General features: G+C 37.8%; 1 protein-coding gene across 2 annotated transcripts; it reads left to right on the top strand.

The window, feature by feature from the left end:
• The first annotated feature begins 68,357 nt into the window (after nt 1-68,357).
• CAND1 (cullin associated and neddylation dissociated 1) lies at nt 68,358-105,649 on the top strand. 2 transcript variants are annotated; one of them, XM_057741669.1, is made up of 15 exons: nt 68,358-68,767; nt 77,883-78,026; nt 87,297-87,451; nt 88,968-89,091; nt 90,376-90,632; nt 90,718-90,823; nt 92,042-92,187; nt 95,818-96,110; nt 97,637-97,778; nt 98,128-99,621; nt 100,274-100,369; nt 102,652-102,821; nt 102,900-103,064; nt 104,175-104,282; nt 105,026-105,649. In XM_057741669.1, the coding sequence occupies exons 1-15, from the start codon at nt 68,700-68,702 to the stop codon at nt 105,248-105,250; spliced, it is 3,693 nt and encodes a 1,230-aa protein (XP_057597652.1). In that variant the 5' UTR covers nt 68,358-68,699; the 3' UTR covers nt 105,251-105,649. The 2 variants fall into 2 exon arrangements, with proteins under 2 accessions (XP_057597652.1, XP_057597653.1); XM_057741670.1 differs by lacking the exons at nt 68,358-68,767; nt 87,297-87,451 and having other exon boundaries at nt 77,895-78,026.
• The last annotated feature ends 38,530 nt before the right edge of the window (nt 105,650-144,179 follow it).

Here is a 144,179-nt window from a genome sequence, read left to right as displayed (position 1 = left end):
GTATTCCCGATCGCCCTTGCAGCAAGGTATGGTTATGTGGCTATGTTTAGGCCATTGGGAAATGGGCAGCAAAGGTGATTGCAACTTCCAGATCACATTCTTTTTTTTTTTTTTTTTTAACTTAATTGCATTTATTTATTATTATTATTATTATTTTTTTGGGGGGTACACCAGGTTCAATCAACTGTTTTTATACACATATCCCCATATTCCCTCCCTTCCTTGATGCCCCCCCCTCGAGTCCCCCTCACCCTCCCTGCCCCAGTCCTCTAAGGCATCTTCCATCCTCGAGTTGGACTCCCTTTGTTATACAACAACTTCCCACTGACTATTTTACAGTTGGTAGTATATATATGTCTGTGCTACTCTCTCGCTTCTTCTCAGTTTCCCCTTCACCCCCCACCCCCTCCCATACCTCGAGTTCTCCAGTCCATTTCTGTATCTGCTTCCTTGTTCTTGTCACTGAGTTCATCAGTACCATTTTTAGATTCCGTATATGTGAGTTAGCATACAATATTTGTCCTTCTCTTTCTGACTTACTTCACTATGTATGACAGATTGTAGTTCTATCCACCTCATGACATATAGCTCCATCTCATCCCTTTTTATAGCTGAGTAATATTCCATTGTATATATATGCCACATCTTCTGTATCCATTCATTTGTTGATGGGCATTTAGGTTGCTTCCATGTCCTGGCTATTGTAAAGAGTGCTGCAATGAACATTATGGTACAAGTTTCTTTTGGGATTATGGTTTTCTTTGGGTATATGCCCAGGAGTGGGATTACTGGATCATATGGTAGTTCTATTTGTAGTTTTTTAAGGAACCTCCAAGTTGTTTTCCATAGTGGCTGTACCAACTTACAGTCCCACCAACAGTGCAGGAGAGTTCCCTTTTCTCCACACCCTCTCCAACATTTGTTGTTTCCAGACTTTGTGATGATGGCCATTCTGACGGGTGTGAGGTGATACCTCATTGTGGCTTTGACTTGCATTTCTCTGATGATGAGTGATGTTGAGTACCTTTTCATGTGTTTGTTGGCCATCTGTATGTCTTCTTTGGAGAAATATCTATTTAGGTCTTCTGCCCATTTGTGGATTGGGTTATTTGCTTTTTTGGTATGAAGCTGCATGAGCTGCTTGTATATTTTGGAGGTTAATCCTTTGTCCGTTGTTTCATAGGCAATTATTTTTTCCCATTCTGAGCGTTGCCTTTTAGTCTTGTTTATAGTTTCTTTTGCTGTGCAAAAGCTTTTAAGTTTCATGAGGTCCCATTCGTTTATTCTTGATTTTATTTCCATGATTCTAGGAGGTGGGTCCAAAAGGGTCTTGCTTTGACGTATGTCATAGAGTGTTCTGCCCATGTTTTCCTCTAAGAGTTTTATAGTGTCTGGCCTTACATGTAGGTCTTTAATCCATTTGGAGTTTATTTTTGTGTATGGTGTTAGGAAGTGTTCTAATTTCATTCTTTTACATGTTGCTGTCCAATTTTCCCAGCACCACTTATTGAAGAGGCTGTCTTTTTTCCATTGTATACTCGTGCCTCCTTTGTCAAAGATAAGGTGCCCATATGTGTTTGGGCTTACTTCTGAGTTCTCTATTCTATTCCATTGATCTTCCTTTCTATTTTTGTGCCAGTACCATACTGTCTTGATCACTATGGCCTTGTAGTATAGTTTGAAGTCAGGAAGCCTGATTCCACCAACTCCATCTTTCCTTCTCAAGATTGCTTTGGCTATTCGGGGTCTTTTGCGTTTCCATACAAATCGTAAGATTTCTTGCTCTAGTTCTGTGAAAAATGCCATTGGTAATTTGATCGGGATTGCATTGAATCTGTAAATTGCTTTGGGGAGTACAGTCATTTTCACGATGTTGATTCTTCCAATCCAGGAACATGGTATGTCCCTCCATTTGTTTGTGTCGTCTTTGATTTCTTTCATCAATGTCTTAAAGTTTTCTGCATACAGATCTTTTGCCTCCGTAGGCAGGTTTATTCCTAGGTATTTTATTCTTTTGGTTGCAATGGTGAATGGGAGAGTTTCCTTAATTTCTCTTTCTGCTCTTCCGTTGTTAGTGTATAGGAATGCAAGAGATTTCTGTGCATTAATTTTGTATCCTGCTACTTTACTAAACTCATCAATCAGTGCTAGCAGTTTTCTGGTAGAGTCTTTAGGGTTTTCTATATATAATATCATGTCATCTGCAAAGAGTGACAATTTTACTTCTTCTTTTCCAATTTGGATTCCTTTGATTTCTTTTTCTTCTCTGATTGCTGTGGCTAACACTTCCAAAACTATGTTGAATAACAGTGGTGAGAGTGGACACCCTTGTCTTGTTCCTGTTCTTAGAGGGAATTCTTCCAGTTTTTCTCCATTGAGAACAATGTTGGCTTTTGGTTTGTCATATATGGCTTTTATGATGTTGAGGTAATTTCCTTCTATGCCCATTTTCTGGAGAGCTTTTATCATAAATGGATGTTGAACTTTGTCAGAAGCTTTTTCTGCATCTATTGAAATGATCATATGGTTTTTATCCTTCAAGTTGTTGATATGATGTATCACGTTGATTGATTTGCGTATATTGAAGAATCCTTGCATCCCAGGGATAAACCCCACTTGATCGTGGTGTATGATTTTTTTAATGTGCTGTTGCAGTCTGTTAGCTAGTATTTTGTTGAGGATTTTTGCATCTATATTCATCAGTGATATTGGTCTGTAGTTTTCTTTTTTTGTGACATCTTTGCCTGGTTTTGGTATCAGGGTGATGGTAGCCTCGTAGAATGAGTTTGGGAGTGCTCCGCCTTCTGCAATATTTTGGAAGAGTTTGAGAAGGATAGGTGTTAACTCTTCTCGAAATGTTTGATAGAATTCGCCTGTGAATCCATCTGGTCCTGGGCTTTTGTGTGTTGGGAGATTTTTAATCACTGCCTCAATTTCTGTACTTGTGATTGGTCTGTTCATGGTTTCTATTTCTTCCTGGTTCAGTCTTGGAAGATTGTATTTTTCTAAGAATGTATCCATTTCTTCCAGGTTATCCAATTGATTGGCATATAGTTGCTTGTAGTAGTCTCTCATGATGTTTTGTATTTCTGAGGTGTCCGTTGTTACTTCTCCTTTTTCATTTCTAATTCTGTTGATTTGCATCTTCTCCCTTTTTTTCTTGATGAGTCTGGCTAATGGTTTATCAATTTTGTTAATCTTCTCAAAGAACCAGCTTTTAGTTTCATTTATTTTTCTTATGGTTTCTTTCCTTTCTTTTTCATTTATTTCTGCTCTGATCTTTATGATTTCTTTCCTTCTGCTCACTTTGGGGTTTCTTTGTTCTTCTTTCTCTAGTTGTTTGAGGTGTAAGTTTAGGTTGTTTATTCGATCATTTTCTTGTTTCTTAAGGTAGGACTGTATTGCTATAAACTTCCCTCTTAGAACTGCTTTTGCTGCATCCCATAGGTTTTGGGTTGTTGTGTTTTCATTGTCGTTTGTTTCTAGATATTTTTTGATTTCCTCTTTGATTTCTTTAGTGATTCCTTGGTTGTTTAAGAGTGAATTGTTTAGCCTCCATGTGTTTGTATTTTTTGCAGCTTTTTTCCTGTAATTGATATCTAGTCTCATGGCGTTGTGGTCTGAGAAGATGCTTGATATGATTTCAATTTTCTTGAATTTGCTGAGGTTTGATTTGTGACCCAAGATGTGATCTATCCTGGAAAATGTTCCATGTGCACTTGAGAAGAAAGTGTAGTCTGTCGTTTTTGGATGGAATGTCCTATAAATATCAATTAAGTCGAGATGGTCTAATGTGTCATTTAAAGCTTGTGTGTCTTTATTTATTTTCTGTTTGGATGATCTGTCCATTGATGTAAGTGGGGTGTTCAAGTCTCCCACTATTATTGTGTTCCTGTTGATGTCCCCTTTTATAGCTGTTAGCATTTGCCTTATGTATTGAGGTGCTCCTATATTGGGGGCATAGATATTTACCATTGTGATATGTTCTTCTTGGATGGATCCCTTGATCATTATGTAGTGTCCTTCCTTGTCTCTTTTAATAGTCTTTACTTTCAAGTCTAATTTGTCTGATATGAGTATTGCTACTCCAGCTTTCTTTTGACTTCCATTTGCATGGAATATCTTTTTCCATCCCTTCACTTTCAGTCTATATGTATCCCTTGGTCTGAAGTGGGTTTCTTATAGGCAGCATATAGAAGGGTCTTGTGTTTGTATCCATTCAGCCAGTCTGTGTCTTTTGGTTGGAGCATTTAATCCATTTACATTTAAAGTGATTATTGACATGTGTGTTCCAATGACCATTTTCTGAATTGTTTTGGGTTTGTATTTGTAGGTGTTTTCCTTTTCTTGTGTTTCCTACTTAGAGAAGTTCCTTTAGCACTTGTTGTAAGGCTGGTTTGGTGGTGCTGAATTCTCTTAACTTTTGCTTGTCTGGAAAGCTTTTGATTTCTCCCTCAAATCTGAATGAGATTCTTGCTGGGTAGAGTATTCTTGGCTGTAGGTTTCTCTCTTTCAGGACTTTCAGTATATCCTGCCATTCCCTTCTGGCCTGCAGAGTTTCTGTAGAAAGGTCAGCTGTTATCCTGATGGGTTTTCCCTTATATGTTATTTGTTGCTTTTCTCTTGCTGCTTTTAATATTTTTTCTTTGTGTTTAATTGTCGTTAGTTTGATTAATATGTGTCTTGGTGTATTTCTCCTTGGGTTTATTCTGTATGGGACTCTCTGTGCTTCTTGGACTTGGTGAATTATTTCCTTTCCCATGTTGGGGAAGTTTTCCACTAGAACCTCTTCAAAGATTTTCTCAGACCCTTTCTTGTTTTCTTCTTCTTCTGGGATGCCTATAATTCAAATGTTGGTGCGTTTAAGGTTATCACTGAGGTCTCTGAGGCTGTCTTCTAGTCTTTTTATTTTTTTTTCTTTTTCCTGCTCTGTGGCGTTTATTTCTCCCATTCTATCTTCCAACTCACTTATTCGTTCTTCTGCCTCAGTCATTCTGCTGGTTATAGCATCTAGAGTATTTTTAATTTCAGTTAGTTTGTTATCCATTGCTGTTTGTTTTTCTGAGTTCTTATGAACTGTTTCTTGTACTTTCTCTAATTTGTTATCGAGATTTTGTATCATTTTTACTATCATTACTCGAAATTCTTTTTCAGGCATTTTTCCTATTTCCTCCTCATTTATTTGGTCTTGTGGGTTTTTTTCCTGCTCCTTTGCCTGCATGGTGTTTCTTTGTTTCCTCATGGTTGTCCAAACTTTTGGGGTTGCTTGTCCTGGTGATAGAGGTGTTTATAGAAGACTGTCCAAGCCTCAGACTAATGTCCAAGTATTGGATTAGACGAATATTCAGTCTAGGAAACACATACATGTATAAGACATACAATTATTGAATCCGTTAGGACATAAGGCTCTAGAAAGACCTGACAGAACCCCAGTGTGCTATCAGATATTCAGAGAGAAACCCAGCAGAAATTGACAACTGAAACAGAACAAATCAGAGACAAAAGCAAAAGCAAACAAACAACAAATAACACCCTACACATACAAACATCAATCCAGGGAGATTTTGTAAGCTAGGATCAAATATAGAAATGAGCTGGAGTACCACCAGAGAGAATGGAGATTCTCAGAATGTAATTAGACAACTGTACTAAGAACTAAGATAAAGACAAAAGCCTAATGTTAATACCAAGGCAGTGCATCATCTGGAGAATAGAGCAAGGAGTCTGAGCAGACCGATAGTGTTGCTTATAAGTATGTTAAGATAAAATACACTTAAAAAGGCTGGAAGAAAGGGGAACAGAAGAGCGTAATGTGGTTGGAAATATGCAACGAAAAAGAAAGGAATAGAAGTGTATAAAAGAAGGGGATGAAAGGAAAGTATGAGAGATATTTTGTCCATACTACCAAAAACTTAGCTAGATATAGAAGTATATAAAAAGGCAAAAAAAAAAAAAAAAGAATAAAAAATATCCTTAAAAAATTATGTTGTAAAACTTGTAGATCCCTTAGGGCTAAGATCGTATTTAATAAATCAAAAAAAAAAAAAAAAAAAAAAAAAGAGAGAGAGAAAGAAAAAAAGAAAAAAAATCCAGAACTGATCCCAGAATGGACCAGTTCAATAGGTATTGATACTACTATTTCTGTTTCCTTAGCGTCTCAGCTGTAAGTGTCCTTCTCCTTGCCTTGGGTTTTTTTTTTTTTGCGTTATTCTGTGACCAGCAGAGGTTCCTTTATTGTTCGTCTGTAAGCCTCGTTGTGTGGGGAGGGAGAGGGTACAATAGTGGCTCCTTCTCCTGGGAGTGAGTGAGCAGTGGCGCATTGTTGTTTCAGTCAGGCTTGGAGGTGCCTGTTGCAGAGGGCGCTGGTGGCTCAGGCGTACACAGAAAGTCTTAGAGTTGGGCCTCTCTCGGGGTTTTTTCTTTTTGATGCTGGTTTTTTTTTTTCTCTCGGCAGCCTCCCTGCTGCTGGCGTTGCAAGGAGTTTTAATCTAGCCCCGCCCGAGCGCCTGAGGGTGCTTGTTATCCCTGAGCGCCTTAGGTGGCCCAGGGCGTCTCTCCACTGCCTGTTGCAGAGGCAGGGAAAGAGAGGGCGAGGCTATGCGCGCGGCTCCTCCCCCCCCCCGCCCGTGAGCCTGCAGCCTCCAGCCGCCATCATGGCCGGGCAGCTCTCAGGGACCGGCACTCCTCTCCGCGGACCTCCTCCCTCCTGTCCTCTCGGTCTGCCACCCTTCCGGCAACAATGTTTCTCACCCTGAACCAGCTCTCCGGTTCCCACGCTCCCGCTCCTGGACCCTCCGTTCAGCCGCGGATCGATGTCTCGGTCCGGGAACGCTGAGCTGCGCTGCGGACCCTCCGTATGTTTTCTCACTCCCTCCCGTCTGCCACAGCTCCGCTGCGTCACCCTCTTTGAGCCCTGGTAGATGCCTCCCTACCGGCTATGTTGGGCTCCCCGCAGCCCTTTCTGGTGTCCAAGGCCGTCTGCTGGTGTTCAGCTGGTTCTCTGTGGGAATTATTGCGTCCTTCCATGCATTCCCAATGCATCTGTGGAGAGGGATGCACTCCACGTCTCTCTACTTCGCCGCCATCTTTTTCTCCCACATTCCTTTTTGAGTCCAGATCACATTCTTGTTAGGAATTCCCACGTCTCTCTTTCCCGCTCCTATAGCCTTAAATGTAGATATGGTGCTGATAAGATAGCTTTGTCCATAAAGACAAGGGGAAATGGTGGAATAATCAAACAAAAGCTGAAAAACCCTCCAACACCCCCCTGGATCATAGCCATTTAATACGTTGGATGGTTTCTTGTCTGTTATATGAGAGAGAAATGTTTCTACCTTGTTTGAGTCACTCGTGGCTTTCTTAGATATAGCAACTCAGCTTAGGTCCTATTATTGCAATTTTTTTTTTTCTAGAATGCTTTTTTTTTTTAATATTCTTTTTTTAAATTGAAGTATAATTAACTTACAGTATTAAATTAGTTTTGGGAGTACAACATAGTAATTTGATATTTTAATAGATTATAATCCATACAAAGTTATTATGGAATATTGACTGTATTTCCTGTAACTTATATTGTTTTGAACACTTACTGTGTACAATCTCTATACCAGGTGCTCCTGGGCTTATTATGAAACATAAGATACAATCATGAATGACCTCAAGGAGTGAACAATCTAGCTGGGGAAGTGAAATGCACACAGATTAAATGACAACTCACAGTGCCCAGCAGTATGTAAGTGCAGGTCAAATGAGAGAAGATGAGTGCTCTAAGTGTTGAGAGGAAAGAAGAATCTCTTTTGGCTGAGGACGTCAGGGAAAGCTTCATGAGACAAGAGGAAATTGATTTGATCCCTATGGGAATTAGGACCTTTGAAAGGAGTTGAGAGGTTTCACAGCAATAGGAGACCACTGGACATATTCAAGACATGGGAGTGGATGGGTCTGCCTAATATAGTTAGTTAGTATGGGAAAGGAGGGAGAATAGTAGCTAGAGAACTAGTCTGGTGTCAGATCAGAGAGTCTTAAATGGTAGATAAGGAATGTGTATTAGATATACCTTTGGGTTTTATCTAAATTACATATAGGATTTAGAGCAGTTCTTAACGAAAGTCATGATTTAAAAGGAGTAACTCCGGGAATGTAAATTGGTGCAGCCACTGTGGAAAACAGTATGGAGTTTCCTTTAAAAACTAAAAATAGAATTATCATATGATCCAGCAATCCCACTCCTGGGTATGTATCTGGAAAAGATGACAACTCTAATTAGAAAAGATACATGTACCCCAATGTTCCTAGCAACACTATTTACAATAGCCAAGACATGGAAGCAACCCAAGTGCCCATTGACAGATAATTAAAGAAGATGTGGTGTATACATATATATATATATATACAATGTAATATTACTCAGCCATAAAAAAAGAGTGAACTGTTGCCATTTGCAGCAACATGGATGAACTCAGAGAATATCATACTGAGTGAAGTAAGTCAGACAGAGAATGACAAATATTATATGATATCACTCATATACAGAATCCAAAAAATAATACAAATGAATCTATATAAAAAACAGAAACAGACTCACAGACATAGAAAACACACTTATGGTTACCAAAGGGGAAAGGGAGGGAGGGACAAATTAAGAGTATGGGATTATCAGATACGAACTACTATACATAAAATAGACAAGCAATAAGGATTTACTATATAGCACATGAAACTATATTCAATATCCTGTAATAACCTATAATGGAAAATAATCTGAAAAAAATATGTATAAAACGGAATCACTTTTCTGTACACCTGAAACTAACACAATACTGTAAATCAACTATATTTCACTTAAAGAATTAAAAAATAAAAGGAGTAACTCCAAATCTATGTGAACTGTATTCTGTGTGACCCGTTTCTCCCACACTGGTGTTTTTCTCATCTGTACTGAGCTGGTGCAGGCCCCGTGGCCTCTTCTTCTTTTCCTGTGGGCTGCTTTTCATCTGCAGTGGCACCTTCATCAGCGCTTTTACCAAGATGAGAGAAAATGGAACTGACGCCAATCCATTTTATGAGTTGAGTTTTACCAGTTTTACTAAAAGGTTTAGAGAAAAAAAAAAAAAAAACTGAAAAAGATCTCTAGAATATGGCCTTTGATTATGGAATGATCATGTCCAGGAAGACAAAGGAGTGAGGACTCTAGGAGCAATGTAGTGAAGGATGTCCACACATCGGAACCAGGGGAGATGCGGTGGCTCTTCTCTTCTGTGCTCTTCAGAACCCCACCCGACTTCCTCTCATTGATACTTGCAAATGAATTTTGCAAAATGATAGTGGTAGTCCTGGTTGTGACTAGATGTAGGAAGAGAGTTGCATGAGGAAATTAGCAGTAGTTTCTCTTTCCAGTAGGCAAATTCCTTCATGCAATCTAATAACTATCTTATTTGGAGTTATTGAGGATATTTTTGGGTTGCAAGTAACAGACAACCTAACCCAAATAAGCTTAAGCGAAAAAGGAACTTATTAATTCACAGGGGTTACAACGGAAGGTTTGTGTCCCTCCCAAAATTCATATGTTGAAATCCTAACCCCCAACGTGATGGTGTTAGGAGGTGAGGCCTTTGGGAGGGAGGTAATTAGGTCATGCGGATGGAGTCCCCATGAAGGGATTAGCCCCTCATAAAAGAGACCCCAGAGAGCTCTTTCACCCTCTTTTTGCCATGTGAGGATACAGTGAGAAGTCTGTTATACAGAGAGGATCCTTGTCAGAACCTCACCATGCTGGCACTTGATCTCAGACTTCCAGCCTTTGGTCCTGTAAGAAACAAATTCCTGTTGTTTATAAGCTCCTCAGTCTATGGTACTTTGTTCTAGCAGCCTAAACTAAGACAGGGGTCATACACGGCTTCAGTGTGGCTGGGTCCGTGGACTGAGGTGAGGCCATCATGGCACTGGGTCTCTGCATCTCTCAGCTCTGTCCTCAACTGCATTGTGTTATTTTTGACACTCCCATGCTTGCAAGATGATCAGCAGCAGCTTCAGGTTTCAAGGTTCAAGTCCAATGGAAAACAGCACAGGCTTCCTCTCAATGCGTGTGGCAAAATTTTCCAGATCATATCTCTTCAGATCTGATGAGACATTTGATTTTCCAAACCTGAGGCTTACCCTTCTCCATGGATTTAGGAGTTCAGTCAACTGCATTCAAAGCACATGGATTGAGGGACTTCCCTGGTGGTCCAGCGACTGACTCCACGTTCCCAATGCAGGCGGCCCAGGTTCAATCCCTGGTCAGGGAACTGGATCCTGCATGCCGCAACTAAAGATCCCACACGCGGCAACAGAGATCCCACGTGCTGCAACGAAGACCCGGTGCAGCCAAAATAAATAAATATTTAAAAGGAGGGATGAAAAGCACATAGGTTGAGAATGGAAAAGAGAGTGGTTTCCATGGCACTGTCACCAGAAGAAGGGGAAACGAATAGTCGGGGTGGGGTGGGGTGGGGTGGGTGAGGAGTAACAAAGGTCTACAACTGTTACTTTCCAAAATATCTTCCAGTAGCACACTACACAATTCCCCCCATACTTCTCAACTTTCCAGTACCATTGTCATATGACATTGGAAAGGAGAGAATATATATAGCCCCACAATATCCTGGTCCAGAGCCTAGACTATACTTTTATTCCAGACTACTTTTTTTTGAGAGTAGGGGAGCTAACCTTTTTGGAGCAAATGTCCCACGTCAAGGGATTCACTTTCACTCTGTTTATCTTCCCAACAGCCCTTTGAAGCACGCGTATTCTTATACTTTAGATGAGGACGCTTCCGTTCAAAAAGGTTAAACACCTCACCCTGTGTCACAGAGCTGAAGGAGAGCGGGCATTGGTACTAGAAGTCAGGTCTCTCTGGCTCAAAGCCATTGCTGCTTCCACTGTGCTCCGCTCTCCCAAAGTCTGATTCCTTTCCAAGGACCCATTCTCATTACCGTGGTCATGAAATGATGCTGTGTGTGATCATTTTTTTCTCCCATTAAATTCCAAACCGCTGCTTGTTTGGAAAGATAAAGATCCAAGATGTGAGAGATGAATAGGACCTTAGAAATAATCTAGCTCAAAACTAAAAATCCTGCTTCAAAGGAGGCGGAGGCGCAGAGAGGTGCGGATCATTTAAGATCATAGAAATAGACCGTGGTCTGGTCAAGGCACCTGATTTCCAGTTTCACACCCTGGCTCTTCCACTTTCTTTCCCTGCTTGAATACGACCTTGGGAAATTTCCCTTAATCCCGCTGGCTTTATTTTGTTCTTTTGTGAAATGAAGACCAGAGTATTGAATTTCATTGACTTCCAAGTTCACGTTATTTCACATTTTAAAATCTAAATGTGGCTTAAATTGAAAGCAGATCATGGTTTGTTTTCACTCTCTTAACAGTATGCATATAAAACAGTGGCATGTCTCACAGTCAATGATGTCTTAGATTCTGTGAATGTGGAAATACAACCTTCATGGTGTTGTTGCAGAGAGGTAATAAAATAACAAAGATGTGTCATTTAGAATAGTGCCTGATACATAGTACATAAGTGCCGAATGAATGTTAGTTGGTGTGGTGGTGGTAGTGATGGTTACACTGCGTATAAATAAGAATGTGTCTATAGCTTGGCCCATGTGCTCTTATTGGGAGATAAAATTGTCCCTGGCCCTTGTTGCCAGTTATAGCTTTGTCTCTTTGATTTGTGGGCCACATACTGGTTTTCCTTTCTTATTCTTTATTCTGATCTCGGGTCGCCTCAGCCTGCAGCAGGGTTTCAGTTCCCGGCCAGTGACTGAGGTCAGGTCGTGGCAGCGAGAGTGCTGAATCCCAGCCACTAGTCCAGTGGTCAGTGACAAGGCCGTGGCCCTATGACTTTGCAGAAAAAGAATTCCCGCAAAGACGGAATGTAGTGAAACAAGTAAAGTATTTATTAGGAGAAAGAAGAAGTACAGTACTTGTGGATAGACACACGTGGGCTCAGAGAGAGAGCTGTGCCCTCATGGCAGTTTAAATCACTTTTATGGACTGGAGAACTCGAGGTATGGGAGGGGGCGGGGGGTGAAGGGGAAACTGAGACGAAGCGAGAGAGTAGCACAGACATATATATACTACCAACTGTAAAATAGTCAGTGGGAAGGTGTTGTATAACAAAGGGAGTCCAACTCGAGGATGGAAGATGCCTTAGAGGACTGGGGCAGGGAGGGTGGGGGGGACTCGAGGGGGGGGCGTCAAGGAAGGGAGGGAATATGGGGATATGTGTATAAAAACAGATGATTGAACTTGGTGTACCCCCCAAAAAATTAAAAAAAAAAAAATCACTTTTATGGGGCATTACTTCTGGGTTTCCTTTGACCAGTCATTTAGATTTGCCGGGTTCAAAGTCCGTATTTGGTATAGCTCAGAATGTTCCCGTGTGCGCGCGCATCTCTTAGCCAAGATGGATTCCACCGAAGAGGCCTGTGGGTAGTGAGCATTAGCTGGGAGCATCACGTCCCTTTTGACCTCCAAGGAGCCTTTCTGCGCATGTGTAGTCAGGGAGGTCTGCTGATTTTGAGAATGAGGAATACGTGGTCTTTTATCTTCCATCTGGGCAGGGCCCAGCCTCCTCTCCCAATTGTCCTGTTACTCCCATCTCGGAGTATCAGTCCACAAGGAACGAACTCAAACTGTTTGCCCTGGGGGTGCACCTGTCTCCTACCTCAATTCCTGAGTGTTGTACCCAGGTCCATTTGGATTGAATTATCCAGATTAATTTTTTCCTTTGTTCCAATTACGTAGCAAGGTGACAAATTGTCACTCATGTTTGTGTTGTATAGATACAGGGTACAGCTTCTGCTATCGTTCCTTGTTTTTTACAGTCAATTGATTACAGTGGTTTTTACAAGTAGCTTCACTCAACACTCTCAGCCTTATCTTTTTATGACACAAAAGTGCATCACAGCAGGTAAATTGGCATGAGATTTTTTTGAGGTAGAGATTTATCTTTGCTTAGACTAGTAACCATGGCTTTCTCTACTAAGAAGGAAAGTCTGATAGATTTCAGATGTAAGTTTAAACTGGCACAATATCAAACTAAGTCAAGTTTTATTGATTTCCTAGACAAGTTTCTGTGTGTTTTGTTCATTGTATTTTAAGGCATAACTTTGAAAGGCAGGGTATTCTTTAAAAGATAGGGCCTATAGATTTGAGATCAAAAGAGGTGATATCTTTACTGATCTTGTTATTTAAAATTCACAGCTCTTCATCTTATTCTTCTATTCATCACTTTCCCCGTTGTCGTTCAGAATGTCTGTAAAATGATGCGTTATTATTTCTGCTACTTCAGTTAGTGTTTATGCCAGCAGGGGAAACATTATTTTATTATATTTAGAGAATAAGAGCTATTTCTTGAACCAGGAAATTGAGTTTGCTATTTTAGAGAAATAAAGCAAAGACATCTTTGTCATCAGTCTCTACTTGATTTTCTCTCAGGAGCCTTCCCCATTCCCTAAAACTACACCCACATGAGTGAGAAACCTTTCCCATCATATAAAGTGCAAACCTCTATTTAGTGACATGTTACATTTTAATATCTACTTCTGTTTCTGTCTTCTCTCTAGACAGGGCACTTCTCAAGGACAAGGACTGTGGCCATTTCCTTGCTGTATGCACATATTTAATTTACTAGAAGAGAAAATTAAAAAGTATGTTAGGAATTCCCTGGTGGTTGAGACTCCCTGCTTCCAATGCAGGGGGCACGGGTTCCATCCCTGGTTGGGGAACTAGGATCCCACATGCTACGTGTGGCCAAAAACAAAGAAGTATGTTAAATGAAGAAATGTCTTACTTGGAATCACTCTTAGAGCTCTGAGGGTAACTGTATATTCAATTTCAATACTAATGTTTATCCACTGGGTAGTAAGACTCATCACCAAAGTAGATTTTAGTTTCTCAGAACTGCACCTGCAAAGTTGCGTGCACCACTTTAGGTAATAATCTGCTAGAGGCACTTATAGGCACATATTTACTTAATATTAGGCTGGGCGAGAAAAGAAACCAATTTGAAATTGCTTCCTCAGCTGAAAGCTCTGTGCTAACAATGAAGTTTAATTTCAGCAGCTGTAGTCCTCAAATCAATAGACTGCAAAGAGGGTGGCAGAATTTCAGTTTTTGGTTTTGAATACTAAGCAGGTCAGAAGTTGCATTATTTAAGAATAAATTTACTGGATTTTAAAAACAGTTTTTGGAAAATTAGCCATGTGGATTTATATTATTTTCAATAATGATCTAAATCTCCAGAATAAAAGAAAATGGTGTCCAACCATAAACTATCATATTAATTACATGAATATGAACGGTTTTAAACATTTATGGCTTTAGGAGAAAGACCATAGATAAATTTGATATTCAATGACATTAGACAATTGGATATTCTTACCTGACAAAGTTTCAGGAGATTTTCTTTGTCGTCTCCTGTCCTCTCTTTAGACAGAAAATACTGCAGTGATACCTCCTGGTAACTAGACTGTGTTATGCTAATATCTGACTGTTTTTCCCTCTTAGCAGTATTTGCTCTAGCGTGGGAACATACGTGTGATGACAGTCACCATGCCTATGTTGGCCTCTTAATCTTGACCTTGTTCCATGAGTGTGTTGTCTTACTTTATCTCTTAATAACTAATTGTGCTGGTAGCCACTGCGGCACAAGAATATCAAATCATGGATATTTTCATAACCAAGAAGTCCAACTGGGAAATAAATGTCAATAAATTGCTTTGTCCTTAGAAACAAATACTCTTAAATCTCTCCAGGATCATCAAAGCATGCACTTAATCCAGAGAGTTCCAGGCTCCCTATCCTAGATATCCACAGATTGAGGGGATGAGAAAGCCACATCTATTAAGATTTTCTACAGTCAGGTTGTACAGGAAGGTATTGAAATGTTCTGGAGTAGGCAAGAGCTGTCAGCATTTCTGAAGGAATGTTGAAGGTCAAGATGATTAGTGTTTAAAACACAGAGACAGGGAAGGAGACAAAGGGCCACAGATGGTGCTGAATGGGGTCAGGACCCTGGACAGCTCTACTAATCTTGATTTACTGCTGGACTTTTCATCTCCTCAGCTTTTGGAAACGTGCAGCCATCTCATTCATAGGCTTTGACTTGGACTGAGCTGTGGAATTTTAATGTCATGGTCTTAATATTTTAGGCTCTTCCCTTATTCGAGATGGGGGAATAGAAAATGAGGCTTCAGCAACATGGAGTCATATTGTGTTAACTATGGGATGTAGTGGTGATGGGATTGTAGGCTATCCTTACACACTGTTGTATTTTCCCACCATGCATTTTCTCTCCTCGAAGTAGAGAGTGATATGAGCAGAGCCCAAGACTATAAAAGAAAAGATGTTCCCAATTCAATTTGTGAAAGAGCCTGAGGGTATCCAGTTAAGCACTGATTTTGCCTTCTCATTGACAGAAAGAGAAGTACAAGTTTTCTCTTTTTAATAATTTTGTATAATTAAACTTCATTCTTTTAGATGTGGTGCATACTAATAAATTCTCCATGGAATCTTTTAGAAGTAAAACACAGCTGTTCAATTCATGAATTTTTTTTGTAGTGTCTTAATAGAATGTTTTCTTCAAAGAGAATTTTATTCTTTAGATGGCCCAAATGACCTTCTGTATTTTATCTTCTCTCTCATCTCTCTTAGTTTTGGCCTTATTTTTGATTGAAAATACTTGTTAGCCTTATTACATTATGCTTCTGGTGCCAGGTCAGTTCATATTCCTGTGAGCTGCATGTCCTGTTCAAGAGTCACCATTTCATTTCACCCTCCTCTGTGCCAAAGATTGTACCTGCTGCAGGAGACTTTAAATTCAGTGAGGTTAATTGAGATTTTATTAAAGTATGATCTCTGATTTCTTTCTTAACTATGATGTTTTATAGGATAAGTTATAACCTGGGTTCATGGAGTATTCAACCCAGTGATTTCTGATTTAAAAATATGGCTGAAAACAGGGAAAGAAAAAAATCAAGTATTATGTTTAATTTGAATCCACAAGGAGAAATTTTCACATCCTCATTCAATATTTGACTGACTTAAACTAGATCATGTTGACAATAAATTGGCCACTGAAAACTTGTTAGAGACTCCCTCCTCCTCTAGAATGTACCAAGCAACATTGGATTGATTTGAAATCCTTGACGGTTTGAAGACTTTCTCTCATATCTCACTTACACAGCCTTAAACTGCCCAGTCATCTCATTCTCCATAAAGTGTTCCCTGACCACTGTCTTTTTTTTTTTAAATTTACTTATTTATTTATTGGCTGCATTGGGTCTTTGTTGCTATGTGTGGGCTTTCTCTCGTTGTGGCAAGTGGGGTGCGCGGGCTTCTCATTGTGGTGGCTTCTCTCATTGCGGAGCACGGGCTCTAGGTGCGTGGGCTTCAGTAGTTGTGGCACGTGGGCTCAACAGTTGTGCCTCACAGGCTCTAGAGTGCAGGCTCTATAGTTGTGGCACACAGGCTTAGTAGCTCCGTGGCATGCGGGATCTTCCCAGACCAGGGCTCGAACCCGTGTCCCCTGAATTGGCAGGTGGATTCTTAACCACTGCGCCACCAAGGAAGCACCCTGACCACTTTCAGTAGTGCTCTCCTGTACTAACTTGAGGGAGGACATAGGAAAGGAAAATGGGACGAGTGAAAGGATGCTGAGGAAGGGAAATGGAAAAGGGAGACTGCCAGTATGCTTTGAAACAGGGCCCCCATGTGGTCTTCATTATATTCTATGTATTCTATGTGAAATTCCTTTGGCAGTCCTATTTGGGATTCTCATCAAAAAAATGCGCTTGGGCAGATTTAAAGCATAAAAAACAAAAACAAAACTAAAAAAACCGTAACAATCTTGCTTTATTGCTCTTTCTTTTTTTTCTTTTCAGATCTTTACTGGAATATAATTGCTTTACACTGTTGTGCCAGTTTTTGAGGTACACCAAAGTGAATCAACTGTATTTATACATATATTCCCATATGCCCTCCCTCCCGCGACTCCCCTCCCCCATCCTAGCCCTCTAAGTCATCACTCATCATTGAGTTTATCTCCCTGTGTTATGCAGCAACTTCCCACTAGATGTCTATTTTACAGTTGGTAGTGTATGTATGTCAGTGCTACTCTCTCACTTCATCCCAGCTTCCCCTTCGCCCCCTCCCCCCATCCATGTCCTCAAGTCCGTTCTTGACATCTACATTTTATTCTTGCCCTGTCACTGTTGAGTTATTTGCAGTGAGGTGGATGGACCTAGAGACTGTCATACAGAGCAAAGTAAGCCAGAAAGAGAAAAACAAATACCGTATGCTAACTCATAAGTATGGAATCTAAAAAAATGGTACTTATTGTTCTTTCAAATATCTCTCTCCTTTCCTATGGCTGATCAACACTGGTAAGTGAGTTCATCTGACCAAGACACATGGAGGTAGCTCCAATACTTTGTTCGAAACCTAAGAATGTTCTATCAAAGTGTTTCTAGGCTTTAAAAAATACAAAAACACTTTTTTTTTTCTTCTGTACATTTGTGTGTCAAAACCACTTTTTGATAAGTTCTGATCAAAAATTATTCCTTGCAATGTTCAGGTGACTTTCAGGGGCATTTCAAATGAAACTTTTTGAATTAATTGCTAAGAAGGGGAATGTCCAAAGGATAAATAAAAGTGTTTGTTATTCAGAAGGCAATATGCAAACGTGTGAACATCAAGAAATTAAAAAATATTTAAATAGACAAAGTCTCCACATTTGTCAATTCAAGAGATTAAATTTTTTTCAAGAGATCAAATTAAAAAAAAAAGTTTTATATCATCTACTTGGAAGCAATTTGGGTGACAACAGCACTTGTCTCAACTATCTGGGCTCTTCCTTGACCTCTTCACTCTTGTTTCTCTTTTCCTTAGGTTTAGATGGTGCCCTTTTTTGCAGGAGCCTAAAATGGTAGCAATACATTCCCACCTTTGAAGCATCTATGGGAGGTAATCAAAGGACAAATACTTCTAATTTTCACATACCAAACCAAGTGATATTTGCTATTTGTTTAGCAGACATGTACCAATAGTATTCTGCTATGGTAAGCGAGGTAGTTAGATCCTGGCCTCAATTTATAATTTAAAACCATCAATAAGGATAAACATGCCGAAGCACATGTCAACAAGCAAGGAACTGCATAATAAATCTAGAGGTAGAAAGCAGAGACAAGCTTCTAAAGAAAGCAGTATCTATAGTTCAGAATTTAAAAGAAACATTTTGCTATTATTTGTTATAAAATGTGGGGAGAAGGAATTAAAGGCAGGTTAGCCTTCTGGGGATGCTTTTAAACAAAAACACTATGCTGCACATTTGGTCATCTCAGCTGGTCATTCCTCCCTCCCCTCTTCGTGGCACCCTCTGACTTCTGACACTTTGGTCATAAAGTGACTTCCTTCTCTACCTATTCTCTACCATTGAGATCTAATTAGAAGAGTAATTTACATCTTGGAGTCCACTCTATTCATCCAGTTTCCCTCTTTCAAAAGTTATGTGTCCTTAAGTCTCATTTCTCTAGTGCAATGAAAGGCTTTATTACCTATTAATAGAATTTTAAACATTGAAGTTAATAGAAATTTAAACATCAGCAAATCTACATGTAGGTGACGGGTGATATTTGAGAAATAAACATGCCTTCTTGGACCACAGAGATTACAGCACAATAACTACAAGCACCTTAAATCCTTTCTGATTTTTAAGCCACCTCGTAAGTTCTTTTTTAATGTTGTATTGCTGTCTGAGTAAACTGCCAGTGAGATACTAACTGTGGTGATGGTGGAGGTAACAATTATAATTATCCTAATTGCTCAGTTGTCATCAGGTAAAGAGCTCTGAAGTTCATTTTCTTTCAGAGCAGTATTTACCTGCAAAGATTTTTAAGGTAGGCATATAAGACAGCATTTGAAAAGAAATATTATCAGAAACCTATTAGGAGGAAAGGATGGGAATCTTGCCTTTATTTTAGTGACAGCTTTTCAAAATATGAAGAATGACAAGGGAAGAGTCAGCATAATAACATCTGTTAGAAGGAATTCAGCTTCACTGTAAGCAAGTTACTGAACCCCTCTAAGGCTTAACTTCTTCACCTGTAAAATGGGAATCATAAAGCCTACCATGCCGGGTCTTAGCCCTCTAGCTCAGTAAATCTTATTTCTTTATTCTTCCCTTGGAAAAAAGGGGAAAACCTTAAGCCTGAAAATAATATATGAAATGAAACTGACAGTGACCACAGGGAGAAAATTCTTGCATACTATATGTCAATGAATCCAAGTGTCACAAATATGATATATTGCTACTGCAAAATAGTCACAGTTTTGAAATTTACCTTGGATGCATGAAATATGAGAATAGAATTCAGAACAATCCCACAAAACTTTATAGAAATGGAATCGATTTCTTGTATTAGAGGGTCTCGTATCAAGCCAAATTTCTCCCTCTTGTAAAACTTCATTTAAATTCTATTTTAAAGCCTTTGTATAATAGTTATATGGAATGTGACTCAGACCATTTAAATTCTTATGTTTATACATGCTTATAGCAATAATTTACATGTTCTTATGCTTCTATTGTGTCTTCCCATGTATTCGTTATGCCAGTTCCCTGCCCATCCTGTGTAAATTGTAAGAAACTTGAGGGCTAGGTCATTGCTGTATGTTAGCAGTTGCTGAATACAACGTGCTCCTTTTCGCCCTTATCTTACTTGACCTCTCAAACGCATCTATCATCGGTTCCCACATCTTCCTTCTCTCTTCATTCTATAGATGCTTCCAATATGATTTCATTTACTCCACTGGCTCCAACCAACATTCATATGTACCGATAATGCCCATATCTAGATCTCCAGCACATTCTGCCTTCAGACCTCCAGGTGCTACTAGACATTTCCACTTACATGTCCCATAGGCACTTCAAACTCAGCGTCTCCAAAATGAAACATAATATCTTTGTCTTTCCCTCCCAAGACTTGCCCTCCCTTCCTGTATTCTCTTTTCCCTGAAGGCACCTCCATCTACATCACAAGACAGTTACCGGGGAATCATCCTTAATCCTGTCTCTCCCCCATCCCCAAATCAAACTAGACTCCAATTCCTATGAGTTCTGCCTCCCAAAGATCTCCTTGATTTTCTTCACTTCATTGTGCCATCACTAGTATTAACTTGGTCAACATCCACCAAATTCTTGCTGAATTATTGAAACAACTTTCTCTTCTTCCCTCGTCTCCTTACAAGATTCTGGCTTGGCCCAGAATTGCCCCATACTGTAGCAAAAATGGTCTTTCTAAATTGTATATCTGATTCAAGACACTCACATCTACTTAAACCAAACAAATAGTCTTCATAACCCTCAGGATAAAAATCCATTTTCCTTAGTGAAGCCAACAAGCTCTTCATGGTGGTTTCTTTCGTGTCTAGTCTCATCTCTTGTTGCTTACTTTCTCATCACCCCCATTCTGAACTATCTGAAAATCTCCAAATGTGATATTCACTCTTAAATTTTCAGCCTCTATGACTCCATTTCCTCTTCTTAAACCTCCCTGTTAAGATTGGGACTGACATATATACACTACTATGTATAAAATAGAGGATTAATGAGAACCTACTGTACAGCACAGGGAACTCTATTCAGTGCCCTGCGATGACTGTACCACTGTCTTCACTTCTTCATCAGAAGTGAATCTTCATCCTCGTAGGGCTGCTTTCAGGGGACCAAACAGGTGAAAGTCTGATGGAGCAAGATCAGGACTATAGGGAGGATGCTTTAACACCTCAAAAAGAAGTAACCCATGACAGACTTAGGTTTCGAAAAGTTTGTGAGAGATGAGTACCGAAACAACTCATGGAAGAGCATAAATGAAAGCATTTGGATATCTGCACACAAAATTTGGACCGATACTCTAAGCAAGGTGAAAGTTTCTTAAAGAGAATCATTACTGGTGACAAGACATGGATTCATCACTACAATTCTGAAAGTAAATGGCAGAGCATGGAATGGAAACATCCTTAATCACCAACGAAGAAAAAGTTCCAAAGTCAACCATCAGCTGGAAAATTGATGCTTACAGTTTTCTGGGATTCTCAAGTGCCAGAATTGGAACATTATCAGGAAAAAGGTTCAGCAATCAACAGTGCTTGTTACAGTGAGATGCTTATTGAAGAACTGAAGTCTAAACTTCGGATTAAATGCAGAGGACTGCTATCCAAGGGCATCATGATCTTGCATGACAATCATATCTGCACACTTCTGCCCACAGTGTCAACACTCTGCAAAAACTTCATTTTGAGGTGTTAAAGCATCCTCCTTATAGTCCTGATCTTGCTCCATTGGGCTTTCACCTGTTTGGTCCCCTGAAAGCAGCCCTACGAGGACGAAGATTCACTTCTGATGAAGAGGTGAAGACAGTGGTACATTCATGGCTCACAGCTCAGCCTAAAACATTTTTTAATGAGGGAATATGGAAGCTTGTTGACAGATAGTCTCTTTGCTTTTCAATACACTTTGTCTATGTTGAAAAAATGATGTATTTGTGTTTTCTAAAAGTTAATTAAAATAAATTCTACAGCCAGAGTGTGGATAATTTTTGACTCATCCTTGTATATTCAGCAAGCAATTCTTTACTTTTGAAACTCCCAAATAATTGACTCTGCTTTACTAACAATTTTGGCTGTTTCAACCTTTCAAAAGCAGTTGGGAGGCTCTCAGTTAATATGTAAATTAATATTGTCCAATAATATTACCTGGATTTGGAGTAATGACAATCACTCATAATGGGAGATATTTTTAAAATATATTAAAAAAAACCTCCCTCTCCTCAACCTTAACAAAGTTACATGGAGTATCATTTAAGAATGATGGGTATAACTACAACATGATAAATGTAATTAACACTATTATATGTTGTATGTGAAAGTTGTTAAGAGAGTAAATCCAAAGAGTTCTCATCACAAGGAAAAGAATTTTTCTTTCTTTAATTTTGTACCTATATGAGATGATAGGTGTTCACTAAACTTTTTGTGATAATCACTTCATGATGTATATAAATCATATCGTTATTTAGTACACCTTAAACTTATACAGTGCTGTATGTCAATTATATCGCAAAAAAACTGGAAGAAGAAAAAAGAATGATGTAGTTTCAAAGCATCCCTCCCCTTCCAAAGTTGAGCATTTCACCTTGGAAGAGGTCAGTTTTAAGAGAAGAGGGCCAATACATTGTTTCCTTGTGATCTAATCATGTTAACTCCAGTAGAAGTTAACTCTGTAGAAGGCTGTTAACTGAGCTTATTTAGATCACTGGTTCTGGATACAGATACCATCTATTTTCTTTTTCAGCTTAATTGAGGTATTGTGATAATTTGATATATGTGTACATTGGGAAAGGATTGCCTGCATCAAGTAAATCAACACACCTACTACCTCACATATTTACCCTTCTTTTTGGGGTGAGAACATTTAAATTCTACTCTCTTAGCAAATTTAAGTTGTACAATAACAGTGGTATCAACTATAGTCACCATATTTTACATTAGATCCTCAGACCTTATTCATCTTACAGCTGAGTTTCTACCTTTAACCAATCTCTCTCTATTTCCTCTACCATCACCACCACCCCAACTCCTGGCAACCACTTTTCCACTATCTGTTTCTTTGAGTTCCACTTTTTTTTTTGATTCTACGTAAAAGTGATACCATGCAATATTTGTCTTTGTCTGGTTCATTTCACTTAGCCTGATACCTTCCAGTTTCCTCCATGCTTCCCAGGTCTCCAGGGAGGATTGCAGGCAGCCTCTAGATGTGTGCTAGTGTGCAAGCCTGACCCTCAAAGTGTTCAGATGGACCGCTTTCCAGGAAAGATTGGGAGACTGGTGATTTTGCTTGCTTCCCCTGGGGGCTAATCATGCACTATTAACAACTGCTCCTTTGTCTGCTGTGGTCTGCAGGAGTGGTCTGTGCTGCTAACTGGTAGTGACTCAGTCAGCTTGTCCTTCTGTACCTGCTCAAAAGATGGTGGTATAACCCTGAATCACTTTGCTGATGCTGCCAAGTCACCTTAACTTATCCTCAGTTTTCTTCTTGGAGGACCTGGATCATACAAAGCAAGCAACAGGCACACATGAAGCAAATAACTCTTAACCACTGCCATGGCATGCCTTACCCTCTCTCCCAAGCTAAACATTCAGGTCTAGCTATAATTAATCAAGCTTATCACCTTTTAATAGAACAAGTACAGTAGTTTAGACAAACATCTGGACATAACTATTTAGCACAATACAAACAGGGTCGGAATTCCCACATATACTGAAAGAGATAAGTTTTCTAGCCAATAGATTCTGCATCTGTGATATATTGCTTTGATATTCCCATTTGGTTTCCATCATAATAAGCAAATGAATACTGTTTATTTTGCATCCATGAGATCTGAAGTCCTAAGCGGTACACTAAAGATTAACTTCACCTCCATTGAAGAAGGCATTTGATTGTGAGGCGATAGTCCATCTGTAATTTGCAACTGGGTATTCATAGGCCCACTCTCTGTCACTAGATTCTTCTTTGTATGTTATTTGACATTTTTCCCATGAGTATTTAGTACTACTAATTCTCAGTAGATGGGTTCAAGACACAGGCACACATTATGAAAATTAAATGTGACATGGAATTGACCAAAAACACCAGCCAGAAACATTAATTACATGAAAATCTGGCTTCTAGAACTATAAGTGATAATCCAAGTATCATAGGATTATTGCAAGGTGGAATTAAATCTTTTCCACACTAGTCTTGGTCACTGTGCTTCTCATAAGGCAGCAAAAGTTTGGAACACTGCTTCTCTGAAACCACTGAACTTTCAGTCAATAAAATTGCACAGCCTTTCTTCCATGAATGGCTGTTAAATCAGTTCCACATCCTGCACTTTTACCATTGATTTTTCTAAACCTACACTTCATAGTTTTTCCCAAATACATTCTGTCCTACCAGTTTTAAGCACTTTTTCTGGCCCACTTGTCTTTGATGGCTTCACTAAAAAGAAGAATCACCACTCATCGATTCAGCTCTCCTTCTGAATATTTTACCTCAGGATGTTTACATCAGGCTAAATTAGGACATTCTGAACTGATGTTACACTAAATGCCTTTAACTGCTCTGCAATCAATTCCTAGGAATGGAGTGGGCATGGGGGAATGGGAAGAGATGGAGGGTAAGAGATAAGAATAAAACTTTGCAAGATGACTGAATTTTTTTTTAACACTGGAATCAAGAAATTCATTATAAATATGAAAAACACAGCTGTAACTGGCATAGGGAGTGATTCAGCCTTCCATCCTGGCAGTCTTTTGACTTTGGCAGCATGAATTGGACCTGAAAGACTTCTACTGCTTTGGGTTCTGATTTTCATTTAGTTTTACCAGCAAGAAAAATCACCCTAGAGCCATGTGCATGCTGATTTTGTTAATGTCCTCAAATATGTCCCTTGTTTAAATCGCTGCTGATTAAACATTCTTGACATCTTTCCTTTCTCAATGTGCCATGACTCATCAGGTGATCCCAGTGGGAGGTAAAAGTTAAATCCGTTTCTTTAAAATGTTTACTGAAAGTGAGCAGTGGAAAAAACAATTGTAGCTGAGATGATAAATGCCTCCGATGGCCTATGTGTCTTTTAACTGTTGATAGTCTTCAAAAAATGGAATATTGGCTGTCAGGAAACATCACCAGGAGCTGAGTCAGACCAAAGGTTTGAACTACAGCAAGTCTGAGCTGCTGCTGCCAAACAAGCATTTCCCAAGTGGGGCTGATGGCTCTGCTACTCTGCAAGGTCACTTAGAGGTAACAATTTTGGCAGTGATCATGGATTTTCTCTTTGCCTTATCAGAAACAGAGTTCAAATTCACTCTACTCGATTCTCTGTTTCCCTAAATGTCTGAATTTTAAGATAGTAAAACTGCTTGCCACAAAGAAACCAGGCGTGTGTAGAATGTTAACTGAAAGTTCGTGTATACTGTACTGTGCTACTTTTAGCACAACAAAAGTTAGACTTTCTGTTCCACCTATGACAATAACAGGAAAAGGATGACTACCACAGCAAATTACTTACTCCCACCTACCTAATAATCCATCAGACTCTGTCAGTTGTGTTGAGGGAGGAAATCATCATATTCAGGGTAATACAATAGAAAAAGCACTGCTCTGGAAATTCAGAAAACAAGTTTTCTCTTCTTGGCTCTGCCCACAAATTGTGAGACCTTGGGTAACTTGTTAAAACTGTCTGATTTCTCATCTGTGTAGACATTAGGCCAGAATAGGATCTTGCATTTGATATTTCATTCCATCACTTCCCCAACCCTAACAAGAATTATCTTTCTGGAATGTTCCTAGGATTTTATATGTGTACCTCACTCAGTGCAGTCTGGAATGTTAGTTTAATTTAATTACCACTTGGAAGATAATCTGAAGAAAAGATCAGATAACACATCATATGTTTTTCTTCTGCCAAGAAAGATCTTATTTTAGGAATTTGGCTTCATTGACTTCAGGGGTCATTTAAATATATATATATATTTATATATATTTTTTATTTTTTTAGGTAGATAACACATTATTAGTATAATGTATCAGAACAGCTATCTTGGAATCTGGGGATGGGGAAGATTTAAATGCTATAAGCCATAGAGCCAATACATTCATACATATGAGGTCTGTCACTGACTCTTCTCTGGGATTCAGGCCAGTCATCTATGATCTTTGAGTCTGAACATCTTTGTTTCTATCTGGGAGTTATTCATGTATTTAAGCTTGCTTCAGGAAACAGTGGAGCATAATCATTTGGGAGCATGTGCTTATGGGACAATGTCAGAAGAATGTTAAAAATTTGAAAGTAAGTAAAAAAACCTAAAAGTTGCTTCCTTTAGGCTTTGTTATTGACAACATAAGTGCCTTATGATTTGGAGAACTCTAAGAGCATCTGTAGGTTGCCATGGTAACAGTTGCTGCTATTACCAGCCTACTTGGAAGGATCCAAATGTAATAATTCAAAAGTCTTTCTCCTGACGCTGACTTATAAAGTGGCAAATATCTTCCTGCTCTGGTCTATGTACCTTTCCCATTTCTCATTTTCTGCTGTATCCATTCATTTCTTGCTTTGTGTTTCTTTTCTGCCGAGCTGCATGGCTCCATTGGTCAGTTGTCTAGGATAGTGGTCTGTCTCTTCCTTGGAGATCTAGAAGGGATACGAACTGCAGGGGAAATACGGTTTGAGTCATGGCAACTATTTGCTCGTGGAGAATTAGAAGGAAGAAGTCTTTTTCTTCAATTCGGAGTAGATAACGGAGGCCTATGGAATTACACTCATGTAACTCAATCGTAACTGCTAGAATTTAGTCTTATTTTATGACAGAGAAAGAAATATTGATTGGGGTTAAGTAAGTGGTTATGTAAGTGGAGCATCCTGCATTTTCATGTATCCATGGTATACTGTTTTCTTTTCTCTTTTTATCAAGTTCTGGTGACTTCCAGGTCAGGATGGTGAGTGGAACCAATGCTAAAACTCCCATCTTCAGCTAAAAACAGAATAGCTTGGTAAACTAGATTTTATAAATTGACAAGCACATGGCCATACTTATGAGCAAGAAGGGGAAATATGGGATCCAGAAACCAAGATATTACCATCAAAAATGGAAAAACAAAACAAAACAAAATCAAACAGAAGCATATAGCTGCAGGCAGTTGAAGCCGAGGGCCTAACATAATCTAACAGGAGCTACAAAAGGAGAAACAGAGAAAATGGGCTCCAAGCAATATAAGAGAGAATGCCCAGAATTTCTCAGAATGAAAGAAAGACAAGGGTCCTTGGGCTGATAAATTCCACCATGTATCAAATGGGTATACTTTAAAAATTAATATCTATTTTCCCCCTTTTTTCCATAGCTGTGCATTTTTGGTTTCTGGTTCTTGAAAATGATAGTTACGTTGCAAATGAAAGTTCTAATTGGTGTAATTATTAAAGAGGCACACCAACAGAATGCTATTTAGAAATATATCAGTTTTAACACACACACAAAATATAACTTAATGGAGTTTCTTTTGCCTTCAAGTTCCTAAAGGTTTTAAATATGCAAATATTTAAATACTAAAAACATGAGCAAAATATTCTATTAAAATATACATTCCCAATCAAAAGAAAATTAAAATCTAGACACATGATTGCAGAATATTAAGATAAAGAGAAAACCCTACAAAAGAAAAATAAAAATCAGATTAACGCTATAGACTTTTCTTAGTAAAAATAGATGCCTAAGGAAATAGATTATCTGTAAGCTTTCTGAAGAAAAAAATAACTGTACTATAATTCTACAGCTAGTCAAGCTATAATTTATGAACATATTTTAAAGTGTACATATACCTCTCAGAAGAAGACCATCATTAGAAAAGATTTGAAGCTCTAATTTTCAGCTAACTAAATTTATAGGGATGTACAAGAATCAAAAATGGGCAAAGAATCAGGAAACCATAATGGAAAATGCAAATGAATGTTGTTTCTAAACAAAAACAAAATCATATTTTTATTTTTAGTAAAAATATATATCTAAAATTTTAGGTAAAAATTACACGGCATTTGGAGAAAAGTCAAGTGTGCGAAGATTATTGTCTTCTTCAGAAGGAGGAGAGAGATGCTGATTAACTTTGGATTTTAAGAAAATGTAAATATATGTATCAATGTTAAAATAAATTTTTATTTTTTGGCCATGCCACGCTGCATGCAGGATCTTAGTTCCCCTGACCAGGGATCGAACCCGTGTCCCTTGCAGTGAAAGTATGGAGACTTAACCACTGGACTGCCAGGGAAGTCCCTAAATGTTAAAAATTGTAATCATCAACAGTAAAAGAAAAAGAAAGGAAGGAAGGAAGGAAGGAAAAGAATGTATAATGTGCAAATAAGTAGCAGGGAAAGGGGAAACAAAAACTTAATCCGTTGAAAAGACAGGAAAAGAAAATAAGAAACAACAAGCTAAGGAAAAGTATGATAGATAAAAACACAAAATAGTATGGCAGACACAAGAACAAATGTATCAGGAATCACACAATATGTAAGGTGTCAAACTTCTGAAAGATAGAGACTCACAGAGTTAATAAATCTATCTATGTGCTGTTCCCAGAATTACTCAGAAATAGATAAAATGGCTAAGAAAATATATATTTTGATAAATATCAACATCAAGAAGCTGACATAGCAATATCCAAATCATAAAAATAGAATAGCTTGGTGAACAACTTTGACAGGTCAAAGAAAAAATACTAATACTAGTAAAAGGAATAATCCCCCCAAGTAATGAATATGTTCCCGAATGTATTCTCCAAACTATCCACCCTGTGATCTCAAACTTACTTGTGTGATTTAATTTGTTAGATCTTTGGTATTCCATTTTTGAAAGCATTTTAAGAATAATAACAGTTTTTAATGATGATAATGAAAACATATAACTTATTTCTTGACACAATGCCTATACTTGTCAATGAAATCAAACAGAAAAGGTATTACCTGAGAAACCCTTCACACTTTGATCACATTCTCTTCACAGTTTGCATTCCTGATTCTCTATTATCCCATTGAGTTATGTATGTTATAAATAAATTTTAAGAATATTCTTCTTGCTTGCATAGTTCTGAAATATGAGTATTTAAATAGTGTTTCAGTGCATTTGTCCAAAAGTAGCTCTACTTTTACACGTAGATATCTCCTGCCTGTTTGTTTCCTCCCCTCAGTAGGATGACATGAGAGTCACCTCTAATCATGATTTTGTTGAAATTTTAAATTTTGTTTATTAATGCTTGTATGTAATTAACAAATTATTTCTTAATTCTTATGTTTAAAAACTAAATGAAACATTCAAGATAGTTCTCCGAGTATTTATCTTTTCCCCTATAATTAAAATACAGAAAACAGTCAAGGTGATACATAATTACAAATAGAAGGAAACCCAAAAGTCAGGACAAATTAAACTGTTTATACCATTTGAACAATTTAATAAGGACACCTGATGTGAGAGGAAGTATTGATTGAAATGTTAATTTTTGTCTTAGTGTTTTTTTTTTTGACTAAGGTGACATAGGAATCCTAGCTGGGATTGGAAAGAAAAAAAAAATATGTATCCTTTGAGGACCATATCTGTAATAAGAGGTCTGTAATTGTTTGGAGTCAATATATGGTTTTGGATCAAATTTTTTTTATGGCTATTAAGGTTCTAGGTAGGTTACTGGGCTAGCAGAATGATTTTCTCTTGCTCTTATGCCCGCTGGTATTTTTTTAAATTTTAAAAAATTTTTTAAATTTATTTTATTGAAGCAGAGTTGATTTACAATGTTAATTTCTGCTTACAGCAAAAGGGTTCAGTTTTATACATATATTTTTTTCATATTCTTTTCCAATACGGTTTCTCACAAGATATTGAATATAGTTCCCTGCGCTATATAGTAGGACCTTGTTGTTTATCCATTCTATTTATAATAGTTTGCATCTGCTAATCCCAAACTCCCTATCCATCCCTCCACCACCCTCCTCCTCCTTGGCAACCACAAGTGTGTCCTCTATGTCTGCGAGTCTGTTTCTGTTTCGTAGATAGCTTCATTGTGTCATATTTTAGATTCCACATATAAGTGATATCATATGGTATTTGTCTTTCTCTTTCTGACTTCCTTCACTTAGTATGATAATCTCTAGGTCCATCCATGTTGCTGCCAATGGTTATACCCTTCTGTATTAATCAAGGCATCCTGTCTCCTGAGATTAATGTTGTACAGCAAAAAATTTACTCTATAGCTTAATACAAAGCAGGAGAATGCTAATTTATTGTCATTCCCTTAACACATCTTGTAAAGAAAACATGCCTTTTTAACAACAAATATATTTGCCCAATGCCTATTTCTTGTCAACAGCCATGGTTTGATCTTTGAGAGGCAGATGGATACATCTTTTGGCTGCAGATACAAAGAGCAATTTTACACCAAACACATGAAGAGGGAAATTGGGAACGGTTGCAAAGATTCTAGCACTTAGTTTCAGAAACACTTTCATAGTACTGGACAAAAACTGGCCTCATGCCAGGTCCCAAAATGCCTCCTTTGGAGGGTAATCTCTTGAGAGATTTTTCATTATTGTCTTACTGCTTAGATCAACACCAGACAGATTGAGTGAAAACAGCCCTTCAAATCCATTTTTAATCTTTCAAACAAGCAAATGAGTTGTGAATTATTTATCAAGAACATCCAGGTGGGCATTAATACAGTGAAATCAGTTTTCTGCATTCCTTAAACCCAGAGTTTTTTGAGCCTTGGAAATATTGCTGTCACCCGTCTTTCTTTTCTTTTACCGATTTTTAACTTGCTTCCTAAAAATAGTTTGAAATACCATCAGAGTACTGAAAGATATTTACTTCTTTGTCCTGAAGTGACACAGTCAAATCACTAACAAAAATCAAATAGTATTTGGACCAACAAATGTTTAGGATTTACAGAGCTATGCAAAGAAGGAATTAGGGAAGGGAAAATTGAAGGAAGAAAGAATTTTTTTTTAAAAGATAGTAACACTTTTTGGGCTAAGAAAGAGGAATGTAGAATGCATACTGTGCTAATCCTACCATACCAGGCAGTGAACTTGTTTTAAGGAAAGAATAAGCCAACAAAAATTCCTTGATTAGTTACTTTGTGCAGTCAACATGAATTCTCTTCCCATTGCTCACCTAAATCTTTAGTCAACCCAAATATTGTCATCTTTTTTTTTATATATAGTGCATAGACTTATAGACAACAACAAGCCTTGTATTACTCTTACTTCTAATATACAGGCAAGTTTCCTGGCTGCTTCACAACCTGAAGGTTAAAAAGTCCTGGACAAAATTATAGAATTAACTCAAGCAAAACTGAGGCATGCTTGGAAAAAAAAAAAAGCAGAAAACACTCTATTAGCATTGAGAGTAATATTATTTGTGTAATTAGAAATATTGTGATGCTATTGAATAACAAGACAACTTTTTTTTTTCAAAACATCTTTATTGGAGTATAATTACTTTACAATGTTGTGTTAGTTTCTGTTGTAAAACAAAGTAAATCAGCTATATTTATACATATATCCCCAGATCTCCTCCCTCTTGAGCCTCCCTCCCACCCTCCCCATACCATCCCTCTATTTCATCAAACAGCACCAAGCTGATCTCCCTGTTCTATGTAGCAGCTTCCTACTAGCTATCTGTTTTACATCTGGTAGTGTATATATGTCAATGCTACTCTCTCACTTCATCCCAGCCTCCCCTCCCCCCCCACCCTTTGTCCTCAAGTCAAAGATATACATTTCAAGCTTTTAAAGTGAGTTCTATGAGTTTTAAAGAGTGGTAAATGTCAACTTTTTTCCGTTTTTAAAAAAATTTATTTTATTGAAGAATAGTTGATTTAAAATGTGTTAATTTCTGGTATACAGCAAAGTGATTCCATTATACATATATATATATATTCTTTTTCATTTTCTTTTCCATTATGGTTTGTCACAGGATATTGAATATAGTTCCCTGTGCTATACAGCAGGACTGTGTTGTTTATCTATTCTATATATAATAGTTTGCATCTACTATCCCCAAGCTCCCAGTCCATCCCTCCCATACTCTTCCTCCCCCTTGGCAACCACAAGTCTGTTCTCTATGTCTGTGAATCTGTTTCTGTTTTGTAGATAGGTTCATTTGTGTCGTATTTTAGATTTCACATATAGGTGATATCATATGGTATTTGTCTTTCTCTTTCTGACTTCCTTCACTTAATATGATAATCACTAGGTCCATCCATGTTGCTGCAAATGGAAATATTTCATTCTTTTTATGGCTGAGTAGTATTCCATTGTATATATGTACCACATCTTCTTTATCCATTCATCTGTCAGTGGACATTTAGGTTGTTTCCATGTCTTGGTTATTCTAAACAGTGCTGCTATGAACATAAGGGGTACCTGTATCTTTTTGAATTAGAGTTTTGTCTGGGTATATGCCCAAGAGTGGAATTTCTGGGTCATATGGCAACTCTATTTTTAGTTTTTTGAGGAAACTCCATACCGTTTTCCATAGTGGCTCCACCAGTTTGCATTCCCACAAACAGTGTAGGAGGGTTCCCTTTTCTCCACACCCTCTACAGAATTTATTTGTAGACTTTTTGATGATGGCCATTCTGACTGGTGTGAAGTGATACCTCATGGTAATTTTGATTTGCATTTCTCTAATAATTAGCAATGTTGAGCATCTTTTCATGTGCCCATTAGCCATCTGTATGTCTTCTTTGGAGAAATGTCTATTTAGATCGCAAAAGCTAACTCTTAATGAGCACTTATTATATACTACAATTAATTCTCATAAAAGTCCAAAGGGTTAAGAGCTAGTAAAATCCCCACTAATTGAGGAGGAAACCAAAATATAGAGAGACTGAGTAGCTTGTTCAAAGCTCCGTAGTTAACAAGCAGGACCAGGGAAGGACTTGAATACAGACCTTCTGCTTTCAGAGCCCACCCTTTTAACTACTTGACATTTGGCCTCTTTTCCCTTCACGGTACCTAATATTACTAAAACTACTATTATAAAGCATTGGGATAACCCTTTATCAAAGTAACAAAAATATCTTTACCGTGTCTTGTGCAGAATTGACACAAAACACCCGAACTATTGGCAACTCTGATGGGCATAGCAAAACTGATTAGTGTGTTCTTCTTATAGTATTCCTTTCTGCTATGTGTGCTGTCTGCTCAAGTTGGTGTTAGGTAACATTATTTTGGGATAAGGAAGATGCCAAAAAGTAGAAGAGAATAAATCAAGGATACACATCCAAAATATTGTGCATTTTTGAGTCTACCAGAGAAAAACAACCTTCAACTTAGAATAGATAAAAGTTTTTTAAAAAAAAGTTTAGCACCAATGATGTTGCATACTTTCTTATATAGAATTCAATTATGCTAATAACTCTGTAATATAAGCATTATTACCCTTTTTAAATGTGAGTGACCTGAAGTGAACTAATGCAGAGAGAGAATTCAAACCCAAGTCTTCTCTTGCCAAGGCCTTTGCTCTGTCTTCTACTGGTCAGCTATTCAATGGCTATGAAGCTCAGAGGGAAAAACCAGTTCTGAAGTCAATCCAAATCTTTGATTTCCAAATTATGACACCCCTGCTTATTTCCTGTGTAATCTTGAGCAAATGAGCGAAGCTCTCTGCAGCCTGATTTCTTTCTACGTAAGATGGGAATGGTCATAACACACAAGGGGTTGTTGTGAGGACTAATTGCAAAGGTGCACAGAAGAATGTCTGCTGGGCACATTGTAGAGGCTCAATAAAATGTTAAAAATATAATCATTGTTTGTGTTTTTATTATTATTAGCCATTGAGACAGTAGTGCCTTTAGAATAAGGCAAGTATGTTTACTTCCACACTTGTATTCAACATTGCCCTGGAGGTCTTAGCCAGAGCCATAAAGCAAGAAGATGAAAAAACCAAGTTGCGCAGTTTGGAAAGGAAGAAATGTAATGATGTTTACTCACAGACAATATGGTAGCGAATGTTGAAAATCCTGCAGAATTGACAGAAAAGCAACTAGAGGTAATAAGTGAATACAGCATAATCACAGATGCAAGGTCAATATGTGAAAATCCACTGTATTTTTATACTAGGAGCAAAATTTTAAAATAGGAAGTATCAGTTATAAGAGCTTCAAAAAACTTGAAATAGTTGTGAATAAACTGAACAGTATCTGGGAAGACTTTGTGCACTGAAAACTACAAAACATTGCAGGGAAAAATTAAATAGAACAAAATAAATGGAGAGATAGACTATGTACTTGAATCAGAAGACTGAGTATTGTTAAGAAATCAATTCCCCTCAAATTGATCAATGCAATCTCAATCAAAATCTAAGGAGATTTTGACATAGAAGTTGATGTTAAATTTTATATGGAAATGCAAAGAACCTGAGCGAGCCAAAACAATTGAAAAGAAAGAAAGAAAGAATGGCTTACATTACATGATCTCAAGACTTGTAAAGCTATACTAATCAAGACAGAGTGATAGAGGCATGAAAATAGACTTACAGATCTGTAGAAAAGAATTAAGAATGCAGAAATAGACTGACACATAGTCAAGTGATTTTCAACTATTATGTTCAGTTAACTCACTGAGAGAAAAGGTAGTTTTATCCAAGAAATGCTGTTAGAATATTAGATATCCTTATAAAAACATAAACTTTGACCCTTACTTCACACCCTACTAAAAAGTTAACTTAAAATGAATCATACAAGAAAACTTTTGTGATTTTGGGGCAGAAAAAATTTCTTAGAAAAAGTCACAAGCACTTAAAAATTGCTAAATTGGACTTTATAAAAATGTAAAACTTCTAGTGTTCAAAAGACAGCATTTAAAAACATGAAAAGATAAGCTATATACTGGGAGAAATATTCACAATCCATGTATCTGATAAAGAACTTGTACACAAAATATATAAAGAACTCTGACCACACAATAATGAGAAGGTAAAGAACTCAGTGAAAATAAGGTAAAAAAAAATTTTGAACACTTCACCAAAGAATATATAGCAATGGCTATTAAACAGATGAAGAAACGTTCAGCATAGTTAGTTATCAAAGAACTGAACATTAAAATGACAGTGAGATACTCCTACAAATTTAAAATGACAATTTGATGACTGTAATTTAAAAAACTGACTACATCAAGTGTTGGCAAGGAGGCAGAACAACTAGGAATCTCACATATTCATGGTGGAAATGGAAAATGGTATGACCACCTGGAAACAAGCTTTGCAGTTTGTTATAAAGTTAAACATACATTTATCATACAACCCAGCAATTCTACCCTTTGATATATTTTCCTAAGATAAACGAATACATATGTTCACAAAAATGTGTTCATGAGTGTTTGTTGCAGCTCTTCACAATAATCCCATATTGGAAACAGTACAAGTGTGCATCAGTTGATGAATGGATAAACAAGATCATATATTATACAACATAGTACTTCTCAACAGTTAAAAGGAATTAATTACTGGTATTCTCAATAATATGGAAGAATCTCTTAGATGAAGCTAGACTCAAAAGTATGCATAATGTATTATTTCATTTATATGAAATTCTAGAAACAGTAAATCTAGCCTGTAGTGATAGAAAGCAGATCAGGAATTGCCTAGGATCAAGGTTGCAGGCAGGGAATTGATGGGGAAGGGGTACAGGAGTCTCTGAGGATGACAGAATGTTTCATAGCTTCATTGTGGTGATGGGTACATGAGTGTATATATGTGTCAAAATTCTTTGATCTGTACATTCCAGATGGTTGCATTTTGTTATATGTAAATTATACCACAATAAATTTAATTTAAAAATGTATACTATAAGGCTTCATTAATTCTGTCAAAGTACCGTTTCTTGTTTGTAATAGTAGTTACAAGTATGTGTACAAATGTATTCTATTATAAAACGAGGCAACATGAATTAGAAGGGGAGGAAAGATGATTCAACAAAAATGCCATGGACAAGTGGCTGGCTATTTGGAAGAATATCAAAGTTTAGCCTGATCTTACACCACACACCGAAACAAATTCTAGAAGTAGCAGAGTGAAATGTTTATGTAACATCATTTTCTAAAACAGAAGATACAGATGAATACCTATCTGATCCTCTAGATGCAGAGAAAATTTAAGTTTAGTCATTGGAAAAATCATAAACAAGAAGATTAAAACATTTAAGTATCTTACAATTGACAATCGTTTTTCAAAAAAATACCATAAACCAAATTAAGTAGCAAGTATTTTAAAACCTGCAATATATGATGGAATGTTTAATGTATAACATATAAAGAATTTAACACATAAAGTACTCTTTAAAATAGCTGAGGAAAACACAAGATCCCTTTGCATAAATGGACAAAGGATATTAACATGCAAAGCAAATGAATTAAAAATGCGAATATGAACAAAAATGAGACACTGTCTATCAAACTGGCAAATATTTTAAAGATTATAATATTTAGAGAGGTTTCAGCAAAATCTGCAATTTTATACATCACAACTAATAGGGTAAGTTGTTATAAACTTTGGAAGAATTGAAAACACCTAAATATCTAATATTAAGGGAATAGTTATTGCAATTATGATATAATCACACTATAGAACATTACATAGTTATAATGTATATGTCATATATTATTAAATACATATTATATTTATATATAAAATATATATTATATAGTTGTTATTATGAAAATAATTTACATGGAGATTTTTTAAATTATAGAAGAAGAATGTTAGGCCAAAATTCTATTACATAATATCGGATATATGTGATCTCATCTACAGAATTGAAAAATTCGGGAAGAATTTTCGATTCTATAGATGAAGGAAAAATGCAAAGCTAAATGAATCAAAAGAAACATGTCAATCTGCTAAAATGATAATTACCCCGAGAGGTAATCAGGTAGGATTACAGATTTTTTTTTTTTTTTTGCTTCTGTACCTTTCAAATTTTCTATTATAGGCAGACAAACAAGAAAATAAACTTAAACCTCCTTCAAATTCTTATCATATGGATTGAGTGAGGTCAGTGGTTATCAATCTAGGGTGTTATAGGCCCCAGGGGACATTTGGCACTATCTGGAGACATTTTTAGTTATCACAAGTCAGGGGAGGGATACTGCAGGCATCTGGTTATAGAAGCCATGAATTCTGCCAAACATCTAACAGCGCACAGGCCAGCCCCCTTACAAAGACTCATCCACTCAAAATGTCAGTGGGGCCGAGGCTCAGAAACTCTCAGTTAGGTGACCCATCTATATGCTCTCAAAACATCCTGCATGTACCCCAGACTTACTTTGTTGATATTTACTATTCACAAACCTCTTTCACCTATAAGACGTTGAGTTAATCAAGGGCACTTAGCTAGGTGAAGCCTGGCACAGAGTAGAAGCTCACACTATGTTTCACTCCTATTGCAACTTATCCAGCTGCATTTTACTGAGACTATCCCAGGTACCGGACTCTATGCTCGGCTATAGAGTAAGAGATGAGCAAGATTTTTAAAAAATTCCCTGTCCTCATAAAGCTCAATTGCTTTTGGGAAGATAGATATTAAATAAGTAAAAAAGTAAATAAGATCATTATAGACTGTGATACATTTTATGATGGACATAAAACAAACAGGAGATAAAGAGTAATCAGGGGAGGCAACTTTAGATAGGATAGCGAGGGAAAGTCTTTCTAAGTTGGTGGACTTCAAGCTGACAACTGAAGGATGATACTGAATTAGCCACGCAAAGGGCTTGGAGAAGAGTATTCTGGGCAGAAAGAAGAACAAGTGCCCTTGACAAATGCAGGTATTAGAGATGAATTAATAGGATATACTTGTTCACAGAATTTCAATGATGATTTACTTTGCAATCTGTGTTACAGTTTTTTGGAGATTTCCCTTTCAGGTGCTTTTCCCTACTTACCAGGCAAGTGAACACATAAAATTCAAAGTGCATTTTCCTTCTTTAAAAAACTATGTTATGCACCTGTCATTTGTACATATAAATTAATAACCAAGCAAGCAGTCCTTGGCAGTCCTATTAAATTATATATATATGAGTTATGAATGAGTTTGTTTACTACGTCCAAGAATTACACATATCCCCAGGGCTAAGAAATTCTCAGGGAGTCTCTGCCAACTCCACAAAATTATAGTCTTATATAAATCCCATAAGAAGGGGAAGGGATTATCTTGCCATCCCTCTATTTTCCCCCTAGCATATAGTAAGCAATTGCTGTTAGAGCAGAGAAGAACATTGATCAAAATAACATTCACATCTCACAGATCTTTTTTTCCCTCCCTCAAAAGCTCAAAGAAATATATTAAAAATGAAAATGAATAGGTTACATTGAAAAGTTAAATAAATTAAAAGCTTGAGGGGCTTGTAAATGTGAGACACACTAGGTAACACCTGCCTCTCTAGCTCTACCTGCTGTGATGGGCTATGTGTAAATGGTTCAACTGGACATGGATGTCAACTGAGTCTAGAGTCTGTTCTGTATAACATATCGGCTTCCCAGAGCAGACTAGAGAGAAAGAAACTCTATGGTCATGATATATGCCAAAATTACATAGCATGGTTTTGAGAAAAGCTTGAAGAAAAATTGGAGTAATAGAAACTCCCCTAGACATTATTCTCTGTTTTTGAATTCAAGCTGCAGGTAGGTTTATGAGTTACATATTTGCATATTGACTATCTAAAGCACATCTAAAACAATCTACTCATTAGCTGAATCCATCTTTCCCACTTGAGTCCAGGCTTCTATACAGACAGAATTTCAAGAAGGTCCCCCACCCCAGAAAATCTGGTAATTTTTGTAAGTTACCCTGCTTAGTGCAAAATCCACTATTAGAATGTAATTTCTTTAGATGAAAGCACTGATGCTTGTTAACATGAAAACAACCCTAGGAAATAAATTTTGGATCTTTTCTTGAAAGCAATTTTTTTGAATAAATTTATTTATTTACTTATTTATTTTATTGGCTGTGTTGGGTCTTTGTTGCTGCGTGCAGGCTTTCTCTAGTTGCAGAGAGTGGGCTACTCTTTGTTGCAGTGAGCGGGCTTCTCATTGTGGTGGCTTCTCTTGTTGCACAGCATGGGCTCTAGGTGCACAGGCTTCAGTAGTTGTGGCTTGCAGGCTCAATAGTTGTGGCTCATGGGCTCTAGAGCTCAGGCTCAGTGGTTGTGGCACACGGGCTTGGTTGCTCCGTGGCTTGAAAGCAATTTTTGATGACAGGGAGATAGTATGAAAGCACTGAGCATATAAGATGGTAAAATAATGGAGAAAAGACACCAAATGATGAGCTTTAATCACCACAAATAAATTTGTCCTATCTCAAAATTTTCTTTGTGACAAGTTTTGTGTCTAGGTGTTTGTTTAGGTTTTGGGCAATTTGGCAAACTTGATATGTAGAATAAAATGATTCAGAGCAAACACAGAAAACTTCCAAGTGATAGTGGCTTAAAAAAGAAAGACACTAACTGTCTTTTATACAAAAAGAGTTTCATACTCAGGCTACTGTGGTGGCTCCTCAGATCATCAAGAACTAGCCATTTATAGTTTTAAGATCAGTCATTAAAGATATGCAAATTTGCTTTATGGACCAAGATCGTTACAAGAGCTCCAGTCTTTCCATTTGCATTCTAAGCAGCAGGATGGGGGAAAGGACTCCCAAAAGTCCAACACATTACTGTTGACAATTTTATGAACAGCAGTTGGCCAAATGTGAACACCTAGAACCAAGGGAGAATGAGAATGGTGTCTTTCAGCTAGGTGGATCTTTAATCAGTGTTCTGTTACTGAGAAGAAAAGGGAATTTAGATATTGGAGAAAACTACTGGCAGATGTCACCACTTTAGAAATATGAAAATCCAGAAGCTACAAAATACCTATGAATTTCAGATAAAATACAATAAATTTACTCAAAGTTCACTTCTGAGACTTTCATTTCCATCCAAGATGGAGGAACAGGAACCAGATTTGTCCTCCCACCTAAAGTAACCAAAAATATAATACAGACAAAATATATGATGCTTTTTGAGGACATGAAGTGGTGGGAGGCAGCAGACCCTGAGAGACAGGATACAAGTGAGGGGAGTCCTGTTAGTGCCTCAACTTATTGTCCTGAGTTTTCAGGCCACAGCACCGGGAGGGGCACCCAGGCAAATCCTGGTGGACACCCTAAGTTGAGGAGATAAGGCTGAGAGTCTGAGGAGACCAAGACCAGACCAGTATACTAGAAACAAGAGTGCTTCACAGAGAGAGAACTCTGAACATCTGCAGAATCCCCCTGAAGCATCCGGCAGAGTCCTCTTCAGCTCATCAATGTGAGGAAAGCATCCAAGGTTAGGATAAAAATCAAATCAAAGCATAAGAGAACAGTGCCTGGTACTCGAAGGTCTGGCAGTTGTGCCTATTCCCACCAGACAGGCTAGAAAAAGAAACCATAATTCACAGGGCGATGGGTAATGAGCTCAGGAAGTTGTCTCAGTAGTTGAGAATAATTCCACGCAGCACCACTCTGGACCTGAGAAATAAATCATAAAAGGATCAGATTGTTTGTATCCTTGTATCTAACTTCATTGGCTCCTGGAACAAATCTCAAAAATATTTACAGGAATACAAAAACATATACCTGACAAGGGAAAGTTTCAATATCTGGCATCCAGTCAACTAATGAGTGAGGTTAGCAAGGTTGCAGAGCATAACATCATCTGTGAAAATAAATTATATTTCTGTGTACCATCAGGGTATATCCAGAAATTGAAATAAAAACATTTCAAAGAGCATCAGAAATATGAACTACTTAGGGATAAATCTGTAAAAAGATGTGAAAGACTGGCATACTGAAAACTGTAAACGACTGGACTGCATGGCCTGAGTGGCAGAGAAGCTTCTTACATCTTATCCTGGACCTATTGCAGAGCCCCTCTTGCTCTGGGTGTCTTAGAAAATGGAAGCTTTTCGAGTCATCCAATAAATGGGTCAAAGCAGTATTCTGTGTTACAGTAGATACTTCCTCCAAACTCCAGAGGCCCACAAAGCACAGTGCTGATTTTCTTGTGGCATGAGGTGTGAGGTGTGACAATACATTCATCTTGGAAGGTGATATCCCAGTATTGCCCAGTCCATTGGTATATAGTAAACTATACCAATATGGCAAGCTTTTGAATCTCCATAGGGCTTTTCTTCCGCTTTCTAGTACTAGGCCATCATCCAGGGTACTTGCCACTTCTTGCTCACCAGATTCAATTTACATGATACCATCAATGCAGACACATTACGACAGAGAGCAAGAAACTTAACATGGGTCTGGGTCAAGACAGTAAGTTTACTCTATAAAAGCAAACTCCTTTTGATCCTTTCTACTGATTGAAATCTAGCAAATCGATAGTTGGATACTGAATACCGTTGGCTACATTGATGGGCTCCAATAAAGCAAATATATTTGGCATGGCATTTGCAATTGGGGCCACCACCTGTTTATAATATTCCAGTCATATCCCCCATTATCCATATGTTTCTTACAGGAACAAGAATTAAACCCTAAGATGATAGGAAGCACCATTCCTGCATCCTTTTAGTCTTATAGTGGTCCTCATCTCTGCAATTCTTCTTGGATGGTATTGCTTCTGACTTTGCCAACGGTGGGTGGGGGTGTGTGTGTGTGTGCACACGCGACAGTTTCAGGGACTTTCACTTGGCTCTTACTAGCATTATGGTCTTTACTTTGCAAGTCTATGGTCAAATGTAAAAGTTCTGTTTGTGGCAAGAATATTTATTCCAATTATACATGCAGGACAGGGAAAATTACCACAAGATGGACCTGTGGACTCACTAGATAAACTGTAAGATGGACTTGAGCCAGGACTCCACTTACCAACTAGCCTGCATAAATTTTACTTGATCCCTGGCCCTTGAAAAGTCTGAACATTCTACTTGCTCCAGTGGGCAATTATCCTGGGAAAAATATCACAGACCTTTTGGGGGAAGGATTAGAAAAAGACATACTTGTGATGACATTACAGGGTACTTCCTCAAGGGCATACATCCTCTGTTTCAAGCAGTTGGCTCTGGGTCTGTGAACTGGCTTAGCTCTGGAAAGTAAATGAGAAATTGCAATTTCCTATTGTAATAACTGACATCAGCTCACTACTCACTGACTCTCACATTTAAAAATTGTTGTTTTACAAATCAGGTAGATTTTTAGTTCATTATCCTTGTATTTTGACCCTAGAAACATCATGATCTAATAGCCATCACCCTAGATCCCTATGGATTAAGGCGTCCTGAATGCCATTCCACCCTTTCTGTCCGTTACTAGGATGACCAAAGACTTATTGTCTAAACCAGGGTATTGAAAGTGAAAGCTGACACTATTAATAATTACACTGGGACAACAAGCAGAAACCGTCCTGAGCAAACTATGACGTACGTTGACCTTACTTGTTCTGGAAATCGGATTCATCTTGCCTCTGATGATTCAGTGCTGCCACCTGGCTTCTGCCATTTCTTAATCCTTTCATTCTCCTGAATTCCAAGGATTACAATTCCTATGCAGCATCTCACGCTGTCAGCTCCAGCCTGCACAAGACAGAAACCATCAAACTTCTCAAAGATATTGGTGACTCCCTTACAGGTACATTTTGTTGCCTTTAGAAAAGGAGCATCCTTTAGGACCTGCCATGAACTGTTAGGTGGTGGGTCCTTCAAACATTCCCATATCCTTGAGCCCTCTTAATGCTTTCTGAATCTCATGCCAAGGAAATTCTGGCATCTCCTCTTCATTTACTATAAGCTGTTGCTGTATCCAAACGTCAAAGAGCCATCTCAGCAGACTGGAAGGACAAGGTCCTGGTGCCTTTGCCAAAACATTGAATCCCAAGTCATAGATGAGTGTCCTCATACCAGTAAATTACCCCCATCTATCCTTATATTTCAAACTCCTCCATAGTCCAGTTCTCTAAAGATCTGGTCCCTCACGTGTTCCCCTAGTCAATGCCTATATATATATGATCCACATTATTCAATTCCCTTGACGTGTAACCTGTTTCTTCCTGGAGCAGACTACATCTTGTCTTCATTCAATTCGTGCTGAAATCTGACCCTAGTTTTCTGCCTGGGGTAATAAGGTAGGGGTATGGCTAATAATTAGCGCAATCTTATGAGATACTTGCTATAGCTGAGGTCATTGCTCGGCTTCCAGGTACAAGAAGCCCTCTCTCTCTAGCAAGTTGAAGGGTCTGCTTTTGCCAGATTAGAGTGTTTAGAGAAATTTAGGCATCACAGACTCTCAAGCTCCCCTTCTAAATGCCCCAATTCCAGATCTCAAGACCTCACTTTTTTTTTCAATCAAAGCCCTGTCATTTATATAGGAAATCTGTCAAGTTTGCACATTCTCCTTTGCAGCATCTCCATCCCTAAAATCAGATCCAGGGCCTGATTTTCAGCTCAGACTACCTTGTGTCTGCAGGAGTTGATCATTTTCTTGTAACCTATTCTAGAAGCTGGATCAGCCAAGTTCTGAGTATTTCCTCTCCCTTAGCACACAGTCATGATGGTAATTGACTGCTATATCTCTGCAAAAAGCTTGGAGGAAGATTTAAAGTATATACTTGTGGCCAATTTGCAGGGTACTTTCTTAAGGGACCCACCCTCCTCTTCAATCAAAGAGCTTTGATTTTGTGAACTGGCTTAGGTCTGCAAGCTAGATGAAAGGTCTTGACTCTCCTGTGGTGACTCAAGTCAACTTTCTGGCCACAAGACCTAGATTACTTTTTTCTGTTATAAGAATCAAGTAACACTTCATTAGAATGTCTTTTCACTTCTGTGGCTGGTGGCCAAACATTTTGGTTAGCCCTTCATCTGTGATGCTCATCACTGGAAACGTGTCCCCATTATCCCTAGTAAGTGAGGGCTCTGTCGGCACCCCAACATTCTCACTGAAATCAGGGACACATTGCAATGGAGCATCTCTCAACATCTTGCCTGGCCTGCAGAGGACAAGGACCATAGAGCTTTTCTAGGATACTGGTACTCCTCTCATCTTCACTGATGCTAAGTGCCCTAGCAAAGGAAGTATCCTCTGAGGCACCCAAGATGATGTAATGAAGGTGGGTCAAGGGGGTTAGTGTACAGGTCACTGATGATATATCCACTCCAACATCCCCATCCTCTGAAACCTTTAAATTCCATCCTCTTGCGTTATATGGGGGAAAGCTCTGCATCCCCATCTCAAAGAATGCAGGTCACCATTGAACCCAAGTTCTGTCAACTGACTAAGTAAACTATTAGAACCAATTTTGTACGTACAAGGTAATACATTACTTCCATAATTTCTGGAAATGATACCCCTTTCAATTTATTTGACTCAATCCAGTTATATAAGAAAAAACATCATAAGGAATTGGTTACATGGATATTGAAAGACTGAAAAGGCAAAAGGAAAACATTGAGGTAACACAGAAATAATGGCACAGAAAGAAGCCAGCATTCCAGGGACAGGGGAATGAAGGAAGTGGTTGGATTTATTAAGACCTGGAGGCTTAGAAAGCCTGCATAGAGCAGAAACTCAGGCCTCTGAGGAAGGATGCTGGAAGCTGGTATCTCCTAAGGGTGATGTTGATAGGCACAGAACACAAAACGGGAAGGAGCTGGTGGTTTCTCCTCCAGGCTTTCAGTCTCCCTCTAGTGTTCCCTTTTGGAAAAACCTAACAGAGAGCCCGTTGCTAAAATAGAAATATGGCCCCTAGAGCATCCCAAAGCACAGAACAGAAAAGTGGGGTTAGAGCTCAGAAACAACAGCTTAGTAATCAGCACGGTGCCCCTCAGACTATCACAGTGGCAACTGGCTCCGTGTGGCCTTATTTGGGTTGCCCACTGCTATGAACAGCACCCAATCTCCTCCATAATCCTCATGCTTATGACTGTTCCCGTATCCTTGAGACACGAGAGGTGCTATAGCCCCAGCACACGCCAGAGCCTCGGTTTCCCTCATCCCTCATCCCAATTAACCCTAGATGAAAGGCTTAGTGATTCGGATGCTATGGCAAGGAGGAGTCAGTGCCACCTCCACTCACCATCAGCAATATGGTTCCCATTGGCATCACACTGGAGGGAAATGCAACCCCAAAATCCTATGCTCAGGGGTCTGCTTTTAAGGTTATCCCTGGTTCTAGTGGTCTTAGCGTGAGTTCTCCAGAACATACAGCCTGAGGCAAACACCTCTGTGTTGCTGCTTTACCCAAGAACGCAAGACCAGGAGTGAAGGAAAGGGGAAAAGAGACAGGGCAGTAGGGGGAGACAACACAAGGTATATTACTGAGCAGGATTCCACCCGGTTTCAGACAAACTCATTACTTGATCTTGTGGGCTCCTAAGAGCTTAAAAACTACTGCGTTTCAGGACAGTCTGCGGGATGAAGGGAGGGTCGATCATTTTTCTGTTGGTTTCTACCTCCCTTTGTTCTAACACTCATTGTGGGTCTCTTTAAGATTCCCTCTCCTGCAATTCTGGTTTGAATACATGGGTGCTGAGCTTGTCCTGGGACATCTCAGGCCTCAGCAGCAACAGTGAGACCCTAAGTCAGGAGGAAAAGGGACAGGGGACAAAAAGCACTGTCTGCTTGGAGTCAACCATAGCTCATGCTGGATGGATCAGCACAGGAGTGCAAGGGGAAAACATAGTGAAAAAGGACCCTGATGAGGCTGAAAAGATCCAAGTGATGTCTGTTGCAAACATCACTTATTAACAGCAAAAAATGAGAAACAACCCAAAAGCTGCCAATAGGAGAATGATTGAACAAAATACATATAATATTATGCAGCTATAAAAAATTAGAAAGTATCTTACACAGTGTTACAGAAAATCTATGAAATATATTATTAAGTGAAACGGAAAGGTCAGGATGAGTATTTATAATATGCAACCTTTTATTCAAAAGCAGGAAAATGAGATTATATCTATTAGCATATGCATGAAGGCAATCTGTAACGACACTTGGGAAACTAAGAACAGTACTCACCTGTGGGTACCATGGTAAGAACTGAGCCTGTGGGGACAAGTATGGGAGGTTGGGTTTCCACTGTAAAATGTTTTGTACTTTTGGGCTTTTGAGCCATGAGAATAAGGCAAGCATTCAGTGAAGAAGCTGGGGTGGAGGGAATCATTAGAGAACATCTAGAAAAACAAAAAGTAAGGAAACACTACTTGCCTTCTCACAGGCATAGCACTTTGAAATAGACAAAAATGACAATGATAGTAAAAACTGGTGAAGAGTTTTTGAAACCCCAGATCTTGTTCTTCAAAAAGTTTAATTAGATAGCCATGCAAGACTAATCCATAAAAAGAGAACATGAAAATAAATAAAACACAGAATGAAAAAACGGGGTGAAAATGCAAACACAATAATACAAACAAGTGTATGCAAACCAATTTGAAAACTTTGATGAAATGGAAAAATTTGAAAAATAAGATGCTGAAATTAAAAAGTGGGAATTTGAAGAAAACACTAAGAATTTAAAAAATCAAAATGGTAGTTAAAGACCTCCCCTGCACCCCATCCCACCCCCAAATTATCCCAGGCCTGGATGGCTTCACAGTGAGTCTATCAATATTTTATGGAAAGGTTAGTTCCTATTTGACCCAAGTTTTCCTAAAGGCGGAACAAAAGTTGCTCAGATCATTTTTATGAGGCCAAGGAAATCTTGATTCCCAAAACATAAGCACAAATCAAGGAAAAAAAATCACAGGCCGTTTATCTTATAAATATAAATGGTACTTTCAAAATGCAAGCAAAATCTGATCACTTATTACCTCCTCAACAATCCAGCCACCATTACCTCTCATCTGGCCTTTTTGAAACTGATTTCCCTGTTTCCACCCCTGGCCTGCTGTCATCTATACTCCACGCTGGCAAGGGTGGGTTTTGTTTTTATTTTTGTTTTTTTAGTGTAAAACATCACTCTGTCATTTTTTTCAGATATCTGCTCAAATACCTCTTGATAAAAGAGGGCTTCATCTTCTTCTGAAGCCCCATCTCTCTTTATCCCTTACTATGTATTATTTTGTTTTACTTATTACCACCGGATATATTATGTATTGCTTTGTTTATGCCTTATTGTCTGTCTTCACAGTCCAGAATTAAATTTCATGAGGGCAGAGATTTTGTTCTGTCACTACTGTTTTCTCTGTACTTAAAAGAGTGGTTGGCACAGAGTACATATTCAAATATTTACTGAGGAATGTCATTTATATAACTACATGGAAATAATACTGTATATTGCACAGTATTTTTATATATATGAAAAACCTAAAGACATGCATATGAGTGATAGCCATCAAATTCGGGAGAACGTAATCAGTACATAGAGTAATGTTTTATTTCTTATGTTGAGTGATAGGTACGTAGGTGTTCATTATATTGTTTTCCGTACCTTTTCAAGGTACCTGAAACAGTCAGTATATTAATGGTCAGGCATAGACTCAAGAGCCTGACCAACTGGATTTGAATTCTATCTCTGCCATTTAGAAGCTGTGTGATTTGAGAAGTTCCACTTAACCTCTCTGGGTTTCAGTGACTTTCTCTGTAACATGATGATAGTAATACCCATCTTATCAGTGAACATATGAAAAATGGTTGCGCATAATGAGTGCTACGTAAGACTCTTCCTTATTTCTTGCTGTTGAGTTCAAATTCAACAGAGGATTCTACCCTAAGAAACAAAATAACAACAGGCCCTCTTGGCATGACCCATCTCTATATCTTAATGAGCACAGAATAGAGGAAAGAGACATATCTATGTTTACATTTTGACCGTGCCACTTTCCTAGTTATGTGACCTTTAGTAAGTTATTTTCCTTTCATGTCCTCATGTATTTCTCCTGAAAAATGGGAATAATAATTTACTCTTTTATCAACAAACATTGACCAAATGTCCACTGTATTCAAACACGAGACAATGTCTAACACAGAATAGGTTAGCTATTATTGTTGTTGCCTAGAACAGTGATAAGCACTGTAGAATATAGGTAACGAACACATAGACCCTATTCTTAAGGATCTTATACCATAGTGGAAACAGTCTTAGACAAATTATAATGCAATGTGAAAAGTTCAACACTAGAAATAGCATAGAGAAGGGACTGGTTAAAATATGGCAGAGTCCAGTGAGGTTCCCCAATGACAAAACTCACCGGGAAGCCTCCCTCTAAATGCCAGAGGAAGCTGTCCATGGGGGATGCGACATACTTTTGACGTCTGCACTCTCCTTCTTTGTGTCTCCACACAGCAACAAAGACCCAATGCAGCCAAAAATAAATAAATAATAAATACATAAATAAATAAATGAATTTATATGTGAAAAAATACATTTAGAAAATAAACATGGAAGTATGAAAACAAAAGTTTCTATTTCGATTACTAGAAATAAAGGAGGATGATAAGAAGTTCAATAAGACATTTTTAACAAATGAAAAAGTGTATGCATCTAATAACTTGGGCTTAAAATGTCAGAAGTAAAAATTGACAGTTACAAAGTGAAATATACAAACCCACAATCATATTGAGAAAACATAACATACAGGTTTCAGTAACTGGTTAAATAAGTAGATAAAAATCACTGAGGATATAGATTTGTGGGATTGTTAAAATGATGGACACAGATCAATGGAACCATGAAGAGAAACTGCAAGCAGACCTGTACATACATGTAGGCTTGATTTACAACAGAAGTAGCACTGGAGTGCAGTGAGGGAAACAATCTTTTCAAAAAGCATTGTTAGGACAAAGAAAAGCACTTAAAATAAAGGGAAAAATTGATATGGTGGACTAATATTAAAATTATGAACTTCTGTTCATCAAAAGACACTAGGAAGATATTGAAAGACAAGGTACAGAGTGGGAAAAGTTATTTGCATAACATTTATATCACATCTACTAACAAAGAGATTATATACAGAGCATAATGGAAAAAGACAACTCAATAAAAAGGAGGGGACAAAATCTTAAACAGGCATTTCATATAAGAGGAAACGGCTGATAGGTGCTCAATCTTATTAGTAATAAGATTTAATCTAAAATGAAGTCTATATCCACTGGAATAGCTAAAATTAAAAGTCTGAAAATACCAAGATTTGGTGAGAAAGTGGTATAAAAGTAACTCTTATCCACTGCTGGTTAGAGTGTAAATTGGTGCAAATGCTTTGGAAAACAGACATTATGTAGCAGGAACATGTTCTACCACCTAGCAGTTCTTCTCCTAAGTATATACTCTATAGAAATGCAGGCTCAGATGTACCAAAAGACACGGACAAGACATCACAGCACTTTGTGTAACAGTCAAGGAGTGGAAACAAACCAAATGTTCATGGATAATAGAGTAGATTAAAATAGAAAATGTGGTATGTTTATTCAAATGAATATCATATAGCAACGGAAATGAATTAACTACAACTCACATTTAAAATGAGGGTAATTTTAAAAATAACGTGATACGTATGAGGAATTCCCTGGCATCCAGTGGTTAGGACTCTGCGTTTTCACTGCCGAGGCCTAGGTTCAATCCCTGGTAGGGGAACTAAGATCCTGCAAGCCGTGCAGCATGACCAAATCATAATCATAATCATAATCATAATCATGTGGTAATTAAAGAAGCCAGCTAGAACAGATCGTATATAAAGTTCAGAATCAGGTGAAACCAAACTGTAATATTTAGGATGCATACATATGTGGTTTAAAAAAATACATACATATATATATATATGAAATATATATGTAACAAGACAGTGATAACTGTAAAAGTCAAGCAAGTGGCTACCTTTCGGAGGAAGTGGTTGTGATTAGGTGTAGCAAAGAGGGATTTCTGGGGTAACAGCAATATTCTATTTCTGTATCTTGGTTTCAGTTACATGAGTGTTTGCTTTTTAATAATTCATTTAGCCGAACAGACATGTTTTTGCACTTTTCTGTGTGTTCTATTTCATAATAAAATGGATTCAAATGCAAAAAGAAACAAATAATCCTAACATGGGTAAACCGTTGTGCTGGGTATTTCCTATTTGTTCTCTCTTTTAATTATAATAATCCCATGAGAACAGTATTACAGTATTATTGGCTCTATGTTAGGGGTGTACATCTTTAGGCATCTTTGTCTATTAAAATCTAGCACTGTATCTGGCCTATGACAATGCTCTATATGTTACTAACCTGAGGCTCAGAGAAGTGAAGTGCTTTTTTCCCAAGGCAGTGTAATTCACAAGGAGTGGAACCTACAAACCCCAGTTTTCTGAGACCAAGTTCTGTCACGTCCGCCTCTCCACATTTCTGCTGTGGCAGACAGAAGGGCTCCCCAATTCTGGTCATCCGACTGCACACACAGCTATATAAAAACCTATTTCCAACCATGGACTGACAATAGACTTCAAGATTAGAGGCATCCAGCAAGTTGGGGAAAAAACCTTGACAACACAAACTCTACCCATGGTAGGACACGTGGGAAATGCGCACCTTTTACTGCTGTACTAAACTGAGATCAGACAAGGAACCAGAATCCCTTCCTCCAGGCAAGAGGCACTGTCTCTTTGCCTGAAGCAAAATGTTTGTAGTTGTCATTCTGGAAGCAGTGGAGATAATGTTACAGTACTTTGCATTTCCCTCCTCCTCCCCCCCCCCCCCCCCCCCCCCCCCCCCCGCAGAGCCCATGATAAATTTAACAAGTTCATCAGAACTTGTTTCACATTATCTGTGCGTGTGTAGATACGTGCTCTTTTTGAGTCAGGAAGTATTGGTGTTAAAGATTCCTTAAATACTGTTAAATGAAGCTCAGGCCTAGGTCTGTGGGCATATTTGTCAATGTGGACCTAACAAAAATCTGTTTCCTACTGGTTTGTGACATACAGAAATTTTACAAATGCACTAACAATGACAAACTCAACAGACTCTCAGCAGGAGAAGCGAGTTCTAGTGACTCTCCTGAGAAGGAGATTTTCAAACTGCAGGTCACAATCCAGTGGTGGGGCCCAAACAGTTAGAAAAAAAGTGAAATAAAATAGATCAGAAAATATTAGAGTGTCTTGCCTACGGTAAGTACTGTTTCATGAAACCTTTGTTTCACATTATCTGTGCGTGTGTAGATACGTGCTCTTTTTGAGTTCCTGACCCTATTTCACTGTGTATGGAGGTGGGGGATTACTTCTCCACACCACCACCAAGCAATACCAGCTGGATGTTCCACAATTTAACTTAATTCTGACACTATCTACCCAGAGAGCATCATATCCCACAGCTGAGGGGTCATTCCCACAAAACTTTCCCTCCCCCTCTTCACATGCCAGTCGCAAACCCAGGTTATCACCTTTGCATCTGGCTGACCAGCTATAGTTTGGAGGGTCCAATGACCTCTTTCAACTCAGGATGCCAATTTGAAGTCCAGGTTGTTACCCGTACTTCTCACAGATTGGGTGTAGATCAGTGGTTCCCATGACCTCCTCCTTGGGTTTGATTAATTTGCTAGAGTGGCTCACAGAACCCAGAGAAACACTTTGCTGACTAGATAATCAGTTTATGATAAAGGCATATATCTCAGAGACAGCCAGATGGAAGAGATGGATGGGGCAAGCGACGGGGAGAGGCTGTGGTGCTTCCGTGCTCTCTCCGGGTAGGCCACTCTCCCCAAATCTCCATGTATTCACCAGCCCAGAAGTCTCCAAACTGCATCCTTTGGGGTTTTTATGGAGGCCTCATTACATAGGGATGAATGGTTAATTCAATGGGCATGGGTGATTGATTCAACCTCCAGACCCTCTCCCTCCCTGGAGGTTAAGGGGGTGGGACTGAAAGTTGCAATCCTCTAATCACACAATAGGCTCCTCTGGCAACCAACCCCCATCCTTAGGTGCTTTCTGGGAGTCAGCTTGCTAACGTGACAAGAGACACCTGATTACACTTAGGAACTTCCAATGGTTTTAGGAGCTCTGTGCCAGAAACAGGATGAAGACCGCATATATATGTATATTTCTTATATAAATCACAATATCACACATGTATATGTGTGTATATACACAGTCGTATTTATCAAATATATCGAATATACTCTATATATCAAAATTTTGATCCACGGTTGGTTGATGTGAGGATGCAAAACCCATGGATATGGGCCAACTATAACTATAAATTTGCATGTCCTGAGTTGTGATATACAATGTTTTTCTTAATGTGTGATATGGTAAAAAATATGTTTGAAAATTTCTGCTTTGGATATTTTTCTTCTATATACCATAAAATTCACGTTAAAAGCCCACTTTTGTGGTAATTCAGATTGTAAAAAAGAAATATCGGGGGTGAATGGTCTCTCATAGTACATGACCGAATTCATCTGAATCAGTAACTTGATAGTGGCCCAGAAGCAAAACTAGAAAATTCTGTGATGTCATTAAGCTCAAGCAAAGGAACAACTGTTCTTAACTGTTATTTTAACGTGGTCCAAAAGCAACAAAGTGACGCACAGCAGAGAGTAAGATCTGTGCCAAGGCACACTGGAGACTAATCCTCTAACTGATACCAACACCACCAGACTCTAGAACAACTCAGGTCACCGAACTTTCAGTTAGATGTTGACTGAAAAACCTGATGAGGAAGCAAAAAGTTCTTCTCCATGTCTCCTAAATATTTCTCCTTCGTTATAGGAACTCCTTTTATTTTAGTGTTTTCTGTTCACCTTTGTCCCTGTAAATGAAAAATGTTGCCAGCCATAGGATGCTGCGGCCAGCGAGCCATCAGCCACTACAGCCGCTCCAACCAGTGCACCCTGAGAGGACCCAGGCTGGGAAAGAATGGGATACTGGCCCTAGATAGCTAAGGTACATATCAAAGGAATGATTTCCATGAGCCCTGACTCTTGCATCTTCCCATACATAGAAAGGTGCTAAATTCATTAACTTGAGATGTCTGGTTTTCTTTAATTAGCAGTAACCTTTTGACTTTCCGAGGACCTGGTCTTTGTTGCAAAACTCCTATACATCCTGGCCCTTCCCATATCTCTTAGGAGCAGCACCTCTGAGCTGAGAGGCTGCCCCCTGGGCTTGAAATCCTCAGAAAGTCTACCAAATAAGCCATAATTCTCAACTTTTAGCTGGTGCAGTTTTTTAGTTGATATCGCTAATGGCACAGGGGTTAGTTTCATTTCATATGAAAGAGATTTTAAAGTTACCTTGACTCCAAATATTTCTCTTTTTAGCATAATGATATTATTTATAGACTGAATTATTTGGGGGTCTATGAAAAACACTCTTTGATATTAAAATAAATTAACAAAGAGACCCAGGAGTATCTGGAGGTAAATCTGCCCTTACAAACTATATGTAAATAAAAGTTTTGTAAATTGATTATTTTTCCATTGCTTCGTTGCTTAAGAGCACCTCACATTTTAATTTCATGCTTCTCAACTAGCCCTATGTTTTCTTCAAGAAGCTAATGATAAAGGAATTCTGTTGTGAAGAATCACTCTATTTGACACACTTGAATTTCTTTGTGTGATTGCCAAAAATGACGACAAAACTATATTCAATTATTATATTTATGGTAAGAACTGCTTGTCTATCTGCCCAAAGCTTTACACAAGTGCAGAAGCATTTGTGTATGTTATGAAGGAGATTTGTGAAGTGATTTGGTAGAGATAAACGGGAATACAGACAAAACTCTGCTTGTGAACATAAACAGGCTAGGTATCTGTTGAATTTCTTATGAGCACAAGCAAAGGCCTAGATGAATCTTGGATGGATGTGAAAGAGGCAGACATAGATTGAAAAGCAGGGAGAGCCGAATTTTGTATGTGATTTTACACATAATCAATTACCCTTGATCAGCAAGACTTTACCTTACAAGTTTCCATGGGAATGACATTCATTAAACGTTTTAACTCCTGAGAATGGTTTGCTCCATTTCTGAACTGTGGAGCTGAATACTGCCGGTGAAAAGAGAGGAAACATTTGTAGGGGAGATTAACTGTTTTTTTCCCAAAATACAAACAGTATGACTAATTTCTTACAGTCAATCTCCAGGAAGAGAGTACAGTCCTGTTTTAAGACTTTAACAGGTTTCTTTCTGGCAGTCCAGTGGTTAAGACTCCGCGCTTCCACTGCAAGGGGTGCAGGTTCAATCCGTGGTCGGGGAACTGAGATCCTGCATGCTGTGCAGCCAAACTGATATATATATATATATATTTTTAAAAAGACCTTCGACAGGTTAGCACAGCATCACTGTCAACTGCCTGCTCCAACAGAAGACTTACCCGTGTGCCAGATGCTGAGAAAGTCTTTTATCTGTGTATTTCCATTGTGTCTTCACAACACACCTATGAACTAGAAGTTGTTATTCTTATATAAAGTAAGGCAAGTTAAGCTCTGGGTCTTCTTTTCTACCTCGTGCATTTCTATCCAACTCCAAAGCCTTATCACTGCCTTATGCTGCCATTTGATAGCATTTTGCTTCTATCTCTTATGATTCTCTGTGCTACCAAAAAGCAGTTCAGAAACTTCGTATAACTTAAAGGCAAGATGATATTTATATCTAAAAATCATAAATTGCCCCTGTATAATTATGTATTTGTTGGAAGGCCATCCTGTACACATAGCTATTATTTAAAAGCTGTACAAATAGATGCAACATTTTACATCATTAATCAACAATTTTATTAAGCACCTCATATTCTAACAAATTCTCATACTAGTGCCTACTCTTGAAAAAAATCACTAGGTGAGTTTTTTCATGCTGAATTTTTGCTTACTCTTCAAGAAATGATTTTAGTCGTGATCGCTGTTCAACAGCACTCAGTCTCATGACCCATACAGAAATTATATCTTTGACTTCACCTTCTAAGGTGAAAATGTTTCTTTCTGAAAAGACTGGAAGCAAGTATAGGCTCACCACTACGGAGGACTCAGCATAAACAAGTACTGCGTGTCTTATTTCTTGTAGGGTGGATGATAAATCCTTTCATCTCTGAGATTATGTGTACTCAGCAGTGGGCTCATTATGTAAAACAAACCTGATAACATGTGTTGGCAGAAATTGGAAGCCAGGAAGAAAATCAGTTACCTTTACACCTAAAAATTCCAAATGCGTGTGGTTGTAGGATCTTTCTCTATTTTTTTAAATAAATTTATTTATTTATTTATTTATTTAGTTATTGGCTGCGTTGGGTCTTCGTTGCTGCACACGGGCTTTCTCTAGTTGCTGCAAGCAGGGGCTACCCTTCATTGTGGTGTGCAGGCTCCTCATTGTAGTGGCTTCTCTTGTTGTGGAGCACGGGCCCTAGGTGCGTGGGCTTCAATAGTTGTGGCACATGGGCTCAGTAGTTGTGGCTCACGGGCTTAGTTGTTCCATGGCATGTGGAATCTTCCCAGGGCAGGGCTCAAACCTGTGTCCCCTGCATTGGCAGGCGGATTCTTTACCACTGCACCACCTAGGAAGTCCTCTATTTTTTTTATGTTAGAGAATTCTTATCCTTCCTGATGAAAAAAACACGAGAAATACTCTCAAAGTCCTCAATGCTAAATTTTCACAGGAAAAGTCAAAAAACATGATCTGAAAGGGTGTTAAATGTTTCATTAGGCTAAATGATTATTCTCCTAAGATTTATTTTTTTAAGGTACTGGTCACTTAAAAGAATGCTTAAAGTAAAACTAGACCCCCCACCCCAAATGACCAGAGTCTCAATTTAACCATAACAGTCTGACAGTGACATATTTTCAGAGAAAGGGGTAGATGATAAGAACAGGATGCCAATCGAAGTATTTTGTGAAAATAATCCCTAAATGTCAAGTGTTTTCTTGAGATCAGTACACACTGTTTATTCTCCTACTACTATACTTCTAGAGATTGAACTTTGGTATAAAGAATAGTAATCCTGAATCCTTACAAAATACTTTACCAGAAAAAGAGAGAGAGAGATTTAGTCATCTTTACTGTAATGAAGTATGCTATAACATCTTGAAGTCATTTTTTTTTTAATTGACGTATAGTTGATTTACAATGTTGTGTTAGTTCTGGTGTACAGCAAAGTAATTCAGTTATATATATATAATACATTCTTTTCCATTATGGTTTATCACAGGATATTGAATATAGTTCCCTGTGCTATGCAGTAGGATCTTGTTGCTTATCCATTCTATATATAAATAGTTTGTATCTGCTAACCCCAAACTCTCGCTCCATCCCTCTTCCACCCTCCCCCCTGTTGACAAACACAAATCTGTTCTCTATGTCTGTGAGTCTGTTTCTGTTCTGTAGACAGCTTCATTTGTGTCCATATTTTAGATTCCACACATAAGTGATATCATATGTTGTCTTTCTCTTTCTGATTTACTTCACTTAGTATAATAATCTCTAGGTCCATCAATATTGCTGCAAATGGCATTATTTCATTCTTTTTTATGGATGAGTAGTATTCCATTGTATGTATGTACCACATCTTCTTTCCATTCATTTGTCAATGGACATTTAGGTTGTTGCCATGTCTTGGCTATTGTGAATAGTGCTGCTATGAACATAGGGGTGCATGTATCTTTTTGAATTGTGATTTTATCCAGGTATATGCCCAGAAGTGGGATTGCTGGATTATATGGCAACTCTATTTTTAGGAAACTCCATGCTCTTTTCCATAGCGGCTTCACCAGTTTACAGTGTAGAGGTCTCCCTTTCTTCAGCACCCTCTCTAGCATTTGTTATTTGTAGACTTTTCAGTGATGGCCATTCTGACTGGTGTGAGGTGGTACCTCATTGTAGTTTTGATTTGCATTTCTCTAATAATTAGTGATGTTGAGCATCTTTTCATGTGCCTATTGACCATCTCTATGTCTTCTTTGGAGAAATGTATATTTAGGTCTTCTGTCCATTTTTTGGGGGGGTTATTTTTATGTGTTATTGAGTTGTATGAGATGTTTATATATTTTGGAAATTAAACCCTTGTCATTAGTATCATTTGCAAGTATTTTCTTCCAGTCCATAGGTTGTCTTTTTGTTTTGTTTGTGGTTTCCTTTGCTGTACAGAAGCTTATAATTTTGATTAGGTCCCATTTGTTTACTTTTGTTTTTATTTCTATTGCCCTTGGAGACTGACCTAAGAAAACATTGGTATGATTTTTTTTTTTGGTATGATTTATGTTAGAGAATGTTTTCCCTGTGTTCTCTTCTAGGAGTTTTATGGTATCATTTCTTATATTTAAGTCTTTAAGGCATTTTGAGTTTATTTTTGTGTGTGGTGTGAGGGTGTGTTCTAACTTCATTGATTTACATGCAGCTCTCCAACTTTTCCAATACCACTTGCTGAAGAGACTTTTCCCTGTTGTATATTCTCACCTCATTTATTAAAGATTAATTGACTGTAGGTGTGTGGGTTTACTTCTGTATTCTCTATTCTGTTCTGTTGATCCATATGTCTGTCTTTATGCCAATACCACACTGTTTTGATGACTGTAGTTTTGTAGTACTGTCTGAAGTCTGGGAGGGTTATGCCTCCTGCTTTGTTCTTTTTCCTCAGGATTGCTTTGGCATTTCTGGGTCTTTTATGGTCCCATATAAATTTTAGGGTTATTTTCTCCAGTTCTGTGAAAATGTCATGGGTAATTTGATAGGAATCTCATTAACTCTGCAGATTGCTTTGAGTAGTATACCATTTTAACATATTGATTCTTGCAATCCAAGAGCACAGGATATTTTTACATTTCTTTAAATTATCTTCAGTTTCCTTTATTAATGTTTTCTAGTTCTCAGCGTATGTCTTTCACCTCCTTGGTCAGGTTTATTGAAGTCATTTTTAATATATATGTTGGTTAAAAAGCATTTTTTTAGATTAACCAAACTTCGTTCCAGAAAAAAAAAAAAATCAATCAGAGCGTTCTTCATTCCCCTAACTGAGAGGCTCTCTAATTAACAGCCTACTTTTTTGGGGGGGTGGGGAGGGGTGGTGGTGATGGTGGTGGTCTGGGGCTTCCCACAGGAAGAATTACCAAATAGTTTCCACATTTGAGATTAAAATCCTCCTCTTCTGGAGCCAAGGCAGATAAAAGAAGCCTTTTACTCTTATCCATTATATTTTACGTGAGATCCAAAATTGTTCAATAAACAACAACAGTGCACTTTGTTTCATTATGAAGGTACTATTAAAAATTATTCGTTATTGACAATCTCAAGCTGATAAATCAGAACAGTAGAAGGATACATACTAAAACCAGGGCCATGGGAAACAGAGTACTTTTGTGGTTTAAGAGAAAACAAAGCAAAACAAAACACAAAACAAACCAAAGCAGAACAAAACTCCTACACCTGGGAAGCAAGTACAAAAGTCCAAATCTAGCTCACAAACATATCTAGTCTCTGACAGAAGATATGTTGCATGACATCCTGGGTCTGGCTTTTTCCTGCTGTGTAACCAACCCTGGCATAGTCCCCAGAGCACAAGAGTCAGAAGGCATTGATTCTCTTTGTGCAGTGTTTCAGGACTGCAGCAGTTTCTGACAAGAGCGCAGGGGTGGTGCCCAAAGCCCACAGAATGAGGCAGTCCAGGCTCTCTTGGAACTGATGCTGCATCTGGAAAATGGGAAGATGGGGGGGTGATGTTTCACCCCCCCATGCAGTGTTTTTAATTGCATACTCCTAACATTTAAAAATGATTGAGCACATCCTCCCAGCATAGGTAGATGTACTTATTTACAAATTGTATACATATGTTATTATAGTAATATGTGATGCACATAATAAAACTTATACAAGTAGAAGTTTTTTTTTTTTTTGGCACACGGGCTTAGTTGCTCCGCGGCATGTGGGATCTTCCTAGAGCTGGGATCGAACCCGTGACCTCTGCATTGGCAGGCGGATTCTTAACCACTGCGCCACCTAGGAAGCCCCAAGTAGAAGTTTTTAATAAAAATATGTAAACTAAATTTCTCCTATTTTCTGGCTGTCTCTCAATGGGCTGTTTTGAGCAATCCCTGGAGTACACACACCCACCCTCCTCCCACTGAGTGCACCGCTGGCCTGGACGGGACAAGTACAGGCTGGCCTGTCCTCTCTTTCAAATCTACAAGTCCCCTGATTAGCAACTATCTTTAATTGTTAGGAACAAGATGAGGCAACACTTGAAAAAATTACCACATTTATTCAGGAACAACATTTCTAGAGACTGTGTGCAATGGTGAAAAAGAATTTCTCTGGTATCTAAGCTATTGGTCATATTGTGAAACCCTCTGCTCAAAACAGAGTTAAAGCCAGTTTGAGAGCAGCCAGTTTGTTGTATCTCTAAAATAGAGTTAGGGCTATAGAAGATTCTAGTACAAGTTCAGTAAAAAGAATCTACTAGACAGAGGCGGGACTAATGTGTGGAATTCTTCAATTTTTACATTAAAAGTCATTTTCAGCTAATTATATATGATAGTGAGTTTAAAATATATGTATTTTGGGTTATATCAGATCATAACATTTTTCACAGCATATTCATTTGGATATATCTTAAAATACAAACAATAAAATGGCAGATTTATATATACAGATAGTCATAAAATAACATTTATATTATTTAAATATTTAAGTTAAATAATAAGACATAAATATTTTTAAACTTTGGTGTTTTATTTATAAACCAAAGAATATTGTTTTTCTCCTGGCCCTACCCCAGTTCCACCTTCTGTAGTTATAGCCATGTTTCAAAGTTCCTCTTTAATTTTTTTTCAACTTGAGGTTTTTTTTTAAGAACTTTTATTGAGATATAATTGACATACAATAAACTGCATATATTTACAGTGTACAATTTGATTTTTTTTCTTATTAGTAATGTATATATGGCAATCCCAATCTCCCAATTCATTTATTTCTTTATCAAGTACTTTGAAATCCTTCCTCGCTATAGTCAGAACTAGTCACTTCCCTCTAGTCCACGTGTTGCATATTGTGGCACTTTTCATCATCAGCCTGAATAATAATATTAGCTATTTTGCTCCAGGTCACAGTTTGAAAGTGACAGATCTAAGAAGTGCTCAAGTCTATGTGACTGCAGGGGCCAAATCCCTCTGCATACAGCATCTTCTGAAGTATAGTGACTACTTTGGGATTCCCAAAGGCCTGGCATGGTAGTATTGCAGCATCTAACCATCTAACCACTAATGTATCATTAACTCTCTCCTGTGAACTAGAAAGAGTCAAAGAACAAAAATTTTAGACATAGATTGTAAAATGAGCCTATTTTCTCAAGTAATGAATTTATTTTCTTTTCAGTATCTCCCCATCTAAATTGTATTCCCTTGTTTCCTAATATTTTTCTTTAGAATAGTACATTACTATAATCTACTGATTTTCTCCCCATATTCCTTTCCATAAAAAACTAACAAAAATATATGTAGGTAACAATATGAGTTTTAAGTGCCAATGCAATGACTTATGAAATTATACGTTAATACATTTGAATACATATATTCAAAGTAGCCTTTTTTTGCATTTATCATTTCAAATTATACTAGATAAACCTCATATCAGTTTTAGATAGGATTATAATATATATCTTGATTGTAGAAAGTCCTTTGACAGGTTCTCTCAAAATATCCTTTGTAGAAGATTTAGAAGGGGTGATGTTTGCATATTAAGAAGTACCATCAGTGTCGTTATGTGGATTTGTAATTAAAGTACTTGATTAATGATATTCTCCAAAGTGCTGATTAATGAATTAATGCCAAGCTATGGAGAATTCTCCAGGAGTATGTTACTATCTTATTTCTCTCTCTCTGTCTCTCAAATGAGTAAGGATATTGCTGCATGATGCCTACATTTGCAGAAACTCAGTAGCAGCAGGGGGTAGCTAATATGTCTCATGGTAAAGTCAAGATCCAAATAAGATCTTCAGAACCTGAAGCAAATCCGACAATTAGATCCCAAACAAAACAAAGCAAAACATGAACAACAAAACCAAAAGCAAACAAGCCAAACAAAATTGTGGTTCTCAATGCCAGTTGCATGTTAGAATTAGAGATTATTATTTAATTGGTCTTGAGTACAGCCTGAGCATCAATATTTTGAGGCATTCCAGTTGATCCTGAGTTCAGCCAGAGGTGAGAATCACTTGGAATACACTAACTATGAAAGATGAGGAGGGGTGGTAAGTGGAATAACCACAGCCCAGTGCAAGTATGGAAATGTTTAGAGGATTCTGTGGACTGTAAAATCAATGAAGCAACGGCGAGATGTGGCAACTGAGAAAGCGAAAATGATCATAAGTTATAAATACTGAACAGAATTAGGAAATTGTAAAAGTAGCACCCATTTGTCAGGCAATTGCTCTTGTATCAGGCACAGTAAAAAGGACTTTTAGTGCATTATATGGTCACCCCCAATTTGCAGTGGAGAAGACTGAAGTTTAATGAGGTTAAGTAACATGCCTAAATCACCCAGCTAGCATCTAGTGTGGCTAGAGTATCTTGAATCACTATATAGTAATGAATTGAGGAGGGCCTGGAGAGACTAATTGCACTGGGAATTTATTAAAAAGGGAAAATCTAAGTGACATCTTAATGAAGAACTGGTGTTAAAGTGAATATAGATAGAGTATAGAATATAGATAAATACAAAAATCAAATATTTTCTCAGCAGTCTAGGAGATGGGAATATTTGTAGGACCTATGAAAAGAAATGAGGTGGTAAGCAAGAGGGTTCACGTTTTGTAGAAAAATAATTTTGGTTTTTAAATTAATTTATTTGCTGGGTTGGGTCTTTGTTGCTGCACGCAGGCTTTCTCTAGTTGCGGTGAGTAGGGGCTACTCTTTGTTGTGCACAGCCTTCTCATTGCAGTGGCTTCTCTTGCGGAGCACAGGTCTAGGCACTCGGGCTTCCGTAGTTGCAGCTCATGGGCTTAGTCTCTCAGCGGCACGTGGGATCTTCCCCGCCCAGGGATCGAACCTGTGTCCCCTGTGTTGGCAGGCAGATTCCTACCCACTGTGCAGTCTGGGAAGCCCCTTGGTTTTTAATAATAGGTATTATTTAAAGTACCTATGCCAAGCATGTTAACATTTATCTCACTGAAACCTCGTACAACCCTAGGTAGTATTAGCATTGTTCTATTTTAGAGAAGTTGTCCAGATGATGGAATAAGTGGTATAGCCAGGATTTTAACCCAAGTCATTGTTAGAGCCTGCACTCTGAATCACATGGCTCTTCAGTATCACATAGTGCATGTAAAGCGACTGTGCAATATCTAAGCAGAAACATCCCAGAACAGTTGGAATATGGGAGTAGAGCACAGGCAAAATGATTGGATTATATGTTTAGGTAACTAATAGCTTATAAATATATCTACTACATCATTTTATTTGTTTATTTACTTGAAATATAGTTGATTTACAATGTTGTGTTAAATTCTGTTATACAGCAAAGTGATTCAGTTATACATATATACATTCTTTTTGTATTCTTTTTCATTACGATTTATCATAGGACATTGAATATATTTCCCTGTGCTATACAGTAGGACCTTGACAACAAGGTTTATCCATTCTATATATACTAGCTCGCATCTGCTAACCCCAACTTCCCAATCCATCCCTCCCCCACCCCTCTTCCCTCTTGGCAACTACAAGTCTGTTCTCTCTGTCCACCAGTCTGTTTCTGTTTCATAAAAGTTCATTTGTGTCATATTTTAGATTCCACATATAAGTGATACCATGTATACATGTTTTTCTCTTTCTGATATACTTCACTTAGTATGATAATCTCTAGGTCGATCCATGTTGTTGCAAATGGCATTGTTTCATTCTTTTTTATGGTCAAGTAGCATTCCATCGTACACGTGTACCACATCTTCTTCATCCATTCATCTGTCCATGGACATTTAGGTTGCTTCCATGTCTTGGCTATTCTGAATACTGCTGCTATAAACACAGGGATGCATGTATACCAACACTTATTATGATCACCCTTTTTGATTTTTTGTTTTAACTATTTGGATATACTGGTGTCTCATGTAGTTTTGAATTACCTTTCCCTGATACTAATGGTATTGAGCACCTTTCCATTTATTTTTCACCCTGTAGCTTCTTCAGTAAAGTGTTTGGTCAAATCTTTTGCTCATGTTTAAGCAGGGATTTTCTGTCTTCTTATTATGGAATTATATAAGTTCTGAATACAAGTCCTTTGTCGAATATATGTTCTGCAAATATTTTTTCCTGTGTTAAGCCTTGGCTGTACTGTTAAAAAGAAACAGTTTGCCCCAATTGATAAACATTTTCTTCTAAACCAATTCTAGGTTGCAACATATCTTAAGTGTTAATAACTACATCCATTAGAATAAAGCTCTCACACTTAGAAACTGATGGAAAAATTTTATTACATTCTCCGTGAAGCACAAAGAGAGTTTATCTGATCATATAGAAAAGTTTGTATTTTCCAAAATGACGTAGAGCAAAACCACGTATTTTATATAATTGGCAATTCTTTTCTAGAATGTGGTATTTTTACCACTTTATCTAATAGTATAAGTAATAATGATGAACTAATTTCATTGTATAAATATTCATTGCTGAGAGAATCTCAGTACTACTTCATTAAATTTATTTTCACTAAAATTAGTATTTTCCCCCTCCTCATTTTTTTTCAATTTTTTTCAAATCCCTGATCCTGTGGCCTCATGATTTCTCTTTAGTCTTTCACACCTTTTTTCCCCCCAAATCAAAACTTTCACCTGGTAGTAAGCAGAATATCTTTTTAAGTAATGAGACAAGTCATCATCAGCAAACATCTGTATTTAAAGCAAGATGCAGCATTTGCTGAATTCTAGCCCTTTCTTCTGCATCCTTCTGCCAAAACTGATAACCAGCTTTACATATATAAAATTATATTTTTAGTTGTTTGGAAATCCTGGACAGTGCTTTTATAAATTCTTATCAGAAAATGTTACAATTTTAAAATACCAGATGATGGTTAATATTACTATAAAAGTCAAAAGTGAGAATGAAATGGAAGATATGCCAAATGAAGCACCTTTGTGACTTAATCTTTGTGATTTTCTCTAATGTGATGCAAATGTATTTCTAACGCTAAAAGAATAATTCCTTCATAGAATAACAATTAAATTTGATTTACAGTGCCGCTAAAAATTAACCAAGAGCTTCTAGCAGTTGTTTAGAAAAGAGTAGATCATAGGAAAACTCTAGTTCTTGAGTTGTTTTCAATCAAATGGAAATAAATCTTCTTAAGATTAGTGTTATATAGCATTTACTTCCTTTTGCATCTAAGTTGAGTTCAGTATTGACAAATGATTCGTAACAGGAAGCATTTTGTGTCTGTGTGCAAAGCTGTCTACACTGAAACGCAAATAAGAACTGCCCTTTTCCTCCCTTATTAACATATCAGCTTTGACACTCAACAAAGAATTATATTTCAGAAATTAATAACTAGTTGAATAAATACCTCTATTTTTTTCTTTAACTCAATTTACAGCAAATGTATGAAGTAGGCACAGTCCACATTTACTTGGCATAAAGCTGTAGTAAAATGAATGTCAAATCAACTTATTTTCTGCTAAGACTCTCCTCTTCCACACCACCCGTTCAGCAATCAGTTCAGAAAAAAAAAAGTTACCAATGGAACAATGATTTCCAAATTATGTTTATGGTACTCGTATCCTTTGAGGCGGTAATTGGTAGGAGCTTAAAAAATTCTATGCTTGAATATGTCAGGTAGCTGCACATGGCTGCTGCCTTCTTTGTGTTTCTTCTTGGAGAGGGAGGCGGGGAGGGAGAGGGACTCAAACCCAACTTACTTTGGAGGGTTGTCTACTTTGCTCACATCCTCGCCACACTAAATGGAGGGAGTTGGTAGGATGATGGTAACAAAGTCACTTCTAAAAGGGGTGACTGCCTCCCCCCCTTGGTGTGTCTCTAAAAATAGGAGGGAGTGCAGCTGCTACAATGCAATACCCCTCTCTATCCTCCATTTCTCTTCTTCCCTCCTCAAATGGCCACAGGTGAGTAGGTGGCCAACCAAGGGGTGAATAATCTGAAACTTTGGGGGTACCAACGTGAAATGTTTCTTTCTGGTTTTGTTTTCCAATCGCTGCTTTCTAACACACTCTGTCAAATATTTTCCTTCACCCAGAATAACATCTTGGGCAAACCTCAAAGCTTTCCAGGTCCTTCTCTTCCTATAGGGATTCTCATTTCCTCTGAGTGCTGGGGTTTTTTGTTTGTTTTGAGGTTTTTCTTTGAGTTGGAAGGGGAGGGAAGACCCAGCACCCAGCACTCTGCCAACTAATAACCACATTTCTCTTAGAATCCTCTCTTCCCATGGTGGTCCTGTTACAGACAGGAGGGTGTGCCTGGCAGAGTGCAGACACTGAGAAATAAGCTAAACTACTGGTTGACATTGGAAGAAGCTCCCAACAACTATAAAGACTACTTTTTTTTTTTTTACTTTTATCAAATTTTTTGTCTCAGTTTTGCATTATAACCACCGAACAGAAAGAAAATTCTTTGAGGATAGCCTTATCTAGACTTACTTCCTTTTGCACCTAATGTTAATTGAGCATTTACAGATCCTTAAAGGAAAACATTTTCCCACTGTTTAGCAAGAAGCTATATTCAGTGAAACACAAAATAAATCTCTAAGTGGTCAAGAATACAAAATAAAATTAAGTACTACTGAGTGCCTATTATGAATTTGGCATGGGCTAAGTACCTGAAAGCAGCAGAAGTGATTTAAAGTTGTTATAAGCTCTTAAGGAACTTACACTGTAGTTGGAGGCTAGCATATAAACACTATGATTGGTTCAAGATCTTAGAAAGGGAGACCCCCCCACCCCCCCCACATACACAAAGAAAGGGAGACAGGGGAGGTGAGAGGCATTCCAGGTAGAGAGAAGCATTGTAGTACAGAGGTTTGGAGTATTGGCTCTGAAGCAACACTGCCTGGGTCTTAATCCTGTTTTTTATTGCTGATCTTTGGCAAGTTCCATAACCTCTCTGTGCCTCTCATAACCTAAAAAGCAGATTAAATGAGTTAATGCAGCTCCTGACCTATAAGTAAGTGCTTATTATTATGATGACAGTAATGATGTACAAAAACTTGGAGTTGGGTCTTTGAGGGACTCAAAAAAATTGACCTGAGCAATGCCTATACTGTATTAGGACAGTAGGAGAAAGATCAGACAGGGTTAGGGACAGATGGAGGTCAATGATTGCAAACATTTGGACTTTATTCAGTAGCAGAGACCCACTGAACTTTTAAAATTGGTGAGTAGCACTATAAAAGCAATGTTTTGGGAAAAAACTATCAATGTATGGTGGTTTGGAATAGGGACAAGACAGAGAATGTAGTACTAATAATAGCCAACTTTTATTAGATGCTTTCCATGACTTTGGTAAGCACAAAAAAATTTGTTATAAACATTATGTGCCAGACAATGTGCTGAGCACTTTATATGGGATATCTCTTATGGACTGAGTTGTGTAACCCCCCGCCCCGATCTCCCCTCCCCCCAATTCATATACTGAATCCCTAAACTCCAGTATGACAGTATTTGGAGATAGGGTCTGTAAAGAGGTAATTACGGTTAAATGAGGTTAAAAAGGTGGGGCCCTAATCCAGTAAGATTGGTGTCCTTATAAGAAGAGAAAGAGACACCAGGCCGTGGGCGCTATATGAGAATACAGTGAGAAGGTAGCTGTCTGCAAGGCAAGTCTTCAGGAGAAACCCACCTTGCTAGCTCATTGACCTTGGACTTTCAGCCTCCAGAACTGTGAGAAAATAAATTTCTGTTGTTTAAACCACCCAATCCGTGGTATTTTGTTGTGGCAACCCTGGCAGGCTAGGACAATAGCTAAATTGACTCTTAAAACAGCCCTATGGGGAAATACTCTCACGATCATTGTGTTACCCATGAAGAAACAGAAGCTCAGAGAGCTTAAAATGAATTGCCTAAAGACAGCTAATAAGTGGCAGTAAACAGGATTTATATTTAAGCTGTCTAACTACAAATATTATAGTTCAGTTGGAAATTGATAAATGATAGGATTTATACACACAAAAGGAAAAAACATGACTTGGTTCTGATTAGATTCAGGCAAAAAAAAAAAAAAGGTTATCATTAGATGATTGAGATTTTAGGCCTTGGGGTTCACACAAGATAAATGACTGGCTTGTTTGTGTGTGGTGTGTGTGTTTCGTTTATACTAAATGCTGTGAAAAGGTTGTTGGGAGCAGAAAGGAACTGTGGCTGAAGCACTCATGTACCCTAATAACAGGTGACTTGTGTAAAATGAAGGAAGAGATACGGCACCAATGGGGAGAAAAACAGTATTAAAGTAAAAGGATACACGGGGTAAACGAATAATGAGGGAAATTTAAATATGAATTCTGAGGTCAGATGGTGTTTCATCTATTTTGTTATTGCCTGTAACTATACCTATCTTTTTTCTTAAGTCACTAAATAACATTCGGTGAATATAGGAAAGGAAGGTAGAAAAACGTTGAGATTTAATACTTGGATGAAAGGAGCTAAAAAAATCCCCCCACCTCCACTCCCAACGGAAGCAATAAAAGATTGAATTTTCCTCATCTCTTAACTGTGCTTTCTCTCTCTCTCTTTTAAGGAAGGCCTTTTAGCTAGCTCCAATTCGAATGAAGAAGATAAAAACGTGGATGCTGAAACACAGGATTTGGTATCTAATCTCCCATTGCTGTGTGTGTGTATTTTAGGGGACAAGAAAATAGCTGCAGGATTATCAATTCCACAAATGCGGAATACAGAGGGTGATCGTTTACCTATTTTAAATAAAAGGAATAAGCCCCGAATACAACCATCGTTCATTGGCTCTTGGTCTTACTATGGTCCTTCTTGCTTTAGGGGACTGGCTCTTCAATGCAGGTTGCGAGTGCCCAGCAGAGGCTCAGTTGCCTTCAGCGGGGGAGGGGACCATCACTCTCATGGATTAGTGCTAGGAAATCGCTACTAGGCCTCTGCCTGGCGCATCCGCAATGCGCCTGCCCAGACCGCGGCAGCCAAGCCCTGCAGACACCCGTAACAGCAAAAACAGCTGTAAGAGAAAATTCGAACCAGCTGCAGAAACCTAGTCCGCCTTAGTCCAAAGGTTTTATCCAACACCGCTACCTCGCCAGACTACAAACCCCAGCATTCACTCCTCCACGGGAGCCAATGAGGAAGCTACAAGTTCTCTCAGCCAATCATATCTTGACCCAGTGTACCATGCTGACTGAATTCTGGGATTTGTGGTTTTCACGTGGCAACACTACACCATCGTGGTGAAGGCAATGTCGGGCCACGCGTCCGATTCCGAACGAACGGTCCTTCTAATAATTCTTCTGTTGGTCCCCAGGCTAACCCGTTAATTAGCTTTACTCCTAGGCCTTATGCTCCTTAAAAGTCGTAAACCTACAGGAAAATACAAGTTATTTTCGGATGAAATCATCCTCATCCCACCGGCCCACTCGTCCTTTAACCGTCGCTTTCAAGTCTCGCGAGAATAGCCTTTTTGGGTCGTTGTCATGCCTCCTGGAGGGCGGGTCAGGTGAAGATTGACACAGGCTTCAGCCAACAGGATTGTCCTTTACTTAGCGCCTCCACAGCGTGCGTGGGGAGACCTCGGTGAACCCTGACCTCAGCTTTCCGTAGCGTCCCGCGTCTACCGCGCCCGCCCCTGGAGCGAAGGAGGCGGGTTCTGGCCTCTTGCCCTGGGGAGCGAGCGCGGAGGGAGTGGGAGTGAGACGGCCCTGAGTGGAAGTGTCTGGCTCTTGGGAGAGGCCTTGCTGCACTCTTCGCTGCTCATGCGCTCGTCTTCTGGCTAGCAGCGCCGTGTTTAGGCTGGCCCCGTAGCCTCTGCTTTCCCTGGTACAGGCCCACGCCTCGCCGGGGAGGGGGCAGCCAGTCGAGGCGCCTCCCTTGTCAGCGTCTGCGTCGCGCTGCGACCCTGGAAGCGGGAGCCGCCGCGAGCGAGAGGAGGAGCCCCAGCGGCGGCGGCGGCGGGCAGCAGCACCAGCAGCGCCGGCGGGCGGGATCGAGGCCGGCAACATGGCGAGCGCCTCGTACCACATTTCCAATTTGCTGGAAAAAATGACATCCAGCGACAAGGACTTCAGGTGAGGCCGAAATCCGACCCTCAGCCCGCCTCGGGGTCCCGCGTCCACGGCCTCGGCCCTCACACAGGCCTGGCCCCACCCCTCTGGCCTTGACTGCTTCCTCGGCTTTGCGGAGGTCTCCAGGCCGCCCTCCGCTCCCCGATCCCGTCAGGCCCTCTCCTCGCCCACCTTCCGACCGCCTCCCCCCGTTCTTTCCTCTAGGCCGTTGCCCGCCTGCGGTCCCGGGCCCCCTGTGCGTCCGCCACCGCCCCCACCGCATGCTCTGCCCTCCCGGGTAGCGTGGAGGGGTGCGATCGCGCACCGCAGTGGGCACGGGAGTCGGTCTAGGCTTGGAGACCCGGAGGCACGGCCTAGCCGCCGGCCTGCCAGCGGCGCTAGGCCGCCCTGCCCGCGGGGCCCGAGCCGCCGCTGCTGCTGCCCACTCGGGGTACCAGCTGCCGCCTCCTTTCCCACAGATGTGAGCGGGCCTAGGTGCATTCAGCTTTTTTTCCCAGCCCTTCGAGGATTGGGTTATAAACTTTTTCTTTGGATTATCCCTTTCGCGAAGGTGGGAAGAAGGTGGAGGGGGAGCCAGGATGGTGGAAACTTAACTCGTAGGGTTTTCCCGCCAGCATCTCTTGTCATTTTCCCTTGTCAGGTACAAACCCCAGCAGGAACTCGAGGTTTCAGTCTCATTTCCTTACTTCCTTATATCCAGAATTACTACCAGAAAGGTGAATTACTGAACCTTAAACAAAAAGGTACAGCGAGCAGATGGATCTTACTGAAAGGAGTTTTCTAATATGGGGATGGTGGATATGAAGGTTTCTTATAAAGTTTTGTTCTAGGAGACTTGTACAGTCAGTTCCAAACCTTGGTCACATGCATATTGAAGAATTGTTATATTTTCACGGATTATCTTGGTTTCTCTCCCTCTTTTTTTTTTTTTTTTTTTTTGGCACTGCAGTAATTGTTGCATTCCTTTCTTCCCGCCTTCTGGCCCATCACAAAATAAATCAGCTCCCAATCTAAAAAAGCTTTTTATATCTTCGATACTTGTTTTCTCTAGTGGTTGTGTTTTCTGTGCATTTTAACGGGAAGAACAAATGGTCTTCAATTTAAATTGTGGCTGAAGGCCGTATTTGTTTTTTGTATGAACCGTACGTTTTAACACCTGAAAACACTCCCAAACCTTATGTACTGGGGAAAAAATTTTTGATTTGTGAAGGGAGAACCATGAAAAATGTAATAATCGTGTTCCTAATTAAATTGATATGGTGGCATATTAAAATGGTCAATGAAATACATTTTGGTTCTGTGACGTCATAGCCAGAAGTGATTTTCAAAAAGTTTTGCTACCGGGGGAGTTTTTGAATATTGCATTCAAAACTTTTAAAATTAGTTTGCTAATTATTGGGGAAAATAAGAGTTTTTGCTTGGTTTTTAAAGGCTTAGAATGCTGTTTACTTCCTTTTGGAGCTTTGCTTGCTCCCAGTGCAAGCTGTTAAAATTTATATAAACATTTAAATGGAACATATATAAAAAACTTTTAAGGAATGTAGAATGTGTGGTGTGATTTTTCCCCCCTCCCATTTCTGTCTGCTTAGCTCGTTCTGTAAAGGTACTGAATTTCATTCTGATTGTATTCAGTTTTAGTCTAAAGGTAAGACTTTCCCTATAATAGTACAGTTTTGTTCCACTAGTCAGACTTGTATATGTTTAGATATACAAGGATAATATGTTTAGAATAAAGAAATCAAGTCATGTGATAATACTGCATATGTGATTATTGACTGAAGCTTCCTTTCTTACATTTCTTCTAAAGGAAAGTTAATACATACATGCTTGGGGTGTTTTTTGTTTTTGTTTTTAATTATATGGAAGAGTAATGCTCTGATGTTAAGGTATACTCAGTGTTGAACTTGATAAGGATTATCTACCAGTTTGGGCTTGAATAAACCAAAACATTGCTTGGAGGATTACTTATCCTCCCCAAAATGTGATATTGATGTATTTTTAATAGTTTGTGACTATTAGAGAAGATATGCCTAGGGACAGTAGTGACTTCCAGTAATTTGTCATCAAGATATTTTTAATAACTATGTTTTTAAGACTTTAATACACCCAAGCCATTCAGTAATAGAAAAGTCTTGGGAACCAAAAAGCTATATATATTAAATTACTGACATTTAAGAGATTAATTAAAATAACATTTGCGGTCAGATATTTTGAAGATTTTTCTGTATTTGAATACATGTGATCTAGTTTAAAATGATACTTTCTAATTTCTCACTAGAAATTTATTGTTTATTGTGCTGTAAATATCATAGTTGTAGTTACATGTTTTAAAACACCTAGTGCTAGAAGGATCTTAAGGACAAGATTAATTAACGTTATAGAAAGTCTAACATGTGCATACCACTCTACCTTGTGCTAAGGGGAGAAGAAAATAGTACATCCAAAAGGAAGAAAAAACCATTTTCCTTGTGGTGGAATCCAAAGAGAATATGACCTACCAGAAACAAATATGGGTTCTAGTACTTAGTTTGGGATTAAATTTTCACTTTTGAAAGACTTGTACATGGGTGATTACAAAAGGTCCCTTATCGGCCCAAATTTTCAGTTCTCTGAATAACTACATAGTTTTTTAATGTAAAGAGGGTAAAGAAGTGGATGTGTAGGCTTCAAAATTTTGGAATGTCAGCATTTTTAAATAATTTTTTTTAGTAGGACTTCAGCTATAGGCTCAGTTTATTGGGGGTGAAAACACAAAACCTAGTGTCCTTTTTCTTACCTGTTTTAGTGTTCTGTAGTCCTTGAAGGTAGGTACCATGGTTTAGTGCCAGTAAGGAGGTGATGCTGTAGATAACAGATTGAAAACTTCAGTGTGTAAACAAAGTGAATGCTTTATCTGTGAATGTTAATACTGAATATTCAGTGGGATGAGGTAACTAATGAGGTTCTGCTTTTATTTTCATATGCTTCATCACCAGCTGAATTAAAAGTATTCCAAGGAATCAAGGGCTAAAAAAATTTTTTACCATTATCTCTCTGTACATAGTACTTAATGCATAATAGTTAATGCTTACTGTGAACTTTATACACTTGATCCTTACAACTTTAATAAAGTGGATACTAGCAGTCTCTGTTTCAGCTGAGGAAATTTCGATCTGGTGATGTTAAGTGCTTGCCCAAGGTCAGTTAGACAGTTGTAGATCTGGGATTTCCAGATACCCCCCAGAGCATGAACTCTAAACTACCATATTCTACTTCTGCAGGTTTTGGACTAGGGGACATTAAGGGTAAGACCTTGAATTTCATTTCCCTCTAAGTTAAGCTTATGGAGTATTTTGTGCCAGAAGACACTGTAAATAATTCCCTGAGAGGGACTACAAAAAGTTGAAATTAAAAAAGTGCTTACCTTTAGTATTATCTGCATGCTTGTTGAGTGGTTAAGGCATTTGTAAAAAGATGAATAACCCAGGGCAGTATGTAGTTTTCAGGCTTAAGTGGCAGAGAAGATGAAAGCAAGGAGATTCATGTTCAAGGAGTGATCTGAGCTAGGTCTTCAAGTAGAGAGAGTGAGTACAGGTGTGAAAGCACATTACACAAAACACCACTCAGGGACAGGGTGTAGAAAATCTTTATAGGAACGGGTAGGGACCTTGTGTTACTGAACTAAATCCTCCACTTTGTTTAGTGCCTTGGCCATGTGGGTTCTCAATAGATAACTTGTTTTAGTTGAATTGAATTTTAATTCCAGAGTTAAGAAAAAAAGCATGTGAGGATTGGGGAAGTTTCTTTAAGAAGTCGTAAAATCTACCAATCAGTTTTTTAAAAAATACCATTTGATATAGTCAAAGTAATTCACTGTTTTGTAGAATTTCCTAGTTTGATAATGGTTTATGTCACCAAATTTATGTGTTTTGAATATTGGAAGGCGTTTACCCTTGGAAGCCGTTTAAAATGCTAATAAAAATCTCAGGCCTGTTATGGAATCATCAGCTTTCAGAGTTGGAAGGAACCTTAGAGATCATATAACGTAGCTGAAAGTACTGGTGGGAATTTACAATAGTGTAACAGGGAAGACTACGTTATCTGGACTGCTTGTGCTTGAAGAAAAGTAGGTTTAATCAGAAGAAATAGATTTGTAGAGATTGTGAAGGTGGTTTGTGAGCATTTTCTCAGTACTCTGTGTGTTGATGGCATTAAGTTACACAATTTCACCTATGTGATTGGCAGGGAGGGATATAGGTAGAGTACTGCTAACACATTATCAGCAATGCTTAGGGCTCACCACTGAAAAGAGGAAAGACGGACCTCACTGAGGAAACTGGGAAGAAAAATGATGGCTAACAATTAGTTTTATGAACGGGAACAGCATTAAGACTGTCCCAAGTTAATTCATAACTCTTAGAGAATAAATGAGAGAAGGTGAGACAGCAGTGGGGTATATACAAGATCTTTGAAAGATAATTGTTTCACTGGGTGATGTAGTTGGCCCTTAGCATTTAGATTTCTGTTGGAAACAAGGGTAAACTTGTGTTTATTTCTGCTTCTTTACATTGGATTTACTAAAGATGAATAAGTTCTCTCCTCAGGAAACTTTCAGTCCAGTAGAATATGCCAAGTATGTAAGTTGCAGTCTATGACTGTCTTGGACATTTTGCAGAGCCTGGCACAGTTTCTAATGATGGTACCCCCAAAATACTTGAATAAATGAATGAGATGGCACTGCCTGTAGGTTAATCCACCTGGGACTCCCATAAAAGTCTGAAAGTTAACATCTTAACCTCCTCCTCTCTCACCTTAAACCTTTTTTATTCTTATTTTGTCATGTTACATTACCATCCACCAAATGTTCCAATTGGAAAGCCTTGCTGTCACCCTTCTTTTACTTTAGTTTTCTCATATTAGTCTCACTGTCTTAGGCCTCTTTTTAATCCAATCTGTTGGTAATTCTTCCGTTAGAATTTTCTTCCTGAATATCACGGCTGATCATTGTCTTCTGCACTAATTCCCATAGACTATGAGATAAACTCATTGCTCACCTAAACTCACTGAAATTACTCCCCCTCAAATCCCTAACAATCTCCAGGTACCTAATTTAGTGGGTGTTTTCTTTGCTCTTTTATTTGATATGTAATGTGAACACTGTTTACCATTTTTTCCTTCTTGAAATTCTCTTATATGTATGGATGTCCCTCACACAGGTTGGGTTTGTTACCATTATGGTGAGGGAGAAAACATACTATGGCATGTCTCAGTAAGAGGGTGTTAGGACCTATTTGGGTAATTTTGGGAAGAGTCTAAAGAAGCAGAGGTTTGCTTTAGATTGGATGTTGTCAGGGTCAGTTTTATCATTTGACATCTTAATAAATGTTACAAGGAGGGCATAGTAAAGCAGAGGAAAAGCTATAATTAGTAAAGAAGTAGCAGTCACTCATTTAGTTAGGAGGATGTTTGGTATTTTGTGTTGCTAAGTGAACTTACCTGAAATGGATGTTCTGTGTGTTTATGTTCAGGAAAACAGTATGCTTGCACTTTAAGCATCAGATCTGTTTGGATTATTCATTTCAATGTTATCATTGAAGTTTAGGTGCGAGCCTCAGAACAGTTCCTGGACTGTAGGGGCTGCTCGGTGCCTCCCACCCCCACCTCAGTCCTCACTTTTGGCCAAGGGCAGATGAAGTTGGTCTGCAGCGCACTAATGTTGTTGATGTCTTCACTTTTGTTGGGATTTTGTTGATTAGGATCAGAGGAGTGGCCATTCAGTATAGTCTGTAGTTGCATCAGGCTTGTTAATCCTCTCTCCCTCTCTTGTAGGATGAGTGGTTGAACCATCTAATGTGTGACAGTGGTTATTCAATAACATTAAGACTGGACAGGATGCAAACCGACTATGATGCCCAAGTCCTGTGGTTTCCCTTCTACTTCTTTGTCCTTTCCCTAACTCATCTCTTACCATCCCTATATCATCCATTTCAAAGACCTATAATTTTAACCTTGTGAACCTCAAATACGGTTGGTTCTCATTATTTTGTATTTTTTCTGGAAGACATATCACGGCGTTCTTGTATTTAGGAACGCTATATAGCACTTTAACACTGTGCTTGGGGGTCATTTTAAACAGCAAAATTACCAACAAAAAGCACAAACATGCAAAAAAACAAACAAAAAACCCAGTGGCACCAAATAGCCTGAGAAGAAGATGCGTGTTTACAATATGAGAGCTGAAATAAGGCAGAGCATCGCCTGTGCAGCGTCAGCTGGGAGTGTGTGCGCAGTGTGTGCTTTGGGTGATTTGAATATTTCATGGTTCTTCACATGTCTGCAAATGTCATGAAAGTGCTGGAGAATTGATTTGGGGGTTATGGCAAATTTTACTCTGCTAATAATGAGAATTGACTGTCCATTTTTCCATCTCCGTTGACTGTCATAACCCTAATTCTAGATACCATCATTTCTCACTTAGACTGCTGCAGTAGCTCTCCTGTTCTCCATTCAGTCTGCTAAATGAAATTTGGTTCTTCCCAAACTATTTTCCACTGTGTAGCTGGAGTAATACTGCTGAAATGTAAATCTGATCATTCAGTTTCCTCCCCATCTCTGCTTCAGATGCCTTTCAGTAGTTTCCCATCACTTTCATTTTTAAAAATTAAAAAAAAAAAAAATTTTTTTTTGGCCATGCTGCGTGGCATGTGGGATCTTAGTTCCCCCACCAGGAACTAACCAGTGTACTGCCAAGGGAAGTTGCTCCCATCACTTTTAGAATAAAGACTAGAATCCTAGTAAGATCTTCAAATCTCTTTACTCTTTTGGCCCCTGCCTACTTGATCATAACCTCCCCACTCCCCTTACACAGTTTCTGTTCATGCTTAAGATCTCAGTCTTCCCTAATACACAACTTTAATGCCAGTCTAGGTCACGCCACTTTGTTATCCCATTGTCTTTTCTTTGTGCCACATTCCTTCCCTTCTTAGCATTTATCTGAGTTCATAACTACCTATGTAAGTGCTCATATATGTAGTTTTAAAAAATCAGTGTGCCTCTATTCGACTGTTACGTAAGCTCCAAGATAGCAGGAAGCTGCTGTGTTTGCTTTTGCCAGTCCTTGTATCCATACACCTAGCACAGTACCTGACAAATAAAGGGTTCTCAGTACATAGTGAATGAGTATGTACAACCTTTTCTATCTTGACCTCAGCCAACATTTCCATCTTCCTGTTAGTTTCTAGTTCTCTGTGCCTCAGACACACTGAATTGCTCCTCCGTCCTTCACTCTGGGGTATTACGCCCCTCACCACCACCACCACCACACACATAAATTTAAAATCCCAAACCAGCTTTCCTCATGCAAACCTCTGTTAATCTTTTGAGATCCAAACTACCAGTTCTTTGTTGTATATTGCCAAACACCCTTGAGTGTTTTTAAAAATTGTGTGAGATTTGTCCATTTACCTGTCTGTCTTCTGAGTTAGATAAATAAGTTAAGAGGAAGGGACTGAATCTAAATTTATCATCTCAGCCCTTAGCCCCATACCTAAAATGGTAAATGCCTAAGAGATTTTACAGACTGGCTTTTGAATCTTGCATGGACAGCTTTCAAACTGGTCAAACAACTTCCTTATAAGATTTATGGTACAAACCTTTTAACACATGAACAGAAGGAACTTTCTGGTTTCAGGGTCACAATTAAAAAGTAATTCTTATTATAACCTCATACTATCTCAAACCAGTGATTTTTAAAAAAATATTTTCTGTTGCTAATTTTGCTGGTGTTCAAGTTTTAAAAAATGTTTAACTGTTACAGATTTTTGAAAATAGTAGACTTCTTTATTAGCTCTCTGAGGCTAGGAGCCAAGACTTACATCTTATCTGTTCTTTGCTCATAGTTCAGCCTTTGTAGCATAACAAGCAGTGAATAAATAAATGGTGAGTAAAGGAAGGAATCTGTGTACCAGTAGAATTTCCTCAGAACTATAACTTTTTTTATTGGATTATATGCTTTTTTACTTAAACTGATGATCACTATGTTTTCTCTTCAGCCAGGTGATTAACAATTCTCAGGGGTTCTTAGAGGTCCTAACTGGTATGGTTGTTTAATGGATTTTATCTAAGTAAATCGTTAAGGTGCTTTTCATGCTTTGTGTGTAGACGTGCCTGCATTAGTGTGTTCTATTCATTTTTTTTTTTTAACTTTCTGGAATATTATGTAGTTTTAATTTCATTTTGTCATCATATAAAATGGGGAGGGGCTTCCAATTAGGAGAACTATGTTAATTTTTTAAAGGCACATGCTTGCTCTACCTTGTATTATCCCATTTTGAACGTATGCTTTTCTTTATAAGCAGTTTAACAAGACTTGATAAGAATTGTGCTTGTACATAGTTTAAAACTTGTCCTTTGGCAGGGGTTCTTATCGAAAGGGGGCTGGATATCAGGTGGAACAATTTTTTGGAATCACCTCTTCATTGCTTTGAAAATATGCTTGATCCTGGTGGTGGGAGTTGGGGTGGAGGTGAAAATTTGCATTTTGGAATTTTTCCAGTTATTTGTAATATGTGACCCCCAATCCAACACAACAGTATTACACAGGAAGGTATTCTTAATGTTAAAGACTTTCTAGATAAAATTCAAATCACATGCAAAGAAAAAGTAAAGAGGAGCTTTTCTTCCCCTAAAAAAGCAGTGATGCACTTACAGTTGACCCCTGAACAATGAGTTTGAACTGTGCGGGTCCACTTACACTGGAAATTTTTTCAATAAATGCATACTCTATGTACTACATGATCTGTGGTTGGTTGAATCTGCAGATGCAGAACTGCAGGTGTAGGTGGTGACTATAAAGTTAAACACGAATTTTTGGCAAGGTGGGGGGGAGGGTGATCCCCTTAATCTCTTGTGTTGTTCAAGGGTTAACTTTTATTAGAATGAAAGAGCATTCACTGAAGGTCGGGTCAGTAAATTTGAAATCAAGACTGACGTGGGGAAAATAATTTTAGCCAATGATAGCTTATTTAAAAGAGTAGATCAGGACTTACATATGAATGATAGCATTAGATTTGAAAACCATAACTTTTTTTATTAGTGCTTAAAAAATTTTAATTACCAACAAATTCTTATTTTTTGATAGGTTTATGGCTACAAATGATTTGATGACAGAACTGCAGAAAGATTCCATCAAGTTGGATGATGATAGTGAAAGGAAGGTAGTGAAAATGATTTTGAAGTTACTGGAGGATAAAAATGGAGAGGTACAGAATTTAGCTGTCAAATGGTAAGTTGTTTTTTACTTGCTTCCTACCGCCTCCACTTTCCGTTACATTCAGTGTAATAACTGGTAAATTATCTTAGTCTTGTACTATGTCTTTCTGGAGTTTTTCTTTAGAATTTGTAGGTGATTTGGTTTAGTATTTGTACTTGGTACATGAGACGCATTTCGTTATATGTAATTTTGGCTAGACATGTTATTTTAATTCTTATAAAATACATATAGGAAACTCCAGAAAGAGTAGTTCTCTTACTTGTTTGGCCAAGTTTTTTAGCTAGGTTAAAAGGCCTACTTGCTATCCATCTCTAATGCTCCAGTGGGAGGTGGGGGGTGGGGGAGATTTAAGAACCAATGACAAGGGAAGTAAAAAGTAATAAGACAATAAAGGATAGGAGCAGTTAAAACCATAGTTCAGTTAACGCTGATGATACAATAGTGACAAAGAATCTTTCCTAAAAATTGAGAATTCCAGTAACCTCTGTGTGTATGGTGCATTGAGAGCCTCTTGTTAGTTGTGATGTTGACAGCTGGGCTCTTATTCTTAGTTAAAGGTACAGAATATGAGCTCTTGGTAAATTGTATTAATGCATCGATTTAATTTATGCATACCAAATATTAGAAACCCTTAAGATTTACATAGTAAGTTATTAGTAAGTGTAACTTTTGGTTTCATATAAAAATTAAATTATAGAATTTTATGTCGTTTTGTATGGCATATAATATTTGGTATCAATTTAAATAAAGCATTGCTTCATTTTTATCTTCTTTGAATTTTCTTATAAAGGTTTTGCATTTATTTTAGGTTAAGGTTTTACATACCTGCTGTAAAAAACAGGCAAAAGTGTGAGAAATCATTGGTCAGCACAGAATTTCCAGACATGTAGTACAACTTTCTTTAACTTGGGACATAAGCAAGTTTAAAATAAAGTGGGTCTTTAAAAAACAAATAATGAATAATGCAAATGAGTCTAGTTTTACTTAAATCATTATTTTTCATCTTTTAATTCTTTATTTTGCCATGTGCTTATTAATAAAATTGTTTTGTTCAAAATATGTCCTGAGCAGTTACCAGCCTTTAAAAATGATAATAAAAAGTAGGCTTTGTCCCAGATTGAGAGGTACACAGGTATTTATTGATTGATTGATTGATTAATTGATTGGCAGTGTTGGGTCTTTGTTCCTGCATGTGGGCTTTCTCTATTTGAGACGAGCGGGGGCTACTCTTCATTGCAGTGCGTGGGCTTCTCATAGTGGTGGCTTTTCTGGTTGCGGAGCATAGGCTCTAGGCACGCGGGCTTCAGTAGTTGTGGCTGGCAGGCTCTAGAGCGCAGGCTCAGTAGTTGTGGTGCATGGGCTTAGTTGCTCCTTGGCTTGTGGGATCTTCCTGGCCCAGGGATCAAACCTGTGTCCCCTGCAATGGCAGGCAGATTCTTAACCACTGCACCACTAAGGAAGTCCCACACAGGTCTTTATCCACTTGAGTGTGACTCTTGTTAGAAACCTGAGCTTTTGTGATCTTTTATACTTAAAATTTAATAGGTTGGGGGGAAAATGACATATATTCAGGAAAATAAAAAGGAATTAAGATATAAACAAAAGTAATATATTAGATAGAACCCAAGAACTGATCTTAGAGGAGGGAAAATCCTAATAGAAAAATACTAAGTAGCCTTATCAAGAAATTGGAAAATTTATCAAAGAACTCATCGCGCAAAAGAAACTCATGCCCAGAAATGTTTTTACACAACTCTTTGAAACCTTGAAAAACAGATAATTCCAGTACAGATAGTTCTAGAACTATTTCAGAACATAAAGTATGAGAACCTTCCAGTCTTTTTTTTAAACCAAATATTGATAACAAATTCTGACTAAATACAGCAAATTCTGACCAAATATAACACTAAAAAAGAAAACTACACACCAGTTTCATTTAAATGTTCAAAATAAAATCGAAAGTTATATTGAGTGTAATAGACCATGACCTAGTGAGGTTCATCCGAAAAGCATAAGGACAGTTTAATATTATGTGCTTTATTAATATTTTTATTTCATCATGTTAATAGATCAGAGGAGGAGAAAACTATCTGGTTAGTTGTCAAGGCACTGAAGAGATTCAGCTTTGATTCTTAATTAAAAAAATCCAACACCTAGGCTACTTAATGTAGTTAGAGGAATGAAACACCTTCCCAAAACCAGCATCATACTTAGTGTGTCAGTAGAATGAAGAACAGTTTAGGGATGCTTTATCTCACTAAAGTGAATTCATCACCTGTTTCAAGTACAACATTTAGTAACAAAGAATCGACAGGACCTTTTAAAAAAAGTACACAGACATTCATACTTCAACCCAGAAGCCAATAAATTACCAGATGCCTTCACACTAAAGGCAGGAACAAGGATATGTCTCTATCTCCATTACATTTCTTTCGAAGGCATTAGCTACTATAAAACAAGGGGGGAAAATTAGACACCAAAGAATTTTTAAAGGTAGATAGAAAAAACCAAGTCAATCAAGAAAAAAATAATGTAAACAATAATAATTCAGAGAAGGAACACGATGTAAAAGTAATGAACAAAAATCAGTAGCCTTCATATAAGCAAATAAGTTAGAAGATATGGAAGCAAATATCCATTTATTTCAGCAACAGAAAGACAAAACAATAAATATAACAAATGTTACATTGGTGACCTTGGGTGAAGATACTGTGTGGTTTAAGGTAAGGTTACAATTTTCTCTTTAAAAACTTGCAGACAAATCTACTTGAAACAAATGGAAAGACATCCTTGGATGGACAACTCAACAGGGTTGTCAGTTCTCTCCAGGTTATTTTAATGCTAATGTAACTCTAAAAATCAGTAAGTTTTTTCCACAGCTAGACATGTTGATTCTAAAGTATATTTTGGTAGAAGGGCGAAGGGGGTATTTGCTTAAGATAGAGAAAAAAAAAAAAAAAAAAACCCCACAAAACAAACAAAAAACCCCCTGAAAATTGCTGGAGTTGGAGGTGTGTTGATTAGCCCTACTAGATATGAAAACATATTATTATGTTTATGTAATGAAAGCAGTGAGAGTGAGGCATTACTAGACCAGTAGTGTAAAGCAGAATGGAAAGTATTCAATACATGATGCAGTTGGTGGCATCATGAGAGAAGTTGGACCTTTTTTCCAAAAAACTGGATAACCATTTGAAAAAGATAACATTGTATCCTTATCTCACAACTTCCTTAAGGTCAACATTGTTCACCTTAAATTGGTTTTATGTTTGATGTATCAGTGTTTTGTGACTTTATTACTGATTAGTAGTTCATTAACAGCACAATGATATCTTTCTAGGTTTGGCTATTGTGAATAAAGATACAGTGAACATTTTTGTATGAGTCCTTTTCAGGACATGTGTCTTTATTTCTTTGGAAGAATGAAGTTGCTGTTGTCCATTTCGATTTTTAAGAAACTATGAAATTGTTTCCCAAAGAATTTATACCATTTTACATGAAAGTACCAGTCGTTCCACATTATCATCAACAGTTGGTTGTGTCACTTTGTTGTGGTTTTTTTTGTCTTTTTTTTTTTTTGGCGGTCCCATGTGGATGTGGGATCTTAGATCCCCTACCAGGAATTGAACCTGTGCCCCCTGCAGTGGAAGCACAAAGTCTTAACCACTGGACCGCCAGAGAAGGTCCTGGTTGTGTCACTCTTTAATTTTAGCTATTCTACTTGGTGTATAGGTGTAGTTTTAATTTACATTTCCCTGATGACTAATGATGTCTAATGCTATTTTGTTTGTTTATTGGCCACTTATTTATTTTTTTTGTGGTCTTTTTCCAGTTTTTAAAATTGAGGTTGTCTTTGTATTGAACTATAGGAGTTCATATATTCTGAATATAGGTCCTTTGGCACATACATTTTCTCCCAATTTGATGATCTTAAGTTTTTAATTTATTTTAAAATTTAGTTTAGTTTGATTTAATTTGTAAATTAATTTCAACCTTTATGGTTCTTCCTTTCTGTGTTCTAAGAAATCTTTATGTTGCAAAGATTTTCCTCTTGTGTTTTCTTCTGAAAGCTTTGTAGTTTCAGCTATTATTTTTAATCCTGTGATCTATCTTGAATAATTTTTGTGAAGTAGGAATTGAGCTTATTTATTTTTTTTCCATATGGAAATCCAGTTGTTGAAGCACCATTTATTGAAAACATCTTCCTTTCTGTACTGATTGCTTTGGCATCTCTGTCAGAAGTCAATTGACAAAAGCGTGAGTCTATTTCCAGACTCTATTCTGTTCCACTGATCCATTTGTCTGTTCTAATGACAGTACCATACTGTTTTATTAGCATAGCTCAGGCTCTTTCATGCTTGGCGCTGTTGAGTTTTGGGGCCAGATAATTCTTTGTTATGGGGAGCTACCTTGTGTATTCCATGTGTTGTTGGATGTTGAGCAGTCTAAGCCTTTACCCACTATGCTACCCAGTAGCATTCCTTCATCCTTCATCCTTTGGTAGGAACAACCAAAAATATCTCCAGACATTGCCAAATGTCTGTTGAAGGGCAAAAATCACCCCTGGTTGAGAAATGCTGTTGTAGATCTATAGATCTGAAGTAAGGTAGTATAAGTTCTTTAGCTTCATTTTTTTCTCAAGAGTATGTTGATTTTTTAAGTTCTCTGTATTTCCATATAAATTTTAGAATTAGTTTGTCAATTTCTGCTTTAAAAATAAACTTGCTCAAACTTTGATTGGGATTGTGTTGAAGCTATAGAAATATTTGAAGAGAATCAACAGTTAACAATACTGAATCTTTTAACCGTGAACCATAGCATATCCTAATTATTACAGTACTTTTTGTTGATTCCTTGGGATAGTCTACCTAAATAATTGTCATCAGTGAATATCCATCCCCCTCTTTCGATCCTGGTTTTGATAATTTGTGTTTTCTCTCTCTTTTTTCCCCCTCAATTCATTTTAGTCAGGGATTTACCAACTTTACTAATCTTATCAAAGAACTGACTTCAGGGTTTGTTCATTTTCCTTATTGTCTGTTGCCTTATTTGACTAATGGCTTCTCTTTTTTTTTTCCTCTTGCATTTATGCTTTATTATTTCAAGAAAGGTAAAAACACAACTGAAACACACAAGAAGATTTGTGCAGTGTATGGAGAAGGTGCTGTGATTGATTGAACGTGTCAAAAGTGGTTTGCAAAGTGTCGTCCTGGGGATTCTCAGTGGACAGTGCTCCACGGTGGGGTAGACCAGTTGAAGTTGATAGGATTCAAATCCAGACGTTAGTTGAGAACAATCAACATTATACCACGTGGGAGATAGCTGACATACTCAAAATATTTGCGCCAGCTTGGTTATGTGTGATTGCTTCTCTTTTATTCTTTCTTTCTTTCCACTGATTTTTTTTCCTTTCTAATTCTTAGACATTTAAAGGTATATATTCTCTTCTAAGTAAACTGTGTAAATTTCATTCAGTTTGAAATATTTTTAATCTTCATTGTGATTTTTCTTTGATCTATGGGTTATTTAGAAGCAGTTTTCAAATATTTGGAGATTAGATGTTTGCTTCTATTTTTAATGGTTTCTAACTTAATTGTATTATGGGCAGAGAACCATACTCTTTTAAGATTTCAGGGAGGTTAATTTTGTTTGTTTTGGTTTATTTTGTCTACTCATTGAGATTGGTTCTATGGTTCAGCATATGATAGGTCTTCGTGGATGTGGATGTTCCCTGTATACTTGAAAGTGTATTCTATGATAGTTGGGTATGGTATATTATAAATGTCAGGTCAGGGTAGCTGGTAGTGTTGTTCAGATTTATATCCTTTGTGATTTTTTTTTCTCTTCTTAATATTGAGCACTGAGAGAGGAGTGCTAAAATTTCCAACTATAGTTGTTAATTTGTTTTTCCCTTTAATAATGTCAGTTTTTTGCTTCATGTATTTTAAAGTTGTGTGATTAGGGGCTTACGTGTTTATAATTATGTCTTCCTAGTGTTTGATGTTTTTATGAGTATAAACTGTTTCTTGGACTGTATCTTGGAATGTATTTTTTCTTATGTTATAGCTGCTCCAATTTCCTTTTAAGATTAGTGTTTGCATAGTGTATCTTTTTCATTATTCAGTTTTTAATCTGTTTTTATTTTTAAATTATGTGTCTTGTAGACAGCAGATGGTTAGGTCTTGCTTTTTTTCCTTCTATTCAGTTTCATAATTTCTTCCCTTCGATAGTGTTTTTCAGTCCATTGTTGTTTATTGTAAATATTGATATAGTTAGATTTAGGTGCACCATTTTGCTTCTTTTTTTTTCTATTTGTTTCTCTGTTTTCTGTGGTGTGTTTTTTTTTTTTTTTTTTTTGGCTTTTTTTTTAATTGTTTTTTTCATGCTGTCTTTTGGGTTAATCAAATATTTTATAGCAGCAGTTCTCAAAGTTTGATTCAGGGGTCACCGGGACATCTGTGACCCCCAAAATTCAAAACTATAATATGAGTAATACTAAGGTGTTAGTTCCCCTTTGATGCTCATTTTCTCATAAGTATACAGAATAATTTCCACTGGCTACATGACACGTGATATCACAAACAACTGAATGCAAAAGCAGATATGAGAATCCAGTTATTTTCTTTTAAGCGCAAACATTAATTTGCAAAAATGTAAAACAGCTATTTTTCCTCATTTTTTTCTGGAAAATATAGTTATTTTCCTTCCTTAAAAAATGTTATTTATGTTGACATGTGACTTTATTATTGTTGCTTTTAATTTTTAAAGTGGTAAACATTGGACAGATACAGCCCACATAAAGAAAAATTCTTTGGGGTCCTCATTGATTTTTAAAGTGTTAAAAGGGTTCCTGAAAACAAAAGTTGGGAATTGTCTTGTTTTATAATATTTAATTTTGATTTCCTCAGATAAATCTTTTTTGTATTATTTTTAAAATTGTCATACTAGGCTATGGATTATAAATGACGTCTTAAATTTACCACTCTATTAAAAGTTAATATTGTACCACTTGATATAAATTATATAAACCTTGAAATAACATTTTTCCATTTACCTTCCTCCTGGCTTTGTGCTACTATTTTTTTTTTTTTTTTAATAAATGTATTTATTTATTTATTGGCTGTGCACGGTCTTTCTCTAGTTGTGGCGAGCAGGGGCTATCTTCGTTGTGGTGCGTGGGCTTCTCATTGCAGTGGCTTCTCTTGTTGCCAAGCATGGGCTCTGGGCGCAGGGGCTTCAATAGTTGTGGCTCGCGGGCTCTAGAGCGCAGGCTCAGTATTTGCGGCGCATGGGCCTAGTTGCTCCCTGGCGTGTGGGATCTTCCCGGCCCAGGGCTCCAACCCGTGTCCCCTTCGTTGGCAGGTGGATTCTTAACCACTGCGCCACCATGGAAGTCCATACTATTGTTTTTTATATTTGTGTGTCCATAATCCAGTATTATTGATAGTTTGAAGAAAAAATATATAGTCTCTTAAATGTAGCCTTTTAGGTATACACACATTTACCATTTCTGGTGATCTTTATTCCTTTCTGTAAATCTGAGTTATTATCCGGTTTAATTTTTCTTTAGCCTAAAGAACTTCCCTTGGCAATTTCTGCAGTATAGGTCTGGTTGCCATATAGTCTCAGCTTTTATCTGAAGTTGTCCTTAATAAAAATTTTTATTATTCATTTTTAAAGGGAATTTCACTGGGTATGGAATTCTAGGTAAACACCTTTTCCCATCTGTTTTTAGTTTCATCATTATCTTGCATTCAGATTGTTTTCTAAAATACAGTTTTAGAGATTTTGTAGTTGTTACCTGTGGGAGGGTTATTCCACCAAAGCTGTTTTGCCATTGCTAGAAGCTAGAAGTCTTTAAATTCATTTTTGGAATTCCTTTTATTTTTGCTCCCAATTTGTATGGTTTCAAATTAGGTCTCTCTATTTATGCCGTTTCTCTCACTGTCATTGCCATCATTTTGGATTGGGCTGTTCTTGGATTTCTCTGACCTTTCTGTTTATTTTTCTTATTTCTTAATTCCCCAAACTGTACTCCTACTGCTTCTCTAATCAAGCAGTCAGTCAGCTGTTATTTATTCAGAATCTATATGTGAAACATTGATCTGAGTATTTTTAAAGTTAAATTGTTTTCATCATGTCACTTATGCTTGAGAAAATGCATTGGCTCCCAACTTTGCCATATCACATTTCAATTCATTGGCCTAACTTTAAAGATTCTCCATAATGTCCCAGGCCTCTGCCTTTCCTATTGTGTGTTTCATCTGCCTTTTTCATCAGGCAATTCTTTTGACCTCTCTTTCAGTGTGTATTCTATTCATTCTAGTCTCTCATTTGAAATGCTGTTTTTTTCTAACTATATACCCCATAAATACAAGTACCTAAAAAGCTGTCTCTGCGGTGCAGCCTCCTGTCTGTAAATAAATACAGACAGGAGAATTTGAAAGTTTTTTTTTTTTTAAGATTGTGCAGAGTAGTGAATGACTTAAGTTAATTTCTAAAATAGTTCTGTGAGTTCCTTACCTCACCAACCAGATGGTAAATTTTTGAAGATAGGGGCCATACTTTATTCAGTACAGTCTTGAATACAGTGGCTCCTCAATGAATAGTCATGCACCAAATATTATCTACTATGTGCTAAGTTCTGTGGGAAGGACACAGTGGAAGAGCTTTTCTCCATCCTTAACCAGTGGACCTACATGCAGTGCTAAAATAATAACAGTATAAAATACTAATATGAAAGGCATATACAAGAGGCTTTGGAAGCACAGAGAAGTTCTCACTTGTTTGCTTTTTGCAACCAGTCACTTGACGCTTTTAAAATTTAAACAAAAAAATAAAAGGAATATAAATTTTTTGGTTCATCAGTTGGAGTTGGTGATAGATGGTAGGAAGGAAGGGTCACAGTTGGCAAATTGTGATATATTGGATGGAGTTTCTATTGCAGGTAAATTATAGGATCCTTGTTAAGAACAGACTTCTAAGTAGCCTTTTTATTATTAAAAGATGTGTGTGTTTGAATGGTTTGTGGTGGGGGAGGGTGAAACCATCTTGAGTTTCATGATGCTATGATGAAAATAACTGGGGAAAAAATTGGAAACTGCAAGCAGCTTATTAAGAATTTTTTAGTAGTCTTATTTGTATGTTATCTGTGATATAGGCATAGTGTTTACTTCGTGTTGACAGTTGCTAGGCAGAAAAGTTAATGTTTTTACTCATCTGTTTTTCTGTTCTTGTGTATATCTAGATTAAGAAAAAATTTTTTTCTTCTTTATGTTACAGTCTTGGCCCTTTAGTGAGTAAAGTGAAAGAATACCAAGTAGAGACAATTGTAGATACCCTCTGCACTAACATGCTTTCTGATAAAGAACAACTTCGAGATATTTCGAGTATTGGCCTTAAAACAGTTATTGGAGAACTTCCTCCAGCTTCCAGTGGTAAGCAAGAGCGCTTTTTTTCTCCTATTTCCCTTTTACAAGTGGAGGTATTTCTCCTCCGCCTTTTTTTTCCCCCCCTCCTGGCTAGGAAGGGAGAGAAGTATCTATCCCTTAAAGATCTTTGTAAGCATCCCTTTGAACAGCGAAGAAAAAAAAAATCCGGAGTCTTAATTTTGCTTAAAAATAAATTCAGTTATTTTGATTGAGTTTAAGTATCTCTTTGGAATACCAGTTCTGAAGGATTTATATGTTGGAGCAAGATTTTATATTCTTGTATTAACCGTGACTTGTAGAATAGAGTTAAGCCAACCTATGCAGTGAGAGAAAAGAGAACCAAAATCATGAGTTATTTCTGATTAGCTTTTTACTGTCAGTATTAATTTTGCTTTGCGTTAGAATTTATGATGTAAAACTTAGTACCATTAAGACAGCTGTAAAAGAATTTAGTTTACTAGTGTCTTTCATTAAGGCTGAGCCTTTTGTAGCTACTTATAATTTTTTAAAAATTTAAAACTATAGTTAATGAATTTGTCAAGTAATTAGCTTTTGACCTCTGACAAATGTTTATGTAATGTAAGTTTTAGAGTTGGTCTTGACTACTAAGCTATCGGCTGAAATTGCAGGCTAAAGTTACTCTCTCATCTGCAAATGGGGTGAAATTACTATCTCTCTTTCATGGAAAGATGTATATTGGTAATGTAGTCAGTATGTAGTTTTCGCTCATTTACTTAATAAATATTTATTATTCTCTATGTTACCTATCATGCTAGATGGTACATGTGTATTATTTCACTTTGTCTAAACATTAGTCACACGGGAGGTCTTAATATAGATTGTTGATAAGGGAACTGAAATTCAGAGAGATTAGGTTAATTTATCCAGTTTTGATTACCTGGTTGGGTGAAGATTCATACCCACTATCTTTTAATCCAAGGGTGATGGGTTTTTTCACTGTATCACGCCAGCGTTACTTTACCCTTACTAATTACTTCAAAAATATTTCACCACCTCTGAAGTATGTCATGTATAGTTGTATTAGCTATATTGATATTTTCCTCATTTTTTTCCTCTTACTGAAACATGTTTGTTTTCAGCTGATTTCTGGCTCTAACAAGAATTCTGTTAACCATTCAGATTTTTACTTTCACATTTTCTTGTTCCTTTTTTTTTCTCACTTGTCAGTAACAACACAAATGCCAGCTATGGAGCTAAGAGCTGTAGTGCTTTCACCTCTAGATTGGAAAACAACAGAAATAGTTGCCCAATAGAGTTTACTAAATCGGTATTGTTTTCCATGTGTGGTGTACTCCTACAGTTATCTCTAATTCTTGTTTATGCCGAATAAATTATTTTATTGTGAAAAACAACCTGTTTTGAAACACATTTTTCTGACATGGATCTCTTGAGTCAGTTTTAAAATCAAGTTTAGAGTTGCTGAATATTTGCTAACTAGCATGAATATAAGGTGGAATTCAACATAGTTGCCTTGAAATCTATCGGTTTCTTATTCCTGCAGGCTCTGCATTAGCTGCTAATGTATGTAAAAAGATTACTGGGCGTCTTACCAGTGCAATAGCAAAGCAGGAAGATGTCTCTGTTCAGCTAGAAGCCTTGGATATTATGGCTGATATGTTGAGCAGGTAAACATGACTATTGTTTGTATTACTTATAATACAACTATTTGTGCATTTGTTAAGAACCCTTTCTGATAAATATAATAAAACTTGGTCTAAAATTATTCATGTTTAAATTGTGTCTTTTTTATAAATCTGTATGATTAGAAGTGAGGGGAAAGAAAGCTAATTTAAATTTATCATGTGATATTGCATAGCAGGCACATTTCTTGTAGTTTTGAAATAGTATAATTTGTGATTTAAATATTTCAGCAGAGTTTTTATATTTTGTTTTACTCTTTGATATTCTTGAATACAGTGATCTACTTGGATAAGGAGATGTGCTGATAGGAGTTGCAAGTTTTCCAGTTAAAATAATGCTGGTATACTTCAGCAACCATGTTTTTAAAGCATGTGTTGTGAGGGAGGAAGGAACTTGGCTTTATGTGTTTGTTGCTTTTCTACTTTTCCTCTGGAAGTCAAACTTGGAAAGATAGAAAGATCTAAGCAACTCCTAGGGGGAAGTAACCTTAAAAGACCTGTCAGTTTCAGTTTGTCCCTGATTCTCAGTCATTATATGTCATCATTATTTATCTATTATTTCTGGCTAATTCACTTGAACTTGAAAACAATCAAGTGGTACAAATATATAGTATAAGTGAAGAGCTATTATCCTAGCACAGAAAGAGCTTATACTATAGGAGATAAGAACACAAATGGTTATAATGTAAGGCAGAGTTGGACTAAATATTAACAGACAGTATAGTGTATTTTGTGGTTTAAAATGGAAGGATCCAAGGAAGTTTATTATGGAAACAGTGGCATTTGAATTTAGTTTTGAAAAGTGGGTAGGGCATAGGTGTATGTACTTAAGCATAGAATATGTCAGAATATATAAGTAGTCTTGAGTTGGGAAACACTTTATTCTAGTTTTCCAGAATATAGCATGGATGGAAGAGTAGTGGTAGGAGATCATTCTGATACATTGAGGTCTTCCTGAGGAGGGTGAGGAATTTATGGTTAATTTGATAAGTAGTGAAAATTCCGTTAGACCTTTTGTCCTGTGTGTGACTTGATCACTAGCACTGTCCTGACACAGGACACAGATGTTTGACTGCTGAGTCAGTAAACAGCACATGTGAAATGATTTGAAAGAGGGTTGGACCAACAAGATGGTTGAAACATAGTATGTAGATTTGTAGAGGAAAGACAATAGAGAGAAGGGGTAATCAAGAGATGGTCAGAGGGTAGACATTTCAGTAGTACTTGGACATCCTGAATTTATTTGTTTTCTTTTTATTTTACTTTAAGGCAAGGAGGACTTCTTGTTAATTTCCATCCTTCAATTCTGACCTGTCTGCTCCCCCAGTTGACCAGCCCTAGACTTGCAGTGAGGAAAAGAACGATTATTGCTCTTGGCCATCTGGTTATGAGCTGTGGAAATATAGTTTTTGTCGATCTTATTGAACATCTGTTGTCAGAGTTGTCCAAAAATGACTCCATGTCAACAACAAGAACCTACATACAATGTATTGCTGCTATTAGTAGGCAAGCTGGTCATAGAATAGGTAAGAAATATTTATGTATTTAAAAGTTTTCTTTCATTTAAGAAATGTTAATGAATGTTTATAAGAACTAATATACTTTTCTTAGGTGAATACCTTGAGAAGATCATTCCTTTGGTGGTGAAATTTTGTAATGTAGATGACGATGAATTGAGAGAGTACTGCATTCAAGCCTTTGAATCATTTGTGAGAAGGCAAGTTTTTAAGATCTCTATTTTTCAAATAAAAATTTTTCTTAAGAATAGAATAATAATTAAGATATAGATTAGGTGGGTGAGGAGAAATGGGTTATTTTACTAACAGCCGGGATTGAGTTTTAGATTTCAAATGTGTTTTAATTTTTTATTAAACAATAACTGGTAACCAGTATTTGAAGTGAATATCATCTTTATTTTAAAATACAGTCCTTACATTTATTTTGAAATGTTTCTTTCTTATTGTTAGGACTTAAAGAACTTGGGAAAGGTATTTATAATTGTCTTTCAGTTTAATTTAATGATGCAGTCTTTATCCTGAGAGAGTACCAGCATAAATTAATTATCTAGTCAGAAATGTATACTAGTGAATTTCATATCTCTTCAACAGTTTTTGAGATCTGTTACATCCATTTGCTAGGGTGGTGAGTCTCAGTTTGGAAACTTTGGTTCTAATAATAAAAACTGCATTTCTGTACAAGAAAGCCATACTGCTAAGTAGTGAGGGGTTTTTTTTGTTTGTTTTTTTTGCTTATGGCTAAAATTGACAGCATAGTATCATGGAGTCTTGAGACTTCACTGTTATTTGTAGTAATAGTAAGTAGTTATTTGCCACTCATGGTTTTTGATAAGTAGCTTTATAGTCGTATCAAATTGTTAAAATCAAAATTGTGGGATTCATTTCTGTCCTTTTAATTGAGAAATACAAATTATTTCTTTATTGTTGGGCATTTATTATACATTCTGTCTTCTCAACATAAAGTAAGAAGACCAAGCCTAGATGAATATACACTGGCATTTTCACAAATAATCCTAGTTACTGAAGAATACGTTTATCTGGGCTTGGTGTTCTAGTTGTATGTTGAGAGGATAGAGCATATACAGATTTCTCTCTATATGACCCCACACTAACCATCCATGTCATACCGTTTATTATAAAAATCATCCTAACTTCAGAGATGTTAAAATGCGGAGTGGGAGGTGGAGTTCATCCTAAAATTGATTACATAAGAGTAATTTGAAAAGTAAGTCTTTTTTAAAACATGAAGTCAGTGGGAGGGAAAGGTGAAGCATCATTGACGTTGCAAAGGCTAGAAACCACTTTCCTGTGCTGTGTTAAAGGGAAGAAGAAAAATCTGGTAATAAAGCAAAATTGGCAGATACTGCATCAAGGAGAAAAATATAATTATTCAAGGCAGCTTTTGTTTTTTTCTTCAGATGTCCTAAGGAAGTATATCCTCATGTTTCTACCATTATAAATATATGTCTTAAATATCTTACTTATGATCCAAATTATAATTATGATGATGAAGATGAAGATGAAAATGCGATGGATGCAGATGGTGGTGATGATGACGACCAAGGTATTTCCAATTAAGTGGAAGGAATTTGTTACATTTTCATGAAGGATCCAGTGTTATAGATGGAGATGATTCTTACCCCAGGTTGTGCTGCTTGTTTGTTTAAATAGTGAAAGTGCTCAGTTTGCTCTTGTTGAATAAGCACAGTATTCAACAGGAGCAAATTGATTAAGTAAATTATGGGGCATCCATGTATTGAACTGCTGTGCAGTGCTTTCAGAATCATGTTCCAGATAAATATTTGTTAAAGCAGTTAATAAGTTGAATGAAAAGTGGGTAGCAAAAGTTACTCTGTCCCAGCTTTATTTTTTAAATATGCTGAAAAAAATGTAACTAGTGTTTTTCTCTTGGCAAGCAATTATAAGTGACTTCTGTTCTTTATTTTTCAAATTTTCTACAGCCTGTTTTTGTAAGGAGGGGAGTGAATGTTATTTTAAAAATTGTACCTGTAGATAACATTCATAGCAGTTTGGTTGGTTTTATATACATGGTTACTTTAATGAGAAATCCTAAATATTGTTTGAGGCTCCATTTAACTTTCATGAATAATCTAAATGTTTCTGAGGCTCCTAAGGTTGATGTCACTGTGCTGTGATTGTGGTATTTACTCTGGAGAGGAGTAGCACTTCAGGGACACAGGGTTGCTCATGTTTAGTTGTTCCTGCTAGTATCAAAAGAATCATAGTAGAGATGTTTAAGTTATTCGGTATATGTGTTGGTGGATTTCCTATTAATTATACTTTTAAGTTTGATTCTTTGAATGAATTTAGGTAACAGCTTTGCTCTAAAGTCTGTAATTTTATCCATCTTAAAAAATAAGGTACAAAAGACCTCTCAATCCCATTTTAGACTTAAAGAGATAGTGCCAAATTTCTCTACAATATGATAGAATTCCTCAAAAGAATGAATGCTCTCCAGCTCCTTTTTTCCCCTTTTCTCTTGAATCCAGTCTTCCAGTGATTGCCAGTGAGTGACCTCAGTTGTCTGACTCTGCCTATTACTCAGTTCTCAGCAGCATTTCTTTATTTAACTTCTAGGATACTACACTCTCCTGGTTTTAGTCCTATCATTGTGATTACTCCTTCTCAGTCTCTGAGCTGGTTCCTCTTCATCGCCCTGCCCACTAAACTTTGGAGTATTTTTGGGCTCAGTGCTTGACTTCTCTGTTATGTTCTTATAATCTTGTTGATCTCATGTAGTCTCTTGGCTTTAATATCAGTATGCTGAAAAGCCAAATTTTATCTTTATCCCAGATCTTTCCTGTGAATTCCAGGTTCATATATGCAACTGCTTAATTGATTTACTGTTTAGATGTCTAAAATATCTTCTCCCCATCTTTCTCCCACTGCCTGCCTAACCTGTTTTTTCTTTAGACTTCTCTATCTCAGAATGGCATCTCCATTCTTCTTAGTTTTTCAGGCCAGAAACTTTGGGGTTATACCTGATCACTTCTACATACCCCTCTCATCCAGTCTTCCATCTCAGGGCTTTCCCCTTACTTCATACTCATATCATCTCCCTTTGCATCATTTTTATTTTCTTCATTACACCTAATCATGTTCTGGTACATTGTAATTATTTTCTGCCCACCAGGATGTAAGCTTTATGAAGGAAGGGATTTTAATTTTAGTCTTCTGTATCACTTGCTTTATCCCAGTGCCTAGAACAGTGCTTGACACACATAAGACACTCACTTAGTGTCTGTTATTAATGAAGGAAAACCTTATTTTATTTTTTTTAATAAATTTATTTATTTATTTATTGGCTGTGTTGGGTCTTTTTTGCTGTGCGCGGGCTTTCTTTAGTTGCCGGTGAGTGGGGGCTATTCTTCATTGTGGTGCGCAGGCTACTCATTGCCATGGCCTCTCTTGTTGCAGAGCACGGGCTCTAGGTGCGTGGGCTTCAGTAGTTGCAGCACATGGGCTCAATAGTTGTGGCTCACGGGCTCTGAAGCGCAGGCTCAATAGTTGTGGCGCACGGGCTTAGTTGCTCCGCGGCATGTGGGATCTTCCTGGAGCAGGGATCGAACCTGTATACCCTGCATTGGCAGGCAGATTCTCAACCACTGCGCCACCTAGGAAGCCCCGGAAAACCTTATTAATGAAGGGAAGCCTTAGCTTATAATAGGAATATCCTTTGGAAAAAGCAGTAGCATTTTATGTTCCAGATTTTTTGATTGTTGGTTTTTTTAGTGTGCTAAGTACTGATGTTGAATAACAAACCAGGTCCTTCGGCTGCTTTATCAGGTACATGGATTATACCTAATAAATCTTTATTATAGTGTTATTGTAACTTATAAAACCAACATAATTTTAGCAATTAGGCTATTTAATTTTTTATAACCTTTTTTTCAATAAGGTATATTTCTCTAAAGTAATTCCCATAGTTGGGTTGCCATTGGATATTCTTCATTTATTTATTTGCTTTTAAATAGTCTGTTTGATAGAACCCTGTAATTTTTCTTCAAAATAGGTATTGGTGAATAAATCAGATGCCTTAGTTTAGCAGTATTTGGGTTTTCCTGTAAAGTGCTAAGATGAGATTAAGTAAGTCTTTTGGATTGGAAAATTTTGTCCTATATCCTAGATTTTTTTGAAGGCATAGTTGGCTACATTTAGCTGTCTTGTCACTAAGCTAATTGGAATATAAGCCAAAGAAGCGATGATATCTTTTCCCCTCACTGAGGAATCATTTTCAGGACTGTAGTCTTAAATCTAAGAATAACACAATTATTGTTAGTAATTTTAGACTGTCCTCAGAATTTAGGCTAATATGTAGGCCTCCTCCTGACTTCATGTTACCCAACTGATTCGGCCTGATGGTGTTAGAAGGAAATAATTTTCAGAGATTTCACACACACAAAAGTTAGCAAGAATATATAAGTGAGAAAGAATTGTTAATGCTATGCTTGGATATTGTTTTAATGCTTAACAGGAGTTTGGAGAAGCTGGTGCTCTGTTATTATGGGGGCAGAATTTTCTTGTAATTGAGAAAGTTTCTTTAAGCTATATTAAGATAATATCTTGAAAGGTTGAGAATATGCATAGTTGTTCCTAATAGCCCATCAACAAATTTAATGAAAAGCCTTGTAGTCACAAAGAAAGCTAATGTCAGGATTCTCTTTCTACCCTGAAAAATCAGTTTCTCAGCATGACCCGGGATTGGTGGCCATTCTTTCTATCACATCATCTGCACCACAAGTCCACTTTATGCTTTATCTTATAAACTCCCCAGTTGTTTTATTTTCCTGTAGTGTCAGATGAGTGTTTTGAATTGAATGTCTATTCATATTATTTTAAAAGCCTGGGACATTTATTATTTTACAAATATTTATAATCTAAAGAAGTTTAGTGTGTTAATAAATGATTTTAAAGAGTTAATAAGCAGCTCATTACCCATAAATGAGAAAATGTTTACGAAATTAAAAACACAATCAGATCATTCATCTTTAGAGGTTTGTTCATGTGTAAATTTTTGTAAGTAAACTCTGCCTCTGGTTTAAGTACTAGTTCTTTTTAAACCTATCTATTGCTGTGTATCTTAGTGAAAAGTTAGAAAACTTAGTTATGAATGTCAGTTCACTTTCTGTATTAAACTTTTCTTATGATTGTTAACAGTAAAACTTCTCTTTAGGGAGTGACGATGAATACAGCGACGACGATGACATGAGTTGGAAAGTGAGACGTGCAGCTGCTAAGTGCTTGGATGCTGTAGTTAGCACAAGGCATGAGATGCTTCCAGAATTCTACAAGACCGTCTCTCCTGCACTGATATCCAGGTTTAAAGAGCGTGAAGAGAATGTAAAGGCAGATGTTTTTCATGCATACCTTTCTCTTTTGAAGCAAACTCGCCCTGTGCAAAGTTGGCTGTGTGACCCTGATGCAATGGAACAGGGAGAAACACCTTTAACAATGCTTCAGAGTCAGGTCAGTTTAAAAGTGTGGTTTTGAAAGTCATGCTAATAAACGCGATCCTTTTAAATGATGTTTTTTATGGAAATATGAGTTCCAGAATAGCTTTAGAGAAGCAGTTTTGAGCTATGTTTGTATAGTAGTTTATGGGTGCTTATGTCACATTACTTGTAAATCATTTATTCGGATTGAAGTTTCCTTGATTTTTCCTGACTAAACAATATTAGCTTTAAGAATTGTTGATGAAGGAGATATCCTAGGGCAGTGGAATCGGACTACTTGTGTTCATAGCTTCCTTCCCTCCTAATTTAGCTGTGTGATCTTGGACAAGTTATTTAGACATTTTATGAAGCCTCACTTTTTTTTTTTCTCCTTCTCATTTGTAATAAGGGTTTACTTAGAACTGTCTACCCAAGGTAGAGATGATATGATCTATGTAAACATACAGTGAAGCCTGCTACATAGTATTTATATATGCCAGCTATTATTATTGTTAAAATACATATTTTTTCACTTCAGGACATCTTTTCTAAGATCCTAAATGTTTGATCTATATAGCTCCCATTTATTGAATAGTATATGCTAGGTATTTTCCTGTTATAATTTCTGCAGCAGCCCTATGGGGTGCGTATTTGTCCATTTTTATAGATGACAGATCTTGAGAGGGACTAAACAACTAAACCGGGGTGGGGGGGTTGTACATGCCATATCTATCGTGTTTTCAGGTAGTAAAAATTTTAAAAGTTTGGTGAAATTAAAGGTGAACACTGAAGATTAATTGTAGAAGAAAAAGGTAAAAGATGTGGAAGACATAAGCAATTGACTAAGTATATAGAAAGCAGATAAAAATCACAGGAAATTTTGATGATGCTGTGATGAATTAATTAGATAGGTGTTTTCTTTTGCCTCTAGTTCTCACATCATTGTTCGCTGTGGTATGTGTCTGTATCCTGGTGCCCATAAGACTCAGTAGTAAATTCCCTATTTAGGTTTTACTGACTAACATTAGCAAGTTTAAAAGCAGATGTCTTTGAATCATATTCCTACTGCTTGTAACTACATTTAAAGTGAGGTTGATTTCATTTCATAACAGCCAACAAAAAGAAAAACAAGGACCCTTTTAATTTCTTTTCCGTAATTTTCTTTAATTGCTTAAATGTGCTATTTCAGTTCAAAAAACGATTTATAAATTACACTCCTAAAGTTTTGGTTGAAAATTATTTTATTGTTTAGATTTCTATTTAGTCTTGTGCATTTTATAAGTAAAATTAATCAAGGAAGACGATTTTGTTGCTATGTAGAAAGCTAGTGATAGCTTTTCTCTATTTTCTTATTTATCAGTGTCAAGCAAATATAGTTACAAAAGAACATATAGTAGATGCTGCAACGAAGTTTGTATTGAGCAAATTGTTAGCAGTTAGTGGAATTAGGAATTTGAGCAAAAGCATTCTTCCATTTGTCGCCATTTCCTGTGATTTATGTTAAGTGTACTGAGGAAGTACCAATAGCTGAACCAGCTAATGAGCACTTAATAATTACAGGTTCCCAACATTGTTAAAGCTCTGCACAAACAGATGAAAGAAAAAAGTGTGAAGACCCGACAGTGTTGTTTTAACATGTTAACTGAACTGGTAAATGTATTACCTGGGGCCCTAACGCAACACATTCCTGTACTTGTACCAGGTATGAAAGAAATAGTAAATCACTTTTGGGACTTTTTTATAGTCTTTATTAAGACTTAGATAAGCTTAAATAATTGTTTCCTTGAAAGGAATAATTTATGACAACTTAATTTGCACATGGAACTAACTTTTTTAGAGAACCATTGAATACCTAAAGTTAAAAGTTTAAAATCATACCCTAAAATTTTTTTACTTTAATATTTATCATAGCTTGTGGAATTTCTACTGCTTTAGAGATAATATATAGTGGGAACTTTAACAGTCTTTTAGGGATTAGTTTAAAATTTTTTCTTTCATAAAGCTGCCATGCATAAAAATACTGGATTTTTCTTTTTTGGTTGGGGTTTTAGGAATCATTTTCTCACTGAATGATAAATCAAGCTCGTCAAATTTGAAGATTGATGCTTTGTCCTGTCTATATGTAATCCTCTGTAACCACTCTCCTCAAGTCTTCCATCCTCATGTTCAAGCTTTGGTCCCTCCAGTGGTGGCTTGTGTTGGAGACCCATTTTACAAGATTACATCTGAAGCACTTCTTGTTACTCAACAGCTTGTCAAAGTAATTCGTCCTTTAGATCAGCCTTCCTCGTTTGATGCGACTCCTTACATCAAAGATCTATTTACCTGTACCATTAAGAGGTTGAAAGCAGCTGACATTGATCAGGAAGTCAAGGAAAGGGCTATTTCCTGTATGGGACAAATTATTTGCAACCTTGGAGACAATTTAGGCTCTGACTTGCCTAATACACTTCAGATTTTCTTGGAGAGACTAAAGAATGAGATTACCCGGTTAACTACAGTGAAGGCGTTGACACTGATTGCTGGGTCGCCTTTGAAGATAGATTTGAGGCCTGTCCTGGGAGAAGGGGTTCCTATTCTTGCTTCGTTTCTCAGGAAAAACCAGAGAGCTTTGAAACTGGGTACCCTTTCTGCTCTAGATATTCTAATTAAAAACTATAGTGACAGCTTGACAGCTGCCATGATTGATGCAGTTCTAGATGAGCTCCCACCTCTTATCAGTGAAAGTGATATGCATGTTTCACAGATGGCTATCAGTTTTCTTACCACACTGGCAAAAGTGTATCCCTCCTCCCTTTCAAAGATAAGTGGATCCATTCTCAATGAACTTATTGGACTTGTTAGATCACCTTTATTGCAAGGGGGAGCTCTTAGCGCCATGCTAGACTTTTTCCAAGCTCTGGTTGTCACTGGAACAAATAATCTAGGATACATGGATTTGTTGCGCATGCTGACTGGTCCCGTTTACTCTCAGAGCACAGCTCTTACCCATAAGCAGTCTTATTATTCCATTGCCAAATGTGTAGCTGCTCTTACTCGAGCATGCCCTAAAGAAGGACCAGCTGTAGTAGGTCAGTTTATTCAAGATGTCAAGAACTCAAGGTCTACAGATTCTATTCGTCTCTTAGCTTTACTTTCTCTTGGAGAAGTTGGGCATCATATTGACTTAAGTGGGCAGCTGGAACTAAAATCTGTCATATTAGAAGCCTTCTCATCCCCTAGTGAAGAAGTCAAATCAGCTGCATCCTATGCATTAGGCAGCATTAGTGTGGGCAACCTTCCTGAATATCTACCATTTGTCTTACAAGAAATAACCAGCCAACCCAAAAGGCAGTATCTATTACTTCATTCCTTGAAGGAAATTATTAGCTCTGCATCAGTGGTGGGCCTTAAACCGTATGTTGAAAGCATCTGGGCCTTATTGCTTAAGCACTGTGAGTGTGCAGAAGAAGGAACCAGAAATGTTGTTGCTGAATGTCTAGGCAAACTCACTCTAATTGATCCAGAAACTCTCCTTCCACGGCTTAAGGGGTACTTAATATCAGGTGGGTACCTAGATTTTCTTATTTAAAAAAATTTTGTTTATTAGCAGCTGGTTGCCTGGAAAGATAGCTAATGCCAAAGTTAAAACGTTTCTGTATCTTGTTACATGTAGAACCTATTGCCTTATGTTATGATATGGAGCCATATTCAGATGACATGGTGTTGTTTGAAGGATAAAGAGAGTGTAGTTAGATAATGATTTAATAAGTCTGTTGTAGTTTCTAAGTCTTTAATATATTTTAATGTTACTCTTTTGTCTTAATGTGGAAAAGACAGATGTCTCTTGAGTTAATATAGCTGGAGGAGCTTGCTAGTATTAATTACAGTACTAAAATTAGTGAACTAAATAACTCAGTTCAAATGAAAGATTCTAGAAGAGTTTTCAGATTTACCAGTGTCAGCCCCTGTTGTCCAAGGAGAAGGTAATAAAGGCCATTCATTCTTAGAAATTGCTTTCATTTTTAATAAAAAACTTGACAATCTTATATGCTACAATGGTTTAACCAGTTCCCTTTTGTGAGGGATAGATCCTCCACTGCTGGTCTCTCAGGCCGCCTGCTTCCCAGAAGAGATTGTTCCGTTTGAAATCATAAAGATGCCCATGGGTTTTAGTTGACTTAAATACCAGTAGACTTACAGTTTATTTTTAATTAGGCTCATCATATGCCCGAAGCTCAGTGGTTACAGCTGTGAAGTTTACTATTTCTGATCATCCACAACCTATTGATCCACTGTTAAAGAACTGTATAGGTAAGTGGAAATGAAGATGAACCTACTGGGTAACTAGTTAATAGTTAATTGTCAAAAACCAAATCATTTCAATAGCTAAATATATCACCAAGGAACTGTAATGCTTTTATGGGTCTGATAATTGTTTCATTAAAAAAATAATTTTGTAAATAGCTGAAATTAGTAAATATGCTAGGATGTCTTTAAAGTCAACTACACATTTGATAATCATATTTTGGGAATGATCTAAAGTAAACTAATGGGTAAAGGAAAAAGATATATGATCTATCTGACCAATCTGAAGTTCTTCCCAGTTATAAATGAATGTCACTTGAGCTGTGACAGCCTTAGTTCTCTGTTATTGCTTGTATCCCTCCAGCTCCCAAGGGGATCTGTGGATGCTTTTTAATTAAGGTAATTAAATCTTTTATTTAAAAATAAGATAAATCTTGTGGTAATTAGTTCTACCAACCTAAGAGGAGATAGCCAAGAAAGAAAAGGGCCATCTCTTTCTACGAAGACAGGAATTAGCTTTTAGTATCATGATTTTGTAACTTCCCTGTGTTGTTTCCATCATCAGTTTTCCTAGAGCTTTTAGTAACTAAACTCTCTGGTGTTTTCTTGGGGACAGAGGAATGGGGATACCAGAAGAAAGTCTCTATCAGATGATTCTTGTCTTTGTTCCCCTCCCTTCTTTTTGCTTTGGTATATTTACTCACATTTTTGGCATTGTACAAGATAAAAAAAATGAAGAGACTGTGCCAGATGTCTAGAGACATCTAAGTTGACAACAGTCAGCCAGTGTGCATCATTGGTATAGTTATGCCATCAGATGATTATCATTCTGGTTGTTTAAAATTGAGATTCCCAGACTAAGTTGTTGGGGACCACTGATCCTATACCACGTCACCATTTGTCCAAAATAATGGCAGTACTTTAGGTGCTTTGCTGAGAGCAATTTACCGTCACAGTAATTCTGAGCAGATACAGGTGAGGAGGTTTAGTCTGGTACATTTAAATTCTTTTTGAACCCAAGCTCTTAACCTTTTTTTTTGTAGTCAGAGTCTTTCCTGGGTGGTCAGCCTTGAGTTTACCAATCTGTGGTGTCTGAAATATTTTTTTCCTCTCCCATTTCTTCAAATTGCTGTTGTGATACATTCAGGTCTTCTGGTTCCTTTTTTCCCCCTGTGTATTCTAAAAGATTGTTTATGGTAGGGTTGAGATTACATAATGATGAATAGCTCTGTGTGAATATCACGTGTATACTAGACAACTGTGTTCAATAATATATTTGCTATTTATTCTGCTCAGTCGCCCTGAAAGGTTTCTAATTCTTGTTTTATGAACTGGGAAACTGAGGCTGTTGCCTACAGTGACTTGCTGGAAGTCAGTCATGTAGTTGGCAGGTGAAGCAGTGTGAATCACCATCTGTATGACTCCAAACATTTTTGCACTATAATTTCTTTCCCCTGTGTGCAAAAATAACCAGACTTATATCTGTATTTAAAGTGGCTAGGTACTTTCTTTAGCTTTTTGTCCAATGTTAGGTTTCAGTTTCCTCCTTTTGTATTCTTTGGCCTCTTACCAATTTATATACCTCTTGTTAAAGATAAAAAAGGCTTTTGAAGGCACATTTCTGTGTCATCTGATAAATTGTATACTTGTTAACAGTATTCCATCTTTATCAAGCAGCGAATCTGTCCCCACCTTGTTTATCTTTTGAACTCAGGTTTTTAAATTCCACATTTGGAATTTAAAATTTAATGTAAATATAATTAAACTTCATCTGAGCATAAATTTATTTGACTTGTCCACAGCTCTATCCCCAATGCCTCATGCCATAAATGCTCAATAAATATTTTTTGAATGAGTGAAAAAGAAAATTCCACTTTTGTTGGTGCTTTTTTAGTGTGAGTGCTAATTTTGAACTTTAAGGAGAATCATTCAGGTTAGTAGTTCTTGTGGTTGCTGGCTATATCACTTCTCCATGCCACCCACCTTTTAAATCAACTAGCTGTAAAAGTAATTGGGAGCTTTGGGGGCTCTCTCACTCCTTACCTTCTGCATTCAGAAGGTGCTGAGAATAGGTTTATCAATTAAGTCCATTCACATTCAGACGTAATAGTTTACCTGTTGCCCAAAGAAATTATATAGTTTACGTAGTATTTCATCGTATTCCATGACCTACATTGAAGAAATAACAGTAATAGCAATAATAATAAACTATCAATTTAGAAAAAAATATAATGCATATTTTATTTTAAGCTTACCATAACTATGTTATTTCTCTTTGAATTTTTCAGGTGATTTCCTAAAAACATTGGAAGACCCAGATTTGAATGTGAGAAGAGTAGCCTTGGTCACATTCAACTCAGCAGCACATAATAAGCCATCATTAATAAGGGAGCTTCTGGATACTGTTCTTCCACATCTTTATAATGAAACAAAAGTTAGAAAGGAGCTTATAAGAGAGGTAAGTTAGATTACACTGTTTACCTAAGCTTGTTTTTTACTTTCTAGCATATCTACATATTCTTTTTTATTTCAACAGGTAGAAATGGGTCCGTTTAAGCATACAGTTGATGATGGCCTGGATATTAGAAAGGCAGCTTTTGAGTGTATGTACACACTTCTAGACAGTTGTCTGGATAGACTTGATATCTTTGAATTTCTAAATCACGTTGAAGATGGTTTGAAGGACCATTATGATATTAAGGTAAGATATTTGTGCCTGTTGATAGAATGTTTTAGAAGAAGACATTGCTAGTGACTTTCACCTTTGTAATCTACTTTTGTTATTAAGTGGGAAAGGTTGGTTTGCTTGTTATGATTTTAGTGTGTTATAAACTAACATGCAAAAGTAATAGCAATGCAGTGTAACATCACTTGACATTCAGGAAAAATCCAGAAACCTTTTCTTTGGAGGAGGAAGTCAATATCAAGAGTTTTGTTAAAGTATAACATGGAAGAACTGTTTTCAGATGCACAAAGCAATCTGTGGAAGCAACCACTGAGAAATTATACCGCCTCTCAGATTTAGAGCATGAACTTTGCTCATAATTGCTTTTTGTTTTCCTATTTGCTTAAGTCCATTTAAAATGTGAACTATAAAAGGGTGATTTGAAAAATCTTTTTCTTCTACTCAGGGCCTTTGGTCAAGCAGGGCACATGTGGTAGCTGGGCAGTAATTCATCCATACTATCAGAACTCCAACTTTCATGCTTCCATGATGTAATATGGAATAACCTCACCCTCCCAGAATTCAGTGAAAAGAGCCCTGAAAGAATAGGATCTTTCTATATCTGCAGTTTATGGTCTAAGAGAAAAGATTATGGGTTACTGGATTTTATATGGATTAATCTGAATAAGCATGCTTTTTGTGTTGTTTTGTTTTGTTTTTTTAGGGAAATCTGCTAAGACAGTAGAAACTTCTCATAAAGCTTTTCTTCTAGTTCAATTATTTTCTTATTCACTGATTTCCCATCACATGAGCTTTTTAAAAAATACTGAGTCTATGGCCCTATCCCAAAGGAAAAGTAGGTATATTTGTAAAGCTCCCCAGCTCTAATGCGCCATCAAGATTGAGAATCACTTTTCTAGTTCTGTACTCTAGGACCACATGATAGATAAGGTAACTCTAGTACTTGTAGGTAAAATTCCTTAGATAAAGTTTGAGGCAATTTTATGTGATTCCAAATGGGAGATTACTTTAAAATGAAACTTTATAGTACAGGCTAGTCATTTTCCTTTCAAAAGGTTTGTCAGAATTTGGGATTTGTCTTTAGAAAATGCAAAATCTATATTTTGTCTTTTTTATTCATAATAGATGCTAACATTTTTAATGTTGGTGAGACTCTCTACCCTTTGTCCAAGTGCAGTACTGCAGAGGTTGGACCGACTTGTTGAGCCATTACGTGCTACATGTACAACTAAGGTAATATTGACAGCATTGATGATTTAGGTCAGATCTGGTATGTTCAGGATTCCTAGTTGATTCTTTACTGTGGTTTTCCAAATTTAATAATGTTAGTACCTATGTAGCAGTTTGTTTCAAAGGTTAACTTATTAAATATGGATGTTTTAAAAAGCTTAACACTGTTAAATGCTGTTCTTAAAAAAAGTTTGTAATAATAATATGACATTTTTAAAGTACTGATATGGGTTAAAGTGTGATAGAGCCATAAAAGGGAGGAAATGTTTAATTCTGGTGGAGGAGGTGGCTGGGGTGGGAGTCATAGAAGGCTTCATATGCACATGACAACGTTTAAAATGGACCTTGAGAAGTCAGGGTTATCTTTAGGTTCGGAAAGTGAGACAGGACTTTTCATACAAAAATAATTATATGAATTAAGGCCAGAGATGTCAGTGCATGACATGTTTGAAGAATAATGAACAAACAAGGTAGCTAGAGGAGGAGTAGCTTCTTGATGGAGGGCAAAGTAGGACTTGCTAAGCAGATCCCACTCTTGGTTTTTATAATGGGCCTTGTATAAAATATTCCCTTCAAGAGAAGACAGCTACTGCTAAAAAGTTTCAAATCAACTCTGCTTGAAGAATAATGTGTCTGTCTTTTGGATCTATGAAAGAGTAGCTTTGCTTTATTTATATGTGCTTAAATTTTGTTTGTATAAGAACTGCCTTTTATAGCATGTAATATAAATGTACTCAATATTACAGGTAAAAGCAAACTCAGTAAAGCAGGAGTTTGAAAAGCAAGATGAACTAAAGCGATCTGCCATGAGAGCAGTAGCAGCACTGCTCACCATTCCAGAAGCAGAGAAGAGTCCACTGATGAGTGAATTCCAGTCACAGATCAGTTCTAACCCTGAGCTGGCAGCCATCTTTGAAAGTATCCAAAAAGATTCATCATCCACTAACTTGGAATCAATGGACACTAGTTAGATGTTTGTTCAACCTGGGGACCATTATATTGACCATACGATGCACTGAATTGACAGGTTAATCATAAGACATGGAAAGAGAAGTATCTAAAAGCTTCAAAATGTTCCACTTTTTTTTTTCCTTCATGGAAACAGTTTGACTTTATTCCATTGTTGTTTTTGTAGCATCTATTTCAGAAATATGTATTTCCATAATCCAGAGGTTGTAAAACCACTAATGTTTTAGTGGTTAGGGCAACATTTAAAACAGCAACTAAAAGTTAGGATTGATGGAGATAGGGTCCAGTATCTATTTACCCTGTAATGTTTAGGATTAAAATGTTAAAATTTTGTGACCATGAATTTCTTTCTTTTATAAATTTTCTCTTATTTAAAAATCAAAAATTCTGCAAGACAAAAACCATGTTTCTTTTTCTTGTAAAACTTTTTGTTTCAGCAACATAAATTGATTTTTAGCTGGCAGACAAGAATATCTGTGTAAGATTTGTTACATTTCAGAGGGATTGGAAATTTAAAAGAGATAATAAGGTATCATTTTTTTAGGTATGGGGATTAACAGTATCCCTGTTGCGCACACTAATTTTGCATGAGCAAGTTTACAAATATGTATTGTCTGTATAGCAGCATGTGGAGATTATTCAAAATACAAAAGTGAAAATAAGTATTATTGTATTAGTGCAATTTTCAGATATTTATTTTTGCACAGAAAACACATATCTGAGAGAGAGAGAGGAGTAAATTTTTGAAACTTTGGTTTTCTTAATGCCAGTGTGAATTTGCAGATGTTTTCAGCAAATCAAGTCACAAAAACAATTTGCCACTTTTTCTATTATAAATTTTCTTATACATTTAAAATTTGAATATTTAAGTACTCAGTTTTTCTCAGTTACCCATTTGTGTGCATGTGTTTCCACTTAGAAAAATTCTTAAAGCCAGATTTTTCTTTCATTTCTTTTGGACCTCTACATTCCTTATCGAAAGATTCAAATAACTGTATGTGTTTGAATTTTATTTTTAGGAAAATTCTGAAGCTGGCCCTCACAGGTTTGTTAGCGAATAATAGTATTTTCTTTTAGTTGAGTTAGATTTTCCCCCTTTCTTGTAGAGCTAATTTACATATTGTGTTTGGTAAGCGTTGACTACTTTTCCTGATTAAAGGGTCTGTGCTTGGGGGAAACAAAGCTTTGTAGTACCTTATATTGTAGTTTAAAATCTTATTTAACATATCCTTCAGTGAGCTCATTTCACACTGTAGCCTCTTCCTTCAAATTTGCGGTGCTCCTGTAACAGTAAGAACTAACTTCTGAAATAAAAGACACCTCCTAATGCTGTGCAGACATAGTTTACATGTACTGAAGGAGGCAGTTGTTAAATTGGGTCACCAATTTTAAGCATTCAGATATTTGAAAACTGCACCCTTTATTTTTGAAACTGTGAATTAGAAATACTTTTCCTGCTGTATTAGTTACCTGCTTTAATATCCAAATATGCAGTGATTTTAATTGATAACATACTGTAGTTATTAGATTACCAGCTTGACTTCAGATACTCAGATGATAATGCAGAAGACATCATTACTAGTAAGGATTTTGGTCAGGACATGGAACATTACATGAAGTTGGTGCCATTTCAGAATGTGGCAGGTGGTAATCATACCACGATTTGCATAAAACTGTAACAGGAATTTATTTTGAGATGTTAGTAAATTATATACTCTGCATTACTGTGATGTAGCTGTTGTGGATATATTTAAGTATTTGGTTACATGGTTTCACAATAAATTACAATATTGCAGGCTCGAGGACCAAATAGGAGACTGACATGCATATGTTGTGTGAATGTCTTAGTTAAGTGTCTGAAGTTAAATCCAAATACTTTTCATGTATTGGATTTCTCCATTTTTTAACTTCTAAAATGCTGGGGGTTTTTTTTGTTTGTTTGAGTCTTGCAAAATGGCTAATTTTTCTAATGTAGCTGAAATTCTATCTTTTAACAGGAGAAATAGATTCTGCTCTTTTCTAGTAGTAGATGTGGTTTTAGTGTTTATATATATATATAATATATATTATATGTATATATGCACATTATATAACAAAGTCAGATTTTAAATGCTGAGTCGTACTGATTAACTTCATGCTTCTAGTGGTAATGTCCTGATACTGGAATGGAAGTTGCAGGGTGTGGGGTTCAGTCATAATCTGCCACTCATACTGCTTAATGGTCTTTTAAATATTAACATAGGAAGTTCTGCTTAGCAATTCTGCATGTGTAGGTTCCTCAGGAGATCTACAATAGTAAGAGAACAGCTGTTCGCTGATTTGCTTGAGAACATTTAAATTGTTTAGATCTACCCAATTTCTTTTTAAAGAAAGCTCAGTATGGGGTTGTGTTTTTAGGTTAGTTTGTTTTATGAAACTAAGGCAGAAAGGAAATTTTGTAATGGCAGAGCGTAAACTAAAAATTTAAAATCAGTAGTACTGAATGATAATTTTTTAAATTTGCTCATGTATTCATTAATGATATCTAAAGCTGCTTAACCACTGGGAATTAGAATTCTTAAAAAGTTGCAGTATGGAGACTTCAACAAATATTTGAATATTTATATAATTTTTATGTAACTATAAATAACCAAATCATTTCTTTTTACACTTTTGTTGGGTAAATGGTAAAGAAATAACATGTGGGCATATCTAATTCAACTAGTTTTAAGGGATGTTCTGATATCTGTATATCTAGCTCAGTCTCAGATATGTGAATATGATTATATAGGTATGATTGAAGTTTAAAATAATGAAATACACAAAATCCTCAGTCATGGAAGAATTCAATTAACTGGTTAACTAATAAGCCTTGGAAGATGTGTTTAGCCACATGACAGAGTATATAGTAATACTTGACAATTTTTTAGAAGTTGAAGTAACATTTTCTGCCCAAATCAAAAATTTTACCAAAAATTTCAGTTAAAATTAACTGCCAATATCTAGATTTATTATGCTTAGTAAATATTTTGATATTAAAGAGCTTAAAAATTTCAGTAAATGTTGATTCTCACTCTATCTTAAATTGAATCCTAATTTTCAAACTACTGCCACCCCCATCCCAGATTCACATTAGTTTTTGAAATCTTAATTAATCCTCTGCGAAATGGAAAATGGACAGTAACAACAACAGTTCATTTTACTGTTTGAGAAAAGGATATTCTGATTTTAACTGATTTTTTTCCAGTTAAGTAAGACTCCTCAGGTACCTTTGACTGCAAAATGGAACACATTGGAAGTATTATGTGGCAAGCTGCCAAAAGTTCATGAGATACGGCCATTTTCTTAAGAAACATGCACAATGAAATTACATATTTTCCCTTTACAATACAGTAAGTTGCTTATTTTCCTATTAATACTAGAAAAATAAGACTTTGTGAACGCTGATACTGTAATTTAGGGCAAGAGTTATCAGCAACATGTTTTTGCTCTTTGTAACTTTCAAAGTTAGCTCTCAATTCAAAATGAAATTTGTTTTTCATAAAAACCAACTTCAATTAAAACTAAGGGGAGTATTGCAGATAATTTTACTTTGTCAGACTCTGTAATGTTAATGTGTCAGACTGCTTTTTTAATAGAGGGAGTCTTAATACCTTGACCTCTTTGTATTTTTTAGTTCTCCTCTTAAGTGATTATCAGTGATTATTTTGGCAAACTGAATTGTTTCACTTAAGTCTTAAATGAGAAAAAGCTATCCATGAACTGAAATTCTTTCTAGATTAGGATGTATTGGAATTAGTGTATTTAGCCATTATCAGTAACTAACAGTTGATGCACACTGAGTGATTTTATTCTAGAATGCTCTCCCACTCACAAGAGAAATCTGAAGAATTGTATTTTAAAACTGGTTAATGTATGATACCATGATAACCTCGTGATTTAATAGCCTGTAATAACCCTATTACTTTGAAAAGCTGTTTTACTTGTTTCACGGACATTTCACTTTTAATATAAACCCAACTGCTTACTTAGGTAAGGGCAGCTAAATGTGTGTGATGGTATCTTACTATAATCCTAATGTAGCACTTTTAAGACTCCAAATATGTACTTTGCTTGGAATCCTTATCATCCATGAACTAAATCAGGCTTTCCTAAAAGGTCTGGAAATAAACTCCTAGTTTCTTATTCGGGAAATAAAACCCATGCTTTCCTCCAGAATTTAGACTTTAGTAGAAAAACCCATGTTCTTTTTAGATCAGGATTTCTCAACTTAGCATGATGACATTTTGGACTGAATAATTCTGTGTCATGGTAGCTGCCCTGTGCATTGTAAGATAATAACATCCCTAGTCTGTACCCACTTAGATACCGGTAGTACCATCACTCCCCCAGTTGTGACAACCAAAGTTTTCTCCAAATACTGCCAAATGTCCCCAGTGGAGTAGGGGAAGAGAGGGAGAGTGCAAAATTGCCCCAGTTAAGAACCACTATCCTGGAGAGCTTTTTCTTGTTTCTTGTTAGCAGCTGTAACCAACTGAAATTCTATATATGCAGGAGCTTTCAGACATTCTTAGTGTTCTTCATATTCATAACTAAATTTAAGTACTGTTTTCAACCTATTTTATTCTACCAATTAATTAGAACTATCATGATTTAGTGAAAATAGGTTTCAATTCTGTATATTACCTCCTCCGATTTAAATGGATAGTTCCTTAACATACTGTTTTGTCATGTCCGTCCCCCTGCCCCCCAGCTATAAAATGCTTCCTTGTACCTAAAGAAATATGAGTTTAAAGGGGGCTTTTACAATACAGGCAAATATGAGGCAGTGTGAGTGCTTTGCATTTGATGTACTATATAAAAAGGCAACTAGTACATTTTACTTGAATTCTTAAAGAATAAGTGGATTTTCAAAATTACTCATTTACATTCTCTTCAAGAGAACAGTTTGTTCACTAATTTACTTTCTCGAACTAAAGACTTATTTTCCAGTACAGGTTATTTCCTGTTCAGCTGTAATATTTAAAGACATGACAAATAGTGATTTTTTGGGGGGGGGGGGGTATAATTTCAAAACTATATATTTGAACTTTGAAAGTAAACTAAAAGTAAAGCTGACTCTAGGAGGTTTTTGCTATTTTTCTAGGATTAGTTGATGTTTAGAGAAAATAAAATACTTCTTATGAATCTTGATAACCACCCATGAGGTTTTAAAGACTGAATGGTGGTAGGCAGGTGGCAGAAAAACTACCACAAATCAAATTGTTTATTCTTTGAAACAAAACCATTGAGTCGTCTTTCAAGCTTCTGAACCATTTTAGTCCCACTTAGCAGAACTGGCATAGATAAAAATAAAAGTTAATTTCCTTTTACATAATTTTTTTCTGAAGTATTAATGAGGCTGATTGGTCAGCACTTTTAGTAAGTTCAGAATGCTGAATTTGGAAACCTTGAAAATTCATAATCTTTAAAACTTACATTTAAAAGATGTAGAAGTTTTTTTCAGCATCAGTTGCCCTCTGAAGTAGAGTCAAGCGTTGTCAGATGACCATGTGTGTACCCAGATGAGAGGCCCCGCTGCTGATAGGTACCCCCTGCTCACAGTGCTCTACATGTCAAGATTTACGTAAAACTTACTGCCATGCCTCCATCCTTGTAAATGGGTCAAAGGCAAAGCTAATTACCTTTTCCCCTCCTTCCCTTGGTACCTCTACTCTTCAGTGCTATGTGCTTGACACTGGGGACAGTATGGGGAAAACACTACATAATTGCTATTAAATAGTGTTTCAGTAGGGGAAATGCTGTATGGGCTCTGATTTGTGGCAGAGGTTCCTGGTCTGGGAATCTCGACAAGCCTAAGCCAAGGAAGTTGTGTACTTGGTGTAGTGGGAACAGAATTAGCAAAACCGTAGAGACTAGAGGTCATGGTGTATTCAGAAGCTGAATGTGGCTGTAGTCTGGAATATGAGGGAGAACAGTAAGAGGCTAGGAAGGGCAGATTACAGAGGGCCTTGTAAACATTTTGGATTTAATTTCAGGGATGATGGCAAGCCTAGAAATTCTTAAAAGCCAAGTCAGTCATGTGATCAGATTTATAATTTTGAAAGATTAGCTGCAGTTTAGAGCATGGATTGGAAGGAAGGTAAGGCATTTGTTGATGATTTAGGACATTAATGGAATAGTGTGTGTGAAAGGGAATGTTGTGCTGAACCAGTATAGATTTGGAGGGAAGTCAGGGTATTTGAGGTAAAATTGACAGGGACAATTAATTGGATGTTGGAAATATGTACAATTATGCTGCAATACAAACAGTCCCCAATATAGGTGGTTTAGAATACATTATTACTCTACATAGCTATTGTGGCTAGCACAGTGGTCTGCTTCCCACCTCACTGGGACCCTGGATAACCAAGCTGCCACTGGGAATGTGGTCAGTTGCTGTGGCAGAGGGAAAGTGAGAAGTGAGTCACATCTGTCACTTAGTGCTTTTGCCTGACAATGCCACACACCACCGCTTACCACCTTCTGGTGGGCAAGAAGTCAAATGGTCATACCTAACAGTTGAACACTCGTTCGTGAGGCCCTGGTGAAAATAGTCGGCTCAGTTGAGCTGTGGAGTGGTCCTTTTTTGAGAGGCAAAATGTGAGCAGAAGAGTTAGGTCACATTGCACACCCCACTGCAAACAACTCAAAATTAGATATTCCTACCTATTCTTACAAGTTCTTTTCAACCACCCTGCCACTGAATTTCTTCTAGGCTTTTCCTCCACTCACTGGAGACTCCTTCCTTCATGCATCTTTTCTTTCTTCCGTGTCCTCTACAACCATCCTTAACACCTTCCACAGGAACAATCACATTTTGTTACCAACATTTTAAGCCAGGGCACCCAGGGCCACGGGAAATGGGTCATCTACCTCAAGCATTTTTTTTTTTTAAGCTTCACTGTTCAAGAGTATTTTTCCAAACAAAAACAGCAGTCTCCTGAAAGTGCCAGCAATTTTGGTATTTTCTGAAATGTACTTATGTAGGTATTATTCAATATTCCAACCCCATAATTCTTGGCTTTTATCAACCTTTCTCTCTGCTATTTCAGCCAACCACTCTGAAGGCTCAAGCTTAGATATTTTCATCCAGAGCTGTTTGAACTTTAGTATCCTACTCTAACTACAACCTCCTATTCATCAAGTTCAGCCCTCACTTGCTCTAAACTGATTTTTGACCTCACAGAGTCCTGTGATCTATATTTCCCACCATTTTCTCCCAGTTTCTTTTAGCCTCCTGTCTTTACCTTATCTGGATCTCCTGGTTTTTGTAAATGATTTATTCATAAAGTTACTTGTCCTTTTATTGCATCCAGGGATGCTCTCTCTCCCATTCCCTAAATCCTCCTTTAAGTGTTTCACCTAAGCCTGCCTCCACACCCAGTGGACTTAACCATTAACATCATTTTGCCAATAAAATTAAGGCCGTTATTCTTGTCCTTCCATCTAAGAATCTCATAGCCATTCCCATCCTCATATCCTCATCTCAGAGGTTGAGTTGGTTGTCCTTTGATCAAGTCCAACCTTTCTACCAGAGTCCAACTTCCTCCAGTCTCTCCCAGGTTTTGATTTAATTGGTCCTCTATCCTCAATACCACTTCTACTAGTTCCATCTGCTGAACTCGCAAAAATACACTGAAGTCTCATCTAAAAGACTTAATATTTTTTTTTTTTTACTTCATCTTCCGCAAGATGTGGAAATTAGATATGCTTTCCCAGTTTCTTGCCTTTTCACTTCTTAACCTAATCTGGCTTTCACCCCTCTATAGGTGATCATAGCAAACCAATTTCAGTGAAGTCCTTTATGCCAAAATGGCCTTCAGGCTTTTTCTTACTTGAACTCACTGACACCAATACTGTTGATCATTCCCTCCATAGGACTACCTGTTGCCTTGGCTTCTAGGATGTTACTGTTTTCTGGGAGTTTCCTTATACATGTCAGACCACTGCATCTTAGTTTCCCTTAAATATTGTTCACTAGGGCCTTCAGTTCATGTCTTCTTATTACATATAATCCTTTCTGGATCATCTCACCTATTTCTCATGGTTTACATATTAATTTCTAAACTTGTAATTTAGAAGTCCTGTATTTGAGATGATTATATCAAGCCACTTGCTGAACATCCCATAACGGTATCTCAAATGCAGCATAGCTGAAGCTGAACTCAGCATCTTCCCCCGATTTCCCCCTGTCTTTATGTCTTTGCTGAAGGCACCCCATTTACCCAACAACTCAAGCTAGAAGTCTTAACACAAGTTTGGAGGCAGAAAGTGTAAAGAACATAAAGGTGTCTGCTGCCAGACATCGTCGGGTTTGAATCTCAGCTCAATATTAGCTATTTGTTTTGGGTAAATAATTTAGCTTCAGTTTCTTCATCTAAAACATGGGGATAAAAATAGTAGCTACCTCATAGAATAACTGTGAGGATTAAATACAAATACTTGTAAAGCATTTAAAACTGCCCGGTACATAGTGCTATGTAATTATTAGCTCTTTCTGACATTCTGCCCGTTTTATTTCCTAGATATCAGGTCCATCCCCACTACTCTTGGTTCAAGACCTCATTTCCTTGCTTGTTGATTGGACTACTGCAAACGCAGTAACTGGTATTTAGGTTCATTCGTTCAGGAAGCCAATTTATTAAGTACTTTGCTAGGTCCTGCCAGGCCTGCAAAGGCAGGTGAGAGATCATACCTGACATAAAAAGCGTGCTGGTTACCAGGAGAAAACTGACATAAGGAAGCACCATAGAATTCTACTGTATGAGAAGCATATTCAGGGGACAGAGTGGGTGACAATGGAGGATGTGATCCATTCTACATGAGTGGGGCAGGAAGGGTTCTTGGAAGAGATGAAGTGTCTTGAGGTACGAGGTGTTCTACTTTAGAAGAGTTGTTTTCAAAGGAGTATGCATTACAATCACCAGGAGGGCTTCTTAAAGCAGATTGCTGGGCCTGCCTCCAGAGGGTCTGGTTCAGTGGGTTGGAGTGGGGCCCAATAACTTGCCCTTTTTTTTTTTTTTTTTAAACATTCCCAGGTCCTGATGCCTTCCCAGACCACCACACTTTGGGACCCACTGCCTTAGGATACCTAGACAGCATTCATTTCCAAGTCTTCTCAACTGCCATAACAATGGTCTTGACCATGTCTTATTCTTAAGCAGCTCCTTTTTGCCTATAGGGCAAGTACAAGCTCTAGATCTGGTCACTGTCTGCCCCTCTAGCATTAGCATTTGTCACACCTAAGACTGACCTTTATCCTCAGGCAAGAGTGAAATGTTTCCCTCAGCCACCATGCTGCTCCTAACCTTTGCTCAAGTTATACATTTTGCCTGAAATATCTTGCTTTTTCTTCTCTTTCTGTAGCTGGTTACTATCTTGTAGGCTGAGTCAAGGACTCCAAAAGCCCCCCATGATGCCAACTGACAAGAAGAATGTAATCTAGGGGCTCCTGTTTAAAGCCTGTCCCCTTTTCATGCATGTAATATAGTCCAATTTCTCTAAAAAGCCCCTTTCTGTTAACATTATACAGATACTGCTGAGTGGGGGAGGGTAGGTGGGTAGAGATGACCAGGCTAACTGTTCACAGACAGCCCTTTATGTAAAACTGAGTACTGCCAGCAACCCTGTCCCTCTCTAATGTCTCGGGTTCGAGTCCTTTCTGGGGCTTGGCTGGACTAAAAGGATCCCCGCTTTTCTGGTTTGTGACTTCTCTAATGCCTCCTGCTTCTTGTTTTCTAGGAATTTGTCGGAATTTTTGAACTACGTGGGCCTTCCCTTCTGCTCTATATATTACTTTGGATTTATTTCTGTTTACAGACGCTTACTGTCATTTCAGTAGAATTTGGGAGACTGAATAAATAGCACATTAAATTTGTCTGCCATCTTGGAGCTTCTGTTATTTTTTTGGTCTTCTCTAATGCTTTTATGAGAAACATAATATAGTTGTTAAGAGTGCAGCCTCTAAACCTGGGTTCAGATCTCATCCTGGGACTTCCCTGGTGGTTCAGTGGTTAAGAATCCGCCTCCAGTGAAGGAGACACAGGTTCATTTCCTGGTCCGGGAAGATCCCACATGCCACGGAGCAACTAAGCCTATGTGCCACACTACTGAGCCTGCAGTCTAGAGGCCGTGAGCTACAGCTATTGAGCCCGTGTGCCACAACTACTGAAGCCCATGCGCCTAGAGCCTGTGCTCCACAACAAGAGAAGCCACCTCAATGATAAGCCCACACACCACAATGAAGAGTAGCCCCTTCTCACCACAACTAGGGAAAGCTCATGCGCAGCAACAAAGACCCACCACAGCCAATAATTAATTAATTAATTAATTAATTTTAAAAACCATCAGAGCCTTTAAAAAAAAAAAATCTGATCCTACCACACCTAGCAGTGGGACTTTGGGCAAATTGTTAATGTCTTTAGGTCTGTTTTCTCATCTGTAAAATGTGTACCAGCCTCAAAGAATTGTTAAGAAAGTTAACATAGACACACACACACATACAATTAATTCATGAATGACTGACTCTACAAGTTCATTCAGATTTTTCTTACTTTATTCTCGATCAGTTGTGCTTTTTCTAAAGGGGGTGGGGGGAGAAATGTTATGAAATGTACATTGAGAGGAACTTTTTACCCTCTATTTTGAGAGTTTATCAAAACTCTGAAGGCAGTTATCAAAAACCAATAAATAGTATCCTAAATGGTGAAACATTAAGCTAATTTGATTTAAAGTCAGATGCTAGACTGCTAGCATTATTATATAGCATGTCCTTGAGGTTTTCAAAAAACAAAGCAAAGGTAATGCATGCTATGAATTAGAAGAGATACAGGAGGGCAGTCCAAGAGGGCAACACAGGAAGATCCTGGACTCAGCTCCTCCCACTGACAGTTTCCTCTGAAAAAGACTTTGAAAACTAGCGCAGCAGCTCCTTCACATGGGGAAATGAGGAAAGGGCCACACTGAGGTGGGTAGGAAAGGCTGAGACGAGGTCTCGCCATCAGGCTGCTATGATGACCTACGGTGGGAGGGAACTCAAGCCTGGAGCTCTTCTCTGAGGCACCCCACATCAGGCACCCCAACTTTAAGACCTGCACCCGAAACAAGCCACCCAACACCTGGCTTTGAAAACCAAAGGGGCTTCATGAGACACAAGGTGCTGTCGTGAACAGACTCACTCATACCAGTCTTTTCAAAACTGCCCAGGCTACGTGAAAGAGAATCATTAGCTGATCGTAAAGCCACCATCAGAGGGGCAGGGGCCTGCGGGGATACTTGCTGGGGACAGAGGCCCCAGCAGGTGCTATTTCTCTTCTTTTTCTTTTTCCTCAGTGGCTGCCATCCTTGCCTTCCCCCTCTGGCCCACCCCACAACGCCAGTATCTCCCAGAGGGGAGCCTTTACACATACCTGGTGCCCCAGTTTTTGTGGCTGGATCCCTCTTTGATCACCTGACTCTAGAGGCCAGGGGGTCTTGCATTCCTGGGTCCCATGGGACTGTGACAATCAGAGACCGTTCTTGGCAGACTACCATCCCCATGGCATTCAGCAGACTGAAAAACACCCTGGCTTTCTGAGAAGGAGGCCCAAGGGGCAGGCTTCTGGGCTGACACTTCTAGAGGCCACAGAAGTGCTCTCAGGGAACACAGGCTGGTAGACCCAATCTTTGTGCTTTCCCTTGGCCTTGCTTCAGCTCCCAGAACGCAGCTTAGGCCCTTATCTGGTGCCCTCATTTTTGCAGCTTCTGCCAGGGAACAGCGCTGTGTGGCCTGGCTCTGGTGGCCGGCAGGGCTTATGCTTGTAGGTCCCACAGGACTGGAACCAACCGAGAGAGAATTGTTCAAAAGCATCCATCCTCATGGCACAGCAAGAGGCAAAGGATCCAGGAGCTCAGTCTTTCTGTGAAAGAGGCCTATAAGCTAATCATGACTGTGGCCTGAGGGGCAGGCTTCTAATTAAACACACATCAAAAGGCTGGCTGTAAACCTTTCCTGAGACCCTGGAAGCTGAGTACTATCTTTGTACTCTCCCTCTGCCCGGCTCCAGAATACAGGCAACTCTAGGAGGGGAGCTCTTACACACGTCTGATGCCCTGGTTTTTATGGCGGGTGCCTGGTTTGTGTGGCTGCTGCCCAGGAGCCACCCTTTGAACACCTGGATCTGGTGGACGAGGGGGCTTATATTCCTGGGTCTCAGGGGACTATACAATCAGAGAGACAGTGCTCTGCACAGCACTGCAAAAATGGCAGATGAAACATATCCCTAGTCTTTCTGTGAAAGGGGACTATTTGCTCATCCAAGAGTTCTGACCTGAGGGGCAGGTTTCTGGTTTGACATACACCTAGAGGTCTTCAGATGCAATCTCAGGGAACTTAGGACAGGGGATGCCATCTTTGCACTCTCAGCAGTATCTCTCAGAAGGAAGCTTACCTGCTCAGCTGGGGCCCCAATTTATGCAACTGTAGCCCAGGGCACACCTCCAGATTGCCTGGTCTTATGGCCAAGAGGACCACTTGTGGTCCCACAGGACTGTATTTATTTGAATACTTTAAAAGCTGCTGCCTAAGTGTCTGGCTTCCAATCAGCCTGAATCTAGGTGCTGACTGAGAACCCCACCCTTTTAGCACATCCACAAGTGGGAGTAATTAAAAATAAAATAGACTGCTTGGACAATAGCAAACATTCTAGAGACAACCACGAGCTAAGGCGAGGTTGAATAAGTTCATCTAAAGCATATGACCACCCCTCCAAGACTGGGAGAGATGGCTGTTTCATCTAATACATAGACACCAACACAAAGACTCAAGAGAAATGAGGACATAGAGGAATATATTCTAAATGAAATAACAAGATAAAACCTCAGGGAAAAAAAGAACAACAACCTTATGAAAGAGAGACAAGTAATTTACCTGATAAAGAGTTCAAAGAAATGGTCATAGAAATGCTCACTGAACATGGAAGAAAAATGGATGAATGCAGTGAGAAATTCAACAAAAGATGTAAAATATGTATCAAAGAGAAGTCAGAGATGAGGAATACAATAACCGAACTGAAAAACATGCTAGGGGGTTCAGCACAGACTAGCTGAAGCAGAAGAAAGGATTAGTCAACTTTAAAACAGGGCAGTGGAATTCACCTACTCAAAGCAGCAAAAGGAAAAAAGAATGAAAAAGTGAAGATAGCTTGAGGAAATGGCAGAACCACATTAATTGGACTAATATTCATATTATAAGGATCCCAGAATGAGGAGAGAAAAGGTCAGAAAACTTATTTGAAAAAATAATGGCTGAAAGCTTCCAACCTGGGGAAGGAAATAGACGTCTAGATCCAGGAAGCCCAGAGAGTTCCAAACAAGATGAACTTAAAGAAACCCACATCAAGACACATTATAATTAAAATGTCAAAAGTTAAAGACAAGGAGAAAATATTAAACTGCGAGGGAAAAACAACTTGAGTCCTCTCATAACAATCAGAAGATTTTTTTTTTAATTTTATGTATTTATTATTTTTTGGGGGTACACCAAGTTCAATCATCTGTTTTTATACACATATCCCCATATTCCCTCCCTCCCTCAACTCCCCCCCACCCTCCCTCGAGTCCCCCCCACACTGCCCGTCCCAGTCCTCTAAGGCATCTTCCATCCTCGAGTTGGACTCCCTTTGTTATACAACTTCCCACTGACTATCTATTTTACAGTTGGTAGTATATATATGTCTGTGCTACTCTCTCGCTTCATCTCAGCTTCCCCTTCATCCCCTGCCCTCTCTCAATCCTTGAGTTCTCCAGTCTATTCTCTGCATCTGCGTCCTTGTTCTTGTCTTGTCACTGAGTTCATCAGTACCACTTTTAGATTCCATATATGTGAGTTAGCATACAATATTTGTCTTTCTCTTTCTGACTTACTTCACTCTGTATGACAGACTCTAGGTCTATCTACCTCATTACATATAGCTCCATCTCATCCCTTTTTATAGCTGAGTAATATTCCATTGTATATATATGCCACATCTTCTGTATCCATTCATTTGTTGATGGGCATTTTGGTTGCTTCCATGTCCTGGCTATTGTAAATAGTGCTGCAATAAACATTATGGTACAAATTTCTTTTGGGATTATGGTTTTCTTTGGGTATATGCCCAGGAGTGGGATGACTGGATCATATGGTAGTTCTATTTGTAGTTTTTTAAGGAACCTCCAAATTGTTTTCCATAGTGGCTGTACCAACTTACAGTCCCACCAACAGTGCAGGAGAGTTCCCTTTTCTCCACACCCTCTCCAACATTTGTGGTTTCCAGATTTTGTGATGATGGCCATTCTGATCAGTGTGAGGTGATACCTCATTGTGGCTTTGACTTGCATTTCTCTGATGATGAGTGATGTTGAGCATCTTTTCATGTGTTTGTTGGCCATCTGGATGTCTTCTTTGGAGAAATGTCTATTTAGGTCTTCTGCCCATTTGTGGATTGGGTTACTTGCTTTTTGGTATTAAGCTGCATGAGCTGCTTGTATATTTTAGAGGTTAATCCTTTGTCCGTTGTTTCATAGGCAACGATTTTTTCTCATTCTGAGGGTTGCCTTTTAGTCTTGTTTATGGTTTCTTTCTCTGTGCAAAAGCTTTTAAGTTTCATGAGGTCCCATTTGCTTATTCTCGATTTTATTTCCCTGATTCTAGGAGGTGGGTCAAAAAGGATGGCGCTTTGATGGATGTCATATAGTGTTCTGCCTATGTTTTCCTCTAGGAGTTTTATAGTGTCTGGCCTTACATGTAGGTCTTTAATCCATTTGGAGTTTTTTTTTGTGTATGGTATTAGGTATTATTCATTCTTTTCCATGTTGCTGTCCAATTTTCCCAGCACCACTTATTGAAGAGGCTGTCTTTTTTCCATTGTATATTCTTGCCTCCTTTGTCAAAGATAAGGTGCCCATATGTGTTTGGGCTTACTTCTGAGATCTCTATTCTATTCCATTGATCTTCCTTTCTATTTTTGTGCCAGTACCATACTGTCTTGATCACTATGGCCTTGTAGTATAGTTTGAAGTCAGGAAGCCTGATTCCACCAACTCCATTTTTCCTTCTCAAGATTGCTTTGGCTATTCAGGGTCTTTTGCGTTTCCATACAAATCGTAAGATTTCTTGCTCTAGTTCTGTGAAAACTGCCATTGGTAATTTGATCAGGATTGCATTGAATCTGTAAATTGCTCTGGGTAGTACAGTCATTTTCACGATGTTGATTCTTCCAATCCAGGAACATGGTATGTCCCTCCATCTGTTTGTGTCGTCTTTGATTTCTTTCATCAATGTCTTAAAGTTTTCTGCATGCAGGTATTTTGCCTCCTTAGGCAGGTTTATTCCTAGGTATTTTATTCTTTTTGTTGCAATGGTGAATGGGAGAGTTTCCTTAATTTCTCTTTCTGCTCTTCTGTTGTTAGTGTATAGGAATGCAAGAGATTTCTGTGCATTAATTTTGTATCCTGCTACTTTACTAAACTCATCAATCAGTGCTAGCAGTTTTCTGGTAGAGTCTTTCAGGTTTTCTATGTATAATATCATGTCATCTGCAAAGAGTGACAATTTTACTTCTTTTCCAATTTGGATTCCTTTGATTTCTTTTTCTTCTCTGATTGCTGTGGCTAAACCTTCCAAAACTATGTTGAATAATAGTGGTGAGAGTGGACACCCTTGCCTTGTTCCTGTTCTTAGAGGGAATTCTTCCAGTTTTTCCCCATTGAGAACGATGTTGGCTTTTGGTTTTTCATATATGGCTTTTATTATGTTGAGGTAATTTCCTTCTATGCCCATTTTCTGGAGAGCTTTTATCATAAATGGATGTTGAACTTTGTCAGAAGCTTTTTCTGCATCTATTGAAATGATCATATGGTTTTTATCCTTCAAGTTGTTGATATGATGTATCACGTTGATTGATTTGCGTATATTGAAGAATCCTTGCATCCCAGGGATAAACCCCACTTGATCATGGTGTATGATTTTTTTAATGTGCTGTTGCAGTCTGTTAGCTAGTATTTTGTTGAGGATTTTTGCATCTGTATTCATCATTGATATTGGTCTGTAGTTTTCTTTTCTTGTGACATCTTTGCCTGGTTTTGGTATCAGGGTGATGGTGGCCTTGTAGAATGAGTTTGGGAGTGTTCCGCCTTCTGCAATATTTTGGAAGAGTTTGAGAAGGATAGGTGTTAGCTCTTCTATAAATGTTTGATAGAATTCACCCGTGAACCCATCTGGTCCTGGGCTTTTGTGTGTTGGGAGATTTTTAATCACTGCCTCAATTTCCGTACTTGTGATTGGTCTGTTCATGGTTTCTATTTCTTCCTGGTTCAGTCTTGGAAGATTGTATTTTTCTAAGAATGTATCCATTTCTTCCAGGTTACCCAATTGATTGGCATATAGTTGCTTGTAGTAGTCTCTCATGATGTTTTGTATTTCTGAGGTGTCCGTTATTACTTCTCCTTTTTCATTTCTAATTCTGTTGATTTGCATCTTCTCCCTTTTTTTCTTGATGAGTCTGGCTAATGGTTTATCAATTTTGTTAATCTTCTCAAAGAACCAGCTTTTAGTTTTATTAATTTTTGCTATGGCTTCCTTCCTTTCTTTTTCATTTATTTCTGCTCTGATCTTTATGATTTCTTTCCTTCTGCTCACTTTGGGGTTTCTTTGTTCTTTCTCTAGTTGTTTGAGGTGTAAGGTTAGGTTGTTTATTCGATCATTTTCTTGTTTCTTAAGGTAGGACTGTATTGCTATAAACTTCCCTCTTAGAACTGCTTTTGCTGCATCCCATAGGTTTTGGGTTGTTGTGTTTTCATTGTTGTTTGTTTCTAGATAATTTTTGATTTCCTCTTTGATTTCTTTAGTGATTCCTTGGTTGTTTAGGAGTGAATTGTTTAGCCTCCATGTGTTTGTATTTTTTGCAGCTTTTTTCCTGTAATTGATATCTAGTCTCGTGGCATTGTGGTCTGAGAAGATGCTTGATATGATTTCAATTTTCTTGAATTTGCCGAGGTTTGATTTGTGACCCAAGATGTGATCTATCCTGGAAAATGTTCTGTGTGCACTTGAGAAGAAAGTGTAGTCTGTCGTTTTTGGATGGAATGTCCTATAAATATCAATTAAGTCGAGATGGTCTAATGTGTCATTTAAAGCTTGTGTGTCTTTATTTATTTTCTGTTTGGATGATCTGTCCATTGATGTAAGTAGGGTGTTCAAGTCTCCCACTATTATTGTGTTACCGTCGATGTCCCTTTTTATAGCTGTTAGCATTTGCCTTATGTATTGAGGTGCTCCTATGTTGGGGGCATAGATATTTACCATTGTGATATGTTCTTTTTGAATGGATCCCTTGATCATTATTAAAAGAGACAAGGAAGGACACTACATAGTCTTTACTTTAAAGTCTAATTTGTCTGATATGAGTATTGCTTCTCCAGCTTTCTTTTGACTTCCATTTGCATGGAATAGATTTTCCATCCCTTTACTTTCAGTCTATATGTATCCCTTGGTCTGAAGTGGGTTTCTTGTAGGCAGCATATAGAAGGGTCTTGTTTTTGTATCCATTCAGCCAGTCTGTGTCTTTTGGTTGGAGCATTTAATCCATTTACATTTAAAGTGATTATTGACATGTGTGTTCCAATGACCATTTTCTGAATTGTTTTTGGTTTGTATTTGTAGGTGTTTTCCTTTTCTTGTGTTTCCTACTTAGAGAAGTTCCTTTAGCACTTGTTGTAAGGCTGGTTTGGTGGTGCTGAATTCTCTTAACTTTTGCTTGTCTGGAAAGCTTTTGATTTCTCCCTCAAATCTGAATGAGATTCTTGCTGGGTAGACTATTCTTGGCTGTAGGTTTCTCTCTTTCAGGACTTTCAGTATATCCTGCCATTCCCTTCTGGCCTGCAGAGTTTCTGTAGAAAGGTCAGCTGTTATCCTGATGGGTTTTCCCTTATATGTTATTTGTTGCTTTTCTCTTGCTGCTTTTAATATTTTTTCTTTGTGTTTAATTGTTGTTAGTTTGATTAATGTGTGCCTCGGTGTATTTCTCCTTGGGTTTATTCTGTATGGGACTCTCTGTGCTTCTTGGACTTGGTGAATTATTTCCTTTCCCATGTTGGGGAAGTTTTCCACTAGAACCTCTTCAAATATTTTCTCAGACCCTTTCTTGTTTTCTTCTTCTTCTGGGATGCCTATAATTCGAATGTTGGTATGCTTAATGTTATCACTGAGGTCTCTGAGACTGTCTTCTATTCTTTTTATTCTTTTTTCTTTTTCCTGCTCTGTGGCAGTTATTTCCCCCATTCTATCTTCCAACTCACTTATTCGTTCTTCTGCCTCAGTCATTCTGCTGGTTATAGCATCTAGAGTATTTTTAATTTCAGTTATTTTGTTATCCATTGCTGTTTGTTTTTTGAGTTCTTATGAACTGTTTCTTGTACTTTCTCTATTTTGTTATCGAGATTTTGTATCATTTTTACTATCATTGCTCTGAATTCTTTTTCAGGCATTTTTCCTATTTCCTCCTCATTTATTTGGTCTTGTGGGTTTTTTCCCTGCTCCTTTGCCTGCATGGTGTTTCTTTGTTTCCTCATGGTTGTCCAAACTTTTGGGGTTGCTTGTGCTGGCGATAGAGGTGTTTATAGAAGACTGTCCAAGCCTCAGACTACTGTCCAAGTGTTGGGTTAAACAAATACTAAGTCTAGGAAACACATACATGTATAAGACACACAATTACTGACTCCATTAGGACATAAGGCTCTGGAAAGACCTGACAGAACCCCAGTATGCTATCAGATATTCAAAGAGAAACCCAACAGAAATTGACAACCAAAACAGAACAAATCAGAGGCAAAAGCAAAAGCAAACGAACAAACAAATAACACCTTACACATACAAACACTAATCCAGGGAGATTTTGTAAGCTAGGATCAAATACAGAAAAGAGCTAGAGTACCACCAGACAGAATGGAGATTCTCAGAATGAAATTAGACAATTGTACTAAGAACTAAGATAAAGACAAAAACCTAATATTAAATACCAAGGTGGTGCGTCATCTGGAGAATAGAGCAAGGAGTCTTAGCAGATTGATAGTGTTGCTTATAAGTATGTTAAGATAAAATAAACTAAAAATGACTGGAAGAAAGGGGAACAGAAGAGCATAGTGTGGTTGGAAATATGCAAATAAAAAGAAAGGAATAGAAATGTATAAAAGATACGGATGAAAGGAAAGTATGAGAGATATATTGTCCATGCTACCAAAAACTTAGCTAGATATAGAAGTATATAAAAAGGCAAAAAAAAAATAGAATAAAAATATCATTAAAAAATTATGTTATAAAACTTGTAGATCCCTTAGGACTAAGATCGTAATTAATAAAGGAAATAAAAATCCAGAACTGATCCCAGAATGGACCAGTTCAATAGGATTGATACTAATATTTCTGTTTCCTTAGAGTCTCAGCTGTAAGTGTCCTTCTACACGCCTTGGGTTTTTTTGCATTATTCTGTGACCAGCAGAGCTTCCTTTATTTTTCATCTGTAAGCGTTGGTGTGTGGGGAGGGAGAGGGTACAATAGTGGCTCCTTTCCTTGGGAGTGAGTGAGCAGTGGCGCACTGTTGTTTCAGTCAGTCTTGGAGGTTCCTGTTGCAGAGGGATGCCGGTGGCTCAGTTGTAAACAGAAAGTCTCAGAGTTGGGCCTCTCTTGGGCTTTTTTTGTTTTTTTTTCTCTCGGCAGCCTCCCTGCTGCCCCTGTTCCAAGGGGTTTTAATCTAGCCCCGCCCGAGTGCCTGAGGGTACTTGTTATCCCTGAGCACCTTTGGTGGCCCACAGGGCGTCTCTCCACTGCCTGTTGCAGAGGCACGGAAAGAGAGAGAGAGAGGCTACGCCCGCGGCTCCTCCCCGCCACCTGTGAGCCTGCAGCCTCCAGCCGTCATCATGGCCGGGCAGCTCTCAGGGGCGGGCACTCCTTGCTGCGGACCTCTTCCCTCCTGTCCTCTTGGTCCATCACCTTACTGGCAACAATGTTTCTCACCCTGAACCAGCTCTCCAGTTCCCACTCTCCTGCTCCCAGACCCTCTGTTCAGCTGTGAATCAACGTCTCGGTCCGGGAATGCTAAGCTGCGGTGCGGACCCTCCGTATGTTTCTCACTCCCTCCTGTCTGCCATAGCTCCGCCGCTTCACCCTCTTTGAGCTATCATAGATGCCTCCCTACCGGTTATGTCGGGATCCTTGCAGTCCTTTCTGGTGTCCAAGGTCATCTGCTGGTGTTCAGCTGGTTCTCTGTGGGAATTATTGCATCCTTCGGTGCATTCCCAATGCATCTGTGGAGAGGGATGCATTCCATGTCCCTCTACTTTGCCGCCACCTTTTTCTCTCCAATCAGCAGACTTTTCACGAGAAACTTTGTAGGCCAGAAGGTTTTGACATGATAGATTCAAAATGCTTAAAGAAAAAACCCTTCCAAGCAAGAATACTCTACCCCACAGAGTTATAACTCAGAAGTGAAGGAGAGAGAGTTTTTCAGACAAGCAAGAGAAAAGGAATTCATCACCACTAAACCAGCCTTATCATAAATGTTAAAGGGACTTTAAGTTGAAAAGAAGGGCACTAATTAGTGTTTGGAATGTTTATGCACCCAACCTAGGAGCACCTAAATATAAGAAGCAAATATCGGACCTAAAGAGAGAAAAAGATAATAATAATAGGGAACTTTAATATTCCATTTATATCAATGGATAGAACATCCAGATATAAAATCAATAAGGAAACATCAGCCTGAAATGACATGTCAGACCAGATGAATTAGACTTACATAGAAAATCCCATCCCAAAGCATCAGAATACACATTTTTCTGAAGTGCACAAGGAACGTTTTCCAAGATAGATCATATGTTAGACCACACACACAAAAAAGTCTAAACAAATTTAAGACTGAAATAGTAGGGCACATCTTTTTCAACTGCAATGGTATGAAAGTAGAAATTACACAAAGAAAACTATAAAATTAATAAATAAATAGAGATTAAACTACATGCTCCTGAACAACAAGCGGGTAAAAGAAGACATAAGAAATTAAAAAAATACCTTAATGCAAATGAAAATGGAACTAAAACATACCAAAATTTATGGGATACAGCAAAAGCAGTTCTAAGAGGGAAGTTCATAGCAATAAATATCTACCTCAAGAAATAAGCCTCAACCAACCAACCTAACTTTACACCTCAAGAAACTAGACAAAGAACAAATGAAGCCCAAAGTTAGCAGAAGGAAAGAAATCATAAATATCAGAGCAGAAATAAATAAAATAGAGACTAAGAAAACAATAGAAAAGATCAATGAAACTAAAAGCTGTTTCTTTGAAAAGATAAACAAAATTGGTAGACCCTTAGCCAGACTCATCAAGAAAAAAAGGGAGAGGACTTAAATCAATAAAATTAGAAATGAAAAAGCAGAAATTACAACTGACACTGCAGAAATACAAAGGACCATAAAAGACTATTACAGGCAACTATATGCCAATAAAATGGACAACCTAGAAGAAACGGACTAATTCTTAGAAAGGTACAACAATCTCCCAAGGCTGAACAAGGAAGAAGTAAAAACTATGAACAGACCAACCACAAGCACTGAAATTGAAACTGTGATTAAAATACTCTCAATGAACAGAAGTCCAGGACCAGATGACTTCACAGGTGAGTTCTATTAAACCTTTAGAGAAGAGTTAACACCTATCCTTTTGAAACTATTCCAAAAATTGCAGAGGAAGGAAAACTCCCAAACTCATTCTATAAGGCCACCATCACCCTGATACCAAAACCAGACAAAGATACCACAAAAAGAGAAAATTGCAAGCCAGTATCACTGATGAACACAGACACAAAAATCCTCAACAAAATACTAGCAAACCAAATCCAACAATACATTAAAAGGATCATACATCATGATCAAGTGGGATTTATCCCAGGGATACAAGTATTTTTCAATGTCCACAAATCAATCAATCAGTGTGACATACCACATTAACAAATTGAAAAATAAAAACCCTATGATCATCTCAATAGATGCACAAAAGGGTTTTGATAAAATTCAACATCCATTTATGATCAAAGTCTCTGGAAAGTGTGCATAGAGGGAACATACCTCAACATAACAAAGGTCATATATGACAAACACACAGCTAACATCATAGTCAACATTGAAAAGCTGAAAGCATTTCCTCTAAGATCAGGAACAAGAGAAGGATGTTCAGTCTTGCCACTTTTATTCAATAAGATTTTGGAAGTCCTAGCCATGGAAATCAGAGAAGAAAAAGAAATAAAAGGGATCCAAATTGGAAAAAAAGTAAAACTGTCAATGTTTGCAGATGACTTGATATTATACAACAAAGTCCTAATGATGCCACCAGAAAAATACTAGAGCTCATTAATGAATTCTGTAAAGTTGCAAGATACAAAATTAACACACAGAAATCTGTTGCATTTTTATACATTAACAATGAAAGATCAGAAAGGGAAATTAAGGAAACAATCCCAGTTACCATCACATCAAAAAGAATAAAATACCTAGGAATAAACTGACCTAAGGAAGCAAAAGACATGTATTCTGGAAACTATAAGATGCTGATTATAGAAATTGAAGACAACACAAACAAATGGAAAGACCTACCAAGTTCTTGGATTGGAAGAATCAATATTGTCATAATGACTACACTACCCAAAGCAATCTACAGATTCAATGCTATCCCTATCAAATTACCAATGGCATTTTTCACAGGAGTAGAATAAAAAAATTTTAAATTTGTTTGGAAACACCCTGAATAGCCAAAGAAATTGTAAGACAAATAGAGCTAGAGGAATCATGCTCCCTGACTTCAGACTATACTACAAAGCTACAGTCATCAAAATAGTATGGCATTGGCACAAAACCAGAAATATAGATCAATGGAAGAGGATAGAACGCCCAGTAATAAACCTATGCACCTATGGTCAATTAATTTCTGATGAGGAGGCAAGAATATACAACAGAGAAAAGACAATCTCTTCAACAAGTGGTTCTTGGAAAACTGGACAGCTACATGTAAAAGAATGAAATTAGAATATTCCCTAACCCCACACACAAAGATACACTTAAAATGGATTAAATACCCAAATGTAAGATGTGATACTGTAAAACTCCTAGAGGAAAACATAGGCAGGGCACTCTTTGACATAAATCACAGCAATATTTTTTTGGATCCATCTCCTAGAGCAATGGAAATAAAAACAAAAACAAACAAATGGGACCTCATTAAACTTAAAATTTTTTGAACAGAAAAGGAAACCACAAACAAAATGAAAAGACAACCTGCAGAATGGGAGAAAACATTTGCAAATGATGAAACTGACAAGGGATTGAGTTCTAAAATATACAAACAGCTCATACAGCTCAGTATCAAAAATAAACAACACAATCAAAAAATTGGCAGAAGATCTAAATAGACGTTTTTCCAAAGAAGACATACAGATGGCCAAAAGGCACATGAAAAGATGCTCAATACTTGCATTTAGAGAAATGCAAATCTAAACTACAATAAGGTATCATCTCATACTAGTTAGAAAGGCCATCATCAAAAAGTCTACAAATAATAAATGCTGGAGAGGTTGTGGAGAAAAGGAAACCTTTCTACACTGTTGGTGGGAATGTAAATTGTTACAGCCACTATGGAGAACAGTATGGAGGTTCCTTAAAAAAACTAAAAATAGGGCTACCATATCATCCAGCATTCCCACTCTTGGGCATATATCAGGAGAAAACCATAATTTGAAATGATACATGCACCCCAATATTCATTGCAGCACTATTTACAATAGCCAAGACATGAAAACAATGTAAATGTCCATCAACAGATGAATGGATAAAGAAGATGTGGTATATATATGCAATGGAATACTACTCAGCCATTAAAAAAGAATGAAAATGTCATTTGCAGCAATATGGATGAACCTATAGATTATCATAGTAAGTAAAGTAAGTCAGACAGAGAAAGACAAACATATGATACCATTTATATTTTGAATCTAAAAAAATGATACAAATGAACTTATTTACAAAACAGAAACAACTGAGACATAGAAATCAAATTTATGGTTACCAAAGGAGAAAGGGGATGGGGGAAGAATAAATTAGGAGTTTGGGATTAGCAGATGCAACCTATTATATATAGAATGGATAAACAACAAGGTTCTACTGTATAGCCCAGGGAACTACAACTATATTCAATATGTTGTAATAATCTATGATGGAAAAGAATCTGAAAAAGAATGCATATATATGTATATGTATAACCGAATCACTTTGCTGTACACCTGAAATTAAAACAATTTGTAAGTCAACTATATTTCAATTAAAAAAAAAGAGCACATGGAACATTCCCCAGGATAGATGGCATGGGAGGCCATAAAACAAGCCTCAGTAAATGTAAGAAAACTGAAGTCATATCAAGTATCTTTTCCAACCACAATGCTATGAGACTAGAAATCAAGTACAAGGAAAAAACTTGCAAAACCCACAAACACGTGGAGGCTAAACAATATGCTACTAAACAACCAATCAATGGATCACTGAAGAAATCAAAAAGGAAATTTAAAAAAATGCCTAGAGACAAATGAGAACAAAAACATGGCCATCCAAAATCTACAGGATACAGCAAAAGCAGCTCTAAGAGGGAAATTTATAGCTATACAAACCTAACTGAGGAACTAAGAAAAATCTCAAATAAAAAACCTAGCCTTACATCTAAAGTAACTAGAGAAAGAACGAACAAAAAGTGAAGTTAGTAGAAAGAAAGAAATCATAAGGATAAGAACAGAAATAAATGAAACAGAGACTAAAAAAAAAATACTAATAGAAAAGATCAATGAAACTAAGAGCTGGTTCTTCAAAAAGATAAGACAGAATTGATAGGGGGTAATACTCCATGCTCCCAATGCAGGGGGCCCAAGTTTGATCCCTGGTCAGGGACCTAGATCCCACATGCCTGTTGCAACTAAGAAACCCACATGCCTCAACTAAGAAGCCTGCATGCTGCAACTGAGACCATGCACAGCCAAAATAAAGAAAAAATTAAAAAAAACCCAGAATTGATAAACCTTTAGCTAGACTAATCAAGGAAAAAAAAAAAAGAAAAAAAGAGAGGGGACTTCCCTGGTGGTGCAATGCTTAAGAATTCGCCTGCCAGTGCAGGGGATGTGAGTTTGATCACTGGTCTGGGAAGATCTCACATGCTGCAGAGCAACTAAGCCCTGTGAACCACAACTACTGAGCCCACACTCCTAGAATCCATGCTCTGCAACAAAAAAAGCCACCACATTGAGAAGCCTGCACACTATAACGAAGAGCAGCCCCTGCTTGCCACAACTAGAGAAAGCCTGCTCGCAGCAAGGAAGACCCAAAGAAGCTAAAAGAAAAAAAGGGGGGGGGGCACATCATTAAAATTAGAAATGAAAAAGGAAAAGTTACAACTGACACCACAGAAATACAGTTTCAATATCCACAAATCAATGTGATATACCGCACTAACAATTAAATAATAAAAATCATATGATTATCTCAATAGATGAAGAAAAATTTTTTGACAGAATTCAATACCATTTTATGATAAAAACTCTCCACAAGGTGGGTATAATAAAGGCCATAATAAAGGACATATATGATAAACCCACAGCTAACATCATAAGGTAATTCCCCCGAATACGACCTTCAAGTTGTGAACTTTCAAAGATGTGAACGTGTGTTCGCATGTCCAATCATGTAAGTTAGTTCACACGTCTGGCATACATTGTCACATGCTTGCATCCTCTACAAGTGGGTATGCTTTTGTGTACTTTACTGTACAGTACCATATAGAGTACAGTAGTATTGTGTCTTTATTTCAAGCCTAGGATGTCTGGAAACAAGCATAAAAGCAGTGGTGATGTAGTTGGTACTGCTACCAGCCCCTGTATGCCAGCTGTTGTACTGTACTTCTGTACTTTTCAAGGTATTGCACTGTAAAGATTAAAAATGTTTTCTTCCTAGGTGGCGCAGTGGTTAAGAATCCACCAGCCAATGCAGGGGACACGGGTTCGATCCCTGCTCCAGGAGGATCCCACATGCCAAGGAGCAACTAAGCCAGTGCACCACAACTATTGACCCTGTACTCTAGAGCCCATGAGCCACAACTACTGAGCCCATGTGCCACAACTACTGAAGCCTGCATGCCAAGATCCCATGCTCCACAACGAGAGAAGCCACTGAAAAGAGAAGCCCGTGCCACAATGAAGAGTAGCCCCCGCTTGCTGCAACTACAGAAAGTCCGTGTGCAGCAACAAAGACCCAGCTCAGCCAATAAATAAATAAATAAATAACATATCTTTAAAAAAATATTTTCTTTATTTTCTGTGTTTGTTTTTAGCATACTATTTGTGCAAAAAATATTATAAGCCTATTATACTAAAGTACTATAGAGCCAATTTTGTTAGTTGGGTACCTAGGCTAACTTCATTGGACTTATGAACAACTTGGACTTACGAACGCACTCTTGGAACAGATCTCGTTCATATGTAGGGGACTTACTATACTCAGTAGCATGATGAGGAAGGAGGAAGTAAAACTGTCACTGTTTGGAGATGAAATATTATAACAGAAAACCATAAAGATGCCACTAAAAAACTAGAGCTCATCAATAAATTCTGTGAAGTTGCAGGATATAAAGTTAATATACAGAAATCTGTTGCATTTCTATACCCTAACAATGCATTATCAGAAAGAGAAATTAAGGAAACAATCACATTTACAATTGCATCAAAAAGAATAAAATACCTAGGAATAAATCTAACTAAAGGAGGTAAAAATCTGTACTTGGAAAACTATAAGACACTGATGAAAGAAATTGAAGATGACACAAACAGATGGAAAGATACACCGTGTTCATAAATTGAAGAATTAGTATTGTTAAAGTGACCATACTACTCAGGGTAGTGTACAGATTCAATGCAATTCCTATAAGTATACCAATGGCATTTTTCACAGAACTAAAAAAAAGTAATTTTAAAATTTGTATGGAAACACAAGAGATCCCAATAGCCAAAACAATCTTGAGAAAGAACAGAGCTGGAGGTATCACACTCCCCAACTTCAGATTATACTATAAAGCTACAGTAAAAAACAGTGTGGTACTGGCACAAAAACAGACACATTGGTCAATGAGCAGAATAGAGAGCCCAGAAATAAATCCACACACTTAAACAGTCAATTAATCTATGACAAAGTAGGCAATAATATACAATGGCGAGAAAGTCTCTTCAATAGTGCTGGGAAAACTGAACAGCTACATGTAACCAAATGAAATTAGAATGTTTTTTTCACACTATATACAAAAACAAGCTCAAAATGGATTAAAGACCTAAATGTAAAATCAGAAACCATAAAACTCCTAGAAGAAAACATAGGCAGAACACTCTTTGACACAAATTGTAGCAATACTTTTTTGGATCTGTCTCTTAAGGCAAAGGAAATAAAAGCAAAAACAAACAAATGGGACCTAATTAAACTTTTAAAAATTCAATTTGCACAGCAAAGGAAACAATCGAGAAAAAAGACAACCTAGTGTATGGGAGAAAATATCTGCAAATGATATGACTGATAAGGGGTTAATATTTAAAATATATAAACAGCCCATATAGCTCAATAAAACAAACAAACAAACAACTCAGTTAAAGAAAGGGGCAGAAGACCTGAATGGACATTTTTTCCAAAGAAGGCATACAGATGGCCATCAGGCACATGAAAAGTTGCTCAGCATCAGTAATCAGAGAAATGCAAATCAAAACTACAGTGAGATATCACCTCATACCTGTCAGAATGGCCATCATCAAAAAGAACAAAAATAGGTCTTCCCAGGTGGCACAGTGGTTAAGAATCTGCCTGCCAATGCATGGGACATGGGTTTGATCCCTGGTCTGGGAAGATCCCACATGCCATGGAGCAACTAAGCCTGTGCACCACAACTACTGAGCCTGTGCTCTACAGCCTGCGAGCCACAACTATTGAGCCCACATGCTGCAACTACTGAAGCCCACGTGCCTAGAGCCTGTGCTCCAGAACAAGGGAAGCTACTGCAATGAGAAGCCTGTGCACTGTAATGAAGAGTAGCCCCCGCTCTCCACAACTACAGAAAGCCCACGTGCAACAATGAAGACCCCATGCAGCCAATAAATAAAAAAAAAATCAATAAGTAAATTAAAAAAAAAAAAGATGTTACCAAGTTTATATTAAAAAAAAACAAAAATAACAAATGCTGGAGAGGATGTGGAGAAAAGGGAACTCATATGCTATTGGTGGGAATGTAAATTGGTGCAGCCACTGTAGAAACAGTATGGAGATTCCCCAAAAAACTAAAAATGGAACTACCATACGAGCCTACAATTCCACCCCTGGACATACATTATATTTGAAAAAAAAAATGAAAACATTATTTGAAAACATTATTTGAAAACATACATGCACCCCAACATTCATAGCAGCATTATATACAACAGCCAAGATATGGAAGCAACCTAAGTGTCCATCAACAGATGAATGGAGAAAGATGTGGTATATATATTATATACATTTATATACATACATATTCACATACACATGTATATGTATACACATACGCACAATGGAATGCTACTCAGCCATAGAAAAGAATAAAATTTTACTATTTGCCACAACATGGATGAACCTGGAGGGCATTACGCTAAGTGAAATACGTCAGACAGAGTAAGACAAATACTGTGTTATCACTTGTATGTGGAGTCTAAAAAGTAAAACAAGGAGTTCCCTGGTGGTCCAGGGATTAGGACTAGGCAATTTCACTGCTGTGGCCTGGGTTCAATCCCTGGTTGGGGAACTAAGATCCCACAAGCTGAGTGGTGTGGCAAAAAAAAAAAAAAAAAAAGGATAAAAAGTAAAACAAATGAGTGACTATAACCAAGCAGAAACAGACTCACAGATATAGGGAACAAACTAGTGGTTGCCAGTAGGGAGAGAGAAGGGGGAGGAGTAATATAGGGGGAGGGGATTAAGAAGTACAAATTACTCTGTATAAAATAAATGCCACAAAGATCTATTGTACAACACAGAAAATACAGTCAATATTTTATAATAACTTTAAATGGAGTATAATCGAAAAATATTGAATCACCACATTATACATCTGAAACTAATAAACTGTAAATCAACTATGCCTCAATAAAAATCAAATCAAGTCCCTGCCATCAATAGAGCACCCAGAGCGCCCTGTCAGATGAGAATTCTACAACGCAATCCTCTAACAAAAGGCAGTTATTGTCAGCTAATGCAGGATGAGAGCTCATCCTGGCTGCTTTCCGTCTTCTCCTTCTCCACCGCAATGACTTGGTCTTATGGGTAGATTTCTCAAACTTCCTATTTCCAATTGTGCTCTCCTGGAGAAAATTATACCTCTAGGCAGGTGAATTTATGCCAGAACCCTTCTGTACAGGTTTCTAGAAACCTCGTCCCATATTTATCCTTGGAGCCTTGGCAAGATAGTTACCAATTTGGGGGAGATATTATATAACCATGTTGTACATAGCACGCGTTAAATGTTTTCTTGGATTGAAAAAGCAAAGCAAAAAGAAGGAAAAAGAGGCATATTTCAGAATGCCTTCCTTTTTCTCTGTTCCTTATTCTGTTGCTGGCATTGCTATCTAGCTGGTCGGACAATCTGATACTCTCCTACATTCTCTCATGTGTCCATCTCTAAGTGCATGTAATCACTATCAGCTCTTACTTTTACTTCCTAGAAACACCTCTTGATTTCTCCTAACCGGTTTCTTAACTCTCACAGCAGTAGGATGATAGACTGGAGGAGGAAAGAAATCAATATTGTCTTTTTAAAGTAAAATACTCAATTATATTAATCCCTCATTCAAAATCGTGCAGTGATTCTCCATTGCCTAGAGATAAATACAAATCTTTAGTTTTTTGTTATTATTATTATTATTGTCTTTAAAATGCTGCCCACAATCTTCTTGTCTTGTTCCATATCCTGCTAATTATCTCCTGCTTTGCCTAATCTAGATGATTTAGGCTTAAATGTTCCATGCTGGTCTGTGTGTTTTCATAGGCTATCACTTCTTCTGGGTGCCCTTCTGGCTAGTTACCCCGCTCCTGGTGCACTCACATTCATTGCCAGTCCTGTCTGAAGTGCCACCTCCTCTTGGAAACTTCCCCCAACTTCCCCTAGCAGTTAGTTTCTGCCTCTATTGTTTTCCTATAGGCATGTTCCTCAGCCAAGACATGCTTATTGAGTGCTCAATAAGCATAAGGCATTAAGGTACAAAAATGAAAAAGATATAGTCCTTGACCTCAAAGATCTCAGTCTCTTTGGGGATGCTTAAACTGAGTCTTAAAAAAATAATATAGTGGATAAATGTGTTTTAGTCATCTGGTAGACATTTGCCTTCCTTAGAGTAATAGTCCCTGGTTTTCACCAGGGGATCCATCCCCCTGCCATCCTTGGTCCTTGTGGTCTGGGGAACAATGGGACAGACACATGGGTGACAAGCAGTGTGTAACCAATATCTAAGCCAATACATGCTTTCTGTTTTTCTGAACACAGCAACTGGGTCAGGGGTGGCCATGTGACTTAAGTCAATCCAAACTGCTTAGCTGCCTGGAAGGAGATATTCTCTCATCCTAGCTGGACTTGAACCTCAAGAATATGAGATTGGAATGATCACAGCCACTTGCAAGGGCAATGACACTGAAAATTAAGTCAACGCATGTCAAAAAGCAGGGATAAGCAGAGAGATGGAGAAAAAGAGTCCCAATGACAAGTTTGGAGCCGTGAAGCCAGTTATTCCTGAAGCCAGTTTACTCTGGAAGTTCAGGTCCATAAGCCAATCCATTCTCTTAAATACACTTAAGCCAGCTTGAGTGGGCTTTTCTCCCACTTGTAACCAACAGAATCTTAACTACTACAAAAATATTTTTCCAGGTGGATAATGAAAGTAATGTAACATGAAAGTAACATATGTGCGGGCATGGAGGCATAAAAGAGAAAGGTAAATTACAGGATGTGGAAGGCTGCAGAAGAAAGACAAAATGGGAGAAAGGGAAACCAATCAGGATTGATAAAATGGACTCAGTGAAAACTGCCAAGGTCCTGAAGTAAAAAGCTACACAGACTGAAGAACCAACAATTTTTCTGGGATCTGTAAGAGAGATGAGGACACTGGGCAAGCCACTGCCCCTAAGACTGTAGAGGCAGGCGAACATAGGGGGTCATGGCTTACCAGAGCAGAGACGAGTGGAAGCCACTGCAGGAACCAGCGCTGGGGGAGGAAAGCCTGACGTGTAATTGACGAATTGCCAGAGACTCAGCGTGGGCCAGCCTGAGAGTTAAAAACTCCAGGAGGACCCAGGCATAGAAGTGGCTCCCACTTTTGTGGAGCTTGACCAGAGTCTCACAGTAGATGTCGGAGAAGAATCTCCTAGTGCTTCCAGCAAGGCGTGGGGAAAAGGAGCCGTTCTGAAACACAACAGAGCACTCTGTTCTTCCTAATGAGCCCTGTCCTCAGGGGAAACTAGATAACCAGAGCCTAACCTGCTGGGGCGTTATTATTAGAGACTAACTGGCCTGGGGGAAAGGATACACTCAACTCAAGCTGGCTCTAGCCTTCCACGTGAGAGAAGAAAAATACCCAACTTCAGCCCAACCTATCCATCGTGTCCCACCTGCGGGGGAGAAAGAACTGAGAAACACGTGTGAAGTGGCGGAGGCACAGGCTCACTAAGAGGCTGAGACCTAATCATAGGCTCCCCGCCCCACCTCACAACCACATTACTAAAGAAAGGCCTGTTTATAGAAGTTGAATATTCCTGGCCCATCATGTTCAGCTATGAAGGAAAAAAATGGCAAAACACACCAAAAGGCAAAACACACAGTTTTAGGAGACAGAGCAAGCGTCAGAACCAGACATGGCAGGGATGCTGGAATTATGAGGCAGGGAATTTAAAACAACAATGATTAATAAGCTAGGAGCTCTGATGGATAAGTAGACAGCATGCAGGAACAGAGGGGCAGTGGAAGCGGAGAGATGGAAATCCTAAGAAAGAATCCAAAACAAATACTAGAGATCAAAACACTGTAAAAAATGAAGAATGCCTTTGATGGGCTTATTAGTAGACTAGACACAGCTGAGGAAAGAATCTCTGCGCTTGAGGATATATCAGTAGAAACCTCCAAAATGGAAAAGCTAAGAGGACAAAGAATGAAAAGAACAGAGTAGACTATCCAAGGACAGTGGGACAATTACAAAAAGCGCAGTGCATGCATGATGGGAATACTAAAAGGAGAAAAAAGAAGGAAAGGAACAGGAGAAATATTTGAAATAGTAATAACTGAGAATGTCCCCCAAATTAATGTAAGACACCAAACCACAGCTCCAGGAAGCTCAGAAAACATCAAGCAGGATAAATGCTCTCTCCTCCCCCACCCCCTCAAAAAAAAGCCAAATTAAAACCCCCCAAAAGAAATATAAAACTGCATCTAGGCATATTATTTTCAAACTAAAGAAAACAAAGATAAAGAAAAAATCCTGAAGAAAGCCAGAGGAAAAAAACACCTTACTTATAGAAGAACAAAGATAAGAATTATATCTGACTTCTGCTCAAATACCATGCAAACAAAAAAAGACTGAGGTGAAATAATTTAATTTGAGAAAACCACTGACCCAGAATTTATATGCTGCAAAATTAAACAAACAACATGATTTTAAAAATTGGCCAAGACCGTAACAGGCATCTCACCAAAGAGGATATACAGATGGTAAATAAGCTCACAAAAAGATGCTCCACATCAAATGTCATCAGGGAAATGAAAATTAAAGCACCAATGAGATACCGCTACATCTATCAGAATGGCCAAAATCCAGAACACTGACAACACCAAATGCCGGTAAGGATGTGGAGCAGCAGGAACTTTGATTCATTGCTGGTGGGGATACAAAATGGTACAGCCACTTTGTTTTGTTTTGCTTTTGATTAATTTTTTATTGCAAGTTGATTTACAATGTTAGTTTTCTGGTATACAGCATAGTGATTCAGCTATCTATCTGTCGATATTCTTCTTCATATACTTTTCCATTATGGTTTATTACAGGATATTGAATATAGTGCCCTGTGCTATACAGTAGGGCCTTGTTGTTTATCTGTTTTATATATAGCAATGTGTATCTGCAAATCCCCAAATCCTAATTTATCTCTCCTCCACCCCTAGTCTGATTACTTTAGCTGTCTCAGGTTAATGGACTATTTTATAGAATAGATACTTAAAACTGGAAAGTTAGGTTCAAGTACTATGCGCAATTTTAGATTTGGTAGTATGGCCAAATTAACCTCCCAAATTATACATTTTTACATTCCCTGTGTATGAGGATTCCTCTGGTTTCACCAAGGCTGGGTCCTTCAGTCAGTGAATGGGTAAGTACACTGTGGTACATCCAGACCATGAAATACTATTCAGTGCTAAAGAGGAATGAGCTATCAAACCATGAAAAGACATGAAGAAAACTTAAATGCATATTACTGAGCAAAAGAAGCCAATCTGAAAAATCTATACACTGTGTGATTCTAATTTTATGTTATTCCGGAAAAGGCAAAATTATTTGGACAGGATAAAGATGAGCATTTGCTAGGAGTTGTGGGGGGTGGGGAGTGATGAATAGGCAGAGCATAGAGGAGTTTTAGGGCAATGAAAATACTCTTTATGACACTGTAATGATGAATACGTGCCATTATTTGTCCAAACCCATAGAATGTACGACACCAAGAGTGAACCCTAATGTGACCTATGAACTTAGGGCAATTATGATGGTCAATGTAGGTTCACCAGTTGTGAAAAATGTACCATATTGGTGGATGTTGATAATAGGGGAGGCTGTGCATGTGTGGAGGGCAGGGTATATATGAGGAATCTCTATACCTTCTCACTTTTGCAATGAACTCAAAACTGCTCTAAAAAAGTCTTTTTGTTTTTAAGTTATTTATTGGAATATAATTGCTTTACACTAATGTGCCAGTTTTTGCTGTACACCAAAGGGAATCAGCTGTATTTATAAACAGATCCCCGTGTCCCCTCCCTCCTGAGACTCCCTCCCACCCTCCCTGTCCCAGCCCTCTAAGGCATCACCCATCATCGAGTTGATCTCTCTTTGTTATACAGCAACTTCCCACTAGCTATCTATTTTACAGTTGGTAGTGTATCTATGTCTATGCTACTCTCTCACTTCGTCCCAGCTTCGCCTTCGCTGCCCCCCTAATCCCGTGTCCTCAAGTCCATTCTCTGCATCTGCATCTTTATTCTTGCCCTGTCACTGGGTTCATCAGTACCATTTTTTTAGATTCCATATATATGAGTTAGCATACGATATTTGTTTTTCTCTTTCTGGCTTACTTTGCTCTGTATGACAGACTCTAGGTCCATCCACCTTACTACAGATAATTCAGTTTCATTCCTTTTTATGGATGAGTAATATTCCACTGTATATATGTGCCACATCTTCTTTATCCATTCCTCTGTTGATGGGCATTTAGGTTGCTTCCATGTCCTGGCTATTGTAAACAGTGCTGCAATGAACATTATGGTACATGTTTCTTTTTGGATTATGGTTTTCTCAGGGTATATGCCCAGTAGTCGGATTGCTGGGTTATATGATAGCTCTATTTTTAGTTTTTTAAGGAACATCCATACTATTTTCCATAGTAGCTGTATCATTTTACATTCCCACCGAGATAAGGCCCTGAACTAGAGTTATGTTAGTAGGGATGGAGATGGAAAGACATATGTGAGAAATATTTAGGAAGTGGACTCTATGGAACTTAGTGCCCTCTAGGGAAATAGGTGAGAATTATTTTATTTTAAAATTTATTTTATTGAAGTATAGTTGATTTAATTTATTGTGTTAATTTCTGCTGTACAGAAAAGGGATTCATTATACCTACACATACATTATTTTTCACATTCATTTCCATTATGGTTTATCACAGGATACTGAATATAGTTCCCTGTGCTATACAGTAGGACCTTGTTGTTTATCCAGTCTATATATAATAGTTTGCATCTGCTAACCCCACACTCCCAATCCATCCCTCCCCTACCTCCCTCCTCCTTGGCAACTACACGTCTGTTCTCTATGTCTGTGAGTCTATCTGTTTTGTAGATAAGTTCATTTGTGTCATATTTTAGATTCCACATATAAGTGATATTATATGGTATTTGTTTTCTTCTTTCTGACTTACTTCACTAGGTCCATCCATGTTGCTACATATTCATTCTTTTTTTTATGGCTGAGTAGTGTTCCACTGTATATACATACCACATCTTTATCCATTCATCTGCCGATGGACATTGTTTCTGTGTCTTGGCTATTGTAAATAGTGCTGCTATGAACATAGGGGTGCATGTATCTTTTTGAGTTATGGTTTGTTCATATATATACCCAGCAGTGGGATTGCTGGATCATATGGTAGTTCTATTTTCAGTTTTATAAGGAACCTCCCTACTGTTCTACATAGAGGCTACACCAGTTTACATTTGGTGAGAATTGTTTTAGAAGTTGATTTTTAGGTTTTCAGCAGGAATGAATAGAGGGATGGTACCATCTTGGAAGAGAATGCAGGAGGAGGAGCAGGATTTGTAAGTAAATACAAACTGTACATGATGTGTTTGCGGGCACTAGGAGAGAAAACATTTGAAGTCACTATGGAGTTACTTGACGTTGTGGGCTTGCAATGGAGATACCCAAGGAGGGTATAGAGTGAGTTTGGGAACCCCAGCATTTCATGAACGGGTGGAAGAAGATTTAGTGGCTAGAGATTTCAAAGGCAAACCTTTCAGAAACTTTGGACATTGAAGCCCCAAGGAAGTGAGTTTCAAGAATAAATAACTGTTCAACTTTGCCACATGGTGGCAGAACTATCAAAGAAAAAGGGGGGGGGGGTGTCCGAAAGGCACTCAAAGCTTTGGTGGTATGGTGAATAGTTTCGGTTATGGGTGTAAAAGGTAAATGGAGTGTAAACTACCCTATAAAAACTAGTCAAAATTAGGCCTAAAAAGAGGATAAACCACTATGTTGTATACCTGAAACATATAATATTGTACTTCAACTATACCTCAATTAAAATTTTTTTGAAAAGGAAGGACAGAGAGATTAGATGTCAGAAGTTGCTGTTTGAGATAGCAAAGAATTAAGCAGCTTTATGATAAACAGGAAAAAAAAAGTACTTATGGAGAGTATCTCAGGAATTAAAAAAATATATAAAATTTTGTGCCTATCTCATTTAACTACAATTCTGTGTGTTTATTTCTCCAATTATACTGTAAGTTCTTTTGAGGACAAAGCCAACTTCTCATTCATATTCATATTCATGGTGCCTGGCACATGGCAGGCGAACACATGATAACATGTCTATTACTTTAGCAAGGAGACCCCATCTTTCCCTGTTATAACATGCTCTGAGATGCTCAAATATATTACAGTGCAAGATTTCTCTATATTCACCTGAGGTGGTGCTCTCATATTTTCTGTTTTCTCTTTTTGTCTCAGATATTTTAACATTTATATTTTTTGTTAAAGTAATATGTACATAGTTTAAAAAAGGCAAAGAGTACTTAAAGCTTATAATAAAAATGTAAACCCTTGGCAGCATCTGAATCTTCAGGGGCAATAACTTTCAGCACGCTTATCTCTTCTTTTAATATTTACTTCCAGATCTCTCATTAATGTACTTAAACAACAATCACCTGATTATCCAGTTCTTTATCAATTTCTTATTAGGGAAGGTGTGGATTGAGCATTTTTAGGTTGCCCTTCTCCCTCACTTTCCTTCCCATTATCTTCCCCCAAACAGTTCCATCACAACTTTTGGACAAATAACTGAGAGCAATTCCCACCCAACAGTCAGCAAGAAAACTGGGGACTTATTTCTATAATCATGAGGAACTGATTCTACCAACAACTGGTGAGCTTGTGTGAGGACTGAGCCTCAGAGGAGACGGCAGTCATGACTGAGGTTTCAGGCTGGTGAGACCTGGAGGTAAGTACCCAGCTCACCTATACCTGGACACCTAAGCATAAAAACTGTGACGTAATAATGTGTTGTGCTAAGCCACTGAATTTGGTAATTCACTGTGCAGCAATAGAAAACTAAAAGACAGGTTGGCCACGCTTTGTGTTCTTTTGCATTGAGGTCAATGCATCTTAAAAAAAAGTTTTTTTTTTCCTCTGAGACTTGGATATGATGTGAGGGCTGGGAGGGCACAGCCCTGATGATTGGTTGGTTGTTTTATTTAGTATATATATTTCTGTATGTGAAACTATTAGATTGCTTTCCTTTTACATCTTTCTAAATTGCGATAATTTAAAGACCATTGTTAAGTCTTTATTATTTCTATATTTGCTAAGACTCATTCATTTGGTAATGAAATAATAATAGCAACAATATCCATCACTCCTAACATTTACTGAGTACATGCTACGTGCAAGTATTGTGCAAAATGCTTTTTATTTAATCCTCACAAAAACCTGATCAGCTGAGTACAGTTGACTCTTGAATAACACGGGTTTGAACTTCAGGAGGTCACTTACAGGCAGATTTTTTTCAATGATAAATATTATAGTACTATATGATCTGCAGTTGTTTGAATCCACAGACACGGAGGAACCTCAAATTTGGAGGGCCACTGCGCGTGGGTTTTCCACTAGGAGGAGAGTCAGCGCTCCAGCTACCCTCCCTCCCACTGTGGGTTTTTCAAGGGTCAATTGTATAATCATTCCCCTCTTAGAGTTGAGGACCAAAGTCCTAAGGAATTTGTTCAAGGTCACATACCTTGTGAACGGCCAATCTAGAATTCTATCCCAGGCTGGCTAACTGCTCAGCCTGTGTATTTAACAGCTAAGTAAACTGCCTGCAGGACTTTACAGAATGTCACATTACCAAAAATAAACAGTGGACCCTAAGCATCTCGCGTTGACATACAGTCGGCCCTCCGTATCTGAGGATAGTTAACCTATGGATAGGAGGGCTGACTGTCAGGAACTTGAGCATCCTTGGACTTTGGTATCCTTAGGAATCCTGGAACCAGTCGACCCTGCAGACCAAGGGACAAGCATATGCTGTTTTGACTGCTCACAAGCAGCGGTGCAGGTTCATGTGATTTTGCTGTAACGTAGTTTCATGTCATTTAAATGTGGGGGAGTGCGTAACTGATAAGGGTGCCCAGCTGACGGCCAAGTGGTTCTCAGCCATGGGTAATGTGTGCTCTGACACTTGTTAAGGAACCCAAGGGATCGTTTCAGAGTTTATATGTTTGCTTTTATACTGTAGGGTGAAATTATATGATTAGTGAAGTAAAAGGCAGAGTTTTAATAGTATTTGTCAGGAGGGACCCAGGAAAGCAGGAGGGAGATACACATAAGGACCAATAGCAGATGGGAAACAAAGGATTGCTTCATGATTGGGGAGGGCGGGACTAGCTCTGAATGAAGGGAGCTGTCGGCTTCAGTTTGAGGCCTAAATGGAACCTCCTAGCTGCCTTCAAACCTACATCCAAAGTTTGGAATCTTTTACCACTTCTGCTTGGCCTCCCCGTGGAGGAACTTTCATCAGTGACCAACAGGTTGGAGCGTGTGATGGGAAAGAGGGAGGCTGCTGGATTCCAGGGGCAGCCCTGACTCAGTGACTGTTCCTGCTGTAGAGAGTGAACAGGGGCTAAGGATTAGTACAGGGCAAGTGGCTGTTTAACACCTGTTAGTAAACATGTCCCATTGAGAATCTTGGATTCTGACTCATTAGATTACCACTCTTCCTCTCTTGAGAGTATC

This window comes from Hippopotamus amphibius, chromosome 7 (assembly GCF_030028045.1).
Source record: "Hippopotamus amphibius kiboko isolate mHipAmp2 chromosome 7, mHipAmp2.hap2, whole genome shotgun sequence".
NCBI lineage: Eukaryota > Metazoa > Chordata > Mammalia > Artiodactyla > Hippopotamidae > Hippopotamus > Hippopotamus amphibius.
The sequence above is the reverse complement of the archived record's forward strand: the minus strand, read 5'-3'. Positions and strand labels throughout refer to the sequence as shown.

Coding starts and splice junctions, on each gene's coding strand:
- CAND1 (XM_057741669.1), top strand. CDS start 68,700: ATGGCGAGCGCCTCGTACCACATTTCCAATTTGCTGGAAAAAATGACA. Junction 89,092..90,375: donor ATGGCTGATATGTTGAGCAG/GTAAACATGACT, acceptor TTTTACTTTAAG/GCAAGGAGGACTTCTTGTTA. Junction 103,065..104,174: donor AGGACCATTATGATATTAAG/GTAAGATATTTG, acceptor TATTCATAATAG/ATGCTAACATTTTTAATGTT.